Source organism: Silene latifolia, chromosome 1, assembly GCF_048544455.1.
Source record: "Silene latifolia isolate original U9 population chromosome 1, ASM4854445v1, whole genome shotgun sequence".
Lineage (NCBI taxonomy): Eukaryota > Viridiplantae > Streptophyta > Magnoliopsida > Caryophyllales > Caryophyllaceae > Silene > Silene latifolia.
This window is the reverse complement of record NC_133526.1, coordinates 12,170,313-12,306,393: the sequence shown is the minus strand read 5'-3', so window position 1 is coordinate 12,306,393 and position 136,081 is coordinate 12,170,313. Positions and strand designations below refer to the sequence as shown.

The following is a 136,081-nucleotide window of genomic DNA, read 5'->3' as shown; positions in this document are numbered from 1 at the left end:
TCTTCTCGTAAGTATGTGTATATGGGAAATAGGAGGTTCTTGTATCATGACCATTGTTATCGCAAGATGCGGAAAGCATTCAATGGAAGACAAGAACTTCGTCAACCTCCTAGAATTTTGAGTGGGCATGAAGTTTATCGGAAAGTAAAGCATATTGAGATAGATTATGGGAAGAAGAGCGGCTCTAAATTCTCTACTCGTGGGTATAAGAAAAGATCCATATTTTTTGATAAACTTCCATATTGGCCTGACACTGGAGGTCGAGGCATTGCCTCGATTTCATGCACATTGAGAAAAATGTCGTGATAATATTATCAATACCCTTCGAATGTTCCTGGTAAAACAAAGGATAACGCCATGAGATAGGGAAGATATGAAAATGATGGGTATTAGGCTAGAGTTGGCACCACAGAAGAGAGGTAATCGTACATTTTTACCGCCAACAGCTTTTACCCTTTCACGGAATGAGAGAAAAGAGTTCTGTGCATGCTTGAATGGAATTAAAGTGCCACATGGTTATTCGTCGAACATCAAAAGCCTAGTGTCGATGCAAGACCTAAAACTCACCGGGTTAAAGTCACATGATTGTCACACTTTGATGCAACAATTACTACCTGTGGCTATTCGTTCCATTTTACCTGAAAAGGTAAGATATGCTATAACTAGATTCTGTCTCTTCTTCCAGTCCATATGCGAGAAAGTCATCGATCCCGATGACGCGGATTCATTGCAGGACCTCGTTGTAACCTCTCTTTGTCAGTTGGAAATGTATTTTCCACCCTCTTTCTTCACTATCATGATTCATCTGACCATTCACTTGGTTAGGGAGATTTTGTACCTTGGGCCCGTGTACTTGAGATACCAGTATCCTTTCGAAAGATTGATGAAAGTCTACAAGGACTATACATCTAATCGGTATCGTCAGGAAGGTTGTATTGCTGAACGCGCTATTTTAGACGAAGCTCTTTCATATTGTTACGCTCATCTCTCCCCGAAGGAGTTGATTGGCGTTCCTAAGAATCGTCATAGTGACTGGATGACCGGAAAAGGTATTAGGGCCGGGTTGAAAAAATTGTGACACGTGAAATGTTGCATTTAGCACACATGTATGTGCTAAACAACGAAGATGAGGTGCAACCTTATATTCAACAACACAAAGATGAGCTCAAATACGATCACCAAAACAAGACCGAGAAGTGGATTGCGAACGAGCATACGAAGACGTTTCCCGAGTGGTTTAGGAATATTGTCTTACGAGTGTCTTGATCAAACTGGTGATGACATCTCTCTTAGGTTACTACGTCTTGGTTTAGGTCCAAATGCCAGGGTCACCTTTTACAAAGATTTTGCCATTAATGGATATACTTTTTACACCCGCGAGCAAGATGAGGTGAGCACAATGCAAAATAGTGGTGTGAGTTCAGAATTTGAGGCAATGCACTTTGCTACTTCAAAAGATAAAAAGCCTATTTGGGGAAAATGCCTTTATTATGGTGTTATTCAAGAAATATTGGTACTAGATTACATTGATTTCACAATGCCTTTGTTTCGATGTAACTGGGTTGATAACAACATCCATTGTGTCCGAAAGGATAAGATGGGATTTACGTTGGTCAATCTGGGTAAGGTTGGCAATAATAAGGATGATCCTTTCATAATGGCATCCCAAGCTAAACAAGTGTTTTATGTCACCGATCCTATGGATAAGAAGTGGTGCATTGTATGTCTATAAGGAAAAGAAGGAGTAGTCCATCCGATAATGGTGATGATGATCCGGATGTCGTTTTTGAGGGAATGGATGGAGTCCACCACTGTATCTTATTTCGACGATGTTGACACGATCATGAGGACACCGAAAGCATCTATATGCGTGATGACCATGGTGAAGGTATTTGGGTTAACGAAGAAACTATGACATCCAAGAAACGCCCCGATCCCGAGATAGTTCATCAGGACACAATATGCATGCATCTTTGGTGTTGTCTTATTTTCTTGATCTTATTATTAGATGTGGATCTTTGGTGTTGAAATTCTTTGAATAATGTTGCAAAGATATGGTGCTTCTGCATTACAGTATGTATTGTTACAGTTTGAAACTGTAATGGAATTACTGATAATTTTAAAAAAAAAAAAAAGAGGTTCAACAATAACAACGGTTATATTTAAATTACCCGTTGTTAATACTTTCAACAACGGGTGTAGTACCTCTACCCGTTGTCAATTATTTTTTTTGACATATTTCATTTTGGCGCAAATTTGGTGAAAATATATTACAACGGGTATATTTTAACCGTTGTAATAAACTTTTGACAACGGTTTACTTTTATTGACCCGTTGTTATTAACATATAACAACGGTTCTTCTTTGAGCACCCGTTGTCAATAGTTTGTCTTAATAAAAAACTAATATAGAAACCCATACAACATGCCATACACAAACACACACAACATTATTATTAGTTCAACCGTTGGTATCCTGAGTTAATTCTTCTCTCTTCCTCGCTTTTTACATTCTCGCCGCCGCATTTGCCGCCCGATTTAGAAGCCCGATTCCGTTGCCTTCCCTTATCATCCTGCTCGTTCTCTTTATCATCATCATCAACAGGTATGTTCACTTTAATTTTGTGTTTCGTCATTAGGGTTTTAAGACGATCATCTTGTTTCTTTTTCATGCATCTGTTTGTTTTTCGTCTTCTTTGTTATCTTTATCATCCCGCATCATCTACTTTACTCCTCTTATCAGGGTTTAGGATTTTAGAAGCTCAATCTGTTGTTTTAAATTTTCATTCCTATTAGGGTTTAGGGTTTTAGATAATACTCTGCATGTACGTTGTTAAGTTGTTCATTTCCTATATCATTCATATTTGGGTTTTAGGATTATCATGGGTGAAAAACGTAAAAGAAGTCAAAAGAATAATGAGCCTGGTGATAATAAGCCTGGTGAGAGGGGTGCTACGAAGTGCAAGAAAGTCCTTGCAACTATAGCCGCTAAAAAGTACCGTTCGAAATAACATGGAGTGAGATGGGTTTCCCCTCTTTGGTCCAAATGCGGGTCTTTTCTCCGGTTGGATTGGTGCTTGCACAAGACAGTTTGTGCCTATCCATTTAGATGATGTTAGAACTTTGAATCCAAAATTGGCGGAGTTATACTTGGCTCGTGTAAAGGAAGGCTTTATTATACCCGATAAAAGCCATGATGAGTATTTAATGCATAAGGCAGCGGATGTCCACAGCGGTGGAAGTGTGGCGTTGCTAGGGATTGGTTGTATGTGGACAAGGCAACGGGGGAGATGCGTAAGAGCCCACCGGAAAACAAGTGTCCCACCATCAAGCAGGAAGAATAGGATCTTTTCAAAAAGATGAGAACTACTGAGAAGTTTCAGGTTAAATATCCTCGCCTTTTAACGATTTACCTATCATTTTTTTAATTAATGAGTCCTTTATATAATCTTTTTATTATCTCATCTACTTGTGCTTTTATATAATTATTTGAAGGCCGTTAGCAGAAGAAATCGTGCTAACATTTCATGCAAGAAGGGGAAATTCTATGGTTCTCGAGGCGGTTACAAAAAGATAGAAGAGGACCTCGTAAGTAGCATGCATTATTCCCCTGTGGGACTTTATTTTTTTAATCACACTTGGACTTGCATTGATACACATTTACGTGTATAAATGTTACCATGTTAATGTGTAGGTGGCAAAGGGAGTGAAAGAGGTGGATCGGCATGTAACTTATAAACAAGGGCACACGCCTAAAGGATCCCGGTCGTCGCATGACAAATATGATGAGGAAGTTTTGGCCAACATAGTAAGCATTATTTTATTAAGATGAGTTCATTACTAACTTTATTATTTTAGTCACAAATATAATTTGAAGTTTATTTAATATATTATAGGACAACGTATTGAAAGAGGTAGAAGAAGGGAAATTCACTCCCAGTGGTCGTAATGACGTTCTTGCTAGAGCGATCGGCCGACCCGAACATCCAGGTCGTTTGAGGGGCGTCCCGTTACTGATCGAGGCCATTTCGTGTTCACAATTAAGCATATGTGGTCGTTGGTCAATGGTCGATACAAAACACAATTTATACTTCACAAACAACTCTACAATTAGTAAAGAGGCAAGTAAAGGTCGGATCCCAAGGGACGGGTATTGAAATAAGAATTCTATTGTAACTAGTAGTGTTTAGGAGGTGTCAAATCTTTTGAATCTTTGAAGCGTTTTTGCAAAGATATAATAATGTATGTGTATATTCTTTGGATCAGTAAACAAGAGGCCGTTATTCTTCTTTGACCCTAATAGAACCGAAAAGCCACATGTGCGTGTTGGCCGGGGTCTCGTAGAAAACAAATCTGCAGCAGTGAAAGCGTAGTTCATGGCGAAAAACTTTTGCCGAATCATAGAATAGTAGAGATAACTCACAGTCTTTCAGTGCCATGAAAACTTTCAACCGCCATCGTCCTGGGATTCGTGACGACATTACCATTTGGGAGATGCGCTTGGAAGTTTCATCCAATGGCTCGAAACTCACATCTACTTGGCGAAGATATCTCCGCCGCCTCAGCAGAAATAAAAGCAGTTGGGGTTAGAAGAAATACCTTTATATATATGTTACATTTTTAATTGTTGAATGTTTTTATATGTTAAATTTATATGTTATTTTTTTTTTTTTGTAGGGAACAAAAAAGACGGCTTTGGCGGATAAGCCTAAGTCCACAGACATGCCAACGACCTCGACTTCACAACAACTTGATGAGGTATTTAATTAACTTCTCCATTTTTTAAAAATTAACCTCGCTCCCTTTATTTATATTTTGTCTGTATTTATAAAAAGCATGGTAATTTTGTGTAGGGGACAAAAAAAGACCGATAACCCTAAGTCCCAGTCTTACTCGCTACTACTACCTCATCATTGAAAGAGCAGTTGACGAGGTATTTAATTAAGTACGCTTTTATTTTTATTACTCCAACTAGGATATGTTACCTTTGGATTTATAATTATTTTAATTATCTACTACATGTGTAGGCTGGTGGTAGTAGCACAAAATCAAAGACTCATTCTTTCCGGACCGAAAGTTAGGACTTTAAACTCCACACAATATAAAGGGAAGGATTACATGCAAAAAGTAAGAACGGTGACGATGATGAGATTGCATGAGGAGGCTGGCCATCGCATAGCCACCGAGCAAGTGATAGTTATTCCGCTCGAGGAGAATATTCTAGGGGCTGAGCGCCAAGCGCTTATATCATGGGATCTGCTAGCCGTATGGGCTGGCCTAGACCAGATTGATATATCACACATATTTGTTTGGATGAAGTAAGTTTCTTAATAAATAATTTCATAGTCTAATATTCGGACTACTAGATAGTGTTTTAAATACCGGAATTAATACCGTAATAATGTAGGATATTGAAATTGAGAGTGATCCCGGAGAAGAATATTCCATCGATCTATACGGATTCCGTGCCCCTATGTTTTATCTTTATTTATTCCGGATTTCTCGTTCGAACAACGGGTAGATTATATTGCTCAGCAATTGGCGACAACCAAGAAGCTGATTTTTGGCGCTTATAATGAAAAAGGGTAATAAACAAATTAATATTACGTTTCCCTCTACAATTGCATTTTCATAACTAATATATGTACTTGTTAATAATGATGATGTCTCTTGATGTAGGACTCATTGGGTGCTAGTAGCCATCATGCCGACAAGGAATAAAGTTTTCTGGTTGGACTCTTTACATCATCAACCAAGCGAGACTTTTAAGCACTTGATTAATATGTAAGTTTATAATACTGATTTATTTATAATAACATTTTCATTTTTTATTTATAGAAAAAAGCTCTTTCATATTTTTGCCCCTAAAAAAATTAGTTTCTGCCTCCTTTTTTATTTTTTAAAAAAAGGGCCTTTAAGAAGAAAAGAGCAAACGAGCAGGATCAACCCACGGAAGATTCTGATGTTGGCCCTGATTTTATTACGATAACAGGGGTACGTGCTCAAATACAATAACATTAAGTGCAAAATCTGTGTTTAATACTAATACAACACCTAAAGTTCAAGATTCTGATGTGAGCCTTCTCAAATCTGCTTTTTTTATGTAATAATAGGCCCTCGCCACCCGATAGCATACAATGTGGATACTACGCTTGTCGGTTCATGTTGGAGATTATTAGACGAAGATATCTCGTTATTCCAGACAAGGTTAGTAATAATTTAAACATGTGTTTATTACTTTTTTTTAAATTAGAGCTAATGTTGTCTTGCTTGCTGCTATATATACCATGATGTTGCTAATGTTGTCTTGCTTGCTGCTATATATACCATAATGTCTTCTCTTTGTTTTTTCCGCAGTATGCAATCAACCCGTCACAACAGATTGAGCAGTACTCAAGTGTAGATATAGACGACAATCTGTTGTGACGGGGTAAGAGACATGTGGGGCAACTACGTCTTAGAATATATTTAGAAATGCATGATACTCAGAGTTTAGATCAACTTATTAGTAAATTTTTTGTTGAAGTTAGGGAATGATTAGTTCATGTAAATTCAACTCCTTGTAAGTATATATATATATGATGATGCATTTCTTTGTTGTGGTTGAATTGAATCTATTGAGTTCGATGAACCCAAATTTGTGATTTATCTTGGTCTTTGGTATATGGTCTTTGCCGACATATGCAGGTTTTTGAATGACATGAAACAAATTTATTTTTTCAAAACATTAGGAGTTTGTAATAAAAACGGTTACTAAAAAAAAACCGTTGTGAATACCTTTCACAACGGTTAATAAAAATAACACCGTTGTGAATGACATTCACAAATACCCGCGCATAATATTCAACAACAGGTTTTAATCGAAGAATCGTTGTTAAAAGTCTTCACAATTTTGGAGGTAAAATTACAACAACGGGTATTAAACAAAGAACCGTTGTTACTAAAAATTTCAACAACGGGTATGTACCATAAACCCGTTGTCAAAAGACTTCACAATTTTGGAGGGAAAGTTACAACAACGGTTATACATACGACAACCGTTGTTATATTATTCCCTCCAAAATTTTGAAACACTTTCCACAACGGAGAACACCCAACAACAACGGCTTTTAACCGTGATGAATACTTTAGACAACGGTTTCACTAAATAAGCAAACCGTTGTAAATACCTTCTACAACGGCCGCTTTAACAACGTCCGCTTTTTGATTTTACAACGGTTTTTACCCGTTGTTATAGGCTGTATCTGTAGTAGTGATTATAGTATGGTCACTAGAGCGGACATGAATGAGGGTTACGCTGAGCATGCTAGACCCGGTGGCTGGAATGGTATGTTCACTTAGATTCTAATTCCTAAATTCTTTCGAATTTTGCATAGGAAAATGATTTGATGTCTCTACTTAATGTTAACATTTGCTATTTGAATAGATCCGGACATGCTTGAAGTGGGAAATGGAGGGATGTCGAAAAACGAATACATTGTTCATTTTAGTCTATGGGCAATTTCCAAGGTGATATAATTTTCTTAAAAAAAAGCAAAAAATGAAAAACAAGAAAGTAGATACAATATATAGATGTTATTCTTATTTGTGTTGAATAATGGCTAAGGACCTTATAAGAACTGAAAAAACATATAGGCCCCTCTTCTGATTGGGTGTGATGTGAGAAATCTGACAAAAGAAAACACGGAGATCATTGGCAATAAAGAAGTGATTCAAGTTAACCAAGGTAAGGTCACATTCATTTCTATTTCCTTGAAGATAGATTCGAAATCTACGAGACTCAGACCATAAATAGTAAATACTTTTACAGAATTGCTTTTGAGGAGGTTTGAAAAATTTCCTTCAAATTTTAACCAGTAGAGTCCACTCTTATCGACGAGAATTTGAATATTAAATTAAAGTTTTTGGTGATTTAATGATCTACTCCGTATTATGTACTGAGATCCTCCGGGAGTTCAAGCAAAAAAGTTAAGAAGGATGGTGTCCGAGAGGTAATGAATTAATATAAGGAAAATGAAAGGGCGCCACCGGATGACACTCAATTTGGGCGTCACCCTCTCACATGAGGTGACTGGGGACCCTTTCAATTAAGAATGTATGTGAGAGGGTGACACTCAATTTGGACGTTACCCGGTGACGCCCTATCACTATCCTTAATATAATAATACTTCCTCTAACACAAATTGTATACATTTATTTTTTAAACTGACACTCAATTTGGACGTTACCCGGTGACGCCCTATCACTATCCTTAATATACTAGTATGGATCCCGCGCATACATGCGCGGTATTCATAGATCTTTTACTTACTTTATAATATATTATTTAAGATTTAAAATTGACGTATTAGTAATTTTTCATATTTTAATATGAAGATAAAAAATTGAAATGGAAAATTAATTAAAAGAATTAAGTAAATTCATGAAATGTATATTTTTGTTGGAGAATATTATGGTATTATACCGTAATCGTAATAATATTATAATGATATGATGAATATCTTCAATTGCCTACATTAGAATGTTCTAGATCGAGATTTAAGTTATTTTGAATGCTATATAAATGTCTGATCTCTTATTGTAATGGGTACGAACGAACTACTATCAATAATACGATAATCGCTTTATGAATTCCTCCCCTCTCAATTTCTAATAATTTTAATGAAATTTTTCATCATAAAACTTATGATTTCAATTTATAAATTATCTCAAATAATTTTAAAGTTTTTTTTGTCAAGAAATTAATAATATAAGTTCATAATTTTTTTATACGAACTAAATTCTCGTACTTGGTAAAAAAAAATATGCGAAACTAATAATATCAAATTTTTCGTTTTTTCATATACGAATTTTAGATTTATACCGTTTTTTTTTTAAATTAAAAGATTATAATTTAATTAAAAAAATTATAATGATCAAAGATTATATCTTAACTAAAAGATAATAATTTAATAAAAATAGAGTTTTGTTTCCTTATTTAGCCAACTTCTTTTTGGAGGAAAAACTATTGAAATTTTTTATTTTCTTAGTAGTAAATAAAATAAAGGGGAATGCAAGTTGAAAAAAATATTATCCCCTTTTTAAATGTCATGGTATTATTTATTGTATGAAAGAAATCAGTTGGCCTAGTCAAATATAGCATATAATGAAGCCCAAAGCCCAATATAGAGCAACTCATTTAGGCGGGAAAACTTGAGAATCTCTTATTCTTTTAGTTTAAGGGGGATTCTAAAAATAAAATTGATATTTTTAACATAAATGTGGTTAACAGGTGTGGGCTGGGCCATTGACACATTACAGGGTGGCCGTTGTTTTGGTGAATAGAGGTACACTTACCCATCATGTAACAGCCCATTGGGACGATATCGGCATTCCCGAAGGCAGCGTTGTTCAAGCCAGGGATCTTTGGGAGGTACATAAATCATAATGCTTCTCTCCGACTTCAATTTAATTATGACGAGTACTTAGGCCCTGTTCTTTTGGACTTAAATCACTTAATTTAAGTTTGTTTCAGATCCTATAAGTTCAGTTTAGTTCAGATCCTATAAGTTGATTCGATTCGGATCTTATAAGTTCGATTCGAGATCCTATAAGTTCGATTCGGTTCGAATCCTATAAGTTCGATTCGATCCTATATCTCACTTAATTTAAGTTCATTTCAGATCCTTTAAGTTCAGTTCAGTTCAGTTCAGATCCTATAAGTTCAGTTCAGTTCAGATCAGATTAGTTTCAATCCAAAAGAACAGGGCAATATTAAATAAGCCGACTAAAATTAACGAGGTTTCGTTGTCATTTGTTTTTGTTATAACAGCACAAGACCTTAAATCAAAAGTTTGTTGGGAATTTGACAGCAAGATTGGAGCCTCATACCTCCAAGATGTTCATATTAAAACCAATTGCTTGATTATCTCTATTTTCTTTTGTTACTTATAAGCATCAGTGTCGAATGAGGTATATAGGTTAGAGGTATTCTAGACAAGTGTAATTGATGGGGCATATTCTGCACCGCTGACCAAGTCAACATATTGAGCAAGGTCAAAGACGACCACAGCAAGTCAACGACTTAGACAGCCTAGCCGATGCGGCCCATCTACTGTCGGCTGGTCTCGGCATGGCAACAACCGCCACCTGGGGGCACATACCCGCGTACTCATATCCAAGACCCCTCGGCGGTGAGTCAACAGGGCCCGCCGGCCTGCCATAGGTCCTCGGCCGAGGGGTAGATCGATCTTTCCACCCGCTAGCCACTTGGCCACTTGGCTACTACGTGACAAAAGGTGAAAGTCTATAAATACTCCTCAACCTTCATTGAGGAAAGGATCCACAAAATAACCTAAGAATCACTATTCATCTGGTAATATCTTCCTTATCTCTCTACAATATACATTTAGTCAAGTAACAACAACTTATCCCATAAGTTTACTGACTTGAGCGTCGGAGTGAGTTCGCTCGGCCCCAAGCCGAGCCCTCGGTTTGTTCATCGTTTGGGAGACCGAAAGGAGGACTCAAGCAAAGACGTCATTCTACGAGCTACGAGTGGTAACAAATATCCGCTCCGGAATTATACCGGAACAATTGGCGCTTTGTGGGAAAATCGCTACTAAAAGCTAGTCACATTCATTCCCAAACAAAAAAAAAAACAAGTTAAAAACCCACCCAAAAAGCTAAGAAGATGTCGAAACAACAAGACGCAGTCGTGACCGACGAAACCGCACCAAGATGATACCTTCAACAGTGCAGAGTCGTGCACCCTCCACCGCGGAGTAATCCAACCGGAGTTCGGGATGCCAATAATACCAGACACGCCGCTGCCAGCCAACCAGGTCACCATCATGGGACATGTGGTTGACGTAGCAAAACCGAAAATGCTCCCGGACCTGGTGGAAATACGCCCGCTCACACCGTCACGCCGACAAGAGCGGCGGAAACCGTCCAGGAGACCGGGGCCCGAAATGTGACTCGAGAAATTTGAACGGAGCACTAGGAGAAGCGACCCGGTCAAGTCGCTGGGAGCCCAAAGTGGGCGTGGTAGACCTAAGTCCTTCCCGTACTCATGGGAGGATAGCGTCCCCGCTTCACGAACGAGGCTTACCCCAAAGGAGCCAGAGGAGCCCGACTCAGCAGAGTCGGAGAAGCAGCCCGAGTCGAAGAAGGAGTCCTTCCCGCTACGAGGGGAGGAGCCGGACTAGGAATGCGAGGAGCCGATCGCCGCGTATCGTTCGACACGTGGTCGATTGCCCCTCAAAGACCTACGTCCTAGAAATCCGGTACCAACTAAGCTCAAGTTGCCACCCATATCATACAAAGGAGATAGTGATCCAGCCGACCACGCCGAGGCTTTCGAGTCTTACATGTCGGTATGGGAGCAGCCCGATGAGGTCTGGTGCCGAGCTTTCCCAACAACTCTGCATGGGATGGCTCAAAGTTGGTACAAGGGGCTTCCCGACGGCTCGATATACTATTACGCCGACCTAAGGGACGCCTTTCTAGCCCAGTACTCTTGCAATAAGAGGAGGGCCGTGGAGACGTCGGACCTCCTAACTATCAAACAGGAGGAGGGCGAGTCTCTACGAAGCTATGTGAAGAGGTTCGACGGAAAGGTCCAGCAGATTCGAGAAATTAATCCCGGCGGCGGCCTTGGCCGATGAAGGGCCTCCCAAGGGGAGACTTAAAAAATGAGCTCATCAAGTGCGGAGGCCTGGGCTTGGATGCCGCCAGGAAGATGGCCGACCAGGCCATCGAGGTAGAGGACTATCACAAGACCTGGGTAGGCCCCAGCGAGGCCGAGCACTCAGAAAAGAAGAGCCGCCGGGAGGACAACCCGAATGAAAGACGACGTGACAACAACGGGTCACGGTCCGATGAAAGACGCCGTGAGAATAATAGGTCACGGTCTGACAAATCTGCCAAGAAACAGGACTCGACGGGCGCCGGGTGGAGTTCGGGAACGTACCACCAGAGGCGGTATAATGATAAAACCCTCTCGTCGTATCGCCCGCCGAGGTCTTCGCCCGAGCAAAAACGAGGGCGAAGTGGGAGAGACCCCCAAGCCAAAAAGTGACGGTGACACGAACCAAGATCGTGAGTACCACGGCCACACCGGCCATTTAACCAACGATCGCCGACATCCGAAGAATGCCATTGAAGAGCCGATCCGGAAGGGGAGCCTCAGCAAGTACGTTGCCAAAGGCCAAAAGACCGACGCCGACGATTCGGGTAAGAAATCCGTCTTGAACGGATAGAGTGATCCATGTTGTCATCGGGGCAACGAGAACGGAGGATCCGCTCATGGGCACAAACGACACCTGAACGAGCTATATCAGGCCATCAACTTTGTGCCCAACACAGCGATCCCCGCTTCCAACATCCCCGATATGACCATTGGAAGGAAGGACTACGAAGGAGTCATCGCTCCTCACAGCGACCCACTTGTAGTCAATTTGGACATATCCAACCACCTGGTCAAGAGGTGCCCGATTGACACAGCGCGCGCACACGAACATCATGTTCGGGAGTGCTTCCTCGGCCTCTACCGAAAGTCAAGGACTTAAGCCCCCGCACCAACCCGCTATCGACTTCTCCGGGGCCGCCTCGTACCACCGGGGTCAATCGACTCCCGGTGATGTTCGGCGAAGGGAAGGCGGCTAAGAATGTCCTAGCCGAGTTCGTGGTCATTGACGGCTCGTCCGCCTACAATGTTCTCATAGGCCGAGTCACTCTGAGCGAGGCCGACGCGGTGATGTCCATCCGGGCCCTAACACTGATGTATGTCTCGGACCGGGGGGAAGCGCATAAGCTCGTCTCCAAGGACGAGAAGGACGAAGTGGTCAACATCCAGATAGCTGCCAGAGGATGCAACATGCAATCCCTCAAGGTGGCAAAGAAATCAGAGAAAGGGAAAAGTCCATCCTTACAACAGGAGGGCGACCTCATGGATGCGATTGGCGGCTGACTGGGAAGGTGTGCCTTTGATGAGCCATTAGGACGCTGCTGATCTCATGGAAAACTTTATGTAGCGGCGGAGGTGTCCAAAACAGCTGTGGGCATCCCGACACATGTTTTTATCTAATGAAAAATCATCCAAGTCTTCCGTCAAAATGTTCATTTTCCCCATAGTCACTAGGAAGCGGCGTGACGCCGGCACACCTGTCATACCGACAAGGGTGGCGTCTCTATCGAGAAACAGCGCCGTCGCGATCACCCCAGCGAAGAGACGCCACGGCGATCACCCCAAGAGGTTTGACGCCGTCGCATCACTCCAAGTGGTAGACGCCACTAGCCTCCATCAAGAAGGTGCACCGTCGCAATCACCCCAAGAGACGCCACGGCAGTCACCCCAAGAGGTTTGACGCCGTCGCAGTCACTCCAAGTGGTAGACGCCACGGGCAGCCTCCATCAAGAAGTAGGCGCCGTCGCAGCTCACCCCAAGCAAGACGCCACGACAGTCACCCCAAGAGGTTTGACGCCGTCGCAGTCACTCCAAGTGGTAGACGCCACGGCAGCCTCCATCAAGAAGCGTACGACGCCGCAGTCACCCCAGCAGACGCACTCCGGCATCACCCCAAGAGGTTTGACGCCGTCAGCTCACTCCAAGTGGTAGACGCCACGACTACGTCTCCATCAAGAAGCTGTGCGCCGTCGCATTCACCCAGCAAGAGACGCCACGACGTCACCCCAAGAGGTTTGACGCCGTCGATCACCCAAGTGGTAGACGCCACGGCAGTCTCCATCAAGAAGCAGGCGCCGTCGCAGTCACCCTAAGTAGTAGACGCCATGGCGATCACCCCAAGAGGTTTGACGCCGTCGCAGTCACTCCAGTGGTAAACGCCACGCAGCGATCTCCATCAAGAAGTGCGCCGTCGCATCACTCCAAGTGGTAGACGCCATGGCGTCTCCATCAAGAAGTAGGCGCCGTCGCAGTCACCCCAAGTGGTAGACGCCACGGCGCCGGCCGACAAGAAAAAAGACACCGCGACGGTCACGACCGGTCGATTGACTTGACACTGGCCGAAGCGATCAAAACGCCTCGGAAGCGTTAAACACAATTGAGATACGCACTTAGATCGCTCGGCCAAGCCGAGGCGGAAACAAAAGAGACTCTCAATTAATAACGTAAGGAGACAACCAGGACGAAGACAAAAACGCGAAAAAGTACGGTTGAGACGCTCAAATACTAGCGCAAGAAAAGAAGTGAGGTAAAAACCTCGGCCAAGCCGGAGGAAGAAGAAACGAACTCTTATTAAAAGTAATAACAGGTTACAAGCAAGGAGAATGCAGACGACGGCCGTCCCCGTAGGGATAAGCCTAAACACAACCTACCAAGAGTTTTACAACAAAACAAGGGAAAGAAAAACAAAAAGTTACAAGTATGTCTCCCTATGTCCTGTTCTTGCTTGCCATCAGCGTTAGCATAGCAACATCTTCTTCAATGGGCAACCAAATAGCGGTTTTCCTAGCGACCTCAAGAAATTTCACAGCGACCTCGGCCTTAGCCTCGCAAGCCTCGGCTTCCTCATTCTCTTGGCTTCCTCATTGGCCGTCTTAGCCTTCTCAAGAAGGATCGCTTCCTCGCCGGCCGCCTCTTTCTCTATCTTCACCCTCACCGCCTCCTTGGGCTTCTCCTCCACGGCTTTCTCCTTAGCTTCGAGCTTATCGTCAAACAGCTCGTCAAACTTGCCCACGGGAAGGAACAAAGAAGAGGGAAGAGCTCCTCAATCACTTCCCGGCGCCTTCTTCGACCAGATCCGAATTCGGTGCACATGTTAGGGAGCATGACGGTTTGGAGCATCTCAATGTCCTCCTCCTTTTGTCTAATAATGGCCTTCTTGCTCCGAATCACCTTCCCCGGATCCTCAAATTTGCCCCTAAATTCATTCCTCTCTTTGGAAATAAAGGTCGGCGTGCCTCGAACAAGGTCACACTTCTCCAAGACTTTGCAACTTCGGCCGTCAGCAGCCTCGGCCTTGGCTCTCTCAAAGAAGGACCTCCTTTCGGCGTCCTCCCTAAGTTTTCTCTCGGCCCAAGAGCGCTTTCTCAACATCTCCCCTAAGCCTCTGCTCATTGAGGAGATCCAGCCTCGCCTTCAAGGCCACCTTCTTAGTGGCATTAAGCTCAAGAGCGGACTTCTCCTGCTCCATAATGCGAGCACCGGTCAGCTCGTTCCACCTCGCCAGCTCCTCGATCAACCTCGCGCCTTCCGCTACGAGCCGGGAGGGGGAAACCTTCGGGATGAAGAGCGGTGGTGACGTTTTGATCACCAACTGCAATCGGGAGGGGAAGCCTTCGGGATGAAGAGTCAACGGTGACGTTTTGATCACCAGCCTGCGCGGGTTTCTCCTCCACTTGCTGCTCATTAAAAGCGACGGCCGACAGCGGCTGATCTACAAAATTCAACGAAAGCATCAGTATTAACATGCATAGACATACCAGAGAGCCCGTCATCGGCAGCGCCCAATGAACCGGCTAAATCTGGGCAACAGAATAGATCAGTACCATGCTTGGCCTTCTTGACCGGAGGATGCGTTTCCTCGCCCGGCCAATAACGACAAAGAAGAGAGGTCGTCCCCTTTCTCTTACGGACAAGGGGAGACCCCTCCTCATCAGAGTCCTCCCCATTGGTGATATCAACGATCTCCACCGTTGCCTTCTGAACAGGGGGAATGGGAGGAGGAACTGACGTCGACGCCATCGCCGTCGAAGACTTTGTTTTTCGCGTGTGGCGCGGCATGTTACTAACAACCCTCGCCTGGGCCTCCACCACATTCAAGCTCTTCAGCTGCTGATCCATGAGATCATTCGGCGACGTCCTGCGGTCATGGGTTAGAGCCTTGGGATGCAAGTTAGCAACGGTTTTATCTTTGTGCAGCCCCATTCTCCGGAGGATATCCTCAGACAGGTCCGGTCCAAAGTGGTCTGCGAAGGAAACAAAGCAAGAGTTAAGTAGAAGAAATAAATCGAAGTTCGAGAAATAGGAACATTGAGAGCGATGATGGGCCTCACACCGACCCCACTCACCCTGTGCTAGGGCCGGTATGAGGCCGACATGGCAGAGCGGCTCATCCTGGAGGATGATCTGCGTTGGGGGAATCCATCTTTTCGGCACCCCACTCTTGTCCGCCTCAAAGAGCCTCATCGCCAGCCTCTCATCCTCCTTAAGAGAGACCCTGCTGGCATCCATCTTGAGTTTTTTCCGGATGACCCATCTGTCATGTTCCGCCTTAGTCTCACACCGCAAGTTAACTTGGTGTCGAAAGCGGCAGGCGTGGATAGTCATCCGGCACCTTAACGTACACCCACCGATCTCTCCAGTCCTTGCAAGAAGTAAGTTTGTCAACAGAGACATAACCCTTCTCCATGTGCACACTGTACCATCCGACGCGGCCAGAGATTGACGGCTGGAGATGATGAAGCCGGCGGAATAAATTCACCGTTGGGGCCTCCCCCTTGAAGAGACAAAGCCAGACAAAGCCGACTATGGTCCTCATAGCCAACGGGTGCAGTTGGGCAACGGCAACGTTCATGGCCCTAATGATGGCCATAACGTACTCATTCAGCGGAAACCGGAGCCCGTACTCCAAGTGTCGCATGTATACGCAGGTGTGGCCCGGTGGAGGGCAACAGACGGCCTGACCCTCCTCAGGGATAACAATTTTGTATCCCCTGCCAAAGAAGAAATGGCCCTCGAAAAATGTCTCGCCGGAACAACTGGCTAATTTATGGGTCCAAGCACGGTCAACGCGCACCTTACGAGACGTCACCGTGATCCATAACGCATCGCTCCCCTCTTTGGGACGAGCCTTTTCAAAGATCATCACCAAAATCGTCTGCGTCATCATCGACATCATCGTCATCCTCCCATTCCTCCAAAATTCGAGGATCAACTTCAGGAGAAGGAGACCTAGGGCCCCCAGGCCTTATCAGGAGGGCGTCCAGCTTCTCCTCCTCATAAGGACGCGACGGGGAACCCCCCGGCGCCGGTTTGCTAGTCCCGGCATCAGCAGAAGACATGTTTACAGTAAAAACTTACAAAGTTAAAAAATTGGAAAGTTTGTTTGTTTACCTTGAAGAAAAACACTCGCCGGAGTAACAACTCTGAAAATTAGAAGACAATGAAACCCTTGAAAGTTTAGAGAGGAAAATTTTGGAGAATGAAATTGGTGGCCAATTTCACGGGATAACTGCCCTATTTATAGGAAAAAGCCCATGAAGAAGGACCAATCAGAGAACAACCCATGAAGCGTCAACCAATCAGCGTGCAGACACGTGTCGGACATGCAACCACGAGATGTCAATCGTTGCAACAGTTGAACGTCAATCAATGCAACAGTGACCAAGCGTCTTCAACACGCCCATTCACATCTCTCCGCCTATTCACCTTCCTCAACAAATTCCCAAGCATCTGTTCTCTGCCGGCCACATGATCAACCAAGCTAGGTAGTGCCGGCAGGGGGCAATAAAAAACAACCGGCACTCTCAACCCTGGTCTCGGCCAGCGTCACTTTCTTTTCCACATCGGATGCCCTTTACACATCCATGTGGAGGGGGGATATGGTACGGCCTAAGAAAGACCAGGCCGAGGTACAAGAAGCCGACGTAGTAGAAGAAGCCGATGCAGAAAATTTTTTACAAATTACTTACGCAGAATATACGCTCAAGCATACATCGGAGCCCATACCACGGCATAGACTACGCTGGGGGCAAATTGATGGGGCATATTCTGCACCGCTGACCAAGTCAACATATTGAGCAAGGTCAAAGACGACCACAGCAAGTCAACGACTTAGACAGCCTAGTCGATGCGGCCCATCGGCCTGTCAGCCTGGGTCTCGACATGGCAACCTGCCAGCCGGGGCACATACCCGCGTACTCATATCCAAGACCCCTCGGCGGTGAGTCAACAGGGCCCGCCGGCCTGCCATAGGTCCCTCGGCCGAGGGGTAGATCAGTCTTTCCACCTGCTAGCCACTTGGCCACTACGTGACAAAAGGTGAAAGTCTATAAATACTCCTCAACCTTCATTGAGGAAAGGATCCACAAAATAACCTAAGAATCACTATTCATCTGGTAATATCTTCCTTATCTCTCTACAATATACATTTAGTCAAGTAACAACAACTTATCCCATAAGTTTACTGACTTGAGCGTCGGAGTGAGTTCGCTCGGCCCCAAGCCGAGCCTCGTTTGTTCATCGTTTCAGGAGACCGAAAGGAGGACTCAAGCAAAAACGTCATTCTACGAGCTACGAGTGGTAACAAATATCCGCTCCGGAATTATACCCGAACAGTAATAATTTGATTTCTTAGAAATTTATCTGCCCAAAGGTGATTTATTTTTGAGAAATTTCCTTGTCTATTTACTTGGAGGTAATTATTATGTCTTGTGTATTCTGCCCAAAGGAGATTGCCTAAGGTATAATATGATTCCTGTTGGAGGTAGTTATTGTGTTTTGTGTATTCTGCCCAAAGGTGAATGCATAAAATATAATATGAATTCCTGTGAGAATATTGCGACTCCCCTAGCATATTCTTGTGTAAAGTTATAAAGAAAGTATACCCATATCATGCTAATAGTGGCCTTGATATATTGTTTTAGTCATTTTCTTTGAGCAATGAAATTTGTGCTATTAAGAGTATAAATGAGAATACTTTTGTTAAGTGGAAAGTGATGTTAAGTTGGCCATTGGCTTATTTGATTAATATATGTATATATCGACTTAGCTGGGCACAAACCTCTTGCACTCGTACATGAGAGTACTCAAGCTTAAAATGACTATCACCTTTATAGGTGGGAAATGGTACATGAATTGTGTATGTTGATATTGAAGAATTCGATGTCTGGTAATTTAAAGGAATTAATGGACTGTCTCATTAATTTAAATCATGTATGATGTGATTAGTAGTATTGAAGTGCATATCATCTTACTAAAGACAAAGTACTCGTTATTGAGTTTATTCCTTATCGGTTAAATTCTTAATTCTCTTCCCTGAAAGGTGTAAGATCACTTCAAGATAGCTTATTGCACCCAAAATAGATACGGGGACCGTCAATGCCTTATTTTATATGGGTGAGTAGTGAAAAGAAAATGAGATAAAGTAAGAAGTTGTGAACTTATTCATTAAGCAACTTTTTCGAAGGGGAAATCAGGTAACATTTATACAAGAATACTTGTAAAAGGTCTTGAGGTTAAGACTTAAGAGTAATAAAGAATCTAGTATTACTACTGGAGTTACTTGTTGGTTTTGCGACCAGACTGACCATAAATTGAGAAAGTGTTTAAAATACAAAATCTGGTTAGCAAGGATAATAAAGACAGGTAATTTATTGGCCTCAGTTTGTTCTGAATCATGTTTAGCAGATGTGTCACCTCATTCTTGATGGTTAGATAGTGGTTCATTTGTTTATGAAAAGAATTTTCCTTAAAGGGTTCCAAAATAAATAAACACCAAGTGAGGTTATAGTCAGCGTGTCCGCAATGAATGGCGGGAAACTTGATGTGGATTTTATCAGAACAGTTGTCTTAAAGCTTAGTTTAGGATTTTATTTGACTCTAGAAAATTTTATTTATGTGTCGTATATGAGACAAAATTTGATTTCTATTTCGTAATTTGACATGTGTGAATTTCGTTTGGTCAATTATAATTAAAAGGTTGAATTATTTTATAGCTCTCATATGATTGGAAATTCTTTCTTTTGTGATGTTTTGCATTAATTGGATTGGTTTTGATTTCCCATGATATTTTCTTGAATGTTGAGAGTGTTGGAACTAAAAGAAGATTGACCAAATAATTTTATATTTTCTTTTATGGCATATGATTCTTAGCCATGTTTCTAAAGAGAAAATTCATTGACTTGTTAAATGTGAAATCGTATCTGGACTTAATTTTAAGGAACTCGTAAAGGATATTCACACTAACATTAGTGAACCACTACTATTTGTGAAAAGACGTCATATATCATATTCATTAATGGTGATTCTAGATGTGGTTATGTTTACCTTATAAGTAGTAACTCTAAGTGTAACACCCCCATACTCTAAGTGCCTTACCAGGACCACTCAGGTATAAGGATGCCACCATCTCGGTTACCCGAGGTACTGAATATCATAAGACAATAAAGAAACGTACTTTTAAAGTAATTATAGATTAAGCGATTACATGTTATAACCAAAACTAATAAAAGGAATTACAAGGTTCTCATACGGTCTACAGCTAAACTATCAAAACTACTAGACTTCGTCTGACACAGCGGAAGACTTCTAAGCGCCACGTGATGACTCATCCCGGCCTATCCCATACGCGTCCATATCACACCGCTCAATAACCGCTCACCACCCCGAATGGATCACCACAGTTTTTAAAACATTTAAACGGGTCAGTACTAATCACACAATTCAATACATATATCAACAATAAGATAAACAGACAACTGAATCGTCACACACACACACACACACCACCAACTCCCATCGTCTCAATATCGACCGTCCCACCTGACCACCGCCGATGGGGACCGCAGCCGTTCCCACCTAAGCCCCGCTCATCGTACGAGCGATAACCCCGTCCATTAATGTGCACATCCCCTTTCGTGGCGGGTTCCACGAAGGGCGAAACTAGGGCGTGAGATCACTCCCGCAAGTGACCCCACTCAGCCGAGAACGCATCTCGAGAACCATCAACAACACAACCACAATCACAAACACAATTACAATCATCAAATCAATTAACTAACTACAGCACATCACCAATATCCCATTATGGGACTAATACCGAGTAGGAAATCCTACCTGGAAAGCACAACACGCAGACGGTATCTACAATTTGTCTCAAAACGCCTCTTCTATGAACTCTCCTCCTACCATACAACACATAGATACTACTATTCAATTACTATTCATAAAAACCCCCAATTCCTAAATTAGGGTTTCACTAAACTTAACAAAACATTATATAAATTACATTAAAAGCTTACCCTCGACGCAAGGAATCCAACGACATAAACTACGATGCAAACCGACCGTCGAACTCGGGAATTGTCAAGAACGCGATTAGGAAGAAGACAAGTTGCTTTCTCTCTTAAACAGGTTTTAGGTTTTGTAAAAAGTGATTTAGAACAAAGACGAATTGGTTTAAATACCTTAATCGCGTAATTAACAAAACCCGAGAAAACTCCCCAAAACCAGGACACTCGATCGAGTACCCAAGGTACTCGATCGAGTACCCCCTACTCGATCGAGTACCCCAGCTACTCGATCGAGTACCCAACAGTCAGAAACTATTTTATTTCGCAACTTGCCCTTACTGACAGAGTAAGGGCTACTCGATAGAGTACCCCAAGACTTATAAATACGGAGTATTACGGTCTTCCCTCCTTAAAAGGAACTTCGTCCCCGAAGTTCAACCCATACATAAAAACAACCATACCGACTCGACCAAGACACAACAACTTAGCTAAGGACTCAAGAACTCGACCGAACATAGAACATGAACTCTTAACCCCATTCTACCAACTATGTTTACTTCCACAACATGACTCACTACATCGTATCTACCACATATATATCTTTCACGACACCAACTCCATACATAACCAACTACCATCCTCTAATGCTGCTAGCTCCATAATATCATCAACTATCAAATCCAATACCAAGACACTCATAGACATCAAACGGAATGTTACATTCCACCACCCTTAAAAGGAACTTCGTCCTCGAAGTTTACTCACACTCATAACATCACCCTCCAACTGTTAACATTATATAAAATATTCCCCCACCACTCAAGCATCACACTACTACGAGCACGGCCATGGCCTTTTATAAGTATTGTCCACAAAACAAATCCCTCCTTTACGCTACGCTAACACTCTACTTCCAATTATATTACCGCATGCACCACCATGAAACTCTCTTTTATTGCATCCTACTCCTCTTAAGACAAATGTTACGTCCTCGTAACTCGCTAATACTAAACCCTTAGCTATATTATCTCATTATCCTCATCACCACCCTATGTCAAAGATAATCGCCTATAACCTCATTTCCATAATCACTCCTATTTCTCAAGGCTCTCTTACTTCAACAGTTCTCATACTTCAAATCAATCTGCACACCCCTAACCTATACCATAAGGCTCGTAGCAAAATCACCATACTAACTCTCCATTATCACCGCAAACCAAGATACCTCGCTATGTAAAGCACTTATCTTCCGAAGCATAACTCACGATCCGCACTCGTTACGTACACGCACACTAGATCCTCAAGTTCTTTCTTTCATTACCGCAAAATTCATACACAACTTAACATGACACTAATTTCCCCAACACCCCACACTCACTGTCTCAACAAAAGATTATGAACTACCTGCCGCTTTCAGCTCATTACAACACATGATCCACGAATCACTTCCCATTACCATGTCTACCGATGTCTCATCTGAAAACAAGATCAACATTACCGTAACAACCTCTCACAACCGTGTCCCATCACCAGATTATCACTATCCCATGACAACAACGAAACATATACAACTCTATTTCACATCATACTCTACCTCATTCCCAACTTAACCTAGTAAAGAAAACATAAATAAGCAAGACAACTGTCTATCAGCACAAACTGAAACTCGTAGAGAGCAACATCAAACAAAACAACAATCCATGTATAACTGGTATGTACTTTCGAAACTCGAATCATAATCACCCCGCCTACTCCACCACAACCGGTGACGGCATCACAACACCGCCACCAACAGCCACACCATACTGCGAAAATACCCGCATCACAACACTAAATATCGAGCCCGGATCACCACCCGAGGCACCACAACCACATCGATAGACATCACAACTACATACGATTCCATAAATACTGCCTCGGAAATAACCTTTCGGACAAGGAAACTTACTCCAATCCACTTTACTCTATCACAACGCAACATATTATATGAAATAACAGATAAGCATCTCATGAACATCATCTCTACCATTTCACGGAATACACGTGTGTTATTAATACACATAAAATTATAACTAGCCATGTTAAATTAATCAAATTATTACCTTTTTGGATATCATTCAATTAAACTACCGTGTCCAACATATATATATTACAGAACATTCATAAAATAGCTTTATAATTATCACACCGTACCACTTCTTGTGAGGTCAGAACCTCACACAAACATTTACACATATCATAGACCCGTAATCACAACCAACTAGTCAATCCTGACCACGTAAGTTACCACTCAACCAAGGTTACCTGCCGCCCGAGTTTAACTCATATGCCCCTTATAACATTCTTCCCTTCGCATCACCAGCACCTTCTGCCATACATAACCATACAGCTAACACTCATTATGAGAAACCACCTCCTAAGACTATGTCTTATACTTCCTGACAACCAGACTTTTATCAATTCAGTCTTTACAAAATCAGCCTCTTTAGAATTGCCACTTTTCTAATATACACTTTCCCTTAACCACTAGTCAAAGACCATAACACTACCACTGTCCGGACATCAAACCTCTTCACTCATCTCTAAATATCATGATTTCTTTTCTATCTTTGGTTAACATCCCAAACAACGAACATCGAATCCATGAACAAAATTATCTCAACATTCTTCCCAATATTTTCCTTAATTGAATCATCATCCATTTCTCCACCAAAATCTCATATCATGCAGATATTCTTCTAACTTCTTACCTTCCTTAATTCCTCGAAGCTCATTATCAATCATGTTGTCTTGAAACTCCTATATAACCTTGACTAACATCTTCGTGATACTATCACACATTTCGATGATTCCTTACCTTTACATCACATAACTCCGGTGAACATTTTCCTCAGCTTACTTTTATCCTTCTTTTCTCTTTACACTCAATAATACCAATTTAATAGCTCAACTCCTTATTACTTCTATCTAACCCTTTTGTGCACCAATTACCTTCTCATCGCTCCAAAACTCAAATCCCATTATTTTATATCGATATCATCTCCCTCTTTCTTACCACAAATATTCTCTTATTATGTCATCCATCACCCTTGCCACTAATACATCCATAGAATCAACATTTACTGTTCAACAATTGCATCTCCCTTCTTACATCTCTAGAAATCAAAATTCCTTTCATACCGCCAATTACCCAAGGAACTCACACAGTAGTTTCATCTTTTAATAAACCTCCCAAACTCACTCACTGTCTATAAATACACCTCGCGACATGTCTCCACAAAGTTCACTATATATTACTCTTCTCAACCCCTTTAAACGAACTTTCACTACCTAAATCCATAACCCCCACGACTCCTAACCATTTCCCTCCTTAACTCTTTACACATCTCAAGCTGCCACTATCCACATTCTTACTTTCAATCTTTTCATTCTCACGTTCATTATACTCACATCATCCCTTGTCTATATTCACTTATTTCTACATTACTCAACACACAATCATATCACTCATCCCGTCTCGCAAAACGTGCGCCTTGCCTCAATAAACTATACCAATCTTCCTTTTCTTTTTCCACCATCTATCATAATCACTCATAATTCATGTCCTCCCCACCGAACTCATACTCATCATAGTGCCCCTCTTTACAACATAAGATTGGGTAACTTACGCTTCAGGACCAACACATACGTAAAACAATGCATAAAGAAGTAATACAACACCTTTGAATTAAACGTAATATGCAACGAATATCAAAAGACAAACATACGACCCGAAATACGCATATGACCTGTACAGACCCCACTCGATCGAGTACGAGAACCTACTCGATCGAGTTGAGGCTACTCGATCGAGTGCCCAATCATGCTCGATCGAGTGCCCCGACTCTTAACCCAAATAGACCTTCGATCTCTCGACTTACTCGACCGAGTAGCCGGCTACTCGATCGAGTGACCCCATACTCGATCGAGTGCCCGAGGTACTCGATCGAGTGCCCAGAAACACGATTCTGGTCAAAATAACGACAAGTACCCACTCGATCGAATCAAACCCACTCGATCGAGTCATGCAGACTCGTGAATACTACCCGCATGTTATCTCACATACCCTAACGTACTATGCATTCATTATTATTTCAACATTATGATTACAACTACGCATTCAAATCTGCGCGACTCCTCATACAATCAACAAAATAATCTACTTCGTGTTATTAAGTGCCACGTTATAAACGACCATCATGCTTTTCATCCAATTCGTTATACAAAACACATATCATTGAACCTCTATTCTTCATGTTACTACTTACCAAAAGTCAAACATTACCACCTATCATGCTCATATAACATTCAACTTTCAATCATGTATTACTCGCATGTTTTAAATTTTCATCACTTTTCATAACACAAACCACACCCATACACTACAAATCCTATTTCCATGTTGCTAATACAACAACATTACAAATCCACTTCATCACACATCATCATATACGAACTACTTTCTTTTTCTACCATATCATTCATCATTCTCATATACTTTTTCAACGATTCCAACCAACATGTCAACCAACTATCATGCAACATACTTTCAACAAACCATATACAACACAATTAACATACACGTCACACATATACCCACGGACTCCACGTTCCCATACCATGTGACTGGCTTAAGTATCATGGGGCCAAGATTTTGAAGTGAGGGCGCCTACTCACCCAAAACCTAGCATCGGTCGGGGCTCCCATTACACATACACCAGGTTCATTTTATTAGACTCCCTATGTTCATTATGTTCATTTGTTACAGTTCCAAAATCGTCGCTCACGATACCATTTGTAACACCCCCATACTCTAAGTGCCTTACCAGGACCACTCGGGTATAAGGATGCCACCATCTCGGTTACCCGAGGTGCGAATATCATAAGACAATAAAGAAACGTACTTTTAAAGTAATTATAGATTAAGCGATTACATGTTATAACCAAAACTAATAAAAGGAATTACAAGGTTCTCATACGGTCTCTGACTAAACTATCAAAACTACTAGACTTCGTCGACAAACGGAAGACTTCTAGCGCCACGTGATGACTCATCCCCGGCCTATCCCATACGCGTCATATCACACACGCTCAATAATCGCTCACCACCCCGAATGGATCACCACAGTTTTTAAAACATTTAAACGGGGTCAATACTAATCACACAATTCAATACATATATCAACAATAAGATAAACAGACAATTTGAATCACACACACACACACACACACCACCAACTCCCATCGTCTCAATCCGATCGTCCACTGGACCAGCCCGCCGATGGGGACCGCGGCCGTTCCACCTAAGCCCCGCTCATCGTACGAGCGATAACCCCGTCCATTAATGTGCACATCCCCTTTCGTGGCGGGTTCCACGAAGGGCGAAACTAGGGCGTGAGATCACTCCCCAAGTGACCCCACTCAGCCGAGAACGCATCTCGAGAACCATCAACAACACAACCACAATCACAAACACAATTACAATCATCAAATCAATTAACTAACTACAAAGACATCACCAATATCCCATTATGGGACTAATACGAGTAGGAAATCCTACCCGGATAGCACAACACGCAGACGGTATCTACAAATTGTCTCAAAACGCCTCTTCTATGAACTCTCCTCCTACCATACAACACATAGATACTACTATTCAATTACTATTCATAAAAACCCCAAATTCCTAAATTAGGGTTTCACTAAACTTAACAAAACATTATATAAATTACATTAAAAGCTTACCCTCGACGCAAGGAATCCAACGACACAAACTACGATGCAAACCGACCGTCTGAACTCCGGGAATTGTCAAGAACGCGATTAGGAAGAAGACAAGTTGCTTTCTCTCTTAAACAGGTTTTAGGTTTTGTAAAAAGTGATTTAGAACAAAGACGAATTGGTTTAAATACCTTAATCGCGTAATTAACAAAACCCGAGAAAACTCCCCCGTAAAACCGGACACTCGATCGAGTACCCAAGGTACTCGATCGAGTACCCCCTTACTCGATCGAGTACCCCAGCCACTCGATCGAGTACCCAACAGGTCAGAAACTATTTTATTTCGCAACTTGCCCTTACTCGACAGAGTAAGGGCTACTCGATAGAGTACCCCAAGACTTATAAATACGGAGTATTACACTAAGGTCCTTGTTAAGTTTAAAGTATTTATTGTCAATGTTTAGAGCTTGTTTTGTATGACCATTAAGACTGAAAGATGAGACCGAGTTGGAAAGTTGTTATGTTAAATTAAACATGGTGATTCGTGGTTGTATATGAAGTTTTTTTGTTTTATACTTATTGTTGGATAATATACGATGCCAAGTCTTCTTGAACAAAACGGTGTGACTGAGCGTTGTAATTGTACTTATAAGGATAGGGTGAGGAGTTTGATTCGAGATACAAATTAATAGTTTATAACTAAAGTAAAGCTTTTAAATCTGCCTTATATATCTTCGACCCAATACCTGAAAACTTTGTTTTTTTTTTTTTTTAAGTGTCTTATGAACTATGGATGGATGAAAGCCAAGTTTGAACTTTTTTTAGGGTGTGGGGCTGGCAATTAAGTTGAGAATTTATATTTATAATCTTTCTGAAAATTTTTGATCCTAAAACCACTCCTAAATTCTTTGTTACTTATCATGTAAATTTTAACGTTTAAGATTTGTAGAGTATATAACAGTTAAATTTCTAGAGAATGGCTTATAAATCTGTTGTTGTAACAGAAGGCTCATTTGTCTCATCATGAGTTTGTTGGTCCTTTATTTATGCATTAAAAAAAATATTTATTCTTTTTTTTTTTTTTTTCTAATGGGGAAGTATGATGACCAATAATACTATTTCACAATCCTTGAATAATTTGTCAGATGTTGTTGCAACTCTAAGTCGTTTTTAAAGAGAAATCATGCATTTACGTATGGTGATTTTGTTGTCTATATCGGGAAAGTTGATTATGACTTGAGTGAAATAGTTTAGATTATAACCTATAAATAACGTATTTATTTTGTGCAAGCAGATAAATGAAAAGAGGTTATATATGTGATGAGATGCAATCGATAAGACACATAATAAAGTTTAGGAGTTAATTGTTACTCCAGTGGGTTTTGTTTTTTAATCGGTCGGGTGTAAAATGAATCTCTAAAATAAAGTTGGATTTTGATGGTGTTTTTTTAAGAAACCTAAGGAGAGATTTGTGATAAAGGTTTTACTAAAAGAGGTGTGAATTTCAATGAAACAGTTTCACCTATTACTTCAAAGGATTCTTAAGTCTTTCATCGTTCATGATTTAAAGTTATATTAAAATGGATATTATCATTGTTCTGTTTTGAATGATTTTGTTGAGAAAGTTAAAGAACATATGGTATGTAAATTGAAGGAATCAATTTATGAATTGAAACAAGGTTTTTGTCAGTGGTATATGAAGTTTTATAAGTTTGTGAAGTTTAATGGACTTGTTGAAATGTTAATGATAATTGCACATATATTACAAGATCAGTGGGAGGATATTGAATTGATATTCCTCATTCTTTATGTTGATGTTATTTAACTTGGTTGTAATGATCTTGGTTTGTTACTTGACACAAAAGCAAATCTTTTCATTGTCTTCGACATGAACGATTTGGGGGAAGAATGTTTTGTGCTTGGAATTAAGATTGTGTGTGACATGTCTAACAGAATGTTAGCTAGGATTATCTTAAGGGAGAAATAAAGTTGAATAACCTGGTGTAACTCTCATATCTAAAAGTGACCATTTAAGTAAGAATTAATGTCGTCCTTAAAGTATACTTGATGAGAACACTATGTAGAAGATTCTTTATGATAGTGTTGTTTATAATTTGATGTATACTGAAGTGTGTATTAGACCTTCGAGGCTGTGTTTGGTAATATGAAATTCGGTATAGGATTTGTTTTTATGTTAGCTGGTGGTGTTGTCTCTTGAAAGAATATGTCTAGTTGTCTACCTCTGCTATGGAGGCAAAGATTACAGCCTGTTATACATCCACTCATCATGTCAAGAAATTGAGATATTACATTTATAACTTTTGTCTCTTGAAAGAATATGTCTAGTTGTCTACCTCTGCTATGGAGGCAAAGATTACAGCCTGTTATACATCCACTCATCATGTCAAGAAATTGAGATATTACATTTATAACTTTATGGTCATTCTTCATATCACACAAGCTATCACTATTAGTTGTGATAATAGAGGTTTAGTCTTATACACTAAGAAGAATGTAAAATCTGGCAAACCTAAGTTTTTGATTTGAAAATTCATAAAGTTAAAGAATGGGTTGAACTTGGAAATATCGAGTTTGTGTCTCTTTTAAATGAGGAGATGATTGTGGATCCATTAACTAAAGCACTCATGGTTATTGAGTTTTGAAAAGCATGTTAAAGATATGAGTATTATGATTTCTTTTGATGCATTGAATTAGTGGGAGTTGTAATTGAGATATTTTGGTACTTAAGGTACTGTATGATTCCGGTAATAAAGTTGATGTTCTAATTCTCACTAAATGTATGCATGTTAAATATAAGCTTAATGCATGTATGATTATTGTTATAGTTCAATTTGTGTCTCGTTAAGAGATGTTCCTGCATTAAAGCTTTTGCCCTTAGTGGGTGTATTTTGTCCTGTAATGAATGTTGGCCTTTGAGCCATTGCCGGTTGTGGTGTATTTGCCCTTTAGGGGTGGAGTTATCCTTTAATGGATTTTGGCGGTTTAGCCATTGCCTGTTTTTGGTGTATTTACCCTTTACTGGGTGGTTTAATCTCTAATGAGTATAAATATACCTTAAGTGGTATTTACCTTTTAAGGTAATTAAGGGGAATACTTCTTCAGAAGTGGGTCTTATTTGAGACTGTGACCGAATGTGGTTAAGCATGCTCATCTTAAAGTTTGGATCTATTATGCTAAAACCACACTACACTTTGTCACACTTGGGACTCATGTCGGTAAGCTTTTGGTGTTGTGATCATGGAAGGTCTTGTATGAATTTAATTGTACTATGTCCGCTATGATTCACATTAAATTGCTTATTGGACCGAGTTCTGTTGACTGAGATGTTTATATGGCCATGTTGTTCAACCCGAGAGTCGTTTTACAAAATAAAAGTTTTCGAAATGTTTTCTTGAAACAAAATATTTTAATAAAACCAACAATGTCGCCCAAGTGGGAGAATGTTGGATTTGGACTTCTGTTAGTTGGTTTTCTTATTTATGAAAACGGGTTGAATGTGACCGGTAAAGCCCACTAAAGTTATATGATCCATTGGGCCTAGGTCTGTCTCAGTCAGTACGGTTAAGTACATAGTAGTGTGATGACTTGATAAGTGTAGGGCACATTTATTATACGGTGGGAAACTGATGGGGGGGCCCAAATACGATTCTATTATGGCTAGGTCTCTCTTCCGTCTGCAGAATACCTCTAACCTATATAAATAGGTTATTGGGTTGACATGCCCCATTGATTGTCAACATAAGGAAAACCTAGAAGAGGGAGGAGAAGATCCTAGTATACTAATCATCTTATTACTTATTATTATATGCTCCAGACGATCTGACTATTGCTTCCGCTAAAGGTATGTACCCTATACAATGATCCTTATAATTTATCTTACATGATTATCTCTATTTTCTTTTGTTACTTATAAGCATCAGTGTCGAATGAGGTATAATCCATTGGAATGACGAAGGAAGCCATTGAAGAAGCTTACTGAAGTAGACAAGTATTTGTGAAATATTATATAGAGAGAAAATCTAAATATGGTGTTTTGGGTATTGATAAAATTATAATGTATGTACTGTATCTATATATACATGGGTTTCCTACTTTATAAATTAATGAAAATATCTTTAAACTTCACAATAACTTGTAACAACCTCCCTATTCTGTTATGTGTTAATAGGTCAATGAGGTAGTGTGGTTACGCGTGCCCCCGTTCTCGAGTTCTACCTCGAATCATGGTTGAAAGCGGTGCATTTACGAAAAGTGCATTTTTTCAAAGTATGATTTTCTTTGCGAGGCTTTTTGTATAGTTTCTTACTGACGGCATCAAATTGTTTCCGTAAAAACAATCAATTCTTCTTAGTAAACACGCCGTATGATTAGTTATGTGGATTAGCTAAGTCCCTCCTCGTGCGTGCCGACCTCGCTCAACCTACACATGTAAAGGAATGGGTCCCGAGGGTGTCCAAATATACCATCTCCAATACCTAAATGAGTACGTTTAGGAAGATAGAGTTTCTACTTTGGCACATGATGTGCCCAAAGTAGGTTTCTCTTGCTTGTGTAGAGAGAGTAGTTCTACACTAATACGATAGTATAAGGTGAAAATGTCGTTCACCTTTTTTTTTTTTTTGCCTTGATATTGGTGTGGTATATATAAACAATGGATTATATAACTTACTTCCATGCTAACAGTTGTCAACGTGACTTGGCTAACCTCTGGCCAAGACCAACCAAGGTCGGAGGGATCTCAATCGACCTAGAGAGTCGACAACTCTTGTGGACGAGTTCTTTTCCTCGTTGTTAGAATATAAAACTAGTATCAGTTTAAGCTTTACCCCCTCAATTCATACGCGATAACCTATGAAATTCGTCTGCATTAAGTGTTAGAATATGACTCGTCCGAGTCGTATTCGGTTTTGGGTATGTGAGAGTGAGATTAAAGGACGGGGCAAAAATAAACTAAGGAATTAAGTCAATTAATGTTTGAGTTGTGCAGACTTATTTGCTGATCGTAAACACGGCTGTATTCAGCGGGTATTTCTTGTCATTGTGTTTACGTGAAGCATGACATGTTTTTTAGGAAATTAGTGGGGCCCCCCATCTTCCTAATGGAACTAGTTTTGGTCATTATAGGCGAGGTTTCCGTCTTATAGTTTATTTGGTTTAATTTCCTAATTAGTTTAGGTATATAGTTTTCGGTGGAATAATACTATATAAAGACCCGACTATATTCTAGGTTAATTAAGAGAGAAAGGTAGAAAACTTGGTGAGGCAAGTTTGAGGGCTCGTCTTTTGTAATCTGTAATTCTTTCCTACATAGTGAAATATTTCTCTGGCCCTTGTGGACGTAGATATCATATTGATAGTGAACCACGTAAATTCTTGTATTCTTTATTTTGCTATTGTTATTGCATCGTCTCAACACGCTTCCGCGCATAACAATTGGCATCTGAGCTAGGTTATTTGATCTGGGAGAGATGATGGCACAACAGTTAGCCACAAAGATCGACAGATTTACGGGAAGGAATAATTTTGGACTATGGCAGATAAAGATGAGAGCTTTGCTTAAGCAGCAGTGTATCTGGAGACCGTTGACGCCGAGTTTCTCCACAAAGGTGACAAAGACTGCCGCAGGGGTGGTGGCAGGTGCTGAGTCGTCAGTCACGGTGACTGAGGATTCTGAGTTGGTAACAATGGAGGAAAGGGCTCATGCTACAATCTTGTTATGTCTGGCAGACGACGTTATTACAGAAGTTGCAGGTGAGGAAACTGCAGCTGACTTGTGGGCAAAATTGGAGAGTCTTTATATGACTAAAACACTCTCCAATAAATTGTTATTGAAACAACGTTTTTTTGGCCTCAGAATGCAAGAAGGTATGTCACTTCGGGATCATCTAGATAAGCTTAACTCTATTTTACTAGATCTACGTAATTTAGATGTTAAGATAGAAGATGAGGATGTTGCGCTTATTTTGTTAGTTTCTTTACCGTTATCATATGAGAACTTTGTAGAGTCACTTGTGGTGGATAAGGAGACTTTGACCCTAGAGGAGGTGAAGTCGTCGCTTCACACTAGGGAGTTACGCCAGAAGGCAACTAATGTTGTGGTAGATAATTAGGCTTTGGGATTGGTTGCTAAAGCTGAAAAGGAAACGGTTCAGACTGGAGGGAAAAAGAAGAAGTCTTATAGGCCTAAGTCAAAGGGACCAAGTTCTAGTGATTATTGTCATAACTGTGGGAAAAAAGGTCATTGGAAGTTAGAATTGTTAGGGTGCAAACTCATGTCCCACATCGGTAGAATAAAGATGGAAGATCATCTTTATAAGTATCTACAAAATATAATAGTACGAGACCTTTTGGAAAGGAGCGCAAGAGTAAATCCGTGAGGGCTTGGCCCAAAGCGGACAATATCGTATTATTATGGATTGTGGACACCGGCGCAGCAGAGGCCCAACACGGGATATTCACGCTTCCGCACAACAAGTGGTATCAGAGCCCAAGGTTTTACTTGGGCTAGACACGGAGATTCATCAGGACCAAGACTTGAAGGTGGACGTACACTATAAGACGTGAAACTCCTATAGCTCGAGGGAGAGCTAATATGTTCACGAGAAGCGACACGGTCTCACGGCGTTGAGACGGCAGGCCGTCTAAGAGAAGATCGTCAGGGAGCCGGCGAGGTGGGCTGAGGCTTAATAAAAGCGGTCCATGGTAGGTCCAATGGCGGTTCCGGGGCGACGCACTGAGGCACTGGATACGGACCCATTCCAGGGTATATTGGATGCAGAGGAGTTTGGTACGCAAGTGTAGCACAAGCCCCATGAGACACACGGTGTGTCGTTTACGGGGAGGTTATAAAGTCTTAGTGATGCGGGTGTCTAAAAGTTGGGGCTGTAGAGTGGGAGAGTTCTCCATGGAGGTCAAGGTCCGAGTCAAGATGATGGTCCTTGGTTTGAGGGGAGGATTGTTAGGGTGCAAACCCTTGTCCCACATCTTTAGAATAAAGATGAAAGCTCATCTTTATAAGTGTCTACAAAATATAATAGTACGAGGCCTTTTGGGAAGGAGCCCAAGAGTAAATCCGTGAGGGCTTGGCCCAAAGCGGACAATATCGTATTATTATGGATTGTGGACACTAGTAGGCCATTCCAACCCCCCCTCTCGGGTTTGAAGGTCGGGTACCTAATCCCGAGTTTCAAACTAGACTTAGGTTCATTAAGCTCGCGTCTCAAATCCGGGTCATCCCACTCCCTCTCTCAATGGTCGATTTCAAACATAAAATTATGGGTGTTCTCCCAAGGTTTTCCTCTTCGGTCTCAACCAAGGTTAACGAAAGACAAGTTAAAATCACACCCTCCTCCACCTAATTGATTGTCACCAATGGTCAAGGGTCAAGAACAAGAAGAAAATTCCAACAAGTCAATAACACAAATCGATCCCCTTAATTATTCTTTACCACCACCTAAAATGACCAATTAAATGGGTCTTAACCAAGTAGGAAACTCATGTCGGGGATAATCGAGTCCTAGTAAAAGGACTACTCGCTAATCATGGTTATTAAGACAAAATAATTGACAAAGATGGATTCTTTAACCATAGACATGATATGAAATTGAATACTACAATTAAACAAGCAATAGACCAACAAAACTATGAGAAGAAACAAATTAAGCTAGGATGGAACAGGATCAATGCAAAAAGGGACAAACTTTGACACAACAACTCAAAAGATTCAAACTTTTATGAGAAATATCAACTACAAACATGAAGAAGATGAACAAAAGAGAGAAAATTAAAATCTAACAACTAATAGGAGAGATTCAAGTGCAAACAATTGATATAAAACTTAAGAGAAAGTAAATGTAAACAAATGAGCATAAAGGAAAGAATTATACTAACTTAATTGTAAAAGAAGGAAACTTGGATTGAACAAGAATGGAGAAATCTTCAATTCAATTACAACCCAATTTCTAAGACTAAGATTATGCTAATTATTGAAAGATTGGAGAGTAATTAGGGAAAGATTAACAAAGTTTGAAACTTGGTAATATGGGAGAACTAGATCTAGGGTTGTGTGTCAAAAATTACAAAATGGGGGTATATATAGTGTTTGCAAAACAAATGGAGGTGAACTGGAAGAGAAAAGGGGCGAAATGAATCGTCCCTTAGGGACGAAATCTCTCCCGGCCGGTACGGGTGTCTGTCCCGGTGGGACAAGGTTAGGGACTACTTCCAACAATCATCTCTTGCTTCCCTTCTTCCATACCGGTCAGTCCCATATGGATGGCTATAGGGACGACTCTACTTGCTTCATAACTTCTCTTTAATGGTCAAGATGTCTTGGGAGGACTTCCAAATGGCCTTTAAGTGAGACGAGACCGCTTCCAAGCTAGGATTCCGCATCAAAGTCCTTGATCCATCCAAAATGGCTCCAATATGCATTAATTCCGCATTGTTTCACCTACAAAACATTATCTAAAGCCAAATGGACTAAAGGGAAGCTATTAGTACCAAAAATTGCTCCAAAGAGCGGAAATGACATGTGATAAGGCATTAAATAAGCGGTAAAATGTTATAAAATAATCACATATCAGTTTGCAACACTAAACATTCGAGTGAGGTCAATTCGGGGGTTCCGTCAAACTCGGGTCATGAACTCGGGTGGCGAGAGAGGTTATTCGGAACGAGTCAGGTCAATTTTGTCAGATTTTGGGATATCATTACATCATGTACTTTACTCAGATATGCATTACCCTACCTTAATGGGCAGAATATGAATCCTAGGGTCGTATACAAGTTCTTTGTTTTGGAAAGAGATATGGATCTGGATATAGTCAACCAGACCCGAATACGAACATCAAACTCGTTTTCAATTTTCAATTATTTTTTTTAAGAAATAAATTGTCAGTGGCCACAAACATAGGTTGAAATAGACATGTGCATGGGCCGGGCTGACCCAAAGGCGGGTTGGGCTCACTTAAGCAGGCCCTGAACCGACCCCTAGGATAAGCCGGAGCTGGCGGGCCGGGCTTGCTGCTTCTATGATGACATCCTAAATTATGTTAGTCAATTCCACTGTTCGTCTATTGGCATTATCCCTCGATGATGAACAAGAAAGCTCAAGTTGTATCTAAAGCTGTGTTGAGCTTCCATATGTAATCGTTGAGAATGATCGATCCTATTGTCAAAAATATGATAGAAAAATTAACAATACGACTATATCACGTTTCTCTATGCACCCACTAATTTATAATAGATATGTTTACTAATAGACATTGTCGAGTAGATCTAATACAATAAACTATGAACATTAAAAATAGAGTGATATAATATCTGAATTGATATTTGAACTAATAACCAATAATATGCATAATCTAAAGTGTACTACACTACTACCTATAACCGTTTCAAGCTAAATTAAATCGAAATTGAACTAAATTCTACATATCCGAAAGATATTCGAACCTGAATGCATATGAACCAGGTATAAGTTAAACTAATTGACTCGAGATAAAAACTTATTGAATCCTCTCATTAATTATTATAACCTGAAACTATTGTCAAATATCCGACTCAATCCGCATTCGAACCAAAAAACTACAAGCCGTTTAGGGCGTAATCGATATCAAAATAAACCAGAACGAAATTGAACTAAAATTAAAATCAAGGTTATTGTGAATTTATGACTTGAATTTGCGTAAAAAAACGGACTAAGTTAAGGCAAAGAAGAAGAAAAAAAGCCTCGAAGGACCAAAGTAAGACCACACCGGTATTAGAATCCGCACAAATTCTCATTTGTGACGGCGGTATCCGTCAAACTTGTGACGGATCACGGATACCGTTTTCTCTCATAAAATGCCCATGAGAGATGAGTGGGGAAGCATATGATGGGTGCCCCACCTTGTCCCCCTCTCCCTTTTTGTGAGAGGTCGCGAGCTCATGATGCGATGGATTAGCGTCACACAAGCAAGACTAGCGGTAGAATCCGTGAGGCGCGCGTATAGGTACTGAGTGGCGTCAATTTCATGCATATACTAATTGGACGTTTTCTTAGTGCTCTAGTCTCTTAGTGTTTGACTATTTGACTTAAGACTTTGATTTCTTTTGGTTATTACTTCTAGTAATTACGTATGGTTTGGTTTTACGTATGGTTTGGTTTTGTTTTTAAAAAATTCTAATTTTCTAACGACGTAGTAAATAGGTTAACGTATAAATTCTTATTTGTGACGAGTATATCGATTAAATATTATTATATAGGTAAATAAAGACAAGTCATTTATTACTTAATAGGCAATTTGATTTTTATCTTATCTATCTATCTATGTGGTGATATTTAACTGTTACAGATTTGTATGACTAAACTTATTGAGTTTAAGGATGAGAAAATATAACGTTATCCTAATCCGGAAACTTAAGATGACTACAAAAATGATACTCCTCCACTTTTTTTTATATATGACGTTTTGATTTACTTAGGTAAGTCTTTTGACTTTAATATTTACAAAAATATATTTGTTCAAAAAATATAAAAATGGTACCATTAAATTCCTTACGAAAAACTCTTTTATATGAGTATACATATCATAATATTTAGTCTTATATTTTAAGAGATATTGAAGAGAGAAGGGAATGTCTCGAAATGTGAGAAAGAAATATATAAAAAAATAGGGAGTAACACAAATTCTTGTTTTTGTGATTTAAGACATATCCGTCACTCTTGAGTGACGGATACCATTTTACTTCACAAAGTACCCACTTTTTTCTCTCTCGCAACACTATTCATGTGGTCTCCTTTTCGCACTAACCCATTTTTTACCATTTTATCTCACAAAATATCCGCCACAAATGGTAACCCGTCAAAAGGGAGACCAATTGAAATGATAAGAGACGTAGCTGGTAAGGATAGCCACAAAATGATATTCGTAAAGAGCGGGGCATAGATGAATAGCGACTATAAATACAGAGTACGGGGGATTGTGTGAGGAACCCAAATGTTATAGCAATAACAAAAGTCACTTAAAAATTGAATACTACTATACTAGTAGCATATATATCAAATTAAACATGGGAAATAATTATAAATATGCATTCTTATTGTGTTTGTTTTTGTTATTAGTGATTGATTATGGCATCAACACCAGCAATGCTACTGCTGCTCATGATTCATACAGAAGATTTTTGCTTTCTAATGGCCTTGCCCAAACTCCTCCCATGGGGTAACTAACTAACTCTCTACTCTCTTTCAAATCATTTCCGTTTTGGCTCTTTTTTTTGGCTGTCATTGTTTTCTTATATAAGGCGGATACCGCCGTTTTAAATAAGAATTCATGAATAAGAAATTGAAGATACATTCTTTATTTTGTTTTGTTTTTTCGTATTAGGAGAAGTGGCGTAGCCAGAAAATTTGATTAGTGGGGTCTTAACGTAAATTTAACTAGTATTGGTGCCGCCGCCGCATTCGCTACCTATACTTACCATTATTATTTTTTTCATTAAATAAAATTATTTAAAGTTGCGTAACACATAAATTTATCATTAATATATTTTTATAGCGTATATCCTAAAATTACGATGAAATAAATTTTGAGCTACTCCCGCTATTAATATTTTATTCTTATTAATGAAATAATAATATTAATATTTCACCACTTGCCGGTAATCATTGTTGCTTTCACTATTCCCGCCGTAAATGTTAAATATTAACATCTTTATACATCTAACAAACTATAAAATTTAATAAAATTGAATAGATTTTAAATTTAATATATAATTTTATAATGATTAATAATTAATACCACAAAGTGTGCATATTTATACTAATTAATTATTTTATTTTAAGGAAATTGACCATCTTCTGATTTTCTATAAATATTTAGGAAAATTACCAAGCATTTTCTTTCTTTTAGTCTCCTTGAAATTGACCATTTTAATTAATTATTTTATTTTAAGAAAATTAACCATCTTAATTAATTATTTTATTTTAAGAAAATTGACCATCTTTTAGTCTCTTACAAATGTTTAGGAAAATTACCAAGTTTCTATATAATTTAATTTTAACTCAAACTATATAATATTTGCATTGAGATCCCTTAATTGGATCCATCACACGGTGCTAGTGATTTAAAATTATATAGGCCCTGTTCTTTTAGACTTAAAGTCACTTAATATAAGTTCACTTCAGATCCTATAAGTTTAATTCAGTTCAGTTCAGATCCTATAAGTTCAGTTCATATTCTATAAGTTCAGTTCAGTTCAGATCCTATAAGTTCAGTTCAGTTCAAATCCTATAAGTTCAGTTCAGATCATATACCTCACTTAATTTAAGTTCAGTTCAGATCCTATAAGTTCAGTTCAGTTCAGATCCTATAAGTTCAGTTAAGTTCAGATCCAATAAGTTCAGTTCAGATCCTATAAGTTAAGTTCAGTTCAGTTCAGATCCTATAAGTTCAGTTCAGTTCAGATCAGATAAGTTTCAGTCCAAAAGAACAGGGCCATAGTATAATTAATTTGTATAACTTTCTTTAATTACATTGAAGTCCCTTGGTTTCTGGATTTAATATATAATATTGATTGATTGATAACAACTCATAAAATAGAGGGGTCTTACGTAGTAAAAAATCAGTACAATCGTATATATACTGGGATACGATACGGTAAATTTACAAAATCCTGTAGGGTCTCAAGACCCCATTGCTTATAAGGTAGCTACGCCACTGATTAGAAGTCATGACTCTTTGATTTCAAGTATTATGGATAAGATTTTTAATTAAACAACATTTCTATATTTAACATCATATTTTCTTTTATTTCCACTTTTATTTTATTTTAAGTGTGAGAGTTAACTTGAGTTAAGATAAGACTTAAGACGGTTTTATATAAAAATGGTGATATAATCTAACTGAGTGATGTCTGATACGAAGTGCATGAAACTGAAACCCTCTTTCCTTGATTTAAAAGGCAATTAATTTACAATAACAAGACTATACAACCATAATACAACTGATTGTATAGAACTTGAGCTTTATAATGCATTATCTGAACTTAGAAACGTACTTTCGCTTTTATATACGTTGTTTACTAGATCATATACGTAATTTATAGTGCTGAATGTCTAGCGTTTCGGTTTACTAATGGGAAGGAGTCTTTGGGTTTGAATGTTTGATTGACATGAGGTTTTTATTTTTATAAGACCATATATTAATCGAAACACTAGTTAATGTACTAGTATAAACCCAGTTTATAAGAAATAGGGACGTCTTAAAGTAAATGGAGGCCCGGTGCACCACAAAAAAATGAGGCCCCAAATATGAATGTATTAAGTATAGTACACGACGAGGTTTGTATTGAATTTTGTTAGTAAAGCTTATAAATTCGGTGGCCAAAACTGGAGGTCGGTTCCGCCGCCTGTGGTCGCCCGGGGTATTAGACGCCCCTGATTAATTAAGAAACTAAAATTCAAGATAATTGTTCTAATGTTTTTTATCAACAATCTTAGAATCAAGGTATAATTAAGATGCCTTTGATACTTAACATCAATTATATCTATTTACTTATTGATTGAATCAGTTGGAATAGCTGGAATCACTTCAAGTGTAATGTAACAGAAAAGATTGTCAGAGAAACCGGTAAGATTTCCGACCCCTTATCTATTCTTAATAATGTAATTCAAGTAAAATAAGTGCTGATGGGATTAGAATCCACATTAATTGACAGCTGATGCACTGGTCTCTACTGGTCTCTCTAAGCTTGGTTATAAGTACGTTAACATAGGTACGTCCTGTATTTCCTTATAATCCGTTACAATATTTAACTTTTGAAGTTTAGTTTGTAGTCTAACAATTTGCTCGGATGTATGATGTATCCTAAATCCTAATCCCTAACCGGTGTGTTCTTTGCCATCTCAGATGATTGTTGGGCTGAATTAGAGCGTAATAGCACGGTAGGCGTCTTTATTCTCTACTATGGCTCAACATCAACATTATACTAGTGTAATAGAAGGCTCTCGCACTTGCTAAAAAGTGGGTGCCCGACCTATCTGAGACAAAACAATGCAATTTTCAAAATGACCCATAACGAAAAATAACTTAAAATTAACTGAATTTATATCTTTAGTTTTGAGTAATATTGTATTTTTTTTAGCTTAACTAAATCTAATGTTATGTTGATATGTTTCAGGGTCATTTAGTAGCCAAAAGATCAACTTTTCCGTCTGGCATTAAAGCTCTTGCCGATTATGTTCATAGCAAGGGGCTTAAGATTGGAATTTACTCGGATGCAGGGTATATTTGTAGACAACCTCTTTTATCACAAATTTATAATGTACTTCCACCGATTCTTAAGAATTGCCCATTTGATTAAAATACTCCTCACAAATCTTAAAACGTGGGGCAATTCCAAAGAATCGGATAAAGTAGCTTCTTATGCGGGAATTAATGAATTGTTTTCATCTTTGATAGGTACTACACTTGTAGCAACAAAATGCCAGGGTCATTGGGGTATGAAAAGAAGGATGCACATACATTTGCCTCTTGGGTATCTATCACTTTCATTTAACCGTTACTCTTGACAAATTATATACTCCATCTATTTCAGTGATATGTTTACACTTCCTTTATTTCCCTTTCACAAAATAAAAGAAAGTGTAAACATATCACTGGAAGAAAGGGAGTAGTTCACACTACAGGCCATGAATAGGCCATTTTTAAGTCGGAATTTTAATATGATGACTAATGATCGACTTTCTATAGGGTATCGATTACCTAAAGTACGACAATTGCAACAATGATAGATTAAAGCCAACTGTTAGGTATCCTGTGATGACAAGAGCAGTAGAGCACTGATGAATACTCGTCGACCAATTTTCTTTTCACTATGTGAATGGTAATAAGATTATTACTTCCTACTACTTCTAATATTATTACGAGATGAGTCGAAAAAATGGTATCTTAAGAGTATGTGTCAATAATGTGTCAATAATGTGTCACTGGTGATTCATTTTTTTTTTCTATTTCTTTCGATAGGGGGGAAATGCATCCGGCTCTTTGGGGTTTTCAAGTAGGGAATAGTTGGAGAACGACCAACGACATTGCTGACAACTGGGATAGGTAATGCTTGCAAATCTAACGGTCCCGTTTGTTACAAAAAATGTGTTTTCTGTGTGAATGTTCAGCTTTTTAGCTAATATAACGGTCCTGTTTGTTACATTCACTACTACAAATACAGGCAACCACAACGGCCCTTTAACAACGCTTATTCACGAAAATCATCAAAACACGTTGTAGAATTTATTCCGCGAATTTTACCAAACTTAATTACAACGGTTATGTGTTGTTAGCCGTTGTTATTGGTTTTAACAACGGGTCATACTTAAACAACCGTTGTTAATGAAAAAACTAATAACAACGGTTAAATTTTAACCGTTGTTAATGGTTTGGCGCCAAATTAGTGAAAAGTAATCACAACGGTTATATTAGAACCCGTTTTTAATACTTTTTAACAACGGTTGTAAACTCAATAACCGTTGTTATTAATATTATGAAAATCTTAAGAACAACATATTGCTTTATTCTGCTATACGCTACAAACACAATCTAATACTGCTACTATATCATCCTCCATTCCTCCCTGATCGTCTCTCTGTCTTCATCTCCGTCACTGTTGTCACGTCTTCTCTCCCTCATCGTGTTTATCAATCAGGTATATATATGTTTCTTAGCAACGCTTATAACTAGCAGATATAGGATTTTTTGGGTTATTATCTAATTTGTTGATAATTTAGCTTAATTGCTTTCCTGAATTTCGTTTATTTGTTTGCCTATTATTGTATTTTCTGAATTAGTTGCCTATTATTACGAATGTAGAATAATGACTCGAACTTGGATGATTGATGCAAATATGAGTGACCGCACCTACAAGGATGGTTTAGCTGTTTTTTATGAATTCGTTTCGAACAATTTGAAAGGTTCTTCTAGTATTGCATGTCCTTGTGAAAGATGTGGTAATATTAGCTATATGGCTTTTCCGGACGTTAAAATACACCTAGAAAAGTGGAGATTTAGTCGATCCTATACACTTTGGATTTTTCATGGGGAATCATTAGAGGAAGAGAATAACTCGGAAGAAGATGATGTTGAGGTACACGAAAGGCTAAGCGATGATCCCGAGTTTGCCGAGTTTTTGAGTTGGAAGAGTTGGAAGTAGAGAAGTTGAATGTTGGGTCTATAGATAATGAAGAGAATGATGATGAGTCCATTGCTTTTGAAGATGTAGGTGATGACACTAGTAATTGGGATGACCTTAACAACATGTATGAGAAGTTGTGTGAGTCTGAAGCACCTCTGTATCCTGGTTGTAAGTTCACAAAAATGTCGGTTGTGGTGAAGTTGTATAATATCAAGGGGGTAAATGGGGTGAGTGACACGTGTTTCACTAGTTTTTTAGCCTTGATAAAGGAGTTGCTTCCTGATGGTAATGTTCTACCTGTTAAGACATATGAGGCGAAAAAACTAATAAGAGGAGTGGGTATGAAATATGAGAAAATACATGCATGTCCAAATGATTGCATATTGTATCGGAATTTATATCAAAACTTAACCAATTGCCCTAAATGTTTGGAGTGGCGTTATAAGGATAAGGAAGGGATCCCGGCTAAGGTGTTGTGGTATTTTCCATTGATACCAAGAGTCATAAGGATTTATGCGAATCCCGATGATGCAAAAATGTTAACTTGGCATGAAACAGGAAGAATAAATGATGGAAAGCTAAGACACCCGGCAGATGGTAAGCAATGGAAATCGTTCGACGCTAAGTATCCCGAGTTCGGCAATGAACCTAGAAACTTACGTCTAGCGCTGTCCACTGATGGAATGAACCCACACGGAAACATGAGTAGCCAACATAGTACTTGGTCAGTAGTGTTGGCTATTTATAACTTACCTCCATATGTGTGCATGAAAAGAAAGTATTTGATGTTGTCGTTGTTAATTTCCGGCCCTAAACAACCTGGAAATGATATAGATGTATATTTGGAACCTCTTCTAGATGATTTGCGATTGTTGTGGGATAGTGGGATATAAGTATTTGATGCTGTTCCGGGTGTAATTCCAGAGCAGTTATTTGTTACCACCCGTGCTTGTAGAATGACGTCTTTGGTTGGCTTCTCCTTTCGGTCTCCTGAAACAGTGAACAAACTGAGGGCTCGGCTTTGGACCGAGCGAACTCACTCCGACGCTCAAGTCAGTAACTTAGAGAGGTAAGTTGTTGTTACTTGGCGAAGTATGTATTGTAGAGAGATAAGGAAGATATTACCCGATGAATAGTGATTCTTAGGTTAAATTGTGGATCCTCTCCTCAATGAGGGTTGAGGAGTATTTATAGATTTTCACCTTTTGTCACGTAGTGGCCAAGTGGCCAAGTGACTAGTAGGTGGAAAGACTGATGTACCCTCGGCCGAGGGACCCATGACAGGCCGGCGGGCCCTGTTGACTCCATGCCGAGGGGTCTTGGATATGAGTACGCGGATATGTGCCCCGGCTGGCTAGTTGTCCTAGCCGAGGCATTAAGAGACAAAGCCGACGGGTTGCGTCGGTTAAATTTGTCTAAGTCGTTGACTTGCTGTGGATATCTTTGACCTTGCTCAATATGTTGACTTGGTCAGAGGGTGCAGAATATGCCCCATCAATTTGCCCCCAGCGTAGTCTATGCCGTGGTATGGGCTCCGATGTATGTTGAGCGTATATTCTGCGTAAGCCAAAATTTTTCTGCCCCGGCTTCTTCTACCTCGGCGTGGCTCTGCTTAGGCCGTACCATATCCCCCCTCCACATGGATGTGTAATGGACATCAGATGTGGAAAATAAGGTGGTGCTGGCCGAGACCGAGGTTGTGAGTGCCGTGTGCTTTTGATTGCCCCCAGCCGGTGTTTGACAAGCTTGGTTGATCATGTGGCCGGCGGAGAACAGATACTTAGGAGTTTGTTGAGGAAGATGAATGGGCAGAGAGATTTGAAGGGGCGTGTTGAAGACGCTTGGTCACTGTTGCATTGATTGACGTTCAACTGTTGCAACGATTGACATTCCGTGGTTGCATGTCCGACACGTGTCCGTTCGTTTCGATTGGTCGACGTTTCATGGGCTGTGCCCTGATTGGTCCTTCTTCATGGGCTTTCCCCTATAAATAGGGCAGTTAGTCCCTGAAATTGGCTACCAATTTCATTTTCTCTAAAAAATTTCTTCTTTCTAGCCCTCTTTGACGAAACTTCTCTCTAGCTTTCAGAATTGTTACTTCGGCTAGCACTTTTCTTCAAGGTAAACAACCAAATTTTCTCTTTTTAACTTGTCAGTTTTGTTGTAAACATGTCTTCTGCTGGTGCCGGACCTAGTAAACCTGCGCCGGGGGGTTCCCCGTCGCGTCTTGACGAGGGGGAGGCACTGGCCGCCGTCCCGCTAAGGTCTGGGGGCCCTAGGTCCCCTTCTCCCGAAGTTGACCCAAAAGTTTTGGAGGATTGGGAGGATGACGCCGAAACTGATGAGGATTTTGATGATGTCGGCGAGGATGTTGGAAGGATTCGTCCTAGTGAGGGGAGGCAGCTCATCATGGACCATGGCGACGCCTGTAAGGCCGGCCCTGACCGTGCTTGGACCCACAAATTCGCCAGTTGTTCCGGCGAAACATTCTTCGAAGGCCATTTCTACTTCGGCAGGGGATACAAAATTGTTGTCCCTGAGGAGGGTCAGGCCGTCTGTTGCCCTCCACCGGGTTGCATCGGCGTATACATCCGGCACTTGGAGTACGGGCTCCGGTTTCCGCTGAACGAATATGTTATGGCCATTATTAGAGCCATGAACGTCGTCGTGGCCCAACTGCACCCCTTGGCTATCAGGACCATAATCGGCTTTGTCTGGCTCTGTCTCTTCAAGGGGGAGGTCCCAACGGTTAATTTATTCCGTCGGCTTCACCACCTTCGGCCGTCATTTCCTGGTCGCGTCGGATGGTACGGCGTGCAAATGCAAATGGAGCCGGTTACGTCTCCGTTGATAAGCTTACTTCCTGCAAAGACTGGAAAGATCGGTGGGTGTACGTTGAGGTGCCGGATGACTATCCGCTGACCCGGTCCTTTCAGCACCAAGTTAATTTGCGGTGCGAGACTAAGGCGGAGCACGACAGATGGGTCACTCGGAATAAGCTTAAGATGGACGCCGACAAGGTCCCTCTTAATGCGGATGAGAAGCTGGCGATGAGGCTTTTTGAGGTGGACAAGAGTGGGTTGCCGAAAAGATGGATTCCCCCGACGAGATCATTCTTGAGGATGAGTCGCTTTCTGCCATGTCGGCCTCATACCGGCCCTAGCACAGGGTGAGTGGGGTCGGTGTGAGGCCTATCTCTGCTCTCAATGTTTCTGCTTCTTGAACTTTGATTTATTTCTTCTGCTTAACTCTTGCTTTGTTTCCTTTGCAGACCACTTTGGACCGGACCTGTCTGAGGATATCCTCCGGAGAATGGGGCTGCACAAGGACAAGACCGTTGTTGATTTGCATCCTAAGGCTCTGGCCCGTGATCGCAGAACGTCGCCGAATGATCTCATGGATCAAAGGTGAAAGGCTTGAATGTGGAGGCGGCCCGGGCGAAGGTTGCTAGTAACATGCCGCGCCGGACGCGAAAGCGAAGTCTTCGGCGGCGACAGCGTCGACATCGATTCCACCTCCTATCCCTTGATCCCGAAGGAGACGGTGGTGATTGTTGACATTACCAATGGGGAGGACTCCGATGCGGAGGGATCTCCCCTTGTCCTTAAGAGGAAGAAGTTTACCCCTGCTGCTGCGGGTGTTACCGAGGGCGGCAAGGAAATGGGCCCTCCGACCAAGAAGTCCAAGCCTGGCATCGATCTATCCTATGGCTCGAGACTTAGCCGGCTCGTTGGGCGTTCGATGACAAAGCTTTCGGTTTGTCCATGAATGTTGACATGGATGATTTGATTGAATTTTTTGTAGATCAACCGCTGCCGTCCACCGGACACAATGTTGAACGGCGTGCCGAGGGGAAAGCTGCGCAAGCAAGTGGTCAAGATGCCACCGTTGTCACCTCCTTCCCGAAGCCTACCCCCCTCCAGATTAAGTCGGAGGGCCTAGGTTTGATCAGGTTACTGGCGAAGTGGGCTGATACGGCCGGTGCTCTTATTATGGAGCAAGAGAAGACCATGGTCAAGCCGCCCACGCCTGAGCGGCTAAGGCTTGAACTCGACGCGGCCAACAAGGAGGCTAAGAGGGCCAAGGCTGAGGCAGAGGAGGCGATTCGTCGAGAGAAAACTCGGGAGGACGCGAAAAGGAGGTCCTTCCGAGAGAGCCAAGGCCGAGGGCCGGCGGCCAAGCTCGCTAAGCGCCGGAGATGCGTGACCTCGTTCAGAAGCACGCCGACCTTTACCGTACGCAGAGGGACGAATTTAGGGGCTTGTTCCAGGCCCAGGGGAAGGTGGTCCGGAACAAGGATGCTATCATCGCCCAAAGGGAGGAGGACATTGAGACACTCCAAACCGTTCTCCTCCCTAACATGTGCGCCAATCACGGGACCTGGCCGAAGAAGCCGCGCCAGGGGAAGTGATTGAGGAGCTCTTCCCTCTTGATGGCTCCTTTCCGTGGGACAAATTTGACGAGCTGTTTGATGACAAGCTCGAAGCTAAGGAGGAAGCCGCGAAGGAGAAGGCCAAGGAGGAGGTAAGGGTGAAGAAGGAAGAAGTGGCGCGGAGAAGGCGCCCTTCTTGCCGAGAAGACTAAGGCGGCCAAGGAGGAAGCCGAGAGGGCAAGGGCGGTGAGGTCGCTGAGGCCGAGGTCGCCAAGAAAGCCGAGGCCGAGGTCGCCGAGAAAGCCGAGACCGCCAAGACAGCTCGGGTCGCCCATCAAAGATGGTGTTGCCGCTGCCGATGGTAAGCAAAGCAATGAGCATAGGGAGACGGGCGGTCGTCACCAGGCTCACCCGCGTCTCGGATAGTCAGTAGTGTTCGGGAGCCAATTATTAGGCCTTTCCTCCCGCCATCTTTTGGCGCTTAAATGATACGTCCGTAACCTTTTGCTTTTCTTTTCCTTGTATTTTGTACAACTTTGGTAGGTTGTGTTTTGGCTTATCCCTATGGGGACGGCCGTCGTCCGTATTCTCCTCACTTGTAACCTGTTATCATTTTTAATAAGAGTTTGCTTATTTTGCCTCTGGCTTGGCCGAGGTCTTTTCTTGTCTTCGTCTGAGTTGTCTTCTTACGTTATTAATTGAGCGCTTCTTTTGTTTCTACCTCGGTCTCGCCGAGGCAGTTAGAATGCGTATCTATCTTGTGTTTAACGTTCCTAAGGCATTTGGTCGCTTTCGCGAGTATCAAGCTCAGTGGTAGTGGCTGCCGTGACGCCGCTTCCTTATAGTGGCGCGTGGCGTCTACCTCTTGGTGTGGCTGCTGCGGCGTCTACCTCTTGGGGTGATCGCCGTAGCGTCTACTTCTTGGGGTGATCGCCGTGGCGCTGTTTCTTGATGGTGATCGCCGTGGCGTCTACCTCTTGGAGTGACCGCTTGTGGCGTCTACCTCTTGGGGTGACTCGCCGTAGCGTCTACTTCTTGGGGTGATCGCCGTGGCGCCTATTTCTTGATGGTGGCTCGCTGCGGCGTCTACCTCTTGGAGTATTTCTGCGGCGTCTACCTCTTGGGGTGATCGCCGTAGCGTCTACTTCTTGGGGTGATCGTGGTGTGCGCTTCTTGATAGTGACTATGGGGGAAATGAACACTTTGATGGAAACTTGGATGATTCTTCATTAGATATAAACATGCGTCGGGGTGCCCATAGTTGTCTCGGGCACCTCCGCCGCTATACAAAATTTTTCCCGAGATTGTCCGTCCCAATGGCTTATCAAAGGCGCACCCTCCATGTCTATCAGCCGGTGTGTCTTGAGAGAGCGTCGGACCTGGGAACGTACTGTATCTGGAAGGACTTCAATTTGGCGGTGTCGGCTTTTATCCTTTCCAGGTATCTTACCATCCCGTCGTCTCGAGCCTCATACTCTCCCTTGATTCGGTTGGCCACCAATAGTGAGCATGTTTTTACCACGACTTGCTCCGCCCCGGCAGCCCTAGCTAACTCGACTCCCTTTATCACCGCCTCGTATTCGGATCCGTTGTCTGAGGCCGAGAAGGTAAATTTCAAGGTGTGCTTAAACGCGTCCCCGTTTGGGCTGGTGATAAGGATGCCGGCTCCTGAGCTGTTCGCCGTAGGGGACCCGTCTGTAGTTATTTCCCATATGCCGGGATGCGGTTCTTCTTGGTCGGTCGGGGTTCCTCCAACCATGCCGACGTTGGTATTCATCGGGTCTTCCTCCTGCTGCAAGGATGGGCTCTTCCCCTTCTCTGACTTCTTTGCCACTTTTAGGGATTGCATGTTGCACCCTCTGGCGGATATCTGGGTGTTGACCACCTCGTCCTTCTCGTTCTTGGAGACGAGCTTATGCGCTTCCCCCCGGTCCGAGACATACATCAGTGTCAGGGCCCGGATGGACATCACTGCGTCGGCCTCGCTTAAAGTGACTCGGCCTATGAGAACGTTGTAGGCGGACGAGCCGTCGATGACCACGAACTCAGCTAGGACATTCCTAGCCGCGTTCCCCTCGCCGAACATCACTGGCAGTCTGATTGACCCCAGGGGTACCAGGCCGGCACCGGAGAAACTGTACAGCGGATTGGTGCAGGGGCTCAAGTCCTCAATCCTCAGGCCGAGCCCCAGAAAGCACTCCCTGAACATAATGTTCGTGTAGGCGCCTGTGTCAATCAGGCACCTCTTGACCAGGTGATTGGATATGTCCAAGTGGACTACAAGTGGGTCGCTGTGAGGGGCGATGACTCCCTCGTAGTCCTTCTTCCCAATAGTTATATCGGGGATGTTGGAAGCGGTGGCCGCTGTTTTGGGCACAAAGTTGATGGCCCGATCATGCTCTCGTCAGTGCCGTTTGTGCCCATGAGCGGACCCGCCGTTCTCGTTGCCCCCGATGACAACATTGATTACTCCTATCCGTTCAAGACGGATTTTTTTTTATTGGAGCGCCGGCATCGGTCTTTTAGCCTTTGGCGACATATTTGTCGAGGCTCCCCTTCCGGATCAGCTCTTCGATGGCATTCTTCGATCTCGGCAATTGTCTGTAAGGTGACCGGTGTGGCCGTGGTACTCACGATCGGCTTGTGTCACCGTCCCCCTTCGGCTTGGGGGCCTTTCCCACTTCTCGGCCCTCGTGCTTACTCGGGCGAAGACCTCGGCGCAGATACGACCAAGGGGTGTGGCCATTGAACCGCTTCGGTAGTACGGTCTGAATTCCCCGGCGCCCGCCGAGTTTTGCTTTCTCGGTGGACTGTCGACCGTGACCTATTATTGTCACGGCGTCCTTCGTCCGGTTATTCTCCGGCGACTCTTTCTCTCGAGTGCTCGGCCTCGCTGGGCCCACCAGGTTTTGTGGTAGTCCTCCACCTTTATGGCTTGATCGGCCATCTTCCTGGTGAGTCTAAGTTCAGCCGCCGCACTTGATGAGCTCGTTTTTAGGTCTCCTCTCGGGAGGCCTTTCATCGCGAAGGCCGCCGAGTTCGCTGTTCACTCACGAATCTCGCGAACCTTGGCGTCGAACCTCTTCACATAACTTCGGAGAGACTCACCTCCCTCCTGTCTGATAGTCAGGAGGTCCGAGGTCTCCACGGCCCTTCTCTTGTTGCAAGAATACTGGGCTAGGAATGCGTCTTTTAGGTCGGCATAACAGTATACCGACCCGTCTGGTAGCCCCTTGTACCAACTTTGTGCCATCCCATGCAGTGTCGTTGGGAAGACTCGGCACCAAACCTCGTCGGGTTGCTCCCATACCGACATGTGAGACTCGTAAGCCTCAACGTGGTCGGTTGGGTCGCCTTCTCCTTTGTATGTTATGGGTGGCAACTTTAGCTTAGTCGCACAGGGGTCTCTAAGACGAGGTGCCGAGGGGGCTGTCGACCACGTGTCGAACGACACGCGGCGATCGACTCCTCGCACCCCTAGTCCGGCTCCTCTCCCCGTGGCGGGAAGGGCTTCTTCTCCGACTCGGGTGAGTCGGGCTTCTTCCCGACTACGGTGAGTCGGGCTTCTTCCCGACTCGGTGAGTCGGACTTCTTTCACTCCTCCGGGGAATGCCTCGTCGGTCTTTGCCGCGGCGACGCCGTCCTCCCGTGAGTGCGGGAAGGACTTAGGTCCGCCACTAGCGTTCGGACTCCCCGGCGTCTTGACAGGCCAGCTTCTTCCAAAGTGCTCGTTCAAGTCTCTTGGAGTCACATTATGGGCCCCGGTCTCTGGGACGGGTTCCGCCGCTCTTGTCGGTGTGACAAGTGTGAGCCGACGTACTACTAATTAGGTTCGGGAGTAGCCCGTTTTCTTTGCCTCGACCACATGTCCCATGATGGTGACTGGTCGGCGTGCGGCAGCGTATCTGGTATTATTGGCATCCCGTACTCGGCTGAATTACTAGGCCGGTGGAGGGTCGCGAACACTGCACTGTGGACAGTATCCTCATGGTAGAATTCGATTTTCGTCGATCACGAATACCTCTTGTTGTTTTGACATCTTCTTAGCTTTTTGGGTGGGTTTTTGTTTTTTGTTTGGGAATGAATGTGACTAGCTTCTAGTATCTTCCCCACAGACGGCGCCAATTGTTCCGGGTGTAATTCCAGAGCAGTTATTTGTTACCACCCGTGCTTGTAGAATGACGTCTTTGGTTGGCTTCTCTTTTCGGTCTCCAAACAAAGCATTGAACAAACCGAGGCTCGGCTTTGGACCGAGCGAACTCACTCCGACGCTCAAGTCAGTAACTTAGAGAGGTAAGTTGTTGTTACTTGGCGAAGTATGTATTGTAGAGAGATAAGGAAGATATTACCAGATGAATAGTGATTCTTAGGTTAAATTGTGGATCCTCTCCTCAATGAGGGTTGAGGAGTATTTATAGATTTTCACCTTTTGTCACGTAGTGGCCAAGTGGCCAAGTTACTAGCAGGTGGAAAGACTGATGTACCCTCGGCCGAGGGACCCATGGCAGGCCGGCGGGCCCTGTTGACTCCATGCCGAGGGGTCTTGGATATGAGTACGCGGATATGTGCCCCGACTGGCTAGTTGTCCTAGCCGAGGCACAAGAGACAGGCCGACAGGTTGCGTCGGTTAGGCTGTCTAAGTCGTTGACTTGTTGTGGATATCTTTGACCTTGCTCAATATGTTGACTTGGTTAGAGGGTGCAGAATATGCCCCATCAGATGCATATAAGAACGAAACTTTCAATTTGAGAGCGATGTTATTGTGTACAATTACTGACTATCCGGCTTATGGCGACCTTTCTGGGCACACAGTTCATGGGAAAGAGGCTTGTCCATTGTGTGGGGAGGATATCGAGTCTGAATACTTGAAGTCTTCTCGTAAGTATGTGTATATGGGAAATAGGAGGTTCTTGTCTCATGACCATTGTTATCGCAAGATGCAGAAAGCATTCAATGGAAGACAAGAACTTCGTCAACCTCCTAGAATTTTGAGTGGGCATGAAGTTTATCAGAAAGTAAAGCATGTTGAGATAGATTATGGGAAGAAGAGCGGCTCTAAATTGTCTACTCGTGGGTATAAGAAAAGATCCATATTTTTTGATAAACTTCCATATTGGCCGACGGAGGTCGAGGCATTGCCTCGATTTCATGCACATTGAGAAAAATGTCTGTGATAATATTATCAATACCCTTCTGAATGTTCCTGGTAAAACAAAGGATAACGCCGCAGCTAGGGAAGATATGAAAATGATGGGTATTAGGCTAGAATTGGCACCACAGAAGAGAGGTAATCGTACATTTTTACCGCCAGCAGCTTTTACCCTTTCACGGAATGAGAGAAAAGAGTTGCATGCATGCTTGAATGGAATTAAAGTGCCACATGGTTATTCGTCGAACATCAAAAGCCTAGTGTCGATGCAAGACCTAAAACTCACCGGGTTAAAGTCACATGATTGTCACACTTTGATGCAACAATTACTACCTGTGGCTATTCGTTCCATTTTACCTGAAAAGGTAAGATATGCTATAACTAGATTCTGTCTCTTCTTCCAGTCCATATGCGAGAAAGTCATCGATCCCGATGACGCGGATTCATTGCAGGACCTCGTTGTAACCTCTCTTTGTCGATTTGGAAATGTATTTTCCACCCTCTTTCTTCACTATCATGATTCATCTGACCATTCACTTGGTTAGGGAGATTTTGTACCTTGGGCCCGTGTACTTGAGATACCAGTATCCTTTTGAAAGATTGATGAAAGTCTACAAGGACTATACATCTAATCGGTATCGTCCGGAAGGTTGTATTGCTGAACGCGCTATTTTAGACGAAGCTCTTTCATATTGTTACGCTCATCTCTCCCCTGAGGAGTTGATTGGCGTTCCTAAGAATCGTCATAGTGACTGGATGACCGGAAAAGGTATTAGGGGCCGGGTTGAAAAAATTGTGACACGTGAAATGTTGCATTTAGCACACATGTATGTGCTAAACAACGAAGATGAGGTTCAACCTTATATTCAACAACACAAAGATGAGCTCAAATACGATCACCAAAACAAGACCGAGAAGTGGATTGCGAACGAGCATACGAAGACGTTTCGAGAGTGGTTTAGGAATATTGTCTTACAGTGTACTGATCAAACTGGTGATGACATCTCTCCTAGGTTACTACGTCTTGGTTTAGGTCCAAATGCCAGGGTTACCTTTTACAACAGTTTTGCCATTAATGGATATACTTTTTACACCCGCGAGCAAGATGAGGTGAGCACAATGCAAAATAGTGGTGTGAGTTCTGAATTTGAGGCAATGCACTTTGCTACTTCAAAAGATAAAAAGCCTATTTGGGGAAAATGCCTTTATTATGGTGTTATTCAATAAATATTGGTACTAGATTACATTGATTTCACAATGCCTTTGTTTCGATGTAACTGGGTCGATAACAACATCCATTGTGTCCGAAAGGATAAGATGGGATTTACGTTGGTCAATCTGGGTAAGGTTGGCAATAATAAGGATGATCCTTTCATAATGGCATCCCAAGCTAAACAAGTGTTCTATGTCACCGATCCTATGGATAAGAAGTGGTCTGTTGTACTGTCTATAAGGAAAAGAACGAGTAGTCCATTCGATAATGGTGATGATGATCAGGATGTCGTTTTTGAGGGAATGGATGTTGACACTGTATCTTATTTCGACGATGTTGACACTGATCACGAGGACACTGAAAGCATCTATATGCGTGATGACCATGGTGAAGGTATTTGGGTTAACGAAGAAACTATGACATCCAAGAAACGTCCCCGATCCTGAGATAGTTCATCGGACACAAAGATGTATGCATGCATCTTTGGTGTTGTCTTATTTTCTTGATCTTATTATTAGATGTGGATCTTGGTGTTGAAATTGTCACATAAAGTATGTATTGTTCTGAGTTTGGTCAGAATGGAATTATAGTAATTTTTAAAAAAAAAGAGAGGTTCAACAATAACAACGGTTGTATTTTAATTACCCGTTGTTAATACTTTCAACAACGGGTGTAGTACCTCTACCCGTTGTCAATTATTTTTTTGAAATATTTCATTTTGGCGCAAATTTGGTGAAAATATATTACAACGGGTATATTTTAACCGTTGTAATAAAGTTTTGACAATGGTTGACTTTTATTGACCGTTGTTATTAACATATAACAACGGTTTTGTTTTGAGGACCCGTTGTCAATAGTTTGTCTAATAAAAAACTAATATAGAAACCCATACAACATGCCATACACAAACACACACAACATTATTAGTTCAACCGTTGGTATCCTGAGTTAATTCTTCTCTCTTCCTCGCTTTTTACATTCTCGTCGCACGCCGTCGCCAGATTTAGAAGCCCGATTCCGTTGCCTTCCCTTATCATCCTGCTCGTTCTCTTTATCATCATCATCAACAAGTATGTTCACTTTAATTTTGTGTTTCGTCAGTAGGGTTTTAAGACGATCATCTTGTTTCTTTTTCATGCATCTGTTTGTTTTTCGTCTTCTTTGTTATCTTTATCATCCCGCATCATCTACTTTACTCCTCTTATCAGGGTTTAGGATTTTAGAAGCTCAATCTGTTGTTTTAAATTTTTATTCCTATTAGGGTTTAGGGTTTTAGATAATACTCTGCATGTACGTTGTTAAGTTGTTCATTTCATATATCATTCATATTTGGGTTTTAGGATTATCATGGGTGAAAAACGTAAAAGAAGTCAAAAGAATAATGAGCCTGGTGATAATAAGCCTGGTGAGAGGGGAGCTACGAAGTGCAAGAAAGTCCTTGCGACTATAGCCGCTAAACAGTAGTTCGAAATAACATGGAGTGAGATGGGTTTCCCTTTGGTCCAAATACGGGTCTTTTCTCGATTGGATTGGTGCCCGCACAAGACAGTTTGTGCCTATCCATTTAGATGATGTTAGAACTTTGAATCCAAAATTGGCGGAGTTATACTTGGCTCGTGTAAAGGAAGGCTTTATTATACCCGATAAAAGCCATGATGAGTATTTAATGCATATAAAAAATGGATGTCCACTGAGCGGTGGAAGTGTGGCGTTGCTAGGGATTGGTTGTATGTGGACAAGGCAACGGGGAGATGCGTAAGAGCCCACCGGAAAACAAGTGTCCCACCATCAAGCAGGAAGAATGGGATCTTTTCAAAAAATGAGAACTACTGAGAAGTTTCGGGTTAAATATCCTCGCCTTTTAACGATTTACCTATCATTTTTTTTAATTAATGAGTCCTTTATATAATCTTTTTATTATCTCATCTACTTGCGCTTTTATATAATTATTTGAAGGCCGTTAGCGGAAGAAATCGTGCTAACATTTCATGCAAGAAGGGGAAATTCTATGGTTCTCGAGGCGATTCTGAGTAAAGATAGAAGAGGACCTCGTAAGTAGCATGCATTATTCCCTGTGAGACTTTATTTTTTTAATCACACTTGGACTTGCATTGATACACATTTACGTGTATAAATGTTACCATGTTAATGTGTAGGTGGCAAAGGGAGTGAAAGAGGTGGATCGGCATGTAACTTATAAACAAGGGCACACGCCTAAAGGATCCTGTCGTCGCATGACAAATATGATGAGGAAGTTTTGGCCAACATAGTAAGCATTATTTTATTAAGACGAGTTCATTACTAACTTTATTATTTTAGTCACAAATATAATTTGAAGTTTATTTAATATATTATAGGATAACGTATTGAAAGAGGTAGAAGAAGGGAAATTCACTCCCAGTGGTCGTAATGACGTTCTTGCTAGAGCGATCGGCCGACCCGAACATCCGGGTCGTTTGAGGGGCGTCCCGTTACAGGTTGGAGTAACGAAATATTATGGGAAAACGCCGAGATAAAGAAGAAAAGGAAGACTAAGTCCGAGAAGGCCGACATGGTAACATTTATTCTATTATTTTCATTTAAGTTCAATTCACATGTTATTGTTGGGATAAAAATTGCGGACACATTACATTCTTGGCAAGCGACTTGATTAATGGCATCCGTACTACTAAAGTGAATCTTGGAGGTAAGCTTTCGAAGAAGAAGTGAAGATGATGGAGGATGTCATTTCTAAAGGGGGTAATAATAAGGTACAACAGATTGGTCAAGAGGCCGCTACTACCTTGGCAATACATGAGAAGGAAGTATCGGTCAACGAGATTCGAAAGATCGGTACCTAATAATGCTTCGAAGTTGTAACAACTAAAGCCGATCGGTACCTAATATATACTTCCTTATTTTTCTTTTGTTTTTTTTTTGGGTAAGATCGGGGGTGTGTTCACCGCCGGCTCTAATGCTATAACTTCCGACATGGTGCCATTGAATTGGTTAATTTTATTAGGTAAATAATGGGTCCGAAAAGGAGATGCAACTTGAGAAGACGATCGATGGAAAACAAAGATACATCCCCTTCAAGTCGGTTCCCTGTTTTTGAAGAAGGTATGCATGAAGTGTTTAATTAGTTAAATTTATATGAATGTTGAAGTTTGTGCAAAAATCGGCCTCGAGATCGAAAGCGTTTTTGCAAAATCTTTTGAATTTGAAGCGTTTTTGCAAAGATATAATAATGTATGTGTATATTCTTCGACATCAGTAAACAAGAGGCCGATTATTCTTGCCGACCCTAATAGAACCGAAAAGCCACATGTGCGTGTTGGCTGGGGTCTCGTAGAAAACAAATCTGTAAAGTGAAATCGTAGTTCATGGCGAAAAACTTTCGCCGAATCATAGAATAGTAGAGATAACTACAGTCTTTCCAGGCCATGAAAACTTTCAACCGCTCTGTCCCGATTCGTGACGACATTACCATTCTCGGGAGATGCGCTTGGAAGTTTCATCCAATGGCCTGAAACTCACATCTACTTGGCGAAGATATCTCCGCCTCAAAGAAATAAAAGATTGGGGTTAGAAGAAATACCTTTATATATATGTTACATTTTTAATTGTTGAATGTTTTTATATGTTAAATTTATATGTTATTTTTTTTTGTAGGGAACAAAAAAGACGGCTTTGGCGGATAAGCCTAAGTCCACAGACATGCCAACGACCTCGACTTCACAACAACTTGATGAGGTATTTAATTAACTTCTCCATTTTTTAAAAATTAACCTCGCTCCCTTTATTTATATTTTGTCTGTATTTATAAAAAGCATGGTAATTTTGTGTAGGGGACAAAAAAGACCGATAAGCCTAAGTCCCAGTCTTACGCTACTACTACCTCATCATTGAAAGAGCGGGTTGACGAGGTATTTAATTAAGTACGCTTTTATTTTTATTACTCCAACTAGGATATGTTACCTTTGGATTTATAATTATTTTAATTATCTACTACATGTGTAGGCTGGTGGTAGTAGCACAAAATCAAAGACTCATTCTTTCCGGACCGAAAGTTAGGACTTTAAACTCCACACAATATAAAGGGAAGGATTACATGCAAAAAGTAAGAACGGTGACGATGATGAGACCGCATGAGGAGGCTGGCCATCGCATAGCCACCGAGCAAGTGATAGTTATTCCGCTCGAGGAGGATATTCTAGAATTTGAGCGCCAAGCGCTTATATCATGGGATCCGCTAGCCGTATGGGCTGGCCTAGACCAGATTGATATATCACACATATTTGTTTGGATGAAGTAAGTTTCTTAATAAATAATTTCATAGTCTAATATTCGGACTACTAGATAGTGTTTTAAATACCGGAATTAATACCGTAATAATGTAGGATATTGAAATTGAGAGTGATCCCGGAGAAGAATATTCCATCCGATCTATACGGATTCCGTGCCCCTATGTTTTATCTTTATTTATTCCGGATTTCTCGTTCGAACAACGGGTAGATTATATTGCTCAAAGAATTGGCGACAACCAAGAAGTCGATTTTTGGCGCTTATAATGAAAAAGGGTAATAAACAAATTAATATTACGTTTCCCCCTACAATTGCATTTTCATAACTAATATATGTACTTGTTAATAATGATGATGTCTCTTGATGTAGGACTCATTGGGTGCTAGCGGCCATCATGCCGACAAGGAATAAAGTTTTTACGGTTGGACTCTTTACATCATCAACCAAGCGAGACTTTTAAGCACTTGATTAATATGTAAGTTTATAATATTGATTTATTTATAATAACATTTTCATTTTTTATTTATAGAAAAAAGCTCTTTCATATTTTTGCCCCTAAAAAAATTAGTTTCGCCTCCTTTTTATTTTTTAAAAAAGGGCCTTTAAGAAGAAAAGAGCAAACGAGCAGGATCAACCCACGGAAGATTCTGATGTTGGCCCCGATTTTATTACGATAACAGGGGTACGTGCTCAAATACAATAACATTAAGTGCAAAATCTGTGTTTAATACTAATACAATACCTAAAGTTCAAGATTCAGATGTGAGCCTTCTCTCGTCTCTGCTTTTTTATGTAATAATAGGCCCCTCGCATGACCGGATAGCATACAATGTGGATACTACGCTACGCTTGTCGGTTCATGTTGGAGATTATTAGACGAAGATATCTCGTTATTCCAGACAAGGTTAGTAATAATTTAAACATGTGTTTATTACTTTTTTTAAATTAGAGCTAATGTTGTCTTGCTTTCGCGCTATATATACCATGATGTTGCTAATGTTGTCTTGCTTTTCGCTATATATACCATAATGTCTTCTCTTTGTTTTTTCCGCAGAGATGCAATCAACCGTCTGTCACAACAGATTGAGCAAGTACTCAAGTGTAGATATAGACGAGGTAAGAGACATGTGGGGCAACTACGTCTTAGAATATATTTAGAAATGCATGATACTTTAGTTTAGATCAACTTATTAGTAAATTTTTTGTTGAAGTTAGGGAATGATTAGTTCATGTAAATTCAACTCCTTGTAAGTATATATATATATATGATGCATTTCTTTGTTGTGGTTGAATTGAATCTATTGAGTTCGATGAACCCATTTGTGATTTATCTTGGTCTTTGGTATATGGTGTCTTTGACATATATGCAGGTTTTGAATGGCATGAAACAAATTTATTTTTTCAAAACATTAGGAGTTTGTAATAAAACGGTTACTAAAAAAAACCGTTGTGAATACCTTTCACAACGGTTAATAAAAATAACACCGTTGTGAATGACATTCACAAATACCCGCGCATAATATTCAACAACAGGTTTTAATCGAAGAATCGTTGTTAAAAGTCTTCACAATTTTGGAGGTAAAATTACAACAACGGGTATTAAACAAAGAACCGTTGTTACTAAAAATTTCAACAACGGGTATGTACCATAAACCCGTTGTCAAAAGACTTCACAATTTTGGAGGGAAAGTTACAACAACGGTTATACATACGACAACCGTTGTTATATTATTCCCTTCAAAATTTTGAAACACTTTCCACAACGGAGAACACCCAACAACAACGGCTTTTAACCGTGATGAATACTTTAGACAACGGTTTCACTAAATAAGCAAACCGTTGTAAATACCTTCTACAACGGCCGCTTTAACAACGTCCGCTTTTTGATTTTACAACGGTTTTTACCCGTTGTTATAGGCTGTATCTGTAGTAGTGATTATAGTATGGTCACTAGAGCGGACATGAATGAGGGTTACGCTGAGCATGCTAGACCCGGTGGCTGGAATGGTATGTTCACTTAGATTCTAATTCCTAAATTCTTTCGAATTTTGCATAGGAAAATGATTTGATGTCTCTACTTAATGTTAACATTTGCTATTTGAATAGATCCGGACATGCTTGAAGTGGGAAATGGAGGGATGTCGAAAAACGAATACATTGTTCATTTTAGTCTATGGGCAATTTCCAAGGTGATATAATTTTCTTAAAAAAAAGCAAAAAATGAAAAACAAGAAAGTAGATACAATATATAGATGTTATTCTTATTTGTGTTGAATAATGGCTAAGGACCTTATAAGAACTGAAAAAACATATAGGCCCCTCTTCTGATTGGGTGTGATGTGAGAAATCTGACAAAAGAAAACACGGAGATCATTGGCAATAAAGAAGTGATTCAAGTTAACCAAGGTAAGGTCACATTCATTTCTATTTCCTTGAAGATAGATTCGAAATCTACGAGACTCAGACCATAAATAGTAAATACTTTTACAGAATTGCTTTTGAGGAGGTTTGAAAAATTTCCTTCAAATTTTAACCAGTAGAGTCCACTCTTATCGACGAGAATTTGAATATTAAATTAAAGTTTTTGGTGATTTAATGATCTACTCCGTATTATGTACAGATCCTCTGGGAGTTCAAGCAAAAAAAGTTAAGAAGGATGGTGTCCGAGAGGTAATGAATTAATATAAGGAAAATGAAAGGGCGCCACCGGATGACACTCAATTTGGGCGTCACCCTCTCACATGAGGTGACTGGGGACCCTTTCAATTAAGAATGTATGTGAGAGGGTGACACTCAATTTGGACGTTACCCGGTGACGCCCTATCACTATCCTTAATATAATAATACTTCCTCTAACACAAATTGTATACATTTATTTTTTAAACTGACACTCAATTTGGACGTTACCCGGTGACGCCCTATCACTATCCATAATATACTAGTATGGATCCCGCGCATACATGCGCGGTATTCATAGATCTTTTACTTACTTTATAATATATTATTTAAGATTTAAAATTGACGTATTAGTAATTTTTCATATTTTAATATGAAGATAAAAAATTGAAATGGAAAATTAATTAAAAGAATTAAGTAAATTCATGAAATGTATATTTTTGTTGGAGAATATTACGGTATTATACCGTAATCGTAATAATATTATAATGATATGATGAATATCTTCAATTGCCTACATTAGAATGTTCTAGATCGAGATTTAAGTTATTTTGAATGCTATATAAATGTCTGATCTCTTATTGTAATGGGTACGAACGAACTACTATCAATAATACGATAATCGCTTTATGAATTCCTCCCCTCTCAATTTCTAATAATTTTAATGAAATTTTTCATCATAAAACTTATGATTTCAATTTATAAATTATCTCAAATAATTTTAAAGTTTTTTTGTCAAGAAATTAATAATATAAGTTCATAATTTTTTTATACGAACTAAATACTCGTACTTGGTAAAAAAAAAAATGCGAAACTAATAATATCAAATTTTTCGTTTTTTCATATACGAATTTTAGATTTATACCGTTTTTTTTTTAAATTAAAAGATTATAATTTAATTAAAAAAATTATAATGATCAAAGATTATATCTTAACTAAAAGATAATAATTTAATAAAAATAGAGTTTTGTTTCCTTATTTAGCCAACTTCTTTTTGGAGGAAAAACTATTGAAATTTTTTATTTTCTTAGTAGTAAATAAAATAAAGGGGAATGCAAGTTGAAAAAAATATTATCCCCTTTTTAAATGTCATGGTATTATTTATTGTATGAAAGAAATCAGTTGGCCTAGTCAAAGATAGCATATAATGAAGCCCAAAGCCCAATATAGAGCAACTCATTTAGGCGGGAAAACTTGAGAATCTCTTATTCTTTTAGTTTAAGGGGGATTCTAAAAATAAAATTGATATTTTTAACATAAATGTGGTTAACAGGTGTGGGCTGGGCCATTGACACATTACAGGGTGGCCGTTGTTTTGGTGAATAGAGGTACACTTACCCATCATGTAACAGCCCATTGGGACGATATCGGCATTCCCGAAGGCAGCGTTGTTCAAGCCAGGGATCTTTGGGAGGTACATAAATCATAATGCTTCTCTCCGACTTCAATTTAATTATGACGAGTACTTAGGCCCTGTTCTTTTGGACTTAAATCACTTAATTTAAGTTTGTTTCAGATCCTATAAGTTCAGTTTAGTTCAGATCCTATAAGTTCAGTTCAGTTCAGATCTTATAAGTTCAGTTCAGATCCTATAAGTTCAGTTCGGTTCAGATCCTATAAGTTCAGTTCAGATCCTATATCTCACTTAATTTAAGTTCATTTCAGATCCTTTAAGTTCAGTTCAGTTCAGTTCAGATCCTATAAGTTCAGTTCAGTTCAGATCAGATTAGTTTCAATCCAAAAGAACAGGGCAATATTAAATAAGCCGACTAAAATTAACGAGGTTTCGTTGTCATTTGTTTTTGTTATAACAGCACAAGACCTTAAATCAAAAGTTTGTTGGGAATTTGACAGCAAGATTGGAGCCTCATACCTCCAAGATGTTCATATTAAAACCAATTGCTTGATTATCTCTATTTTCTTTTGTTACTTATAAGCATCAGTGTCGAATGAGGTATATAGGTTAGAGGTATTCTAGACAAGTGTAATTGATGGGGCATATTCTGCACCGCTGACCAAGTCAACATATTGAGCAAGGTCAAAGACGACCACAGCAAGTCAACGACTTAGACAGCCTAGCCGATGCGGCCCATCGGCCTGTCAGCCTGGGTCTCGGCATGGCAACCTGCCAGCCGGGGCACATACCCGCGTACTCATATCCAAGACCCCTCGGCGGTGAGTCAACAGGGCCCGCCGGCCTGCCATAGGTCCCTCGGCCGAGGGGTAGATCAGTCTTTCCACCTGCTAGCCACTTGGCCACTTGGCCACTACGTGACAAAAGGTGAAAGTCTATAAATACTCCTCAACCTTCATTGAGGAAAGGATCCACAAAATAACCTAAGAATCACTATTCATCTGGTAATATCTTCCTTATCTCTCTACAATATACATTTAGTCAAGTAACAACAACTTATCCCATAAGTTTACTGACTTGAGCGTCGGAGTGAGTTCGCTCGGCCCCAAGCCGAGCCCTCAGTTTGTTCATCGTTTCAGGAGACCGAAAGGAGGACTCAAGCAAAGACGTCATTCTACGAGCTACGAGTGGTAACAAATATCTGCTCTGGAATTATACCCGGAACAATTGGCGCCGCCTGTGGGAAAATCGCTACTAAAAGCTAGTCACATTCATTCCCAAACAAAAAAAAAAACAAGTTAAAAACCCACCCAAAAAGCTAAGAAGATGTCGAAACAACAAGACGCAGTCGTGACCGACGAAACCGCACCAAGATGATACCTTCAACAATTCTGGAGTCGTGCAGCCCTCCACCGGCGGAGTAATCCAACCGGAGTTCGGGATGCCAATAATACCAGACACGCCGCTGCCCGCCAACCAGGTCACCATCATGGGACATGTGGTTGACGTAGCAAAACCGAAAATGCCCGGACCTAATTGGTAATACGCCTGCTCACACTGTCACGCCGACAAGAGCGGCGGAAACCGTCCAGGAGACCAGGGCCCGAAATGTGACTCCGAGAAATTTGAACGGAGCACTAGGAGAAGCTGACCCAGTCAAGTCGCCGGGGGAGCCCAAAGTGGGCGTGGTAGACCTAAGTCCTTCCCGTACTCATGGGAGGATAGCGTCCCCGCTTCACGAACGAGGCTTACCCCAAAGGAGCCAGAGGAGCCCGACTCAGCAGAGTCGGAGAAGCAGCCCGAGTCGAAGAAGGAGTCCTTCCCGCTACGAGGGGAGGAGCCGGACTAGGAATGCGAGGAGCCGATCGCCGCGTATCGTTCGACACGTGGTCAGACAGCCCCTCAGCACCTACGTCCTAGAAATCCAGGTGCCAACTAAGCTCAAGTTGCCACCCATATCATACAAAGGAGATAGTGATCCAGCCGACCACGCCGAGGCTTTCGAGTCTTACATGTCGGTATGGGAGCAGCCCGATGAGGTCTGGTGCCGAGTTTTCCCAACAACTCTGCATGGGATGGCTCAAAGTTGGTACAAGGGGCTTCCCGACGGCTCGATATACTATTACGCCGACCTAAGGGACGCCTTTCTAGCCCAGTACTCTTGCAATAAGAGGAGGGCCGTGGAGACGTCGGACCTCCTAACTATCAAACAGGAGGAGGGCGAGTCTCTACGAAGCTATGTGAAGAGGTTCGACGGAAAGGTCCAGCAGATTCGAGAAATTAATCCCGAACGGCGGCCTTTGGCCTGATGAAGGGCCTCCCAAGGGGAGACTTAAAAATGAGCTCATCAAGTGCGGAGGCCTGGGGCTTGGATGCCGCCAGAAGATGGCCGACCAGGCCATCGAGGTAGAGGACTATCACAAGACCTGGGTAGGCCCCGAGGAGGCCGAGCACTCGAAAAGAAGAGCGCCGGGAGGACAACCCGAATGAAAGACGCCGTGACAACAACGGGTCACGGTCCGATGAAAGACGCCGTGAGAATAATAGGTCACGGTCTGACAAATCTGCCAAGAAACAGGACTCGACGGGCGCCGGGTGGAGTTCGGGAACGTACCACCAGAGGCGGTATAATGATAAAACCCCTCTCGTCGTATCAGCCGCCGAGGTCTTCGCCCTGAGCAAAAACGAGGGCCGAAGTGGGAGAGACCCCCAAGCCAAAAAGTGACGGTGACACGAACCAAGATCGTGAGTACCACGGCCACACCGGCCATTTAACCAACGATCGCCGACATCCGAAGAATGCCATTGAAGAGCCGATCCGGAAGGGGAGCCTCAGCAAGTACGTTGCCAAAGGCCAAAAGACGACGCCGACGATTCGGGTAAGAAATCCGTCTTCGAACGGATAGAGTGATCCATGTTGTCATCGGGGCAACGAGAACGGAGGATCCGCTCATGGGCACAAACGACACCTGAACGAGCTATATCGGCCATCAACTTTATGCCCAACACACGATCCCCGCTTCCAACATCCCCGATATGACCATTGGAAGGAAGGACTACGAAGGAGTCATCGCTCCTCACAACGACCCACTTGTAGTCAATTTGGACATATCCAACCACCTGGTCAAGAGGTGCCCGATTGACACAGCGCATACACGAACATCATGTTCGGGAGTGCTTCCTCACCTCGGCCCGAAAGTCAAGGACTTAAGCCCCGCACCAACCCACTATACGCCTTCTCGGGGCCGGCCTGGTACCACCGGGGTCAATCAGACTCCCGGTGATGTTCGGCGAAGGGAAGGCGGCTAAGAATGTCCTAGCCGAGTTCGTGGTCATTGACGGCTCGTCCGCCTACAATGTTCTCATAGGCCGAGTCACTCTGAGCGAGGCCGACGCGGTGATGTCCATCCGGGCCCTAACACTGATGTATGTCTCGGACCGGGGGGAAGCGCATAAGCTCGTCTCCAAGGACGAGAAGGACGAAGTGGTCAACATCCAGATAGCTGCCAGAGGATGCAACATGCAATCCCTCAAGGTGGCAAAGAAATCAGAGAAAGGGAAAAGTCCATCCTTACAACAGAGGGCGACCTCATGGATGCGATTGGCGGCCGATGGGGAAGGTGTGCCTTTGATGAGCCATTAGGACGCTGCTGATCTCATGGAAAACTTTATGTAGCGGCGGAGGTGTCCAAAACAGCTGTGGGCATCCCGACACATGTTTTTATCTAATGAAAAATCATCCAAGTCTTCCGTCAAAATGTTTATTTTCCCCATAGTCACTAGGAAGCAGCAGACGCCGGCTCACACTGTCATACCGACAAGGGCGGCAGTCTCTATCGAGAACAAAGCGCCGTCGCAGTCACCCCCAGCGAAGAGACGCCACGGCGATCACCCCAAGAGGTTTGACGCCGTCGCAGCCACTCCAGTGGTAGACGCCACTAGCCTCCATCAAGAAGCGTGCACCGTCGCATCACCCCAGCGAGACGACGCCACTATCACCCCAAGAGGTTTGACGCCGTCGCAGTCACTCCAAGTGGTAGACGCCACTAGCCTCCATCAAGAAGTAGGCGCCGTCGCAGCCACCCCAAGCAAAAGAGACGCCACGACAAAGTCACCCCAAGAGGTTTGACGCCGTCGCAGCTCACTCCAAGTGGTAGACGCCACGGCAGCCTCCATCAAGAAGCGACGCCGTCGCAGCCACCCAAGCAAGAGACGCCACGGCAGCCACCCCAAGAGGTTTGACGCCGTCGATCACCCAAGTGGTAGACGCCACGACGTCTCCATCAAGAAGTGCGCCGTCGCAGTCACCCCAAGCAAGAGACGCCACGGCAAGCCACCCCAAGAGGTTTGACGCCGTCGCAGCCACTCCAAGTGGTAGACGCCACGGCAGCCTCCATCAAGAAGCAGGCGCCGTCGCAGTCACCCCAAGTAGTAGACGCCATGGCAGTCACCCCAAGAGGTTTGACGCCGTCGCAGTCACTCCAAGTGGTAAACGCCACGGCAATCTCCATCAAGAAGCAGGCGCCGTCGCAGTCACTCCAAGTGGTAGACGCCATGGCAGTCTCCATCAAGAAGTAGGCGCCGTCGCAGTCACCCCAAGTGGTAGACGCCACGGCAGTCGCTGACAAGAAACAGACACCGCGACGGTCACGACAGCGTAAGATTGACACTCGGTCGAAGCGATCAAAACGCCTCGGAAGCGTTAAACACAATTGAGATACGCACTCTAGACTGCCTCGGCCAAGCCGAGGCGGAAACAAAAGAGACGCTCAATTAATAACGTAAGGAGACAACCCAGACGAAGACAAAAACGCTAAAGTACAGTTGAGACGCTCAAATACTAGCGCAAGAAAAGAAGTGAGGTAAAAACCTCGGCCAAGCCGGAGGAAGAAGAAACGAACTCTTATTAAAAGTAATAACAGGTTACAAGCAAGGAGAATGCAGACGACGGCCGTCCCCGTAGGGATAAGCCTAAACACAACCTACCAAGAGTTTTACAACAAAACAAGGGAAAGAAAAACAAAAAGTTACAAGTATGTCTCCTATATGTCCATTGTCGCTTGCCATCGGCGGTAGCAACATCTTCTTCAATGGGCAACCCAGCAGTTTTCCTAGCAGCCTCGGCTTCAGCAGCCTCAGCCTTAGCCTCGGCAGCCTCAGCTTCCCTCATTCTCTTGGCTTCCTCATTGGCCGTCTTAGCCTTCTCAGCAAGGACTGCTTCCTCAGCGGCCGCCTCTTTCTCTATCTTCACCCTCACCGCCTCCTTGGCCTTCTCCTCCACGGCTTTCTCCTTAGCTTCGAGCTTATCGTCAAACAAAGCCGTCAAACTTGCCCCACGGGAAGGAACCAAAGAAGAGGGAAGAGCTCCTCAATCACTTCCCTGGCAGCTTCTTCGCCAGATCCCGGAATTCGGTGCACATGTTAGGGAGCATGACGGTTTGGAGCATCTCAATGTCCTCCTCCTTTTGTCTAATAATGGCCTTCTTGCTCCGAATCACCTTCCCCGGATCCGAAATTTGCCCCTAAATTCATTCCTCTCGCTGAAATAAAGGTCGGCGTGCCTCCGAACAAGGTCACACTTCTCCAAAGAAGCTTTGCAACTTCGGCCGCAGCAGCCTCGGCCTTGGCTCTCTCAAAGAAGGACCTCCTTTTCGGCGTCCTCCCTAAGTTTTCTCTCGCCCAAGAGCGCTTTCTCAACATCTCCCTAAGCCTCGCTCATTGAGGAGATCCAGCCTCGCCTTCACGGCCACCTTCTTAGTGGCATTAAGCTCAAGAGCGGACTTCTCCTGCTCCATAATGCGAGCACCGGTCAGCTCGTTCCACCTCGCCAGCTCCTCGATCAACCTCGCGCCTTCCGCTACGAGCTGGGAGGGGGAAACCTTCTGGGATGAAGAGCCGGTGGTGACGTTTTGATCACCAACCTGCAGTCGGGAGGGGGAAGCCTTCTGGGATGAAGAGTCAACGGTGACGTTTTGATCACCAGCCTGCGCGGGTTTCTCCTCCACTTGCTGCTCATTAAAAGCGACGGCCGACAGCGGCTGATCTACAAAATTCAACGAAAGCATCAGTATTAACATGCATAGACATACCAGAGAGCCCGTCATCGGCAGCGCCCAATGAACCGGCTAAATCTGGGCAACAGAATAGATCAGTACCATGCTTGGCCTTCTTGACCGGAGGATGCGTTTTCCCCCGCGGCGCGAAGCAACGACAGCAGAGAGGTCGTCCCCTTTCTCTTACGGACAAGGGGAGACCCCTCCTCATCGAGTCCTCCCATTGGTGATATCAACGATCTCCACCGTTGCCTTGAACAGGGGGAATGGGAGGAGGAACTGACGTCGACGCCATCGCCGTCGAAGACTTTGTTTTTCGCGTGTGGCGCGGCATGTTACTAACAACCCTCGCCTGGGCCTCCACCACATTCAAGCTCTTCAGCTGCTGATCCATGAGATCATTCGGCGACGTCCTGCGGTCATGGGTTAGAGCCTTGGGATGCAAGTTAGCAACGGTTTTATCTTTGTGCAGCCCCATTCTCCGGAGGATATCCTCAGACAGGTCCGGTCCAAAGTGGTCTGCGAAGGAAACAAAGCAAGAGTTAAGTAGAAGAAATAAATCGAAGTTCGAGAAATAGGAACATTGAGAGCGATGATGGGCCTCACACCGACCCCACTCACCCTGTGCTAGGGCCGGTATGAGGCCGACATGGCAGAGCGGCTCATCCTGGAGGATGATCTGCGTTGGGGGAATCCATCTTTTCGGCACCCCACTCTTGTCCGCCTCAAAGAGCCTCATCGCCAGCCTCTCATCCTCCTTAAGAGAGACCCCCTGGCATCCATCTTGAGTTTTTCCGGTGACCCATCCGTCATGTTCCGCCTTAGTCTCACACCGCAAGTTAACTTGGTGTCTTTGGCAATGGGCAATGCGGATAGTCATCCCAAGCACCTTAACGTACACCCACCGATCTCTCCAGTCCTTGCAAGAAGTAAGTTTGTCAACAGAGACATAACCCTTCTCCATGTGCACACTGTACCATCCGACGCGCCGAGATGATTACTGGAGATGATGAAGCCGCCGCGGAATAAATTCACCGTTGGGGCCTCCCCTTGAAGAGACAAAGCCGACAAAGCCGACTATGGTCCTCATAGCCAACGGGTGCGGTTGGGCACGGCAACGTTCATGGCCCTAATGATGGCCATAACGTACTCATTCAACGGGAACCGGAGCCCGTACTCCAAGTGCCGCATGTATACGCAGTGTGGCCCGGTGGAGGGCAACAGACGGCCGACCCTCCTCGGGGATAACAATTTTGTATCCCCGCCAAAGAAGAAATGGCCCTCGAAAAATGTCTCGCCGAACAATCGGCTAACTTATGGGTCCAAGCACGGTCAACGCGTACCTTACGTACGTCACCGTGATCCATAACGCATCGCTCCCCTCTTTGGGACGAGCCTTTTCAAAGCATCATCACCAAAATCGTCTGCGTCATCATCGACATCATCGTCATCCTCCCATTCCTCCAAAATTCGAGGATCAACTTCAGGAGAAGGAGACCTAGGGCCCCCAGGCCTTATCAGGAGGGCGTCCAGCTTCTCCTCCTCATAAGGACGCGACGGGGAACCCCCCGGCGCCGGTTTGCTAGTCCCGGCATCAGCAGAAGACATGTTTACAGTAAAAACTTACAAAGTTAAAAAATTGGAAAGTTTGTTTGTTTACCTTGAAGAAAAACACTCGTCGGAGTAACAACTCTGAAAATTAGAAGACAATGAAACCCTTGAAAGTTTAGAGAGGAAAATTTTGGAGAATGAAATTGGTGGCCAATTTCACGGGATAAATCGCCCTATTTATAGGAAAAAGCCCATGAAGAAGGACCAATCAGAATGACCCATGAAGCGTCAACCAATCGTGCGTGCAGACACGTGTCGGACATGCAACCACGAGATGTCAATCGTTGCAGCATTGAACGTCAATCAATGCAACAAAGTGACCAAGCGTCTTCAACACGCCCATTCACATCTCTCCGCCTATTCACCTTCCTCAACAAATTCCCAAGCATCTGTTCTCTGCCGCCACATGCATCAACCAAGCTAGGTAGTGCGGCAGGGGCAATCAAAAACAAGCACTCTCAACCCCGGTCTCGGCCGGCGTCACTTTCTTTTCCACATCGGATGCCCTTTACACATCCATGTGGAGGGGGATATGGTACGGCCTAAGAAAGACCAGGCCGAGGTAAAAGAAGCCGACGTAGTAGAAGAAGCCGATGCAGAAAATTTTTACAAATTACTTACGCAGAATATACGCTCAAACATACATCGGAGCCCATACACACGGCATGACTACGCTGGGGCAAATTGATGGGGCATATTCTGCACCGCCGACCAAGTCAACATATTGAGCAAGGTCAAAGACGACCACAAAGAAGTCAACGACTTAGACAAAGCCCTAGTCGATGCGGCCCATCTACTGTCGGCACTGGTCTCGGCATGGCAACCACCGGCCGGGGCACATACCCGCGTACTCATATCCAAGACCCCTCGGCGGTGAGTCACATGGCCCGCCGGCCTGCCATAGGTCCCTCGGCCGAGGGGTATATCAGTCTTTCCACCTGCTAGCCACTTGGCCACTTGGCCACTACGTGACAAAAGGTGAAAGTCTATAAATACTCCTCAACCTTCATTGAGGAAAGGATCCACAAAATAACCTAAGAATCACTATTCATCTGGTAATATCTTCCTTATCTCTCTACAATATACATTTAGTCAAGTAACAACAACTTATCCCATAAGTTTACTGACTTGAGCGTCGGAGTGAGTTCGCTCAGCCCCAAGCCGAGCCCTCAGTTTGTTCATCGTTTCAGGAGACCGAAAGGAGGACTCAAGCAAAAACGTCATTCTACGAGCTACGAGTGGTAACAAATATCTGCTCTGGAATTATACCCGGAACAGTAATAATTTGATTTCTTAGAAATTTATCTGCCCAAAGGGGATTTATTTTTGAGAAATTTCCTTGTCTATTTACTTGGAGGTAATTATTATGTCTTGTGTATTCTGCCCAAAGGAGATTGCATAAGGTATAATATGATTCCTGTTGGAGGTAGTTATTGTGTTTTGTGTATTCTGCCCAAAGGTGAATGCATAAAATATAATATGAATTCCTGTGAGAATATTGCGACTCCCCTAGCATATTCTTGTGTAAAGTTATAAAGAAAGTATACCCATATCATGCTAATAGTGGCCTTGATCTATTGTTTTAGTCATTTTCTTTGAGCAATGAAATTTGTGCTATTAAGAGTATAAATGAGAATACTTTTGTTAAGTGGAAAGTGATGTTAAGTTGGCCATTGGCTTATTTGATTAATATATGTATATATCGACTTAGCTGGGCACAAACCTCTTGCACTCGTACATGAGAGTACTCAAGCTTAAAATGACTATCACCTTTATAGGTGGGAAATGGTACATGAATTGTGTATGTTGATATTGAAGAATTCGATGTCTGGTAATTTAAAGGAATTAATGGACTGTCTCATTAATTTAAATCATGTATGATGTGATTAGTAGTATTGAAGTGCATATCATCTTACTAAAGACAAAGTACTCGTTATTGAGTTTATTCCTTATCGGTTAAATTCTTAATTCTCTTCCCTGAAAGGTGTAAGATCACTTCAAGATAGCTTATTGCACCCAAAATAGATACGGGGACCGTCAATGCCTTATTTTATATGGGTGAGTAGTGAAAAGAAAATGAGATAAAGTAAGAAGTTGTGAACTTATTCATTAAGCAACTTTTTCGAAGGGGAAATCAGGTAACATTTATACAAGAATACTTGTAAAAGGTCTTGAGGTTAAGACTTAAGAGTAATAAAGAATCTAGTATTACTACTGGAGTTACTTGTTGGTTTTGCGACCAGACTGACCATAAATTGAGAAAGTGTTTAAAATACAAAATCTGGTTAGCAAGGATAATAAAGACAGGTAATTTATTGGCCACAGTTTGTTCTGAATCATGTTTAGCAGATGTGTCACCTCATTCTTGATGGTTAGATAGTGGTTCATTTGTTTATGAAAAGAATTTTCCTTAAAGGGTTCCAAAATAAATAAACACCAAGTGAGGTTATAGTCAGCGTGTCCGCAATGAATGGCGGGAAACTTGATGTGGATTTTATCAGAACAGTTGTCTTAAAGCTTAGTTTAGGATTTTATTTGACTCTAGAAAATTTTATTTATGTGTCGTATATGAGACAAAATTTGATTTCTATTTCGTAATTTGACATGTGTGAATTTCGTTTGGTCAATTATAATTAAAAGGTTGAATTATTTTATAGCTCTCATATGATTGGAAATTCTTTCTTTTGTGATGTTTTGCATTAATTGGATTGGTTTTGATTTCCCATGATATTTTCTTGAATGTTGAGAGTGTTGGAACTAAAAGAAGATTGACCAAATAATTTTATATTTTCTTTTATGGCATATGATTCTTAGCCATGTTTCTAAAGAGAAAATTCATTGACTTGTTAAATGTGAAATCGTATCTGGACTTAATTTTAAGGAACTCGTAAAGGATATTCACACTAACATTAGTGAACCACTACTATTTGTGAAAAGACGTCATATATCATATTCATTAATGGTGATTCTAGATGTGGTTATGTTTACCTTATAAGTAGTAACTCTAAGGTCCTTGTTAAGTTTAAAGTATTTATTGTCAATGTTTAGAGCTTGTTTTGTATGACCATTAAGACTGAAAGATGAGACCGAGTTGGAAAGTTGTTATGTTAAATTAAACATGGTGATTCGTGGTTGTATATGAAGTTTTTTTGTTTTATACTTATTGTTGGATAATATACGATGCCAAGTCTTCTTGAACAAAACGGTGTGACTGAGCGTTGTAATTGTACTTATAAGGATAGGGTGAGGAGTTTGATTCGAGATACAAATTAATAGTTTATAACTAAAGTAAAGCTTTTAAATCTGCCTTATATATCTTCGACCCAATACCTGAAAACTTTGTTTTTTTTTTTTTTAAGTGTCTTATGAACTATGGATGGATGAAAGCCAAGTTTGAACTTTTTTTAGGGTGTGGGGCTGGCAATTAAGTTGAGAATTTATATTTATAATCTTTCTGAAAATTTTTGATCCTAAAACCACTCCTAAATTCTTTGTTACTTATCATGTAAATTTTAACGTTTAAGATTTGTAGAGTATATAACAGTTAAATTTCTAGAGAATGGCTTATAAATCTGTTGTTGTAACAGAAGGCTCATTTGTCTCATCATGAGTTTGTTGGTCCTTTATTTATGCATTAAAAAAAATATTTATTCTTTTTTTTTTTTCTAATGGGGGAAGTATGATGACCAATAATACTATTTCACAATCCTTGAATAATTTGTCAGATGTTGTTGCAACTCTAAGCTGTTTTTAAAGAGAAATCATGCATTTACGTATGGTGATTTTGTTGTCTATATCGGGGAAATTGATTATGACTTGAGTGAAATAGTTTAGATTATAACCTATAAATAACGTATTTATTTTGTGCAAGCAGATAAATGAAAAGAGGTTATATATGTGATGAGATGCAATCGATAAGACACATAATAAAGTTTAGGAGTTAATTGTTACTCCAGTGGGTTTTGTTTTTTAATCCAGTCGGGTGTAAAATGAATCTCTAAAATAAAGTTGGATTTTGATGGTGTTTTTTTAAGAAACCTAAGGAGAGATTTGTGATAAAGGTTTTACTAAAAGAGGTGTGAATTTCAATGAAACAGTTTCACCTATTACTTCAAAGGATTCTTAAGTCTTTCATCGTTCATGATTTAAAGTTATATTAAAATGGATATTATCATTGTTCTGTTTTGAATGATTTTGTTGAGAAAGTTAAAGAACATATGGTATGTAAATTGAAGGAATCAATTTATGAATTGAAACAAGGTTTTTGTCAGTGGTATATGAAGTTTTATAAGTTTGTGAAGTTTAATGGACTTGTTGAAATGTTAATGATAATTGCACATATATTACAAGATCAGTGGGAGGATATTGAATTGATATTCCTCATTCTTTATGTTGATGTTATTTAACTTGGTTGTAATGATCTTGGTTTGTTACTTGACACAAAAGCAAATCTTTTCATTGTCTTCGACATGAACGATTTGGGGGAAGAATGTTTTGTGCTTGGAATTAAGATTGTGTGTGACATGTCTAACAGAATGTTAGCTAGGATTATCTTAAGGGAGAAATAAAGTTGAATAACCTGGTGTAACTCTCATATCTAAAAGTGACCATTTAAGTAAGAATGAATGTCGTCCTTAAAGTATACTTGATGAGAACACTATGTAGAAGATTCTTTATGATAGTGTTGTTTATAATTTGATGTATATCTTTGAAGTGTGTATTAGACCTTCGAGGTGTGTTTGGTAATATGAAATTCGGTATAGGATTTGTTTTTATGTTAGCTGGTGGTGTTGTCTCTTGAAAGAATATGTCTAGTTGTCTACCTCTGCTATGGAGGCAAAGATTGACTGTTATACATCCACTCATCATGTCAAGAAATTGAGATATTACATTTATAACTTTTCTCTCTTGAAAGAATATGTCTAGTTGTCTACCTCTGCTATGGAGGCAAAGATTACTGACTGTTATACATCCACTCATCATGTCAAGAAATTGAGATATTACATTTATAACTTTATGGTCATTCTTCATATCACACAAGCTATCACTATTAGTTGTGATAATAGAGGTTTAGTCTTATACACTAAGAAGAATGTAAAATCTGGCAAACCTAAGTTTTTGATTTGAAAATTCATAAAGTTAAAGAATGGGTTGAACTTGGAAATATCGAGTTTGTGTCTCTTTTAAATGAGGAGATGATTGTGGATCCATTAACTAAAGCACTCATGGTTATTGAGTTTTGAAAAGCATGTTAAAGATATGAGTATTATGATTTCTTTTGATGCATTGAATTAGTGGGAGTTGTAATTGAGATATTTTGGTACTTAAGGTACTGTATGATTCCGGTAATAAAGTTGATGTTCTAATTCTCACTAAATGTATGCATGTTAAATATAAGCTTAATGCATGTATGATTATTGTTATAGTTCAATTTGTGTCTCGTTAAGAGATGTTCCTGCATTAAAGCTTTTGCCCTTAGTGGGTGTATTTTGTCCTGTAATGAATGTTGGCCTTTGAGCCATTGCCGGTTGTGGTGTATTTGCCCTTTAGGGGTGGAGTTATCCTTTAATGGATTTTGGCGGTTTAGCCATTGCCATTTTTGGTGTATTTACCCTTTCTTTGGGTGGTTTAATCTCTAATGAGTATAAATATACCTTAAGTGGTATTTACCTTTTAAGGTAATTAAGGGGAATACTTCTTCAGAAGTGGGTCTTATTTGAGACTGTGACCGAATGTGGTTAAGCATGCTCATCTTAAAGTTTGGATCTATTATGCTAAAACCACACTACACTTTGTCACACTTGGGACTCATGTCGGTAAGCTTTTGGTGTTGTGATCATGGAAGGTCTTGTATGAATTTAATTGTACTATGTCCGCTATGATTCACATTAAATTGCTTATTGGACCGAGTTCTGTTGACTGAGATGTTTATATGGCCATGTTGTTCAACCCGAGAGTCGTTTTACAAAATAAAAGTTTTCGAAATGTTTTCTTGAAACAAAATATTTTAATAAAACCAACAATGTCGCCCAAGTGGGAGAATGTTGGATTTGGACTTCTGTTAGTTGGTTTTCTTATTTATGAAAACGGGTTGAATGTGTGGTAAAGCCCACTAAAGTTATATGATCCATTGGGCCTAGGTGCATGTCTCGGTCGACGGTTAAGTACATAGTGTGATGGTACTTGATAAGTGTAGAACATTTATTATACGATGGCTTTGATGGGGGCCCAAATACGATTTCTATTATGGCTAGGTCTCTCTTCCCATGTCTAGAATACCTCTAACCTATATAAATAGGTTATTGGGTTGACATGCCCCATTGATTGTCAACATAAGGAAAACCTAGAAGAGGGAGGAGAAGATCCTAGTATACTAATCATCTTATTACTTATTATTATATGCTCCAGACGATCTGACTATTGCTTCCGCTAAGGTATGTATGTACCTATACAATGATCCTTATAATTTATCTTACATGATTATCTCTATTTTCTTTTGTTACTTATAAGCATCAGTGTGCAATGAGGTATAATCCATTGGAATGACGAAGGAAGCCATTGAAGAAGCTTACTGAAGTAGACAAGTATTTGTGAAATATTATATAGAGAGAAAATCTAAATATGGTGTTTTGGGTATTGATAAAATTATAATGTATGTACTGTATCTATATATACATGGGTTTCCTACTTTATAAATTAATGAAAATATCTTTAAACTTCACAATAACTTGTAACAACCTCCCTATTCTGTTATGTGTTAATAGGTCAATGAGGTAGTGTGGTTACGCGTGCCCCCGTTCTCGAGTTCTACCTCGAATCATGGTTGAAAGCGGTGCATTTACGAAAAGTGCATTTTTTCAAAGTATGATTTTCTTTGCGAGGCTTTTTGTATAGTTTCTTACTGACGGCATCAAATTGTTTCCGTAAAAACAATCAATTCTTCTTAGTAAACACGCCGTATGATTAGTTATGTGGATTAGCTAAGTCCCTCCTCGTGCGTGCCGACCTCGCTCAACCTACACATGTAAAGGAATGGGTCCCGAGGGTGTCCAAATATACCATCTCCAATACCTAAATGAGTACGTTTAGGAAGATAGAGTTTCTACTTTGGCACATGATGTGCCCAAAGTAGGTTTCTCTTGCTTGTGTAGAGAGAGTAGTTCTACACTAATACGATAGTATAAGGTGAAAATGTCGTTCACCTTTTTTTTTTTTTTTTTTTTGCCTTGATATTGGTGTGGTATATATAAACAATGGATTATATAACTTACTTCCATGCTAACAGTTGTCAACGTGACTTGGCTAACCTCTGGCCAAGACCAACCAAGGTCGGAGGGATCTCAATCGACCTAGAGAGTCGACAACTCTTGTGGACGAGTTCTTTTCCTCGTTGTTAGAATATAAAACTAGTATCAGTTTAAGCTTTACCCCCTCAATTCATACGCGATAACCTATGAAATTAAATCGCATTAAGTGTTAGAATATGACTCGTCCGAGTCGTATTCGGTTTTGGGTATGTGAGAGTGAGATTAAAGGACGGGGCAAAAATAAACTAAGGAATTAAGTCAATTAATGTTTGAGTTGTGCAGACTTATTTGCTGATCGTAAACACGGCTGTATTCAGCGGGTATTTCTTGTCATTGTGTTTACGTGAAGCATGACATGTTTTTTAGGAAATTAGTGGGGCCCCCCATCTTCCTAATGGAACTAGTTTTGGTCATTATAGGCGAGGTTTCCGTCTTATAGTTTATTTGGTTTAATTTCCTAATTAGTTTAGGTATATAGTTTTCGGTGGAATAATACTATATAAAGACCCGACTATATTCTAGGTTAATTAAGAGAGAAAGGTAGAAAACTTGGTGAGGCAAGTTTGAGGGCTCGTCTTTTGTAATCTGTAATTCTTTCCTACATAGTGAAATATTTCTCTGGCCCTTGTGGACGTAGATATCATATTGATAGTGAACCACGTAAATTCTTGTATTCTTTATTTTGCTATTGTTATTGCATCGTCTCAACACGCTTCCGCGCATAACAATTGGCATCTGAGCTAGGTTATTTGATCTGGGAGAGATGATGGCACAACAGTTAGCCACAAAGATCGACAGATTTACGGGAAGGAATAATTTTGGACTATGGCAGATAAAGATGAGAGCTTTGCTTAAGCAGCAGTGTATCTGGAGACCGTTGACGCCGAGTTTCTCCACAAAGGTGACAAAGACTGCCGCAGGGGTGGTGGCAGGTGCTGAGTCGTCAGTCACGGTGACTGAGGATTCTGAGTTGGTAACAATGGAGGAAAGGGCTCATGCTACAATCTTGTTATGTCTGGCAGACGACGTTATTACAGAAGTTGCAGGTGAGGAAACTGCAGCTGACTTGTGGGCAAAATTGGAGAGTCTTTATATGACTAAAACACTCTCCAATAAATTGTTATTGAAACAACGTTTTTTTGGCCTCAGAATGCAAGAAGGTATGTCACTTCGGGATCATCTAGATAAGCTTAACTCTATTTTACTAGATCTACGTAATTTAGATGTTAAGATAGAAGATGAGGATGTTGCGCTTATTTTGTTAGTTTCTTTACCGTTATCATATGAGAACTTTGTAGAGTCACTTGTGGTGGATAAGGAGACTTTGACCCTAGAGGAGGTGAAGTCGTCGCTTCACACTAGGGAGTTACGCCAGAAGGCAACTAATGTTGTGGTAGATAATTAGGCTTTGGGATTGGTTGCTAAAGCTGAAAAGGAAACGGTTCAGACTGGAGGGAAAAAGAAGAAGTCTTATAGGCCTAAGTCAAAGGGACCAAGTTCTAGTGATTATTGTCATAACTGTGGGAAAAAAGGTCATTGGAAGTTAGAATTGTTAGGGTGCAAACTCATGTCCCACATCGGTAGAATAAAGATGGAAGATCATCTTTATAAGTATCTACAAAATATAATAGTACGAGACCTTTTGGAAAGGAGCCCAAGAGTAAATCCGTGAGGGCTTGGCCCAAAGCGGACAATATCGTATTATTATGGATTGTGGACACCGGCGCAGCAGAGGCCCAACACGGGATATTCACGCTTCCGCACAACAAGTGGTATCAGAGCCCAAGGTTTTACTTGGGCTAGACACGGAGATTCATCAGGACCAAGACTTGAAGGTGGACGTACACTATAAGACGTGAAACTCCTATAGCTCGAGGGAGAGCTAATATGTTCACGAGAAGCGACACGGTCTCACGGCGTTGAGACGGCAGGCCGTCTAAGAGAAGATCGTCGGGAGAGCATGAGCGAGGTAGGCCGAGGCTTAATAAAAGCGGTCCATGGTAGGTCCAATGGCGGTTCCGGGCGACGACCGAGGCCTTTGGATACGGACCCATTCCAGGGTATATTGGATGCAGAGGAGTTTGGTACGCAAGTGTAGCACAAGCCCCATGAGACACACGGTGTGTCGTTTACGGGGAGGTTATAAAGTCTTAGTGATGCGGGTGTCTAAAAGTTGGGGGCAGTAGAGTGAGAGAGTTCTCCATGGAGGTCAAGGTCCGAGTCAAGATGATGGTCCTTGGTTTGAGGGGAGGATTGTTAGGGTGCAAACCCTTGTCCCACATCTTTAGAATAAAGATGAAAGCTCATCTTTATAAGTGTCTACAAAATATAATAGTACGAGGCCTTTTGGGAAGGAGCCCAAGAGTAAATCCGTGAGGGCTTGGCCCAAAGCGGACAATATCGTATTATTATGGATTGTGGACACTAGTAGGCCATTCCAACCCCCCCTCTCGGGTTTGAAGGTCGGGTACCTAATCCCGAGTTTCAAACTAGACTTAGGTTCATTAAGCTCGCGTCTCAAATCCGGGTCATCCCACTCCCTCTCTCAATGGTCGATTTCAAACATAAAATTATGGGTGTTCTCCCAAGGTTTTCCTCTTCGGTCTCAACCAAGGTTAACGAAAGACAAGTTAAAATCACACCCTCCTCCACCTAATTGATTGTCACCAATGGTCAAGGGTCAAGAACAAGAAGAAAATTCCAACAAGTCAATAACACAAATCGATCCCCTTAATTATTCTTTACCACCACCTAAAATGACCAATTAAATGGGTCTTAACCAAGTAGGAAACTCATGTCGGGGATAATCGAGTCCTAGTAAAAGGACTACTCGCTAATCATGGTTATTAAGACAAAATAATTGACAAAGATGGATTCTTTAACCATAGACATGATATGAAATTGAATACTACAATTAAACAAGCAATAGACCAACAAAACTATGAGAAGAAACAAATTAAGCTAGGATGGAACAGGATCAATGCAAAAAGGGACAAACTTTGACACAACAACTCAAAAGATTCAAACTTTTATGAGAAATATCAACTACAAACATGAAGAAGATGAACAAAAGAGAGAAAATTAAAATCTAACAACTAATAGGAGAGATTCAAGTGCAAACAATTGATATAAAACTTAAGAGAAAGTAAATGTAAACAAATGAGCATAAAGGAAAGAATTATACTAACTTAATTGTAAAAGAAGGAAACTTGGATTGAACAAGAATGGAGAAATCTTCAATTCAATTACAACCCAATTTCTAAGACTAAGATTATGCTAATTATTGAAAGATTGGAGAGTAATTAGGGAAAGATTAACAAAGTTTGAAACTTGGTAATATGGGAGAACTAGATCTAGGGTTGTGTGTCAAAAATTACAAAATGGGGGTATATATAGTGTTTGCAAAACAAATGGAGGTGAACTGGAAGAGAAAAGGGGCGAAATGAATCGTCCCTTAGGGACGAAATCTCTCCCCGATGCGGGTGTCTGTCCGGTGGGACAAGGTTAGGGACTACTTCCAACAATCATCTCTTGCTTCCCTTCTTCCATACCGGTCAGTCCCATATGGATGGCTATAGGGACGACTCTACTTGCTTCATAACTTCTCTTTAATGGTCAAGATGTCTTGGGAGGACTTCCAAATGGCCTTTAAGTGAGACGAGACCGCTTCCAAGCTAGGATTCCGCATCAAAGTCCTTGATCCATCCAAAATGGCTCCAATATGCATTAATTCCGCATTGTTTCACCTACAAAACATTATCTAAAGCCAAATGGACTAAAGGGAAGCTATTAGTACCAAAAATTGCTCCAAAGAGCGGAAATGACATGTGATAAGGCATTAAATAAGCGGTAAAATGTTATAAAATAATCACATATCGGTTTTGCAACACTAAACATTCGAGTGAGGTCAATTCGGGGTTCCAGTCAAACTCGGGTCATGAACTCGGGTGGCGAGAGAGGTTATTCGGAACAGTCGAGGTCAATTTTGTCGATTTTGGGATATCATTACATCATGTACTTTACTCGGATATGCATTACCCTACCTTAATGGGCGAATATGAATCCTAGGGTCGTATACAAGTTCTTTGTTTTGGAAAGAGATATGGATCTGGATATAGTCAACCAGACCCGAATACGAACATCAAACTCGTTTTCAATTTTCAATTATTTTTTTTAAGAAATAAATTGTCAGTGGCCACAAACATAGGTTGAAATAGACATGTGCATGGGCCGGGCTGACCCAAAGGCGGGTTGGGCTCACTTAAGCAGGCCCTGAACCGACCCCTAGGATAAGCCGGAGCTGGCGGGCCGGGCTTGCTGCTTCTATGATGACATCCTAAATTATGTTAGTCAATTCCACTGTTCGTCTATTGGCATTATCCCTCGATGATGAACAAGAAAGCTCAAGTTGTATCTAAAGCTGTGTTGAGCTTCCATATGTAATCGTTGAGAATGATCGATCCTATTGTCAAAAATATGATAGAAAAATTAACAATACGACTATATCACGTTTCTCTATGCACCCACTAATTTATAATAGATATGTTTACTAATAGACATTGTCGAGTAGATCTAATACAATAAACTATGAACATTAAAAATAGAGTGATATAATATCTGAATTGATATTTGAACTAATAACCAATAATATGCATAATCTAAAGTGTACTACACTACTACCTATAACCGTTTCAAGCTAAATTAAATCGAAATTGAACTAAATTCTACATATCCGAAAGATATTCGAACCTGAATGCATATGAACCAGGTATAAGTTAAACTAATTGACTCGAGATAAAAACTTATTGAATCCTCTCATTAATTATTATAACCTGAAACTATTGTCAAATATCCGACTCAATCCGCATTCGAACCAAAAAACTACAAGCCGTTTAGGGCGTAATCGATATCAAAATAAACCAGAACGAAATTGAACTAAAATTAAAATCAAGGTTATTGTGAATTTATGACTTGAATTTGCGTAAAAAAACGGACTAAGTTAAGGCAAAGAAGAATAAAAAAGCCTCGAAGGACCAAAGTAAGACCACACCGGTATTAGAATCCGCACAAATTCTCATTTGTGACGGCGGTATCCGTCACAAACTTGTGACGGATCACGGATACCGTTTTCTCTCATAAAATGCCCATGAGAGATGAGTGGGGAAGCATATGATGGGTGCCCCACCTTGTCCCCCTCTCCCTTTTTGTGAGAGGTCACAAGCTTGTGACAGGATTAGCCCGTCACAAGCAAGACTAGCGGTAGAATCCGTGAGGCGCGCGTATAGGTACTGAGTGGCGTCAATTTCATGCATATACTAATTGGACGTTTTCTTAGTGCTCTAGTCTCTTAGTGTTTGACTATTTGACTTAAGACTTTGATTTCTTTTGGTTATTACTTCTAGTAATTACGTATGGTTTGGTTTTACGTATGGTTTGGTTTTGTTTTTAAAAAATTCTAATTTTCTAACGACGTAGTAAATAGGTTAACGTATAAATTCTTATTTGTGACGAGTATATCGATTAAATATTATTATATAGGTAAATAAAGACAAGTCATTTATTACTTAATAGGCAATTTGATTTTTATCTTATCTATCTATCTATGTGGTGATATTTAACCTGTTACAGATTTGTATGACTAAACTTATTGAGTTTAAGGATGAGAAAATATAACGTTATCCTAATCCGGAAACTTAAGATGACTACAAAAATGATACTCCCTCCACTTTTTTATATATGACGTTTTGCATTTACGAGGTAAGTCTTTGACTTTAATATTTACAAAAATATATTTGTTCAAAAAATATAAAAATGGTACCATTAAATTCCTTACGAAAAACTCTTTTATATGAGTATACATATCATAATATTTAGTCTTATATTTTAAGAGATATTGAAGAGAGAAGGGAGTGTCTCGAAATGTGAGAAAGTCATATATAAAAAAATAGAGGGAGTAACACAAATTCTTGTTTGTGACGGCACATATCCGTCACTCTTGAGTGACGGATACCATTTTACTTCACAAAGTACCCACTTTTTCTCTCTCTGCAACACTATTCATGTGGTCTCCTTTCTGCACTAACCCATTTTGTTACCATTTTATCTCACAAAATATCCGCCACAAATGGTAACCCGTCAAAAGGGAGACCAATTGAAATGATAAGAGACGTAGCTGGTAAGGATAGCCACAAAATGATATTCGTAAAGAGCGGGGCATAGATGAATAGCGACTATAAATACAGAGTACGGGGGATTGTGTGAGGAACCCAAATGTTATAGCAATAACAAAAGTCACTTAAAAATTGAATACTACTATACTAGTAGCATATATATCAAATTAAACATGGGAAATAATTATAAATATGCATTCTTATTGTGTTTGTTTTTGTTATTAGTGATTGATTATGGCATCAACACCAGCAATGCTACTGCTGCTCATGATTCATACAGAAGATTTTTGCTTTCTAATGGCCTTGCCCAAACTCCTCCCATGGGGTAACTAACTAACTCTCTACTCTCTTTCAAATCATTTCCGTTTTGGCTCTTTTTTTTGGCTGTCATTGTTTTCTTATATAAGGCGGATACCGCCGTTTTAAATAAGAATTCATGAATAAGAAATTGAAGATACATTCTTTATTTTGTTTTGTTTTTTCGTATTAGGAGAAGTGGCGTAGCCAGAAAATTTGATTAGTGGGGTCTTAACGTAAATTTAACTAGTATTGGTGCCCGGCTTCGCCCGGGCTACCTATACTTACCATTATTATTTTTTTCATTAAATAAAATTATTTAAAGTTGCGTAACACATAAATTTATCATTAATATATTTTTCTATGACATATCCTAAAATTACGATGAAATAAATTTTGAGCTACTCCCGCTATTAATATTTTATTCTTATTAATGAAATAATAATATTAATATTTCACCACTTGCCGGTAATCATTGTTGCTTTCACTATTCCCGCCGTAAATGTTAAATATTAACATCTTTATACATCTAACAAACTATAAAATTTAATAAAATTGAATAGATTTTAAATTTAATATATAATTTTATAATGATTAATAATTAATACCACAAAGTGTGCATATTTATACTAATTAATTATTTTATTTTAAGGAAATTGACCATCTTCTGATTTTCTATAAATATTTAGGAAAATTACCAAGCATTTTCTTTCTTTTAGTCTCCTTGAAATTGACCATTTTAATTAATTATTTTATTTTAAGAAAATTAACCATCTTAATTAATTATTTTATTTTAAGAAAATTGACCATCTTTTAGTCTCTTACAAATGTTTAGGAAAATTACCAAGTTTCTATATAATTTAATTTTAACTCAAACTATATAATATTTGCATTGAGATCCCTTAATTGGATCCATCACACGGTCTTTAGTGATTTAAAATTATATAGGCCTGTTTTTTAGACTTAAAGTCACTTAATATAAGTTCACTTGAGATCCTATAAGTTTAATTGATTGATTCGAGATCCTATAAGTTCGGTTCATATTCTATAAGTTCGATTCGATTCGGATCCTATAAGTTGATTCGATTCAAATCCTATAAGTTGATTCAGATCATATACCTCACTTAATTTAAGTTCGATTCGAGATCCTATAAGTTGATTCGATTCGAGATCCTATAAGTTGATTAAGTTGATCCAATAAGTTGATTCAGATCCTATAAGTTAAGTTGATTGATTGAGATCCTATAAGTTGATTCGATTCGAGATCAGATAAGTTTGATCCAAAAGAAGAAGGCCATAGTATAATTAATTTGTATAACTTTCTTTAATTACATTGAAGTCCCTTGGTTTCTGGATTTAATATATAATATTGATTGATTGATAACAACTCATAAAATAGAGGGGTCTTACGTAGTAAAAAATCAGTACAATCGTATATATACTGGGATACGATACGGTAAATTTACAAAATCCTGTAGGGTCTCAAGACCCCATTGCTTATAAGGTAGCTACGCCACTGATTAGAAGTCATGACTCTTTGATTTCAAGTATTATGGATAAGATTTTTAATTAAACAACATTTCTATATTTAACATCATATTTTCTTTTATTTCCACTTTTATTTTATTTTAAGTGTGAGAGTTAACTTGAGTTAAGATAAGACTTAAGACGGTTTTATATAAAAATGGTGATATAATCTAACTGAGTGATGTCTGATACGAAGTGCATGAAACTGAAACCCTCTTTCCTTGATTTAAAAGGCAATTAATTTACAATAACAAGACTATACAACCATAATACAACTGATTGTATAGAACTTGAGCTTTATAATGCATTATCTGAACTTAGAAACATAATTTCGCTTTTTATACGTTGTTTATGAGATCATATATGTAATTTATAGTGCTGAATGTCTAGCGTTTCGGTTTACTAATGGGAAGGAGCTTTGGGTTTGAATGTTTGATTGACATGAGGGTTTTATTTTTATAAGACCATATATTAATCAAAACACCAGTTAATGTACATACCAGTATAAACTCAGTGTATAAGAATTAATTAAGAAACTAAAATTCAGGATAATTGTTGTAATGTTTTCTATCAACAATCTTAGAATCAAGGTAGAATTAAGGTGACTTTGATACTTAACAACATCAATTATATCTATTTAGTTATTGATTGAATCAGATGGAATAGTTGGAATCACTTCAAGTGTAATGTAACAGAAAAGATTGTCAGAGAAACCGGTAAGATTTCCGACCCATATCTATTCTTAATAATGTAATTCAAGTAAAATAAGTGCTGATGGGATTAGAATCCACGTTAACAGCTGATGCACTGGTCTCTACTGGTCTCTCTAAGCTTGGTTATAAGTACGTTAACATAGGTACGTCCTGTATTTCCTTATCATCCGTTTTATGATCCTTAACTTTTGAAGTTTAGTTTGTAGTCTGACAATTTGCTCGGATGTATCCTAATCCTTTACCGGTGTGTTCTTTGCCATCTCAGATGATTGTTGGGCTGAATTAAAGCGTAATAGCACGGTACGCGTATATAATCTATGAACTGGCTGATAGTTCCCACTTCCCAATACCAAATATGTAGACAGTTTAATCATTTGCCAACTAAATGTTATGTTGATATGTTTCAGGGTCATTTAATGGCCAAACGATCAACTTTTCCGTCTGGTATTAAAGCTCTTGCCGATTATGTTCATAGCAAGGGGCTTCAGATTGGAATTTACTCTGATGCAGGGTACATTTGTAGCAAATCACAAATTTATTATGTACTCCCACCGATTCTTAAGAATTGGCCCCATTTAATTAAAATACTCCTCATAAATCTTAAAACGTGGGCAATTCCAAAGAATCGGATAAAGTAGTTTTTTATGCGGAATTAATGAATTGTTTTCATCTTTGATAGGTACTACACTTGTAGCAACAAAATGCCAGGGTCATTGGGGTATGAACAGAAGGATGCACATACATTCGCCTCTTGGGTATCTATCACTTTCATTTAACCGTTACTCTTGACAAATTATATACTCCCTCCATTCCAGTGATATATTTACACTTCCTTTATTTCCCTTTCACAAAATAAAAGGAAGTGTAAACATATCACTGGAACAGAGGGAGTAGTTCACACTACAGACCATGAATAGGCCCTTTTTAAGTCGGAATTTTAATATGATGACTAATTATCGACTTTCTATAGGGTATCGATTACCTAAAGTACGACAATTGCAACAATGATGGATCAAAGCCAACTGTTAGGTATCCTGTGATGACAAGAGCACTGATGAATACTCGTCGACCAATTTTCTTTTCATTGTGTGAATGGTAATACGAGATAAGTCGAAAAAATGGTACCTTAACAGTATGTGTCAATAATGTGTCACTGGTGATTCGTTTTTTTTCTATTTCTTTCGATAGGGGGGAAATGCATCCGGCTCTTTGGGGTTTTCAAGTAGGGAATAGTTGGAGAACGACCAAAGACATTGATGACAATTGGGATAGGTAATGGTTGCAAATCTAACGGTCCTGTTTGTTACAAAAATGTGTTTTCTGTGTGAATGTTGAGCTTTTTAGTACTATAACGGTCGTGTTTGTTACATTATAGTATGGTCTCTAGAGCGGACATGAATGAGGGTTACGCTGAGCATGCTAGACCCGGTGGCTGGAATGGTATGTTCACTTAGATTCTAATTCATAAATTCTTTCGAATTTTGAATAGGAAAATGATTTGATGTCTCTACTTAATGTTAACATTTGCTATTTGAATAGATCCGGACATGCTTGAAGTGGGAAATGGAGGGATGTCCAAAAACGAATACATTGTTCATTTTAGTCTATGGGCAATTTCCAAGGTGATATAATTTTCTTAAAAAAAAAAAGCAAAAAAATTAAAAACAAGAAAGTAGACACAATATGTAGATGTTATTCTTATTTGTGTTGAATAATGGCCAAGGACCTTATAAGAACTGAAAAAACATATAGGCCCCTCTTCTGATTGGGTGTGATGTGAGAAATCTGACAAAGGAAAACATGGAAATCATTAGCAATAAAGAAGTGATTCAAGTTAACCAAGGTAAGGTCACATTCATTTCTATTTCCTTGAAGATAGACTCGAAATCTATGAGGGCATTGACTCAGACCATAAATAATACTTCGTAAATACTTTACAGAATTGATTTTGAGGAGGTTTGAAAAATTCCCTTCAAATTTTAACCATTAGAGACCATTCTTACGGGTGAGAATTTGAATATTAAATTAAAGTTTTTGGTGATTTAATGAGGTACTCCGTATTATGTACAGATCCTCTGGGAGTTCAAGCAAAAAAAGTTAAGAAGGATGGTGTCCGAGAGGTAATGAATTAATATAAGGAAAATGAAAGGGCGCCACCGGATGACACTCAATTTGGGCGTCACCCTCTCACATGGGGTGACTGGGGACCCTTTCAATTAAGAATGTATGTGAGAGGGTGACACTCAATTTGGACGTTATCTGGTGGCGCCCTATCACTATCCTTAATATAATAATACTTCCTCTAACACAAATTGTATACATTTATATTTTTTAAATTGATATATTTGTTTTAAAATTTAAACGATTAATTTGTTATTCTAAAAATAAAAATTGATATTTTTAACATAAATGTGGTTAACAGGTGTGGGCTGGGCCATTGACACATTATAGGGTGGCCGTTGTTTTGGTGAATAGAGGTACACATACCCTTCATGTAACAGCCCATTGGGACGATGTCGGCATTCCCCAAGGCAGCGTTGTTCAAGCCAGGGATCTTTGGGAGGTACATAAATCATAATGCTTCTCTCCGACTTCAATTTAATTATGAATACTTATTATGTTAAATAAGCCGACTAAAATTAACGAGGTTTCGTCGTCATTTGTTTTTGTTATAACAGCACAAGACCTTAAATCAAAAGTTTGTTGGGAATTTGACAGCAACATTGGAGCCTCATACCTCCAAGATGTACATATTAAAACCAATTGCTTGATTATCTCTATTTTCTTTTGTTACTTATAAGCATCAGTGTGCAATGAGGTATAATCCATTGGAATGACGAAGGAAGCCATTGAAGAAGCTTACTGAAGTAGACAAGTATTTGTGAAATATTATATAGAGAGAAAATCTAAATATGGTGTTTTGGGTATTGATAAAATTATAATGTATGTACTGTATCTATATATACATGGGTTTCCTACTTTATAAATTAATGAAAATATCTTTAAACTTCACAATAACTTGTAACAACCTCCCTATTCTGTTATGTGTTAATAGGTCAATGAGGTAGTGTGGTTACGCGTGCCCCCGTTCTCGAGTTCTACCTCGAATCATGGTTGAAAGCGGTGCATTTACGAAAAGTGCATTTTTTCAAAGTATGATTTTCATTGCGAGGCTTTTTGTATAGTTTCTTACTGACGGCATCAAATTGTTTCCGTAAAAACAATCAATTCTTCTTAGTAAACACGCCGTATGATTAGTTATGTGGATTAGCTAAGTCCCTCCTCGTGCGTGCCGACCTCGCTCAACCTACACATGTAAAGGAATGGGTCCCGAGGGTGTCCAAATATACCATCTCCAATGCCTAAATGAGTACGTTTAGGAAGATAGAGTTTCTACTTTGGCACATGATGTGCCCAAAGTAGGTTTCTCTTGCTTGTGTAGAGAGAGTAGTTCTACACTGATACGATAGTATATGGTGAAAATGTCGTTCACCTTTTTTTTTTTTTTTTCTTTTTTTTTTTTTTTTTTTTTGCCTTGATATTGGTGTGGTATATATAAACAATGGATTATATAACTTACTTCCATGCTAACAGTTGTCAACGTGACTTGGCTAACCTCTGGCCGAGACCAACCAATGTCAGCGGGATCTCAATCGACCTAGAGAGTCGACAACTCTTGTGGACGAGTTCTTTTCCTCGTCGTTAGAATATAAAACTCTCAGTTTAAGTTTTTGGTTGAGATGGTTTCTTGACATGGTATCAGAGTCAGTGTGACCAAAAGGTCACGGGTTCGAATTCCACCCCTTCAATTCATATGCGATAACCTATGAAATTCGTTTGCATTAAGTGTTAGAATATGACTCGTCCGAGTCGTATTCGGTTTTGGGTATGTGAGAGTGAGATTAAAGGACGGGCAAAAATAAACTAAGGAATTAAGTCAATTAATGTTTGAGTTGTGCAGACTTATTTGCTGATCGTAAACACGGCTGTATTCAGCGGGTATTTCTTGTCATTGTGTTTACGTGAAGCATGACATGTTTTTTAGGAAATTAGTGGGGCCCCCCATCTTCCTAATGGAACTAGTTTTGGTCATTATAGGCGAGGTTTCCGTCTTATAGTTTATTTGGTTTAATTTCCTAATTAGTTTAGGTATATAGTTTTCGGTGGAATAATACTATATAAAGACCCGACTATATTCTAGGTTAATTAAGAGAGAAAGGTAGAAAACTTGGTGAGGCAAGTTTGAGGGCTCGTCTTTTGTAATCTGTAATTCTCTCCTACATAGTGAAATATTTCTCTGGCCCTTGTGGACGTAGCTATCATATTGATAGTGAACCACGTAAATTCTTGTATTCTTTATTTTGCTATTGTTATTGCATCGTCTCAACACGCTTCCGCGCATAACAATTGGCATCTGAGCTAGGTTATTTGATCTGGGAGAGATGATGGCACTGTGATTAGCCACAAAGATCGCTGATTTACGGGAAGGAATAATTTTGGACTATGGCGAGATAAAGATGAGAGCTTTGCTTAAAGCGAGTGTATCTGGAGACCGTTGACGCCGGGTTTCTCCACAAAGGTGACAAAGACTGCCGCAGGGGTCGTGGCAGGTGCTGAGTCGTCAGTCACGGTGACTGAGGATTCTGAGTTGGTAACAATGGAGGAAAGGGCTCATGCTACAATCTTGTTATGTCCGCGCACGACGTTATTCGAAGTTGCGGGTGAGGAAACTGGTGGCTTGTGGGCAAAATTGGAGAGTCTTTATATGACTAAAACACTCTCCAATAAATTGTTATTGAAACAACGTTTGTTTGGCCTCAGAATGCAAGAAGGTATGTCACTTCGGGATCATCTAGATAAGCTTAGCTCTATTTTACTAGATCTACGTAATTTAGATGTTAAGATAGAAGATGAGGATGCTGCGCTTATTTTGTTAGTTTCTTTACCGTTATCATATGAGAACTTTGTAGAGTCACTTGTGGTGGGTAAGGAGACTTTGACCCTAGAGGAGGTGAAGTCGTCGCTTCACACTAGGGAGTTACGCGGAAGGCAACTAATGTTGTGGTAGATAATCGAGGCTTTGGGATTGGTTGCTAAAGGTGAAAAGGAAACGGTTGTTTGGAGGGAAAAAGAAGAAGTCTTATAGGCCTAAGTCAAAGGGACCAAGTTCTAGTGATTATTGTCATAACTGTGGGGAAAAAGGTCATTGGAAGTTAGAATTGTTAGGGTGCAAACCCATGTCCCACATCGGTAGAATAAAGATGGAAGATCATCTTTATAAGTATCTACAAAATATAATAGTACGAGGCCTTTTGGAAAGGAGCCCAAGAGTAAATCCGTGAGGGCTTGGCCCAAAGCGGACAATATCGTATTATTATGGATTGTGGACACCGGCGCAACAGAGGCCCAACACGGGATATTCACGCTTCCGCACAACAAATGGTATCAGAGCCCAAGGTTTTACTTGGGCTAGACACGGAGATTCATCAGGACCAAGACTTGAAGGTGGACGTACACTATAAGACGTGAAACTCCTATAGCTCGAGGGAGAGCTAATATGTTCACGAGAAGCGACACGGTCTCACGGCGTTGAGACGGCAGGCCGTCTAAGAGAAGATCGTCAGCGACCCGGCGAGGTGGGCTGAGGCTTAATAAAAGCGGTCCATGGTAAGTCCAATGGCGGTTCCGGGGCGACGCATTGAGGCACTGGATACGGACTCATTCCAAGGTATATTGGATGCAGAGGAGTTTGGTACGCAAGTGTAGCACAAGCCCCATGAGACACACGGTGTGTCGTTTACGGGGAGGTTATCAAGTCTTGGTGATGCGGGTGTCTAAAAGTTGGGGCTGTGGAGTGGGAGAGTTCTCCATGGAGGTCAAGGTCTGAGTCAAGATGATGGTCCTTGGTTTGAGGGGAGGATTGTTAGAGTGCAAAACCCTTGTCCCACATCTTTAGAATAAAGATGAAAGCTCATCTTTATAAGTGTCTACAAAATATAATAGTACGAGGCCTTTTGGGAAGGAGGCCAAGAGTAAATCCGTGAGGGCTTGGCCCAAAGCGGACAATATCATATTATTATGGATTGTGGACACTAGTAGGCCATTCCAACCCCCCCTCTCGGGTCCGAAGGTCGGGTACCTAATCCCGAGTTTCAAACTAGACTTAGGTTCATTAAGCTCGCGTCTCAAATCCGGGTCATCCCACTCCCTCTCTCAATGGTCGATTTCAAACATAAAATTATGGGTGTTCTCCCAAGGTTCTCCTCTTCGGTCTCAACCAAGGTTAACGAAAGACAAGTTAAAATCACACCCTCCTCCACCTAATTGATTGTCACCAATGGTCAAGGGTCAAGAACAAGAAGAAAATTCCAACAAGTCAATAACACAAATCGATCCCCTTAATTCTTCTTTACCACCACCTAAAATGACCAATTAAATGGGTCTTAACCAAGTAGGAAACTCATATCGGGGATAATCGAGTCCTAGTAAAAGGACTACTCGCTAATCATGGTTATTAAGACAAAATAATTGACAAAGATGGATTCTTTAACCATAGACATGATATGAAATTGAATACTACAATTAAACAAGCAATAGACCAACAAAACTATGAGAAGAAACAAATTAAGCTAGGATGGAAGAGGATCAATGCAAAAAGGGACAAACTTTGACACAACAACTCAAAAGATTCAAACTTTTATGAGAAATATCAACTACAAACATGAAGAAGATGAACAAAAGAGAGAAAATTAAAATCTAACAACTAATAGGAGAGATTCAAGTGCAAACAATTGATATAAAACTTAAGAGAAAGTAAATGTAAACAAATGAGCATAAAGGAAAGAATTATACTAACTTAATTGTAAAAGAAGGAAACTTGGATTGAACAAGAATGGAGAAATCTTCAATTCAATTACAACCCAATTTCTAAGACTAAGATTATGCTAATTATTGAAAGATTGGAGAGTAATTAGGGAAAGATTAACAAAGTTTGAAACTTGGTAATATGGGAGAACTAGATCTAGGGTTGTGTGTCAAAAATTACAAAATGGGGGTATATATAGTGTTTGCAAAACAAATGGAGGTGAACTGGAAGAGAAAAGGGGCGAAATGAATCGTCCCTTAGGGACGAAATCTCTCCCGGCCGGTACGGGTGTCTGTCCCGGTGGGACGAGGTTAGGGACGACTTCCAACAATCATCTCTTGCTTCCCTTCTTTCATACCGGTCATTGTTCCATATGGATGGCTATAGGGACGACTCTACTTGCTTCATAACTTCTCTTTAAGGGTCAAGATGTCTTGGGAGGACTTCCAAATGGCCTTTAAGTGAGACGAGACCACTTCCAAGCTAGGATTCCGCACCAAAGTCCTTGACCTATCCAAAATGGCTCCAATATGCATTAATTCCGCCTTGTTTCACCTACAAAATATTATCTAAAGCCAAATGGACTAAAGGGAAGCTATTAGTACCAAAAATTGCTCCAAAGAGCGGAAATGACATGTGATAAGGCATTAAATAAGCGGTAAAATGTTATAAAATAATCACATATTAGTTTGCAACACTAAACATTCGAGTGAGGTCAATTCGGGGGTTCCGTCAAACTCGGGTCATGAACTCGGGTGACGAGAGAGGTTATTCGGAACGAGTCAGGTCAATTTTGTCAGATTTTGGGATATCATTAGATCATGTACTCTACCCAGATATGCATTACCCTACCTTAATGGGCAGAATATGAATCCTAGGGTCGTATACAAGTTCTTTGTTTTGGAAAGAGATATGGATCTGGATATAGTCAACCAGACCCGAATACGAACATCAAACTCGTTTTCAATTTTCAATTATTTTTTTTAAGAAATAAATTGTCAGTGGCCACAAACATAGGTTGAAATAGACATGTGCATGGGCCGGGCTGACCCAAAGGCGGGTTGGGCTCACTTAAGCAGGCCCTGAACCGACCCCTAGGATAAGCGGGAGCTGGCGGGCCGGGCTTGCTGCTTCTATGATGACATCCTAAATTATGTTAGTCAATTCCACTGTTCGTCTATTGGCATTATCCCTCGATGATGAACAAGAAAGCTCAAGTTGTATCTAAAGTTTTTTTTTTTTTTTTTTTTTTTTTTTGGCAGCCGTAAAGAAAAGTTTTACATTTTTATGGCTTGTCTAGCCAAGCCATGCGCAATACTATTAAGGTTTCTAGGAATAAAACTGAAACATAAACAATGAAAAGAGCTTGCGATTTTATGCATGTCCTCCAAGGTGCTTGCAATCAGATGATCGACTTTATCGATTCCTGCCAGCTCATTAATAAGTTGTAAGCAATCTGACGATATATCCATATGCAACCAGCCCTCAGCACTAGCCCACAACAGCACATCCCTAACACCTAGAGCCTCAGCCTGCAAAGCTGATTCAGCTTTAGTTTTCACCTGACGTCGCATACGTTCTTGCCCCTGCCCATCATAAGCCACCCATCCAAACGCTGCTACGTAATTCCGTTCCCATCCGGCGTCAACTTTTACCCTGATGACATTACACCGATCCGGACATCCAATCAGTTGGACAGGATGCCCGGTCCGTATATCCATCCTTCGTTGATCCATGATCTCTTCCACACCCCCTCCTAGCCCCTTTAGCCTACCCTTTCCCTCAAGTTGATCCTTTAAAATCCCTACCTTATCCTTAATCGAACCAAACAGCAAATCAGCAATAACATGAGGATTCTTTGTCATTCCATCAAACTTGACCTTATTACGGACAGTCCATAATCCCCATATAATTGCGACGAAATTTATGACACGTACCTGTCCTTCATCCTGCTTCCAAAGATACCGAATCCAATCAATTACCCAATCCGCCATAACGATCGACTCTGCACCACCCACTCTAATACCAAGCGAAGATCCCGCCCAGATCCTAGCGGAGACCTCACAATCCCTAAACAGGTGCTCAAGAGTTTCCATACAACCGTGACTCTCTCCACACAAACTACACAGTACATCAACCGCCAGTTGTCTGCGATGAAACTCTTTTCCAACGGAGAGTGTGTTCGTAATAATCCTCCAGACCAGTATTTTCCAAGAGTTTGGGACCGGAAGCGTCCATAGTTGTTTTCAACAGAATGTCCTTTCCCGCTCACCGATCCTAGTCTTATCTCTAACTGTACCCTTCCTATTCATATACTCATCAAAAATCAATCCATAGCCACTCTTGACCGTGAACACCCCGTCCTTTGTAAACGGCCAAAAGATCACATCGGTTACATTCATCTCCCGAACCCTGGTTGCCAGAATCCTTGCCGCGTACTCCTCTCTGATCAACGCCCTGATGAAGATCTCATTCCACTCACCATTAGGAAGTAAAAGATCCCTCACTTGCAGATTCGCCAAGTGCATATCCCTAGCCCCCAACCACTGGTCCCTTGGTTCCGGGCATGCACCCCCCACCCATCGTGTTACCCATATATTCAGTCTTGAGTCGCGACCCGGCTTCCAACCCAGGTAATCCTTAATTGCCTGAAAACCATGAATAATGCTACGGACTCCCCACGAGGAGTTGGTTACCTTTTTTACAAAACTATTCGGGTCGACCATATCATCCCCGAACACTTTCTGCCTAAAGATCCTACTAAATAAGGAGTTTTCTCCCGAAACCAGCCGCCACCCATGCTTTGCTAAAAGCGCTTGATTTAGGCATTCGATATTGCGAATCCCAAGTCCTCCCTTTCCTTTTGGAAGACTTAAGAAATTCTTACTACACCAGTGAACAGTCGTTCCCAATTTACATCCCGTCCACCAAAATTGTGTCAAAAGAGAATTAATCTTTTTTGCCACACTTACTGGAATTTTGAAAACCGATAGAAAGTAATTGGAGAGATTGGAAAGGACAGAAGAAATTAGAGTTAACCGCCCCGCTGGAGATAGAAAGATGCCGTTCCATGAAGAGATCCGCTTCGTAATCTTATCCACTAAGGATTGAAAAATACCTTTCTTCGACTCCTGAAACTCTGCTGGTATTCCAAGATCACTACAACAAATAAGGTAATTGGCGACCATATAAGGCGACTGAGAACAGTCGCCATTAAGAATAAAGCGACTAAGACCCGTCGCCCGCACTTCGTAGCTAGGTTTGGTCGCTTTTGGCGACAGGCGTTCGTCGCCAATTTTGGCGACTGAATTTTTTTAAATCGGGCGACCGAAATTCGTCGCCAAAATTGGCGACTGTCATTAGTCGCTAAAAAGGCGACTGCTATTAGTCGCTTTCCTAAAATCCACGTCATCTCCAAATCTTCAAAATGGGCGACGGATTTTGGTCGCCATTTTGGCGACAGATGTTGGTCGCCATTTTGGCGACAGATTTTGGTCGCCAAAACCACTGTTCCCCGTCGCCAATGACCATAAAATTAATTCATGGTCAGAAGCTTAGCGACGGTTTCCCGTCGCCAAATGCCCAGTATCCGTCGCCAAATTTACATTTTTTTTAGCATAAAAATCGTTTTTGACCTAGCCAAATACGTAAAAACCTGCAAATAAACCAACACTTCCAGCAGAGAACACATGAGAAGCCAACACAACCAAACTTGATAAAGAAAATCATGTTCCATACACACAACTACGAGTTCTACGAGTTTTGGTCATCTAACATTATCCGGGAATAACATGTTTTCTAAAAAACTACATAACAGGGAAACTTGCTCCCGCTCCACTACCACCTCCATGATTAGGATCTCTAGGATCCTTTGGTTGCGGGCGCCACCCGGTGTTGCAATTGGCGAAGAAGGTGTTCATCCGGTCCATTTCCTCCTTCATCCTCCGAATTTCAGCATCTCTCTCGGTATCCCGCCTCTCCCTCTCGGCATCCTGCCTCTCCCTGGCGGCTAATTGAGCTTGGAGCACACTCACGACACTTGGGGTATAAGGTTGTTGTTGGGAGGAAATTGACCCTCTTCTTCTTGTAGGAGGGTAGAAAATCTCCTTTGCCGACCCGGCTCCATACACATCTCCTCTTTGGAACCCCTCAACAAGATCAAACCATAGCTCATTGTCATCAATTTCTGGGTTGTTCTTCCTACGGACAAGGAATTGTTCCTAAAAAATTGATAAAACATTAATGGTTAGAGGTTACTTATCTAAAAATTGATAAAACATATACTTTAAAAAGCTAAGAAATTTTTATTTTTTGACACTTACATATAACTGTTGATCTTTTTCCTTCGCGAAGATCAACTTGCCCTTGCTTGTCTTCTTTGCGTGAGTGTCAACAAAGAGATCAACAATCGTGGGTACCTTACCCTTATTCTTCTTGGTCTTCCGGAAAAAAAACAAGGAAATTGTTACTCAAACATGATAATTAATGAGACTAATTAAATTAGAAGACTATTAAATTAAAAGCTAAGACAAATAACTTACATCTAACACCACACGATCATGAAAAGATTGAGACCCTCCATAATGAGTAGGCTTAACTTCCGCGTCCTTATCTCCTCCTTTCCTGTTGATCTTGTTCCGGGCCGATGCTTCCTTGAACTCAGGACTGTTCCGGTACTTGGTATATTCCTCATATGACGAACCTGTAATCAATAAAATAACAATTATTAATTAATATATTTTCAAAATATGTAATGAATTTTAACTAATTACGGGTATTAAAAGAAACTAAATACCTTTCATGAAAGATGGCGCCTTCTTCCTCTTAGACACCTTATACATGTTGTCCCTTAGCCTCTTCTTGCCAATGTCATTATACCTTTGCCAAACTAGGCGCTCAAGGTCGGTTGGCCAATAGAACACACGCTACAAAAAGTAAACACATAGATGAGAAACAAATTAATAATAAGGTAAAAAGAATAAATAAATTATATTTAATAATATATATTTTATAAATAGATACCCGGAAGTTGTTGAACCACATCTCCTTATCTTCATCACTAGCGTTACTCCAACAAGTAACGCCGTGTGTCATGTTCTCTTGGGTGCTATTAGTCACACCACGAACAACTGTTTGACTTCTAAACCTGAAATCAAACATGTTAAAAACATAATTATATAGGAATAAAAAATAATGTATAATTAACATATGTCTAAAAAAAGTCATTTATTACTAAATAAAAAAATTACAAAATAGAATGAATAAAAAATTACCATAGACCATTCGGATCAAGGATCATCCCGTCGTCGTATGTCGGGTACACCAACCTCCTCCTCCTCCTCCTCACTCACCTCCGTAGTAGAAGGGTCAACGTCCTCCTCCTGCTCTCGGGAGCTACTACCTCCCTCACTATAGCCTTCGCGCTGCCTACCTCCTCCACGAGCCATGTGTACTACAATTGAATAAAAAGTGTTAGCAAATATTACAGGATAATTATTATAAGATACAAAAAAATAAAACCTAATAAACAGGTATAAAAGAAAAAATAAAACGCTAATAATTGTTTTCAAATTTTGATATGTATACTTTCAATACCTTCTCTTACTCATCATCATCATCATCCTCATCTTCTTCTTCTTCTTCTTCTTCTTCTTCTTCTTCTTCTTCTTCTTCTTCTTCTTCTTCTTCTTCTTCTTCTTCTTCTTCTTCCTCTTCCTCCTCCTCCTCTTCTTCTTCTTCCCCCTCTTCTATCCCATCCCTCTCCTTATCATTCTCTTCTTCTTCCTCTTCTAACTCCTCCTCCGCTTCTATCTCATTTGTATAAATAATTTCATCATGATCAACTGGGACAAAAATTTACGATACAACCTCTTCTTGGAAAAAAGATGTATCAACTTCGATCGTGCCTTTGTTTTAAATAGGCCCACCATTGCTTTTGTTGTCTATCATTACTTGTGCTCGGAAGAGATGCAAAATAAACTTGATGAGCTTGTTGTGCAAGTATAAATGGGTCATATTGAGAGTAGGTTCGAGTATGATTCACTTCCACGAGTTTGTAACGATCATGGACTCTCGTTCCAGCTACGGAATTATCCCTCCATTGAATCTTGAATAAGACGGTTTTATAACTCCGATCCCGGCCATTGTAGCACAACTCAAAGATATCCTCTAATATGCCATAATATTCATTGTCATCAAGAGAAGAAATAGTAACGCCGTAGTTGCATTTAGCCTTACTTTTGCCATAGTCAAATGTTTGAAACTTAAACCCATTAATTGAATATCGATTCCACGTCACAACCTTTCGAGAAGGACCCAAAGCCAAGCTTCTTATCACATCATCTTGAATATTTAGCTTACATACATGCTTCCGAAACCAGGCTGGAAATTGATCCTCATGCTTATGCCAAACATCCTCTCTGTTCACATTTGGGTGGTCTTTAATGAAATCTGTCACAAATTGAGCTTCATATGGCTCCAAAACCTCACAATTAGATAGCACATAAAGGTGGGCACGGTTATACTCCTTGTCATCCAGAAATCTTGTTCCCCAGTGATGAACACCCTATTTCATCCCGCATTTGGAAACACTTGGGTATACTTGTGTCTAGTTCATCCGCTTCATCAATATTCAAGTATTTTGCTTTGGTCTCAATATGTTTTTCAAAATAAAGAGAGCAAAAATTGGCAATCTCTTCCGTTAGGTAGGCATTGCATATAGAACCTTCCACACGAGCTTTATTACCAATTTTTTTCTTCACATGATTAAGAAACCTTTCGAAAGGATACATCCACCTATATTGGACGGGTCCACCAACTTTAGCTTCATATGGCAAATGGATAGGTAGATGCTCCATCGAATTGAAAAAAGAAGGCGGAAATATCATCTCAAGTTTACACAAAATTTCTGGTATTTGGTCTTCTAAACGACTCATGTCCTCAACTGATATCGTGGAGGAACATAAATCTCTAAAAAATTGACTTATTTCTCAGAATCGCATTCCAAAGCGTAGTCGGGAGTAAATTTTTAAAAGCCACGGGTAATAAGCGCTCCATGAAAACATGACAATCATGACTTTTCAACCCTTTCAACTTCAGTTCCTTCAAATCAACACAACGGCTCAAATCGGATGCATATCCATCGGGAAACTTCAAGTTTCCTATCCAATCGCACAATACCTTTCTTTGAGCTTTGTCAAGAGTAAATATGGCTTTTGGTTTAGCCCCATCCTTACGAATATGAAGTTTAGGACGATCACAAAATTTCTTCAATTCTATTCTTGAATTAATATCATCACGTGTCTTTCCTTTTACATCCATAATCGTATGAATAAGTAACTCAAAGAAGTTCTTCTCTATGTGCATCACATCCAAATTGTGTCTGATCAACATTGTTTTCCAGTAGGGAAGCTCCCAAAAAATACTTCTTTTAAACCAACCATTTTTTTCTTTTTCAACTCTTTAAACTCTTCTTGATCCCATCGACAGTTGTTGGCAAATCACGTACATGACCTCCCATATCTCATCCCCTTGAGTCGAACCAGGAGCATTGTCACGCACCTCCTTACCTTTTAAGAAAGATTTCTTGTTCTCTCTATGAATATGTCCATCCGGTAAGAAACATCTATGACAATCAAACCAACTAATTTTTTGGAATTAGGAAGATAAAATGCTTTACTCCTATCCATGCAATAAGGACATGCCTTTCGCCCAGCGGTTGCCCATCCTGATAGCATACCATATGCGGGAAAATCATTTATAGTCCATAACAATGAAGCTCTTAGTTGGAAATTTTGCTTTTTCGACACATCAAATGTTTCTACACCAACTTCCCACAAATACTTCAGTTCCTCCACCAACGGTTGTAAATAAACATCCAGATGGTTTTTTGGGTTATCGGGACCGGGAATAAGTAAAGAGAGGAAAATAAATTGTCTTTTCGTGACAAAGCCAAGGAGGTAAGTTGTACGGCGTGGTCATTACGGGCCAACACGAGTAGTTTCTACCAAATCGACCAAAAGGGTCAAACCCATCCGTACACAAGCCAAGTCTCACATTGCGAGGTTCCTCGGCAAAATCGGGATATAACCTATCAAAACGCTTCCACTCCTCCCCGTCACTCGGATGACACATCTTTCCTGGTGTACGAGGATTTTCTTTGTGCCATCTCATTTGGTTGGCAAGATTTTTCGTGGCATACATTCTTTGAAGTCTAGGAGCTAATGGAAAATAAATTAATGTGTTTTCTGATATTGGTTTCTTTCTCTTTCCACTCCTTTTATTACCCTTCTTCCCCTTCAAAACAATATTTCCTTCACTTGTCTCATATCTATCCCTTTGACATTTCTTACATTTGTCAAGCAAAGCATCATCTTTCCAAAAAGCATACATCCTTTAGGACATGCATCAATCTTTTCATGTGGAAGTTGAAGACCTTTGACCACTTTCTTGGTATTATAGAAATTTCGGGTCATAACATTATTATCGGGTATAACATCCTCAACCAACGTAGCAATACTATCAACGGCTTTAAATGACATATTATACTCACATTTTAAAGAAACTATCCTGGATGCAACTTGTAACAATGTCATTCTACTCCCCTCATATAAGGTTTTTTCGTAAGCACTTAGCATGTCAAAAAAGGCTTTTGCTCTTGGGTTTGGTTGTTCTTCATCAATCATTGGTACACGGTCGTCATTAATGAAATCATTAGACTGAAAGGCATCAAGTACCATTTCTCTATATGGGTTCTCATTTTGTTGGATTTGAGGCTCTTCGGGATAATATTTTTCTCCATGGGAGATCCAATTGTAGTAGTTTGGAAAAAAACCATTTGTAACAAGATGCTCTTCTACTTTAATGTCAAATAAATATTTTAAGTTTTTACATTTAGTACAAGGACACCTAAGTTTATGTTGTTCCAAATCATATGAATCTTGACATCTAGCAAATTCAATAAATCCACGAACTCCCTTTACAAATCTAGCGATAGGACGTTTCTTCTTATCTACTTTTTCTTCGTACATCCAGCTACGTTAGGATCTCTTCATTTTAATCTATAAGCAATATATAGCAAACTAACCATTTTAAATAATAATATTTAATTTCAACAAAAAACCAATGGTTATCTCATCCTCCATTTTATGCTAATTTCAAGATTTCAATTGGGTCCTTATCACTCCAACCTAAACCCATCAATGTACGTTTCAAGTCACTAGAAAACACACATTTGTGAATTATTAATGAGAAAAAAATTCGGCGGCAATTCCCCTTAGTTCTCCAAATACACAATGTGGAAAAGATACATATTCCACATATGTATTCAGAGAACATTGGAGAAATTTGCAACCAAATTCTTTTCTCATTAATAAAATCACAACTATGTGTTTACTACCTAAGTGACTTGAAACGTACAAAGACAGTCCCAAAATGGGGACTATTCAAGAATTGCTCCTAATGAGTAATTCTTGAACGGGTACTAGGTCATTATATATTAAACAAGTTGTCAAAATTATAAGGCAAATTTATACAATCCCCTAATCAAATGACATTACTAATTTAACAAATTTATACATCATGCTCATTCTATTCAAGAAAAATGCTAATTAATTAACAAAAATGCTAATTAAATCATTCTAACTTAATTAATTTGGTTAATTATACAAGTTGTCAAAAATGCTAATTTCTAACCCTAACTCAAATTAATTAACAAAAATGCTAATTAAATCATTCTAACTTAATTTGGTTAATTATAAGGCAAATTTATACAATCCTAACATTATACTACCTTCATAAAACTATACTACCCTCAACAATACTACTTCAATATTACTAAAACTAAGCATCACTAATCAAATCACATTACTAATTTAACAAAAACCCCAATTTCTACCTTCATAAAACTATACTACCTTATACAATCCCCTAATCAAATCACATTACTAATTTAACAAAAACCCCAATTTCTAACCCTAACTCAAATTAATTAACAAAAATGCTAATTAAATTACAACTACATACAATAATAAGCATCACTAATGTATAAATTACAACTAGATACTAAATAAGCATCACAACTTAAACAAAATATGAAGGATTGAAGTAATTAAATCGATTTGAGTCGAAAACAAACCTTTATTATAAACAAAGGGTCGGTAGGGATGTAGTGTGCGGATGGCGGCGGCGAGTGGTGGCGTCCGGTGGTCGTTGTAGTTGGTGGTGGCGTCGGGTCGTCGGATTTCTGGGCGTTTTTTTTTTTTAAGTTGATGTTAGAGTGAATGAAGGGGACGGGGTGAAGAATCTGGCAAAAAAAAAATATACAGACGATTGGCGACCGTTTTTGGTCGCCAAATTGGCGACGGGTAATGGTCGCCAAATTTGGCGACTGATTTCGGTCGCCAATTTGGATAATATTGCGTCGCCCGTGGATTTCATACGGATTTTTGGATAAAAAGGTATAGTCGCCAAATTGGCGACGGATAGTGGTCGCCCGTGTCTTTTTTTCTGTCGCCAATTTGGCGACTGTAGTATGTCTGTCGCCTTTGTCGTGTTTTCTTGTAGTGGATATTTCCCAATACCTCTATTAGATCTAACATTGAAAACCTTAAGGATTTGTTGTGCTTTTGCAAGGGTAGTATTCGGACTGAAGATGAGACCCGATTTTGTCGAGTTTAAAACTTGGCCTGATGCCGCACAGTAACCATCTATGATGCTCTTGAGATGATCAGTTGTTTCGCCTTTATCCTTGAAGAAGAAGACCGCATCATCAGCAAAAAACAGATGTGTCATTGGTCGAACCCCTCTGCATAACTTAAAACCCTCCAATCGACCTGAATCCCGAGCCCGATCAATATTTGCCGAAAGGACCTCCATACAAAGTAAAAAGAGATACGGAGATAGAGGATCCCCCTGTCTCAGGCCGCACTGTGGTCGGAACTGTGGTAATGGTTTCCCATTGTAAAGGATTTCATAGCTTACAGAGTTGACACAGTTCATAATAAGTTGTACCAGCTTTAAAGGAAAGCCGAATTTTACCAAGGTCATTTCCAGAAAATCCCATTTTATCCGGTCATACGCTTTGCTCATATCTGCTTTAAAAGCACATCGTCCATGAACTCCCTTCCTGTGTCTCGTGATATGATGTATTGCCTCATGTGCCAAAAGAATATTGTCACTAATACTTCGACCCGGAAGGAAAGCATTTTGTGACTCACTGACAAGTGAACCCATCACCTTTGCAAGCCTGTTTGCTATACATTTAGTCACAACACGCATCATCACATTACAAAGACTAATGGGTCGGTAATCTGAAACACCCTCCGGAGCCTCAGTCTTTGGTGTAAGCGTAATAAAAGTCCTATTAAGCTCTTTCAGCACCCTCCCCGAATTTAGAATGGAAAGAACTCCAGTAGTAAAATCATGCTTAACCAGAGACCAACATTTTTGGTAGAAGCACGCAGGAATACCATCCGGTCCTGGGGCTTTGAGAGCCCCCATTTGAAAGACAGCAGTACGTACCTCTTTGGCCGTAAAAGGTCTACTCAACCGGTCCGCCTCATCATGAGCCACCCTGCTCTGCACATGACTTAGGGCATACTCAATTCCCGGGGTATCCCTAGGGGCCCCCCCATTTCTGGAAGACTGATACAAATCCATGTAGAATCGCTGAAATTCACTACCCACTAACTCATCATCATATCTCCATTGCCCATCTTCCCCTTTTAACCCATGAATAAGATTTCGACCCGCCCTACCTTTGACCCAATTAAAAAAGAATTTTGTACACGTATCCCCTTCCACCGTCCATTTGACCTTTGCTCGCTGTTTCCAATAAACCGCTGCAGCTGCAGCAAAAGCTTAAAGTTCCTCATGCACACGGGTGTACTCTTCCTCGCCCCCCCCTTACAAGCAGTGTTGATCCCCTGCTCTAACTTCCGATCAAACTCATCCCACTTTTCCTGCCACTCAGCCTTTTTATCCAAAGTCCATTTTTTAACGCTGCTCCTCACTCTCGCCAGTTTCCTAACCACACGAAAAACCGGCGATCCAGAATCCACGGCAGTCCAAGCACTACGAATCCTCTCCAAACACTCCTCATAACCCAAAGCCCAGGCATCAAGCTTAAAGGGTCTGCTACCTTTGGTCTTGATTAGATTTAAGTCCACCTCAATAGGAGCGTGATCCGAGATTTGTATAGGGTAGTGTTTAATACCCGTATCCGGAAAAATAGACAGCCAATCCTTGGATCCCAAGGCTTTGTCCAGCCTTTCGTACACCCTCTTGTCTCCCTTTCTATTATTACACCATGTAAACCTCGGACTCTTGAACGGAATATCCACAAGCTCATTCCGTATTGTCCATAAGTTAAAATCCTCCGCCCCCGCAATCGGTCTTTGACTAGAACTTAATTTGTCACATGCATACCCAACTTGATTAAAATCCCCTATTATTAAGAAAGGAAATTGACAATTAACCAACCATTGCTCCAAATCCTCAAAAACCGATGCCCTCAAACTAACACTCGGGGCACCATAAAAAAGAACAAGATACCATAACCGTCCATTATATTTTTCAACTAAGAGGATAATATAATTATTACAAGCCTTCACAAGTGACATTTTTGACTCCTTCTTCCATCCTACCCATAGACCACCCGCTGCCCCAACAGCGTCAACACCAAAAGCCTTCACAAAACCTAGACTTCTAAACATAGGGAAAATTCGGCTTGTACTACATTTAGTTTCGAGTAAAAAAACAAAATCATAACACTTACTACCTAATAACGCTCTTAGCTTCGGAACTGTAGGGGAGAGCGTGTTATTAAGGCCCCTACAATTCCATACAAGGCCCATCATGGTGAGTGAGGAGGTTGTGAAGGCCCAACCTCCGTAAAGCCATCCCAATCATTCGCCCTACCATTGACAGACGGATTCGAAGAATCACTTGAATCCACCATAACGATATCAGCCACATTGATCTTGAAACCCCATTGCTGCTGTGGGAACTCATCCCCTACACCTCCTTTCTCCCAACGCCCTTTCTTGGCCAGCCTGTGAAGATAAGCCTTCGCATTTTCCAGAGACTTGCGTGCATCCTCAGGGATGATATAATCACCTGCCTCCGTGCAACATTTTTGCTTCCTCGCAGCACATATTTCCTCCCTGTGAGTATCCCTCATATCAGAGCAGTGGTACACATCAGCCAAGCCAAGAAACCCGTCTGAGTTACTGCCCACTGGGATAGATGCAATTTGCTTTGCTTTGGCCCCAACTTCAGGAATATCAAATAACTTGAGCCCTTTGTTTCTAATCAGCTTTTTCTCTTTGTTGTGGCTCACCTCATCCTCATAGGCCTCCTAAATCAGTTTGTCAAGAGGGACAAGATTAGATGTCCCCTCATAAAGCTCCTTGCCCTTCCTATTAATAGCTTCTGATGCAAGAGAAGCCATTTATTGTGGCTCCCTAGCATCACCAATCATCAGTAAATCACCATTAGAGCCTTGTTGCTCTGACTCTGTTTCATTATCAGTAAAACCATCCCTCCCTACTTGCACCTCATCCTGAACCTCAGCAGAATCATCTGACGAAATAATAATGACCTCCTCCTCCCTGAAACTTAGTGAATCCTGTGAAGAGACATCCTCAAACTCATCTGTTTCTTGTTGAACAGGCCCCCCTGTATATGCAGAAGCTTCATCATCAGCATCAGCCATATTCTCGTCCTCAGGGTTAACCAAATTGACCCCCTCCTCATCCACTGCCTCAGTCCCAGATCTCCTCTCCTCCCTGATTTCGACTCCTCCCCTGTTCTCATTTGCGGGCCTTGATCCCTGCCCCACCTCTCTGGTAGTATGCCCATCTGGATAGTGATACCAGTTAGGAATACCCCCCATAGGTGGTTCAAAGGTCTGATTATACCCCCTTTGTTCTTCCTCCATTCTTGCTCAATCCACATCCCCTTCAATTCTGCACAGAATGGCCTCCTGCCTCCTTTGATCTCTGTCAACCAAGCCACTCAGGCAATCATGATTTGAATAAATGACATAGGGATCCTCAGCCTGAATTTGATTAAGGACCCCTTGTTGAAGCAGGTTAGGAGTCTCCTGCACCTCCAACTCCTCCCCTGCACTGTGGAAGATCTCAACGTTCATAGCATCTTCATCAAGCCAACCCCCAGCACTTGGAATACCTCCTCCAACAGGGCCCTGAGACCCTCCCAAACCTGCATCCCCCTGTACAAAAGTTTCCTGTGCCTCAACCATAACAGCATCCCCATTATTTCCCACTCCAGTCAACACCCCATTATTAGATGCCCCATTGTGGTTAGCATCCCTAGCCTGACTACCAAAACCATCCCCTCCTGACCCCATACCCCTCTCCCTATGACCTCCCTCTCCCACACCACCCTGAAAAACCACAGGCCCTGCAAAGGGCTGTGCAGTAACAGCAAAAGTCATTCCAGGGAGCACCCTACCCCCTGGGGTAATTCCTAAATCAAACTCAACCCCCCTTTCTGGTGATTCCCACCTTCTCCTCCTTCTATTCCTACCCGTGTCAGAACTCAATTTGACCCTGGAAGACAAAAACTTTGTAGTGGATGGTGTTGCTCTCAGGTCCAGGTTAAAAATAGTGTGATTGTTATTGGCCTGATACACCGGGAAACCTTTGGCAATTGATCTATCCAACATCCCATTGATACTTGACACTACTGTCATCAGTGACTCTCTACATTGAACCCCTTTATGCCCAATCTTACCGCACCTTATACAGTATTTGAAAACTTCCTCGTACTTAAACTGGACCCACAGAAGATACCCCCCCTCCATGGCTAAGAAAAAGCCAGGCATTAGAGGCTCACTCAGCCTTAAGTAAACTCTCAACTTCAGGTAATCATTCTCAGGAACAATATGAAAAGGTTCTACTTGATAATGGTGACTAAGGAGCTTACCCGCTATGTTTGCTACATCCATAGTCAGGTACTCGAATGGGAGACCACAAACCCGTACTCCCACCTCCGCATAGGGGAATCTGACAGTGCGTGGGATAGTGTCAGGGAACCATTTGGAAAACACCATGACTGCCCCATCAATAGTTGCTGAAGTCCTCTGCAGTAGAGCCTCCATATCCTCCCCAGCAGCGCAATGAAACACATACACCTCCCCCATTCGAAATACTGTAATGGCACCATTAGTCGTCCATTTACGCCTAATGACCTCATTGATCAGTTCTGGTTCAAAGACCCGATAATCCACCAGGAAACCTAACACACACCTGCTCCAAAACTCCCTGGATTTACCCAACTCGGATGGATCAATATTGATGACCCCCCCTGACCTTGGGTATCTCCAGATGTTAGCATGAAAAGGGTTGGCAGGCTGGAACTCATTGATATGCTGATGATCCTCATTGCCCACCCCCTAGCATTAGGATTACCAGTACCCTCCATACTCGACTTTGGTGAAGGAGTGAAAAAGAAGTTGTATGGATTCGAGTAAGAAGGATTCTGGGATTTGTACCGTGATTTTTTCTTGTAATTTAGAAGATTTATGAAATGGGATGAGGTAGTGGAATACCCAACAGCCATTTTACACTGCTTATATAGGGAGAGAAGAGGAGCTAAGGCATGTTACTACACCGGAATATGCAGCGTCCCTTCAAATCAATGCAAAACAACACCCCAATCAAATTAGAAATAAACTCTTGAGCCACCCAAAATCCAACTGCTTCCAATAAGAATAACTCAGTAGCAATTATTACCACAAAAAAAGAGATTTTGGCGAAATGATTCCGCTACCTCTAAACCTAAGAACCAAACTAGGGTTTTTACCCCCAATTAAAACCCCCAATTAATACTATGAATAAGTTGTATCTAAAGCTGTGTTGAGCTTCCATATGTAATCGTTGAGAATGATCGATCCTATTGTCAAAAATATGACAGAAAAATTAACAATACGACTATATCACGTTTCTCTATGCACCCACTAATTTATAATAGATATGTTTACTAATAGACATTGTCGAGTAGATCTAGGCGTTGTTTGGTAAACGGCATATTGGCCAATTTTTTGCATATTCAAGGGTTTTAGCATGTTTGACCAACCAATATGCTAATTTTAGTTTTTGGTAAACATCATATTGAAACAACATATTTGGGGTCAATATGCTGTTTTACAATATGCTGCTTACCCCAGCATATTGGTTAGCATATTATAAAATAGGAAATTTTTCTCCATTTTACAAAGAAAAATAACAATCTACCAATCGTAATCTGCCAATTACCAAACACTCAAACTAATTCTGCTAATTATAATATGCTAGTCAAACCTTCTGATAAAATCTGCCATTTATAATATGCTTTTGCAATCTGCTTATGCTGAAAGTAATCCGCTGTTTACCAAACAGAGCCCTAATACAATAAACTATGAACATTAAAAATAGAGTGATATAATTGATGGGGCATATTCTGTGCCCGCTGACCAAATCAACATATTGAACGAGGTCAAAGATATCCACAGCAAGCCAATGACTTAGACATCCCAGCCGATGCAGCCTTTCGGCCTGCCAGCCTGGGTCTCGGCATGGCAACCTACCAGCCGGGGCACCTACCCGCGTACTCATATCCAAGAACCCTCGGCATGGAGTCAACCAGGCTCGTCGGCCTGCCATAGGTCCCTCGGCCGAGGGTAGATCGATCTTTTCACCGTGCCACTTGGCCCACTTGGCCACTACGTGACAAAAGGTGAAAGTCTATAAATACTCCTCAATCCTCATTGAGGAAGGGATCCAGAATCTAACCTAGGAACCCCTTAAATTGGTATTATCTCTCTCATCTCTCTACAATACACGTCATCAAGCAACATACTACTTAATCACAATAAGTTCACTGACTTGAGCGTCGGAGTGAGTACGCTTGGCACAAAGCCAAGCCCTCAGTTTGCTCGTTGTTGCAGGAGAAAGCCGAGGAGAGCAATCAAGGCTAGAAGAGGCATTATTCGACAAAGCTAGCGTGGTAAACAAACTTGATTCGGAATTCATACCCGGAACAATTGGCGCCGTCTGTGGGGAAGAGATACTAGAAGCTAGTCATTCCCAAACAAAAAAAAAAAAAAAAAAAAACCCACCCAACAAGCTAAGAGGATGTCAAAAGAACAAGAGGTGTTCGTAACCGAAGAGCCCCTCCACCCGGAAGATACCGTCCACATTGCGGGAGGTTGTGCAGCCCTCCACCAGCCGGATAATTCAACCGGAGTTCGGGATGCCAATAATGCCAGATACGCCGCTGCCCGCCGACCAGGTCACCGTCATGGGGCGTGTGGTTGATGCAGCAAAGCTGAAGCAGCTCCTGGACCTAATTGTCAGCGCGCCGGCTCACACTGTCACACCGACAAGAGCGGCGGGACCCGTCCAGGAGGCTAGGGCCCAAAAGGTGACTCCGAGAAACCTGAACGAAGCACTAAGAGAGGCTGAGCCTACCAAGACGCCGGGGGAGCCCAGAGTGTCAGTGGTAGAACTAAGCCCTTCCCGCACTCGCGGAAGGACGATGTCGCCGCGACGCCCACGAGGCATGCCCCAGACGAGCGAAAGGAGTCCGACTCACCAGAGTCGGAGAAGGAGTCCGACTCACCAGAGTCGGAGAAGGAGTCCGACTCACCAGAGTCGGAGAAGGAGTCCGACTCACCAGAGTCGGAGAAGGAGTCCGACTCACCAGAGTCGGAGAAGAAGCCCTTCCCGCCACGGGGAGAGGGGCCGGACTAGGGATGCGAGGAGCCGATCGCCGCGTGTCATTAGACACGTGGTCAGACAGCCCCTCAGTGCCTACGTCCTAGAGACCCAGGTGCCGCCAAAGCTAAAGCTACCGTCTATATCATACAAAGGAGAGGGCGACCCAACCGATCATGCCGAGGCTTTCGAATCTCACATGTCGGTATGGGAGCAACTTTGACGAGGTCCGGTGCCGAGTTTTCCCAACGACCTTGGTTGGAATGGCGCAAAGCCGGTACAAGGGATCGCCCGATGGGTCGGTATACTCCTATTCCGACCTAAGAGACGCGTTTTTGGCCCAAGATCTACCAATAAAAGGAGAGCGTCGAGACATCGGATCTCCCGACCATCAGCGGGAGGGAGGCGAGTCACTCCCGAAGCTATGTGAAGAGGTTCGATGCCGTGGTTCGGCCAGATTAGGGAGCCGAACAGCGAACTAGCGGCCTTCGTGCGATGAAGGGCCTCCCCCAGGGGACTTGAAAAACGAGCTCATCAAGTGCGGTGGCCCGAGCCTTGAGTCCACCAGGAAATTGGCCGACCAAGCCATTAAGGTCGAAGACTATCACAAAATATGGATAGGCCACGGCGAGGCCGGGCACTCAGAAAGAAAGAGTCACCGGGAGGATAAGCCGGATGAAGGGCGCCGTGACAATAATAGGTCGCGGACCGACAGGCCCGCCAGGAAGCAGAACCCAGCGGACGCCGGGGGGAGTTCAGGTCCGTACTACCATAAGAAGTACAAAGATCACACCCCCCTGGTCGTATCGGCTGCAGAGGTCTTCTCCCTGAGCAGAAACGAGGGGCAGAAGTGGGAAAGGCCCCCCAAACCTAGGGGGGACGGTGACACGAGCCTGTACTGCGAGTACCACGGCCACACCGGTCACTTAACCAACGACTGCCGGCATTTGAAGAATGCCATTGAAGAGCTGATCCGGAAGGGGAGCCTCGGCAAATATGTTGCCGGAGGTCAAAAGACTAACACCGGCGGCTCAGATAAAAAGTCCGTCTTTGAACGGATAGGGACAATTCATGTTGTCATCGGGGGAAACGAGAACGGCGGATCCGCTCGCGGACACAAACGGCACCTGAACGGACTGTATCAGGCCGTCAACTTCGTGCCCACTACAGCGGCCCGCGCTTCCAACATCCCGAACATAACTATTGGGAAGGAGGACTACGAAGGAATCATCGCCCCACATAGCGACCCACTCGTAGTCCACTTAGACATAGCTAACCACCTGGTCATGAGATGCCTGATTGACACGGGTGCTTACACGAACATCATGTTCAGGGAGTGCTTTCTGGGGCTCGGCCTGAAAATTGCGGACCTTAGCCCATGCACCAACCCATTGTACAGCTTCTCCGGGGCAGGCTTGGTCCCCCTGGGGTCTATCAAGTTGCAGTGATGTTCGCCAGTCCGACGCGGCCAAGAATGTGATGTCCGAGTTCGTGGTCATCGACGGCTCATCCGCATACAACGTTCTCATCGGCCGTGTCACCCTGAGTGAGGTCGATCTTCAGTAATGTCCATCCGGCCCCGACACTGATGTATATCTCGGACCGCGGGGAGGTTCATAAACTCGTCTCAAAGAACGAAAAAGACGAGGTGGTCAACGTCCAAATATCGGCCAGAGGATGCAACATGCAATCCTTCAAAGTGGCAAAGAAAGAGGAAAAAGGGAAGAACCCATCCTTAAGACAGGAGGACGAACCGATGAGCACCAACCACGTCGCCATGGTCGAAGGGGTTGAGACCGAACAGATAGAGATTGATCCAGGACGCACCGTGACTGTCGGTGTCGGCCTGGAACCAAAATTCAGGGCCGATCTCCTAGACCTGCTGAGAAGGAACAAAGACGTCTTTGCGTACTCACCGCCGAGATGCCAGTGTAAGCCGAGAAGTCATCGTTCACAAGTGAACGTACTCCCAGCGCTCGCCCTGTGAAGCGAGAGGATGAGAAACTCCTCGGCCGAGAAGGAAGATGCCATCAAGGCCGAGGTTGATAAGTTGTTAGATGCAGGCTTTATCATCCCTTGTACATACCCCGAATGGCTAGCTAATGTTGTAATGGTTAAAAAGTCATCGGGGGGGTGGAGGATGTGTGTTGATTTTACGCAACTTAATAAAGCATGCCCGAAAGATTGCTACCCCTTGCCTCGGATAGATAGTTTAATAGACGCAACGGCAGGCTACACAATGCCGAGCTCTCGACGCCTTTTCAGGATACCATCGGTATTCATGGCAGAGGAAGACATGCCTAAATGCGCATTCATCACCATACACGGCACCTACATGTACAAGATGATGCCGTTTGGTTTGAAAAACGCCGGCGCGACTTACACAAGACTGGTGGACAAAGTGTTCCAAAATCAAAAAGGGCGAAACATTGAGGCTTACGTCGACGATGCTATTGTCAAAAGCAAGTCCGACGGCGAGCACCTAGCCGATTTACACGAGACATTTTGTTCACTAAGGAAATACAAGATGAAGCTTAACCCTACAAAGTGCAACTTCGGTGTCCGGGCTAAGCAAATTCCTCGGCGTGCTTGTTAGCGCCGGGGAATTGATGCCAATCCAGAGAAAGTCCAAGCAATTCTAGACCTGCCGGAGCCAAGGAATCGCAAAGAGGTTATGATACTGACCGGGAGGATGGCGGCCCTTGCCCGTTTTATCTCTCGGTCGGCCGACAAGAGCACCCCATTCTTCAAAGTGCTAAAAGGGAATAAAGACTTCTGCTGGGGGAGGAACAGAGCACGGCTTTCAAACAATCAAGGCCCATCTCGCAAACTCTCCCGACCCCCGTCCTGCACCGACGCGGGGGAAACGCTATATCTATATTTAGCAATAACCTCGGCCACGGCCAAGTGCTGTCGTAATCGAGAGAAGAAAACAAGCAAGCAAAGACCCAATATACTTTATCACCATACATGTTGTTCGCCGAGAGAAACTACCCGCCGATTGAAAAAGCAGCCTTTGCCGTGGTTGTTGCCGCAAGGAAGTTGAAACCCTACTTCGACGCACATCCCATGACGGTCTTAACCGACCAGCCGTTGGAGAAAACACTGGAAAAATTCGAACAATCGGGCGAGACTTATCAAATGGGCGGTGGAGCTATCGGCTTCGGCATTCAATACAAACCAAGGCCTTCGATAAAAGGGCAAAGGCTGGCAGACTTCTTGGCCGAGTGCACGTATCGGGAAGAATCGTGTCCGGCATGTGGGAGGTATATACCGATGGATCCTCCACAACGAACGGCTCAGGAGCCGGCATCCTTATCATCGGCCCAAACGGGGACGAGTTCGAGTACGCTTTGAAATTTACCTTCTCGACCTCAAACAACGAATCCGAATATGAGGCGGTGATAACCGGAGTTGAGTTAGCCGAGAGCCGGGGCATAACACATCATTTTGAAAACGAGACTCTCTCTTGGTGACTAACCAATACGAAGGAGAGTCGAAGCTCGGGACGATGGGATGGTAAGATACCCGGAAAAGGTAAAAGCCGAGACCTCAAAATTGAAGTCATTCAAAATGCGACACATACCAGTGTCTCGAGAACAACCGGCCGACGCTCTCTCAAAGCTGGCCGTTCAACCATAAAGAATATCACCAACCGTCTCTTGGTGGACATCGAGAACGCTAAAAGCATTGACGAAACCATCGGCATGGTGTGCGACGTGGAAACCGAGACAACATGGATGACTCCGATAAAGGGGTATAAACTGTCAAATGAATTACCAGAGGACCGCAACCTCTCACAAAAGATAAAGAGGATCGCAGCAAGGTACTTGGTGTTTGAAGGAGAGTTATATAGGAGGTCCGCGACAAGGCCACTCCTAAGATGTGTCGGTCCGGCCGATGCGAGCTAATCTTGTGAGAAATACACGAAGGCATCGTGGTCATCACATGGGGCAAGAACACTAGCCCACAAAGCTCTCCGAGCCGGCTACTTCTGGCCCACCATGCTTGAGGATTCCAAACAAAACCGAGAAAATGCAACAACCGTCGGATGCACGCTCCGGTGATACACGCACCTTCCCGAGACTCGCAACAGTGCTTAATCCCCTTCCCTTTGCAGTGGGGAATGGATCTACTAGGGCCATTTCCAACGGCATCCGGAGGAAGAAAGTTCCTAATCGTCGCCGTCGACTACTTCACCAAATGGGTTGAGGCAGTGGCGGTGCTACGCGAAAATCGCGGCCGTAAGAAAGGTGATCGGGAAAATGTCATAACTCGTTTTGGGTTACCCCAAGTCATGGTGTTCGACCATGGCCGAGAATTTTGGAGTGACACAATAATGAGCTGGTTGGAAGAACTCGGCATCAAATTTGCATACTCCTCCGTCAGCCACCCCCAGAGCAAACGGACAAAGTGAGGCTGACTAATAAAACGATCCTCACGGCTTGAAGAAGACAGTTGAAGACCTCAAGGAAGATGGGCGATGAGCTACCCGGCGTTCTATGGTCCCTCCGGACCACGGAGAAAGAAGCAACGGGTACGGTCCTTTTCACCTAGTCCATGGGTCGAAGCGATCCCCGATTGAAGCAACGGTGCCAACATTCGAACGGCCACTTTTAACCTGCATTTAAAACGAGGAAGGCCTAAGAACCTCCCTGGACTGGTCGAAGAAAGCCGAGATACGGCACGCCTCAACTTAGCAAAGATATCGAGCCGAATGAAAAGGGCCTACAACCGAAGAGTCCACAAAAGGGACTTAAAAGTAGGAGATCTGGTCCTAAGGAAGTCGGCTGCCACCAACAAAGGAAACATCCATGGCAAGTTGACGCCAACCGGGAGGGTCCCTACAAGGTAGTTGAAGAAATGAGGCGGTACATACCGGTGACGGACATGGGAGATGTACCCTTGATGAGCCATTGGAACACCGACAATCTCAGAAAATACTTTGTATAACAGCGGAGTTGCCCAAAACAATTGTTGGCACCCCAATGCATATTCATATCTAATGAGGAGTCATCCAAGTTTTTCATCAAAGTGTTAATCCACCCCAATCAGAAGGCATCCTAACATATGTACACAAAGCAGACAGAGCTAAAACCTCGATCATCCCGGCCTTTAACGGAGTGACGGGGACGAGCCGATATGCTAACATATGTTCAACGGCGGTCAAAACGTAAACTCCGTTGCCCCAGAACTAGCCGGGAAGAGACGAGTGAAAACGCGATCGCCTCGGCAAATTAAGACCGAGCTTAAAGACGTTAAACACGGTTGAGATACGATTTAACCGCCTCGCCAAGCCGAAGGTAAAACGAAAAAGCGCTCAATTAATTAACGCAACTACCCTCGGCAAATTAAGACCGAGCTTAAAGACGTTAAACACAGTTGAGATACGCATTCTAACTGCCTCGGCCAGGCCGAAGGTAAAAACGAAAAAGCGCTCAATTAATTAACGCAACTACCCTCGGCAAATTAAGACCGAGCTTAAAGACGTTAAACACAGTTGAGATACGCATTCTAACTGCCTCGGCTGAAGCCAAAGGTAAAAACGAAAAGCGCTCAATTAATTAACGCCCGAAGACAAGTGAAGGGATAAACCAAATGCCACGGCCCAGCCAGAGGCAAAGCAAGCAAAATTCTCATTAAGAAAAAGATAACGAGTTACAAGAAGGAGAAAAACAGACGACGCCGTCCCCTTTGGGATAAGCCAAGACTCTACCTACCAGGGTCTTACAAAAATACAAGGAAAAGTAAAGCAAAAGGTTTTGTTTGGTTCTTTGAAGCGCCAAAAGGATGGCAGGAGAAAAGGCTTAATAGTTGGCCCCGAATAGCTAAAGCTATCCGAGACGCCGGTGAGCTCGGTGACGACCGCCGTCTCCCTATGCTCTGTTCTCGCTTGCCCTTACCGCCATCAGCGTTACCCTCGGTGAGCGGCTTAGGTGCTGTCTGGGCGACCTTAGCATCCTCGGCTTTCTTGGCGGCCTTAGCATCCTCACCGCCTTATCCGCCGCAGACTTTCTTAGCGACCTTAGCATCCTCGGCCCTGCCTTATCCGCCGCAGACTTTCTTAGCGGACCTTAGCATCTCGGTGCCTTGATCTGGCGGCCTCCTCCTTGCCGCCGCCCTCGTCTCCTCGCAAGGGCCGCTTTGCAGCGGTCGCCTCCTCCTTCTTGGGCCTCGCGTCCTCGGCGGCCTTATCCGCCGCACCTTCTCTTTAGCCTCGAGCCTATCGTCGAACAGCTCGTCAAATTTTGTCCACAGAAAGGAGCCATCCGGATAGACCTCATCTATCACCTCCCTGAAAGCTTCTTCGGTCAGGTCCCTATACTGAGCACACATGCGAGGGAGAATCGTGCTTTGAAGTGTCTCAATATCCTTCTCCCTTTGGGCAAGGATAGCACTAGTCTCCCTATGCGACTCAGCTTGGAGCCGATACGCCCTTTTCGACTCCTCCCTTTGGGCGACAACAACGTCGTAGCCGCCCTTGTACCTGTCCCGTTCCTCCTTCAACTTGGCGGCGGCAGAATCGGCAGCCTCTACTTTGGCCTTCTCTAACGACAAATAGCCTTCTCAATTTCCTTGACCGCGCTTGGCGCAAGGAGGTCAAGCTTAGCCTTCCCGGCCACCCCATTTGCGGCAACAACATCGAGCCTCGGTTGCTCTATCAACGGTCCGTCTCGGCCAAGGCCTTTTCCCGCTCCCTAATACGAGAGCCGGCCAGATCGGACCAAATCCCAATCTTCTTGCTCGACTTTGTACCCTCCGCTATGAGCGGTCGTTGGATATCGACGCGAGTACGGAGTCGACATTTTTTCCCGCCGCCTGCATGGGCCTCTTCTCAACTCGCCGCTCGCAATTGGGACAGATCGCGCCGGTTGATCTACAAAAATTCAACCAAAGAGTCCACGTCAACGTTCATGGACATACGGAGAGAGCGGTCATCGGGTATATCTAATGAGCCGGCAAATCGAGCCGCAAGTTAGATCTGCACGGAGGGCTTGCTCTTCTTGGCCGGTTGACCCGTTTCTCGGCGCGGCATTAACATGAGCGACGGAAGCGAAGCATCGGTGGCATGGGTAGATCTTTTCCTCTTAAGCCTAAGCGGAGATCCTCAAAGATCGGAATCCTCTCCATCGACAATGTCAACGATCTCCACCTCTGGTGGAGGCGGAATCGAGGTTGACACCGTCGCCGCCTTAGACTTGGCTTTTCGGACCCGGCGAGGCAAGGCAAAGCGGACTACCTTGCCTGGGCCGCCGTCTCGTCCAAGCCCTTCAGAGGTCGATGGCGACGGACGGCGGTCATTCACATCGACCTTCGGATTCTTCTCCATAACATTTCCGTCTTTGTCCAGCCCCATCTTCTCGAGGAATTGCTCGAGACGTAACGGGACCAAAGTGCTCGTAAAAGAAACGAAGTGAAACTTAGACAAAGGGACATGTCAAGATACAAACAACGAAAAACATTAAAGCAGAAATGGGCCTCACACCGACCCCACTCACCCCGTGCTAGGGCCGGTATGAGGCCGACATAGCAAAGCGGCTCGTCCATCAAGATGATTTGCGTCGGGGGCAACCAAACCTTCGGCGCCCCATCATCATCGACCTCGAAAAGCTTCGGTGCACGCTTCTCGTCCTCATTAAGATAGACATTCGCGGCGTCCATCTTATTCTTGCCCTTGGGGATCATCTTCTCACGCTCCCCTTTGCTCTCGCACCGCAAGTTGACGCGATGCTCAAAGGACCGAGGCAACGAATAATCATCTGGGACCTCGACATACACCCACCGTTCTTTCCGGCCCTTGCGAGGAGAGCTTAGACACGGTGAGATAGCCTCGGCTCCCGGGACGCTATACCACCCCGCCGCCTTGAACATTCATTCGAAGGAAATGCATCCGGCGGAATAAATTTACCGTTGGGATCACCCCCCTAAAGCGGCACAGCCACACAAAGCCGACTATAGTCCTAACGGCAAACGGGTGAAGTGTGCCACCGCAACGTTCATCGCTTTGTATTATGGTGGAGACGTAAATATTGAGAGAAACCAGGAGACCATACTCCGGTGTCTCATATATACACCGATGTGACCGGAGGAGGGCAAAGACGGTCCGATCCTCTCTAGGGATGACAATGTTGTACCCTTGCCAAAAAGAAGTGCTCTTGAAAAATTGAGAGCGAGCAATGAAGCGAGCCCATCGGTCCAAGCACGATTGGGGCCGATGGTACAGGCATCGTAATGATGCAAGATGCCGCCCTCTCCGCACCGGAAGGATTCCTTTCCTCATCATCGTCATCATCCTCCCATTGCTCCGTAACTCTGCGGTCAACTTGGGGAAGGAGACCTAGGGCCCCTCGACCTTAACGGAATTGCGGCTACCACCTCCTCCTCATCAAAACGCGACGGGGAACCCCCCGGCGCATGGGTACTTGGGACCGGCGTCGAGAAGACATGGTTCACAACAATTACTTAAACAAAACAAAAAGTTGAAAAGGTTTTTGGTTTACCTTGAAGAAAAGTGCTACGCCGACGTAGAAATTCTGAAGATCGGAAGAGAGGGAAAGACTTGGAATTTTGGAAAGAAGAAAATTTTTAGAATGAATGAAATTATTAACCAATTTCACTTCGAGATCTCGGTATTTATAGGCAAAGGCCCATAAAGGAGGACCAATCAAAACGCGACCCATGAAGCGTCGCCCAATCAACGAAGAGACACATGTCGGCATGCATACACGGAATGTCAATCGACGCAACAGTTGAATGTCAATCAAAGCAACGAAGAACAAGCGTCTTCAACACGCCCCTTCATATCCCTTTGCCTATTCACCTTCCTCAAAGAAAACTCCTAAAGTATCTATTCTCCGCACGTGCAACACGACTAACCAAGCTAGGTAGCACGGCCGGGGCAATCAAAAATACACCAAGCACTCTCAACCTTGGGTCCGCCGGCTAGCAAGAAGACTTCTCTTCCACATTTTGATGTCCATTACACATCCATGTGGAGGGGGATACGATGCGGCCTAACAAGAACCACGCCGATGCTTTAAGAAGCCGATACGTAAATTTTGCAAAAAAATACTTGCATGAATATACACTCAAAGATACATCGGAGCCCATACCACGGCATAGACTACGCCTGGGGGCAAATTGATGGGGCATATTCTCGTGCTCACGACCAAATCAACATATTGAACGAGGTCAAAGATATCCACAAGAAGCCAATGACTTAGACATCCCACCGATGAGCCTTTCTACCGGCCACCGGTCTCGGATGGCAACCTACCTACCGGGGCACCTACCCGCGTACTCATATCCAAGAACCCTCGGCATGGAGTCAACCAGGCTCGTCGGCACCGCCATAGGTCCCTCGGCCGAGGGTAGATCGATCTTTTCACCGTGCCACTTGGCCCACTTGGCTACCACGTGACAAAAGGTGAAAGTCTATAAATACTCCTCAATCCTCATTGAGGAAGGGATCCAGAATCTAACCTAGGAACCCCTTAAATTGGTATTATCTCTCTCATCTCTCTACAATACACGTCATCAAGCAACATACTACTTAATCACAATAAGTTCACTGACTTGAGCGTCGGAGTGAGTACGCTTGGCACAAAGCCAAGCCCTCAGTTTGCTCGTTGTTGCAGGAGAAAGCCGAGGAGAGCAATCAAGGCTAGAAGAGGCATTATTCGACAAAGCTAGCGTGGTAAACAAACTTGATTCGGAATTCATACCCGGAACAATAATATCTGAATTGATATTTGAACTAATAACCAATAATATGCATAATCTAAAGTGTACTACACTACTACCTATAACCGTTTCAAGCCAAATTAAATCGAAATGGAACTAAATTCTACATATCCGAAAGATATTCGAACCTGAATGCATATGAACCAGGTATAAGTTAAACTAATTGACTCGAGATAAAAACTTATTGAATCCTCTCATTAATTATTATAACCTGAAACTATTGTCAAATATCCGACTCAATCCGCATTCGAACCAAAAAACTACAAGCCGTTTAGGGCGTAATCGATATCAAAATAAACCAGAACGAAATTGAACTATAATTAAAATCAAGGTTATTGTGAATTTATGACTTGAATTTGCGTAAAAAACGGACTAAGTTAAGGCAAAGAAGAATAAAAAAGCCTCAAAGGACCAAAGTAAGACCACACCGGTATTAGAATCCGTACAAATTCTCATTTGTGACGGCGGTATCCGTCACAAACTTGTAACGGATACTGTTTTCTCTCATAAAATGCCCATGAGAGATGAGTGGGGAAACACATGAGTGCCCCATCTTGTCCCCCTCTCTTTTCGTGAGAGGTCACAAGCTTGTGACGGGATTAGCCCGTCACAAGCAAGAGTAACGGTAGAATCCGTGAAGCGCGCGTATAGGTACTGAGTGGCGTCAATTTCATGCATATACTAATTGGACGTTTTCATAGTGCTCTAGTCTCTTAGTGTTTGACTATTTGACTTAAGACTTTGATTTCTTTTGGTTATTACTTCTAGGGTAGCCCTATTTTCACGGGACCAATAAACTGCTCCACTGGATTTGTTGTGATTTGGACTATAATGCCCCTAACTTTGTTTAGGTTACTTGAAGTGCAAAAGGGTATAATAGAAAAGTACCATATAAATCCAGTGACTCCATACATAATGGTCGTGGCATTATGGGGACCCTACTTCTAGTAATTACGTATGGTTTGGTTTTACGTATGGTTTGGTTTTGTTTTTAAGAAATTCTAATTTTCTAACGACGTAGTAAATAGGTTAACGTATAAATTCTTATTTGTGACGAGTATATCGGTTAAATATTGTTATATAGGTAAATAAAGACAAATCATTTATTACTTAATAGGCAATTTGATTTTTATCTTATCTATCTATCTATGTGGTGATATTTAACCCGTTACAAATTTGTGATGGATAAACTTATTGAGGTTAAGGATTAGAAGATATAACATTATCCTAATAAGAAAACTTAAGATGACTACAAAAATGATAACAGTTGGTCTCCCTTGTGACGGGTTACCATTTGTGGCGGATATTTTGTGAGATAAAATGGTAACAAAATGGGTTAGTGGAGAAAGGGGACCACATGAATAGTGTTGCAGAGAGAGAAAAAGTGGGTACTTTGTGAGATAAAATGGTATCCGTCAGAAGCTTGTGACGGATATGTCATGTCTTCAATGAGAATTTGTAAAATGATAAAGAGACGTAGCTGGTAAGCTAAGCCGGTAAGGATAGCCACAAAATGATCAATTGGTTTCCCTTGTGACGGGTCACCATTTGTGGGTTTGTGGCGGATATTTTGTGAGTTAAAATGGTAACAAAATGGGTTAGTGGAGAAAGAGGATCACATGAATAGTGTTGCAGAGAGAAAAAAGTGGGTACTTTATGAGGTAAAATCACTCCAGAGTGACGGATATGTGCCGTCACAAATGAGATTTTGTGCAAAATGATATTCGTAAAGCGCGGGGCATAGTTGAATAGCGACTATAAATACAGAGTACGGGGGATTATGTGAGGAACCAAAATGTTATAAATAACAAAAGTCACTTAAAAATTGAATACCAGTATCATATCAAATCAAATTAATAAACATGGGAAATAATTATAAATACGCATTCTTGTATTTGTTTTTGTTATTAGTGATTGATTATGGCATCAACAGCAGCAATGCTACTGCTGCTCATGATTCATACAGAAGATTTTTGCTTTCTAATGGCCTTGCCCAAACTCCTCCCATGGGGTAACTAACTCTCTACTCTTTCAAATCATTTCCGTTTTCACTCTTTCTTTTTTTTGGGTGTCATTGTTTTCTTATCTAAGACGGATACTGTCGTTTTAAACAAGAATTCGTGAATAAGAAATTGAAGATGCATTCTTTATTTTGTTTTGTTTTTTCGTATTAGGAGCAGTGGCGTAGCCAGAAAATTTGATTAGTGGGATCTTAATGTAAATTTAATAACCACTCATAAAATAGAGGGATCTTACGTAGTAAAAAATCAGTACAATCGTACCTATACTGGCATACAATACGGTAAATTTACAAAAAGTAGAGTCTCAAGACCCCATTGCTCATAAAGGTAGTTACGCCTAGGAGTCATGACTCTTTGATCTCAAGTATTATGGATAAGATTTTTAATTAAAGAAACAATTCTATATTTAACACCATATTTTCTTTTATTTCCACTTTTATTTTAAGTGCGAGAGTCAACCCGAGTTGAGACTTAAGACGGTTTTTATTAGAAATCGAGAGGGGAGAAAAGCATTAAGGTAATCGTAGTATTATTGATAATCGTTCGTTTTACGTTGATAATAGAAGACGACATATATATAGTACTTGACATACTCTTAATCTGAACCCGTAATCTCCTAAACTTGGTAACCCGAATATTATTTCATATAACAATATTATTCTGATAGTAATTTATCGAAATTTCCATGGGTTTGCCAAATATAAAAAAGAAGAATCATTCAAATTCTTCAGTCTTCGATCGTCAATCTTCTAAATCTTCTACAGGAATGTCAATCTTTCCGAACCTGCAAATCGTCGGACGGGAACGTCATAGTTTTTCGAACTCGTCAAAATTCAGACGAAACGAGAAAGTTGATCTTTTCGAACTCGTTGAAATTTCGTGATCAGTATCGTCGCAATTTTTCAAACCTAATAATTCGTCGAATGGTAAAATCATTTATCGAAAATAATGAAAATATTGTCCACAAATTATGAAAGACTTCATTAGGGTATCAGAAACCTAGGTTTTTTCCTCTAATCCTTTGCCTCCATCTTCATCTCTGTTTCTCCATCTTTTCGAAAAAAAAAAGGCAATTAATTTGCAATAAAAATGGTGATATAATCTAACTGACTGATGTCTGATACTCTGATACGAAGTGCATGAAACTGAAACCCTCTTTCCTTGATTTAAAAGGCAATTAATTTACAATAACAAGACTATACAACCATAATACAACTGATTGTATAGAACTTGAGCTTTATAATGCATTATCTGAACTTAGAAACGTAATTTCGCTTTTATATACGTTGTTGACTAGATCATATACGTAATTTATAGTGCTGAATGTCTAGCGTTTCGGTTTACTAATGAGAAGGAGTCTTTGGGTTTGAATGTTTGATTGACATGAGGTTTTTATTTTTATAAGACCATATACTAATCGAAACACTAGTTAATGTACTAGTATAAACCCAGTTTATAAGATATAGGGACGTCTTAAAGTAAATGGAGGCCCGGTGCACCACAAAAAAATGAGGCCCCAAATATGAATGTATTAAGTATAGTACACGACGAGGTTTGTATTGAATTTTGTTAGTAAAGCTTATAAATTCGGTGGCCAAAACTGGAGGTCCGGTTTCGCCGCCTGTGGTCGCCCGGGGTATTAGACGCCCCTGATTAATTAAGAAACTAAAATTCAAGATAATTGTTCTAATGTTTTCTATCAACAATCTTAGAATCAAGGTATAATTAAGATGCCTTTGATACTTAACATCAATTATATCTATTTACTTATTGATTGAATCAGATGGAATAGCTGGAATCACTTCAAGTGTAATGTAACAGAAAAGATTGTCAGAGAAATCGGTAAGATTTCCGACCCCTTATCTATTCTTAATAATGTAATTCAAGTAAAATAAGTGCTGATGGGATTAGAATCCACATTAATTGACAGCTGATGCACTGGTCTCTACTGGTCTCTCTAAGCTTGGTTATAAGTACGTTAACATAGGTACGTCCTGTATTTCCTTATAATCCGTTACAATATTTAACTTTTGAAGTTTAGTTTGTAGTCTAACAATTTGCTCGGATGTATGATGTATCCTAAATCCTAATCCCTAACCGGTGTGTTCTTTGCCATCTCAGATGATTGTTGGGCTGAATTAGAGCGTAATAGCACGGTAGGCGTCTTTATTCTCTACTATGGCTCAACATCAACATTATACTAGTGTAAATGTGTAATAGAAGGCTCTCGCACTTGCTAAAAAGTGGGTGACCGACCTATCTGAGACAAAACAATGCAATTTTCAAAATGACCCATAACGAAAAATAACTTAAAATTAACTGAATTTATATCTTTAGTTTTGAGTAATATTGTATTTTTTTTAGCTTAACTAAATCTAATGTTATGTTGATATGTTTCAGGGTCATTTAGTAGCCAAAAGATCAACTTTTCCGTCTGGCATTAAAGCTCTTGCCGATTATGTTCATAGCAAGGGGCTTAAGATTGGAATTTACTCGGATGCAGGGTATATTTGTAGACAACCTCTTTTATCACAAATTTATAATGTACTTCCACCGATTCTTAAGAATTGCCCATTTGATTAAAATACTCCTCACAAATCTTAAAACGTGGGGCAATTCCAAAGAATCGGATAAAGTAGCTTCTTATGCGGGAATTAATGAATTGTTTTCATCTTTGATAGGTACTACACTTGTAGCAACAAAATGCCAGGGTCATTGGGGTATGAACAGAAGGATGCACATACATTTGCCTCTTGGGTATCTATCACTTTCATTTAACCGTTACTCTTGACAAATTATATACTCCATCTATTTCAGTGATATGTTTACACTTCCTTTATTTCCCTTTCACAAAATAAAAGAAAGTGTAAACATATCACTGGAAGAGAGGGAGTAGTTCACACTACAGGCCATGAATAGGCCATTTTTAAGTCGGAATTTTAATATGATGACTAATGATCGACTTTCTATAGGGTATCGATTACCTAAAGTACGACAATTGCAACAATGATGGATCAAAGCCAACTGTTAGGTATCCTGTGATGACAAGAGCACTGATGAATACTCGTCGACCAATTTTCTTTTCACTATGTGAATGGTAATACGAGATGAGTCGAAAAAATGGTATCTTGACAGTATGTGTCAATAATGTGTCACTGGTAATTCGTTTTTTTTTCTGTTTCTTTCGATAGGGGGGAAATGCATCCGGCTCTTTGGGGTTTTCAAGTAGGGAATAGTTGGAGAACGACCAACGACATTCCGACAATCGGGATAGGTAATGCTTGCAAATCTAACGGTCCCGTTTGTTACAAAAAATGTGTTTTCTGTGTGAATGTTCAGCTTTTTAGCTAATATAACGGTCCTGTTTGTTACATTATAGTATGGTCACTAGAGCGGACATGAATGAGGGTTACGCTGAGCATGCTAGACCCGGTGGCTGGAATGGTATGTTCACTTAGATTCTAATTCCTAAATTCTTTCGAATTTTGAATAGGAAAATGATTCGATGTCTCTACTTAATGTTAACATTTGCTATTTGAATAGATCCGGACATGCTTGAAGTGGGAAATGGAGGGATGTCGAAAAACGAATACATTGTTCATTTTAGTCTATGGGCAATTTCCAAGGTGATATAATTTTCTTGAAAAAAAAGCAAAAAATGAAAACAAGAAAGTAGATACAATATATAAATGTTATTCTTATTTGTGTTGAATAATGGCTAAGGACCTTATAAGAACTGAAAAAACATATAGGCCCCTCTTCTGATTGGGTGTGATGTGAGAAATCTGACAAAAGAAAACATGGAGATCATTGGCAATAAAGAAGTGATTCAAGTTAACCAAGGTAAGGTCACATTCATTTCTATTTCCTTGAAGATAGATTCGAAATCTACGAGACTCAGACCAAAAATAGTAAATACTTTTACAGAATTGTTTTTGAGGAGGTTTGAAAAATTTCCTTCAAATTTTAACCACTAGAGTCCACTCTTACCGACGAGAATTTGAATATTAAATTAAAGTTTTTGGTGATTTAATGATGTACTCTATATTATGTACAGATCCTCTGGGAATTCAAGCAAGAAAAGTTAAGAAGGATGGTGTCCGAGAGGTAATGAATTAATATAATAATACTTCCTCTAACACAAATTGTATACATTTATATTTTTTAAATTGATATATTTGTTTTAAAATTTAAACGGTAAATTTGTTATTCTAAAAATAAAAATTGATATTTTTACCATAAATGTGGTTAACAGGTGTGGGCTGGGCCATTGACACATTATAGGGTGGCGGTTGTTTTGGTGAATAGAGGTACACATACCCATCATGTAACAGCCCATTGGGACGATGTCGGCATTCCCCAAGGCAGCGTTGTTCAAGCCAGGGATCTTTGGGAGGTACATAAATCATAATGCTTCTCTCCGACTTCAATTTAATTATGATGAGTACTTATTATGTTAAATAAGCCGACTAAAATTAACGAGGTTTCGTCGTCATTTGTTTTTGTTATAACAGCACAAGACCTTAAATGAAAAGTTTGTTGGGAATTTGACAGCAACATTGGAGCCTCATACCTCCAAGATGTTCATATTAAAACCAATTGCTTGATTATCTCTATTTTCTTTTGTTACTTATAAGCATCAGTGTGGAATGACGAAGGAAGCCATTGAAGAAGCTTACTGAAGTAGACAAGTATTTGTGAAATATTATATAGAGAGAAAATCTAAATATAGTGTTTTGTGTATTGATAAAATTATAATGTATGTACTGTATCTATATACATGGGTTTCCTACTTTATAAATTAATGAAAATATCTTTAAACTTCACAATAACTTGTAACAACCTCCCTATTCTGTTATGTGTTAATAGGTCAATGAGGTAGTGTGGTTACGCGTGCCCCCGTTCTCGAGTTCTACCTCGAATCATGGTTGAAAGCGGTGCATTTACGAAAAGTGCATTTTTTCAAAGTATGATTTTCTTTGCGAGGCTTTTTGTATAGTTTCTTAGGGTCCGTTTGGATACAATTTTAGGAGGGAAGGGGAGGGGAGGGGGAGTGAGGGGAGGTGAAGGGAGGGGAGAGAAGGGGAGAGCAAATGGGATGTGGGTGTTTGGATAACAAAAATTATGAAGGGAAATGGAAGTGGAGGAAGGAGGGAGATGAAGAATGGATGGAGGATTGAAGGATGCTAATGGTATAATTAGAGTCCAAATAATGTTTTCTTTCCAAATCTTGTCACTCTTGGAAAGATTATAGTTTGTTCTATAGGAGGGAAAATAAGTCCTCTCATTTCTCTCCCCTTCCATTTCCTTTCTCCCATATTTTTTATCCAAACAAAAGAAATTAAATCCCTCATTTCCCTCCGCTCCCCTTCTCTCCAATTCCTTCAATCCAAACGGACCCTTACTGACGGCATCAAATTGTTTCGGTAAAACAATCAATTCTTAGACCATCCCCAAGCAGTGGTCGCGCTAATTAGGTCGCGACCCGATTTTACTCTTAATCTCACCTTATTAACCTTGACCCATTTTCCCTCTCAAACAGAAGGTCGCGACCTAGGTCATCAACTCAATCAATTCTTAGACCATCCCCAAACAGTGGTCGCGCTAATTAGGTCGCGACCCGATTTTACTCTTAATCCCACCTTATTAACCTTGACCCATTTTCCCTCTCAAACAGAAGGTCGCGACCTAGGTCATCAACTCAATCATTTTTCACCTTCCAACCCTTTTTGTTTTGTTTACGACCAATGATAATTTGTCACCTATTTGGTCACCAATTGACCTAATCAGGTCAAGAGCAACCAAAGAGGTCACAAATTGACCTTATAAGGTCAAGAGCAACCAAAAGGTCACGCTAATCTCATGCTTAATTGTTGGTTAAGGCGACCCAACAAGGTCGCGACCCCCCTCGTGACCTTACTTGGGGATGGTCTTAGTAAAAACGTCGTATGATTAGTTATGTGAATTAGCTAAGTCAACCAACAACTTCTCTCTAGGCGGGTTCTGACCTCCGTCGATGCTCCTTGTGCGTGCCGACCTCGCTCAACCTACACATGTAAAGGAACGGGTCCAGAGGGTGTCCAAATATACCATCTCCGATGCCTAAATTAGTACGTTTAGGAAGATAGAGTTTCTACTTTGGCACATGATGTGCCCAAAGTAAGTTTCTCTTGCTTGTGTAGAGAGAGTAGTTCTACACTGATACGATAGTATATGGTGAAAATGTCGTTCAACTCTTTTTTTTTGTTACCTTGATATTGGTGTGATATATATAAACAATGGATTATATAACTTACTTCCATGCTAACAATTGTCAACGTGACTTGGCTAACCTCTGGCCGAGACCAACCAATGTCGGAGGGATCTCAATCGACCTAGAAAGTCGACAACTCTTGTGGACGAGTTCTTTTCCTCGTTGTTAGAATATAAAACTATCAGTTTAAGCTTTTGGTTGAGATGATTTCTTGACATGGTATCAGAGTCAGTGTGACCAAAAGGTCACGAGTTCGAATTCCACCCCTTCAATTCATACGCGATAACCTTTGAAATTCGTCTGCATTAAGTTATCTTTGTGACTTCGTTTACTCCGAAAAAATAGATCAAGCTAATATTATACTCCCTCTTAGTTGCTGTTTAGGAAAGAGAGCAAACCCCGATTAGCATGAAAAAGAAAAGAGGGAACAATACGCAGTAAAAGGATTATACATCTGATGTATTACCTCCAATTCTATAGTTTTTGAGCATTATAATAAAGTTTTTGAGTTTTTTTTTTAAAGTTTCTGAGTTTCAATATGAAGTTTCTGAGCTTATTCACTTAGACATTAAACTCTAAAAAATTACAATAAACTCAAAAGCATTACATATAAGTTTAGTTAAATTTGGGTTTTGACGGAAAAAATATTAAAATCTAACTTATAAACTTTATTATGCTCAAAAAAATACACATATGCTCAAAAATAAATAAAGTTTGAAGTAATAAGCTAAAAAAAAAAATACATATATGCTCAAAAAACAAAAAAGTTGGATGTAGTACATCCGATTATGTTCCTTTTTCTCAACAATACGGCATCTAGGAGAGAGTATAGTTTTAAATACATGAATTAAAATTAAGTAAAATTATACTCCCTCTGTCCCACTCATTAGTTATCAACTGAATTCGACATAAAGACTAATGAATTGTGATAAAAAAGATTTTAATTTAAATATTAATAGGTGGGAAGTGATAGGGCGTCATCGGGTGTTACCAAAACTCAGTAACACCCTATTAAAAAATTAACAAAAACATAAATTAAAATATCTATTTTTAGATTTGCGGCCAAAATTTTAAAGGGTAGAACTGTACTTGAATTACCTAAAGTTGAGGTAAATCTAACAGATCGAAACACTACTGATAAAGTATGTAGATGAATTCTGCTTGTGTAAAAAACCAACTTCATCGTTATTACTTTGCTAAAGTGGTGTATCATTCATGAAGATATCTAGCTTTCATGTAATTTACAACTTTTATAATAAATTTACAATGTGCAATCGAATTCGATCTTTGCTAGTTCATTCACTTGTTTGAAATGAAATTGATTGGCCTTTATGTGAATTAGTTTTTGATCATTTAATTTGCTCATTATCAGTCGTGAATTTGTTAATGATCTAATCAAAATTTTGTTGATTTGGAAAAAAAAAGTATGCTCTTCGAGTTCCGCAATCAATTATCGATCTTCATTCTTGATCTATTTAATTAGAAGAAATCTCCAGATTTAGGTGCTGTTTGGCCTAGTTTATGTGAAATAACTTTTACTTTCTAGAATGAGTTTTTTCATAAACTACTTTTTGAAAAAGTTGTGGTTGTTTGGCCTAACTTTTGTAAAAGTGGTTTCTTAACAAATTGATGTGTTTGGCCTACTACTGTTTTTTAGTTTTTTTTAGTTAGTTTCCATAATCCTAAGAGTTTTTGAGAGAAGTAGAAGCAGAAGCATCAATTTGGTGCTTCTGTTTCTAGTAACTTTTTATTAACTTCTGACTTTTCAAAAGTAGTTTTTTATCTCCCTAAATTATAGTGTTTGGCCTTACTTCTACTTTTACAATTAGAAAAGCACTTAGAAAACTTGGCCAAACACCTCCTTAAAATGGTGTTGATAATATGATAAGAAACTCAAAATCAATTTGATTATTTAAATAACTGTAAGATAGATTTCCTGAATTACCCTTATTATTAATTAATTTAAAATTTAAAAGTTAAGAGAGGGAGATGAAAACATCTAATCAATTTACAATTATGCCCCGGGTGTTACTCAAATCGGTAACACTCGGTGTCGCCAGCTCATTTTCCATAATGGAAATATTCTTGGGTACACCGGCTATATCATGTACCACGTCATCGTGCACTCTAACCAATAAGATTATTAGAACTACGCAAATTCTCCATAAATAATGAAGCAAAATCTATGTAAAATATAATTAAAGGTTTATCATTAGTTAGAGTGTACGATAATCTTGTACACTCAGTGTATCTAAGAATTTTTCATATATATTTGTTCCGGGTGTAATTTCGAAGCAGTTATTTGTTACCACTCGTGGCTTGTAGAATGACGTCCTTGATTGAATCCTCCTTTCGGTCTCCTGAAACAATGAACAAACTGAGGGCTCGGCTTTGGCCGAGCGTACTCACTCCGACGCTCAAGTCAGTTGACTTAAAGAGATAAGTTGTTGTTACTTGGCGAAGTATATTTTGTAGAGAGATAAGGAAGATATTACCAGATGAATAGTGATTCTTAGGTTAAATTGTGGATCCTTTCCTCAATGAGGGTTGAGGAGTATTTATAGACTTTCACCTTTTGTCACGTAGTGGCCAAGTGGCTAGCAGGTGGAAAGACTGATCTACCCTCGGCCGAGGGACCCATGGCAGGCCGGCGGGCCCTGTTGACTCGCCGCCGAGGGGTCTTGGATATGAGTACGCGGATATGTGCTCCGGCTGGCTAGTTGTCCTAGCCGAGGCACAAGAGACAGCCGACAGTCGCTGGGCTTGCTAGGGGGTTTGTCTAAGTCCGACTTCACTTTGTGGATATCTTTGACCTTGCTCAATATGTTGACTCGGTCGGCACGGGTGCGAGAATATGCCCCATCAATTTGCCCCCAGCGTAGTCTATGCCGTGGTATGGACCTTCGATGAGTGTTGAGCATATTCTGCGCAAGTTGAAATTTTTCTGCCCCGGCTTCTTCTACCTCGGCTTGGTTCTGCTTAGGCCGTACCCTATCCCCCCTCCACATGGATGTGTAATGGGCATCAGGTGTGGAAAGGAAAATGGCGCTGGCCGAGACCGAGGTTGTGAGTGCCGTGTGCTTTTGATTGGCCCCAGCCGGTGCTGCCAAGCTTGGTTGGATCAGCGGGCCGTTTGGCAAGTAGATACCAAGGGGTGTGTTTGAAGAAGATGCGTCGATTGGCATTCTGTCAAGGAGCGTGTTGAAGAAGTTTTGTAACTGTTTGTCGATTGACATTCCATGGCTGCATGCTTGACAAGTGTCTCGTTGTTGATTGGCTGGCGCTTCATGAGCTTTGCCCTGATTGGTCGGATTGAGTGGGCTTTGCCCTATAAATAAGATAGTTAGCCCCTCATTTTGCTTTCCAATTCCGTTTTCTTCAAAAAAATTTCTCTTGCTTAATTTTCTTCAACTTTCTTCGAAGCAACCTCTCTCTAGTTTCCAAGTTACTCGGCGTAACACTCTTCCCAAGGTAAACAAACAAATTTTTAACTTTTTAATTGTTAAGTTTTCGTTGTGAGCCATGTCTTCTGCTGATGCCGGTCCTAGTGACCGTGCGCCGGGGGGTTCCCCGTTGCGTCTTGATGAAGAGGAGGCACTAGCCGCCGTTCCGATAAGGTCTGGGGGCCCTAGGTCTCCTTCTCCTGAAGTTGATCCAAAAGCTCTGGAGGGTTGTGATGATGATGATGATGATGACAGTGATGGTGAAGAAAGGGCTCGTCCTAATGAGGAGAGGCCGTACATCATGGATCACGGCGACGCCTGTAAGGTCTGCCCTGACCGTGCTTGGAGCCACAAGTTTGCCAGTTGTTCTGGTCCTGACTTTTTTGAGCGTCACTTCTCCTTCGGCAGGGAGTATAGCATTGTTATTCCTGGGGAAGGTCAGGCGGTCTGTTGCCCTCCTCCAGGCTGCATCGGCGTATACATCAGACACTTGGAGTATGGACTCCGGTTTCCTCTGAACGAACACGTTATGGCCATAATTAAAGCCATGAACGTCGCCGTGGCCCAACTGCACCCGTTGGCCATTAGGACTATAGTCGGCTTTGTGTGGCTCTGCCTTTTTAAGGGGGAGGTCCCGACGGTGAACTTATTCCGCCGGATTCATCACCTTCGGCCGTCGGCCCCTGGTCGCGTTGGGTGGTACTGCGTGCAGACGGAGCCGGGTTACGTCTCCGTTGATAAGCTTTCTTCCGCAAGGACTGGAAAGATCGGTGGGTGTACGTTGAGGTTCGGAGGATTATCCTTGCCCGGTCCTTCCAAAGACTAAGTCAATTTGCGGTGCGAGACTAAGGCGGAGCATGACAAATGGGTCTCCCGGAATAAGCTTAAGATGGACGCCAGCAAGGTCCTTCTTAATGCGGATGAGAAGCGGGCGATGAGGCTGTTTGAGGTGGGGAATAATGGGTTGCCGAAGGGATGGATTCCTCCGACGCAGATCATTCTCCAGGACGCGCCGCTCTGCCACGTCGGCCTCATACCGGCCCTAGCACAAGGTGAGTGGGGTCGGTGTGAGGCTCATCTCTGCTTTTAATGTTTCTGTTTCTTGAACTTTGATTTATTTCTTCTACTTAACCCTTGCTTCGTTCCCTTTGCAGACCATTTTGGCCCGGATCTGTCTGAAGATATCCTCCGGAGAATAGGGCTTGCCAAGGACAAGACAGTTGTTGATATGCACCCTAAGGCTCGGACTCCGTGATCGCGAGAATGGCGCCGAATGATCTCATGGATCAGCGCTGAAGGGCTTAAATGTGGAGGCGGCCCAGGCGAAGGTTGCTGGTAACATGCCGCGCCGAACGCGGAAAACAAAGTCTTCGGCGGCGACGGCGTCGACATCAGTTCCACCTCTCATCCCTTCAGTCCAGATAGAGACGGTGGAGGTCGTTGATATTACCGCCGAGGAGGTGGTCACCTTGGCAGTGGAAACCTAGGGATGTCAGTGGGGCGGGTTTTGGCGGGTCTCGCCCCGCACCCGCCCCACTTGGGGCGGGCGCGGGTAATGATTTGACGGGTCATGGGGCGGGGATGAGTTTCAAAAGTATCATTCATCGCGGGTCGTGGGGCGGGGATGGGTATCACATGAAACCCGCCCCATACCCACCCCGCCCGCCCCGCTCCGCATGTCCCCGCTCCGCTTATACCCACCTCACTCATCTCCAATTCACCAACCCACCTATAATAAGTAGTAGTAATTATACTATAATAATAAAAGAAAGGGTGGTTTTTTTATCAAACACAACCTTTAAAAAACTTTTTTTTCCAAACACGACCTTTAAAAAAAAAGTTTGTGAAACACAACCTTTAATAATTTTTTTTTTGTTAAACACGACATTTTGGCTAGAGTTTGAACACTTGCAATGGGGTGACTTTGAGTCGATGTTTGAGATAGCAAACGAGGTCGGTTTGAGGTGTTTTTAGACTCGTTGGAAATGTGGGAGTACAAGCTTTCCCGGCATTATCAATACGGCGGTGATAGGTGGCCTTATGCGGGGTTTATTAGTGTGTAAAGTAAGGTTGGTCAAGGAATGAATTGGTGTTTTTCTGATTTGTTTCTCTCTCCAATTCACTCCTTGACCAACCTTACTTTACATACAAATAGACCCCACATAAACCCACCTATCACCGCCGTATTGGTAACCATTGGGAAGCTTGTACTTCCACCTTTCCAAAGAGTCTAAGAACACCTCAAATGGAACTCGGTTGCTACCTCAAATATCGATTTAAAGTCACCCTATTGCAAGTGGTTAAACTCTGGCCAAAATGTCGTGTTTTACAAAAATAAAATTATTAAAGGTTGTGTTTTACAAACTTTTTTTTTAAAGGTGGTGTTTCGAAAAAAAAGTTTTTTAAAGGTTGTGTTTGACAAAAAACCCTAAAAGAAAATTATAACAAGAGGATAAAAAGCCCAAACCAATGATACTTGGTAAGAATGCTAACGGAGCTTTAGATGATTTGAGGGAACAATGAGTGAAGCTCTGTTAATTTGATCAAGCAGCTTTGTTTACTTTGGACATGCGTTTCATTGTTTGTAAAACTCTTTCATGGTTTGAAAAACGTTTGTACTAGTTAATTGAATGTATATTTTGCGAAAACTTATTTGTATAAGTAGTACGACTAGTATATTTTAGATTTTAGATTTATATTTTTAAAAATTGTTTATGAGGAGATAGGTAATTTGGCGGGTCAACGGGTCCCGCGGGCGGGACGGGTTTGAAAAGTTCAACCCGCCGCGGGTCGCGGGGCGGGTGTGGGTACGCATTATAGACTCGCGGGGCGGGTGCGGGTTACCCCTCCTCCGCACCCACCCTGCCCCATTGACATCCCTATGGAAACCCCTCTCTTCCGTAAGAGGAAAGAGCCTACACGCGCCGATGCTTCGCTTCTACTGCTGCATCGCTTCTCGCTGCGGCAAGGAAATGCGTCCTCCGACCAAGAAGGCCAAGCATGGTACAGATTTATCCTGTGGCTCGGACTTAGCGGTTCATTAGGCGTCCCCGATGACGGAGCTCTCGGTATGTCCATGTATGTTGACACGGATGCTTTGATTGAATTTTTTGTAGATCAACCCCTGCCGTCTACCGGACACAATGTTGAGCGGCGTCCTGAGAAGCAATCTGCGCAGGCAGGTGGTAATAATGACACCGTCGTCACCTCTTTCCCGAAGCCTACTCCCCTCCAGATTAAGTCGGAGGGCCTAAGTTTAGCCAGGTTGCTGTCGAAGTGGGCTGATACAGCCGGTGCTCTTATTGTGGAGCAAGAGAAGGCCATTTTGAAAGCCGCCCACGCTCGAGCGGCTCAGCTTAACTCGACGCTGCGAACAAGGAAGCCGAGAGGGCAAGGCCGAGGTCAAGAGGCGTCCGTCTTGAGAGAAAACTCAGGGAGGACGCTGAAAAGGAAGTCCTCGCTGAGAGAGCCAAGGCCGAGGCTGCGGCGGCTGAAGCTGCTAAGTTGCTGGAGGGGCGTGACCACCTTCAGAAAGTCGCCGACTTTAATGCTAAGCAGAGGGAAGTATGGAGGTCCAGGTTTCAGGCCCAGGGGAAGGTGGTCCGGAATAAGGATGCTATCATCGCCCAAAGGGAGGAGGACATTGAGACGCTCCAAACCGTTATCCTCCCTAACATGCGCAATCACAGGGACTGCGAGGAAGCCGCCAGGGAAGTGATTGGGGAGCTCTATCCTGATGGCTCCTTTCCGTGGCAAAAATTCGACGAGCTGCTTGATGACAAGCTTGAGGCTAAAGAGAAGGCCGCGGAGGCGAAGGCTAAAGAGGAGGCCAGGGTGAAGAAGGAGGAAGAGGAGGACGCGGAGAAGGCGGCCCTCGTGAGAAGGCTAAGGCGGCCAAGGAGGAAGCTGAGAGGATGAAGGCAGCTGAGTCTGCCGAGGCTGAGGCTGCCAAGAAAACTGAGGCTGCCAAGACGGCTTCTGGGTCGCCTACCAAAGACGATGTTGATGGCAAGCAGCAACAGGCATAGGGAGACGGGCGGTCGTCACCAGGCTCACCCGGCATCTCGGATAGCTTCAGCTGTTCGGGAGCCAATTATTAAGCCTTTCCTCCCTGCCATCTTTTGGCGCTTCAACTGACATGTCTGTAACCTTTTGCTTTTCTTTTCCTTGTATTTTGTAAAACTTTGGTAGGTTGTGTTTTGGCTTATCCCTATGGGGGACGCCGTCCGTATTCTCCTTACTTGTAATCTTTTTTAATAAAGCTTGTTTATTGGCCTTCGGCTTCGGCCGGGGCTTTGATCACAATTCTTCACTTGTCTTCTTGCGTTATTAATTGAGCGCTTTTTCGTTTTTACCTTCGGCCTGGCCGAGGCAGTTAGAATGCGTATCTCAACTGTG

General features: G+C 41.6%; 4 protein-coding genes and 2 pseudogenes across 4 annotated transcripts; 4 read left to right on the top strand and 2 right to left on the bottom strand.

Moving 5' to 3' along the window:
• Positions 1-7,263: 7,263 nt before the first annotated feature.
• LOC141639808 (alpha-galactosidase 1-like) lies at positions 7,264-7,994 on the top strand. The gene is made up of 4 exons (XM_074448869.1): positions 7,264-7,326; positions 7,426-7,508; positions 7,635-7,725; positions 7,942-7,994. The coding sequence occupies exons 1-4, from the start codon at positions 7,281-7,283 to the stop codon at positions 7,992-7,994; spliced, it is 273 nt and encodes a 90-aa protein (XP_074304970.1). The 5' UTR covers positions 7,264-7,280.
• A 29,695-nt stretch (positions 7,995-37,689) lies between these two features.
• LOC141598922 (alpha-galactosidase 1-like) lies at positions 37,690-76,336 on the top strand (annotated as a pseudogene).
• A 6,842-nt stretch (positions 76,337-83,178) lies between these two features.
• LOC141598935 (alpha-galactosidase 1-like) lies at positions 83,179-88,637 on the top strand. The gene is made up of 14 exons (XM_074418774.1): positions 83,179-83,425; positions 85,582-85,640; positions 85,724-85,780; positions 85,903-85,937; positions 86,045-86,148; positions 86,317-86,392; positions 86,608-86,732; positions 86,826-86,909; positions 87,013-87,077; positions 87,177-87,259; positions 87,390-87,480; positions 87,708-87,757; positions 88,060-88,200; positions 88,316-88,637. The coding sequence occupies exons 1-14, from the start codon at positions 83,274-83,276 to the stop codon at positions 88,406-88,408; spliced, it is 1,215 nt and encodes a 404-aa protein (XP_074274875.1). The 5' UTR covers positions 83,179-83,273; the 3' UTR covers positions 88,409-88,637.
• Positions 88,638-93,779: 5,142 nt separating this feature from the next.
• Positions 93,780-95,030, bottom strand: LOC141639598 (uncharacterized). Its single transcript, XM_074448699.1, has 2 exons — positions 94,775-95,030; positions 93,780-94,663 (listed from the first exon to the last, which is right to left on the bottom strand). The coding sequence occupies exons 1-2, from the start codon at positions 95,028-95,030 to the stop codon at positions 93,780-93,782; spliced, it is 1,140 nt and encodes a 379-aa protein (XP_074304800.1).
• Positions 95,031-96,197: 1,167 nt separating this feature from the next.
• Positions 96,198-97,801, bottom strand: LOC141639513 (uncharacterized). The gene is made up of 6 exons (XM_074448643.1): positions 97,776-97,801; positions 97,525-97,648; positions 97,298-97,427; positions 97,044-97,204; positions 96,825-96,941; positions 96,198-96,722 (listed from the first exon to the last, which is right to left on the bottom strand). The coding sequence occupies exons 1-6, from the start codon at positions 97,799-97,801 to the stop codon at positions 96,309-96,311; spliced, it is 972 nt and encodes a 323-aa protein (XP_074304744.1). The 3' UTR covers positions 96,198-96,308.
• A 23,953-nt stretch (positions 97,802-121,754) lies between these two features.
• On the top strand, positions 121,755-126,812 carry LOC141598942 (alpha-galactosidase 1-like; annotated as a pseudogene).
• Positions 126,813-136,081: the final 9,269 nt, after the last annotated feature.

Excerpts from the sequence above, each read along its gene's own strand:
- LOC141598935 (XM_074418774.1), top strand. The coding sequence starts at position 83,274 with ATGGGAAATAATTATAAATATGCATTCTTATTGTGTTTGTTTTTGTTA. Across the intron at positions 86,393-86,607 it reads CACATACATTCGCCTCTTGG|GGTATCGATTACCTAAAGTA; the intron begins GTATCTATCACT and ends GACTTTCTATAG. Across the intron at positions 88,201-88,315 it reads AAGCCAGGGATCTTTGGGAG|CACAAGACCTTAAATCAAAA; the intron begins GTACATAAATCA and ends TTGTTATAACAG.
- LOC141639513 (XM_074448643.1), bottom strand. The coding sequence starts at position 97,801 with ATGATCCTTGATCCGAATGGTCTATG. Across the intron at positions 97,205-97,297 it reads GGCGCCATCTTTCATGAAAG|GTTCGTCATATGAGGAATAT; the intron begins GTATTTAGTTTC and ends TATTGATTACAG. Across the intron at positions 96,942-97,043 it reads ATGATCGTGTGGTGTTAGAT|ACCAAGAAGAATAAGGGTAA; the intron begins GTAAGTTATTTG and ends TTTTTCCGGAAG.
- LOC141639598 (XM_074448699.1), bottom strand. The coding sequence starts at position 95,030 with ATGCACTTGGCGAATCTGCAAGTGAGGGATCTTTTACTTCCTAATGGT. Across the intron at positions 94,664-94,774 it reads TAGAGATAAGACTAGGATCG|AGTTTCATCGCAGACAACTG; the intron begins GTGAGCGGGAAA and ends CCGTTGGAAAAG.
- LOC141639808 (XM_074448869.1), top strand. The coding sequence starts at position 7,281 with ATGAATGAGGGTTACGCTGAGCATGCTAGACCCGGTGGCTGGAATG. Across the intron at positions 7,509-7,634 it reads GTCTATGGGCAATTTCCAAG|GCCCCTCTTCTGATTGGGTG; the intron begins GTGATATAATTT and ends AAAAACATATAG. Across the intron at positions 7,726-7,941 it reads AGTGATTCAAGTTAACCAAG|ATCCTCCGGGAGTTCAAGCA; the intron begins GTAAGGTCACAT and ends TTATGTACTGAG.